At 51.0% G+C, this 110,654-nt stretch overlaps 4 protein-coding genes across 7 annotated transcripts in view; 2 read left to right on the top strand and 2 right to left on the bottom strand.

The window, feature by feature from the left end:
* Positions 1–1,082: 1,082 nt before the first annotated feature.
* On the bottom strand, positions 1,083–32,124 carry LOC116947547 (rho guanine nucleotide exchange factor 3-like). The gene is made up of 10 exons (XM_032963415.2): positions 30,917–32,124; positions 16,605–16,703; positions 15,955–16,122; positions 15,172–15,234; positions 14,586–14,682; positions 12,188–12,264; positions 11,586–11,849; positions 10,448–10,621; positions 7,926–8,121; positions 1,083–5,133 (listed from the first exon to the last, which is right to left on the bottom strand). The coding sequence occupies exons 1-10, from the start codon at positions 30,989–30,991 to the stop codon at positions 4,622–4,624; spliced, it is 1,725 nt and encodes a 574-aa protein (XP_032819306.2). The 5' UTR covers positions 30,992–32,124; the 3' UTR covers positions 1,083–4,621.
* A 4,862-nt stretch (positions 32,125–36,986) lies between these two features.
* On the bottom strand, positions 36,987–48,491 carry TIMMDC1 (translocase of inner mitochondrial membrane domain containing 1). The gene is made up of 9 exons (XM_032963416.2): positions 48,372–48,491; positions 46,145–46,224; positions 43,322–43,587; positions 42,177–42,336; positions 41,716–41,804; positions 40,854–40,921; positions 39,767–39,845; positions 38,245–38,355; positions 36,987–37,639 (listed from the first exon to the last, which is right to left on the bottom strand). Exons 3-9 carry the CDS (start codon positions 43,462–43,464, stop codon positions 37,435–37,437), a joined length of 855 nt encoding a protein of 284 aa, XP_032819307.2. The 5' UTR covers positions 43,465–43,587; positions 46,145–46,224; positions 48,372–48,491; the 3' UTR covers positions 36,987–37,434.
* Positions 48,492–49,992: 1,501 nt separating this feature from the next.
* On the top strand, positions 49,993–93,676 carry TAF3 (TATA-box binding protein associated factor 3). 4 transcript variants are annotated; one of them, XM_032963419.2, is made up of 10 exons: positions 49,993–50,266; positions 53,250–53,367; positions 57,748–58,008; positions 76,361–78,495; positions 78,812–78,891; positions 80,707–81,091; positions 83,236–83,336; positions 84,530–84,971; positions 86,883–86,992; positions 88,154–93,676. In XM_032963419.2, exons 1-10 carry the CDS (start codon positions 50,219–50,221, stop codon positions 88,311–88,313), a joined length of 3,840 nt encoding a protein of 1,279 aa, XP_032819310.2. In that variant the 5' UTR covers positions 49,993–50,218; the 3' UTR covers positions 88,314–93,676. The 4 variants fall into 4 exon arrangements, with proteins under 4 accessions (XP_032819310.2, XP_075926794.1, XP_032819311.2 ...); XM_076070679.1 differs by lacking the exons at positions 49,993–50,266; positions 53,250–53,367 and adding an exon at positions 55,132–55,788; XM_032963420.2 differs by lacking the exons at positions 49,993–50,266; positions 53,250–53,367 and adding an exon at positions 55,681–55,784.
* A 14,895-nt stretch (positions 93,677–108,571) lies between these two features.
* GATA3 (GATA binding protein 3) overlaps positions 108,572–110,654 on the top strand; it is a 19,996-nt gene continuing 17,913 nt past the window's right edge. The window contains exon 1 of the mRNA XM_032963422.2: positions 108,572–108,766. The gene's annotated coding sequence lies outside the window, so the exon portion shown is untranslated. The remainder of the gene's footprint in view (positions 108,767–110,654) is intronic.

A 110,654-nucleotide genomic window follows, 5' to 3' on the forward strand; every position in this document is an offset into this window, starting at 1 on the left:
CACCCGCCCACTCACTCACCCGCCCACTCACTCACCCACTCACTCGCCCACTTACTCACCCGCCCACTCACTCACCCGCCCACTCACTCACCCACTCACTCGCCCACCGAACATAGGCGGAGTCTAACTTCTATATTTGTAGGGCAGCAGGCGTTCGCTTTCCCCCCACATTAGGAATTGCGGGTGTATGCAATTTATTTATAATCTTAATTGTAATCTACTGAAAATACATGTATAAAGAAGTGCAGTTTGGGGAGGGGGGGGGGCAATGCCCCCCCCCCGCAGACTCCGCCCGTGCCGCCGACCCGCTCACTCGCTCGCTCACCAACTCACCCACCAACTCACCCACCAACTCACCCACCCACCACACAGAATGTCTCTGCTCCTTCACTCGCACTGTTCCACCCTGGAACTCCCTCCCATCATCACCGTTGTTTATTTTCTCCCAAGCCCTGATAATAAATAACTTTGCTCAATTAAAGAAACGTGTCACGCCCTTACAACTTTTAAGTGCGGTGGTTGCTGGCCGCTTGGCGTTGTCTCACCTCTGTTTGGGGATGGCGGGGGGGCTCACTGATTAAACAATTCAATTCCCAATCGTGCCACAAGGCGGCACTAGTGCCACAAAACAAAGATTTCCCGTGTAGCCTTATCAAACTATTAGGGCAAATGCTGTTTGCGAGCACCTATGAAAAATGGCACGGCATACGAGGCGGCGGGTGGCCAGCACCACGCCCGCCCGCATTTGTCTCCCCAGTGGCGATGCTTACCACATCGTGCCAGGTAAAATTATTTGAGGCTGAGTCGACCTCGGGTTGGCCCAGAACCGGTTCAGATAATCGTCACCGGTGTTGGCCATGATCGGGAATCGAACTCGGGTGGCCGAGTTCGTAGCGCAGTGTAGCGCAGTGTAGCGCTAACCGCTGCGCCACCGCTCCCTGTGAACACGAACTGTGAGTTCTGTGCGCCCAATCTGGCGTGAGGTTTAAGGCCCCCGGGTTCCACTCTCTATCCCTATTGCCACCTGGTTCAGCACAAACTCGAACCTACTAAAGTTTTTTTTTTTTAGACCTCAAAACCGCTTTATCTACACAAAACCTTTGGCTTTATTAGACAGCGCAAATTATTACACATTATGTACACGTGAGTCAATGCGAGAGATTTGTTTTTTTTTACATTAAATATCGAATATATAATCGTAAATCGACTAAAACGTTTTTGGGGGTCAATTTAAGGCCTCGGCAAAGTTGACTGCGACGCGTCCGTGGGGCACAGCCACCGAGCGAGATGGAGCCATGAAATTAAATTCTGCGGAGGCGCCGGGAAGATTTGTTGCGTCCCTGGATCGCGAGGGTTGTCGACAGCTCGGGGGGAAGGGAGGCCTTCGTCCAGCAGTGGAGCGATCACGGCAACGGCGTCACAGTGGCGAGATGTTAACTACCTCGCCAGGTATGCAGGAGGTTCGTGGGTTCAATCCCGACCCTGACGCATTTTCTCAAGGTTTCTCCGGGTTTTCCCTCCATATTTAGAAACATGAGTTTTGGAGCATTTGCCTGCTATACATTTCCACGCGATAAGCCACTTCGTGGGGCTGTCATTTGTGGCCAGGTCGCTTCTGATAAAGGGCTTTACCTGGTAAGATAAACATTGTTTTAGTTTAGTTTAACGGGTGAGGGTGAAGGCACGGGGCCCCGTTTCTCTTACCAGGTACCACAGGCTCGGCACGTCCCCAACCGGGCCTTTGAACCCTGCTGACCATGATGCATTCCCAGGCAAGAGATCCCGGCTAACGACTCTGCGAGCCTCACCCATTTGGGCCCCAATCAATCATCGTGACCGAAACGATAATCACGACGAATTATCATCAACAATGTTATCATTGTGCTTTTTTTGCCAGGCGACAATTTGTCTTTCACTAGCAAGTGCCGTTATCTGTCATGGTCCGGTTACCGAGACGGGCATCGGAGTGGTCTCCATGACTACGGAGACCAGGGGGAAGAGAAGACCGAAGAGCAGATGGTGGGAGAGCGTCAGGGAGGATCTAGGGGTCTCTATGTGAGCCTATTGGTCTCGGTGCGAGTCTATGGGTCTCTATGGACGTTTGTGTGTATGTCTCTGTGCGAGTCTTTGGGACACTTTGTGAGTCTATCACTGGGATGTTATGGGTGTCTGTGTGAGACAATGGGTGTCTGTATGAGTCTATTGGTCTCTGTGTGAATCTATGGGCCTCCGTGTGAATCTATGGGTCTCTGCCGTGAGTCTATGGGTCTCTGCCGTGAGTCTATGGGTCTCTGTATGAATATATAGGGTTTTGTGCGAGTCTGGATTTCTGTTTGAATATATTTACGGCTAGGTGATGGAAGGCTGTCAGTGCACATCTTTGAGGTCGTCTCTGTATCTTGTGTGTCAGCAGCTGAGGGAATCTGGTGGAGAGTCGAGAGTGCGTTGGCAGCAGGGAGGTGCCCTGCTTTGTGGCATCATCAGCTTGGGCCAAGATGACCTCTCAACCTTGGCTGGGTCTTAACACATTATTTTGTTGTATACACAACACATGTTAATTTTGTATCCACTGCTGGAATTAGATTCATATCCTACGTTATATGACCCTTGTGTGCATAGGCCTTGACCTTAAAGTAACAGTGTATCATTTACGTTGCAGATACGATTATTCTCAGCGCTTTAAGCTCAAGCGAGCGATGGGGTGGGAGCAAGGGTGGCCAGGAGATGACGGTGGAGTGACGGATTCTTGAATCCATCAGCGCGGAGCGTTCAGTGGAATCGCCTCTCGTGCAGGTGCCCAGTTTTTTTTCCGGAGTCTCCGTTTTCCGCACGCGAAGACATCAATTCTCGTTGCTCATGGAAATTGGCCAAAACCTTCCTGAAGAAGTCTCGAGACTCGGTGAAGGCTTCCCTTGATAACGAATGCGCACGCAGCATTATTGATGTTATTATAATCGTCATTACTTAGTCAGGCGGTGTAATCCAGCACTGTGGAGGCAGCGAGGGTTGATGGATCACACGAACGTTGCAAGACTCCCTTCCCCTGGGCGTCGATCGAGGTTTTCATGCCCTTGCTTTGTCAGAAAGCGGTACAGCGAAATGTGGACTCCACCTGTTCCATCTGATTGGGGTATAGTGTTTCCCCCTCGCACGTGCAGGTTTTCTCAGGGTGCCTCGGTTTCCACACATTTTTAAACACTCATATGTCGGCCGATAACACCTCGATATACAGAGGACCGGAGACCTTTGGCAATTGTTGATGGTGCCGGCTCCTCATTGCCTGGCTCCTACTGTCTTCCCGCTCGACCGTGGTTCCTCCTCGCATCTCCGAGTCGTTCTCTCTCTCTCTCCGAGAGCGAGTGAAGACCGCGGCGGCAGCACGTTACAAGTCGACATCATCATAACTCAAGATGTTCTTGCTGCGTGAACCGTAGGCCCATGCCAAATTGATAGCGCAACAAACAATATCCAGTGAAAACATTTAAAGTTGATTTTTTTTTCTTACCACTACACTGACCGACAACGCGCACTAAGGTATATTGCATGCATGTTGAACTTCTTTCGCACCATACATAGCCAACCGTGCTAATATTTTAAACCAGCATTCGGACTGATAATGTTTCTACGTTTTTGCAGAGCGAGCAATATTATCGTAAACACGGAACGAGTGCAGACATTGACGTTTAACAATCACTTCGAGCGAGCAGAATAGACCCATTCGTGGCAGCGATGAGTTTTCTAATAAAGCCGACCCTTACAACTCACGGGGTATGGGGGAGATCCGTATCCCTGTGTGCACCGCGTGGGGGTCTCGCGGTTTTCCCCGGCGACCGTGAGCACCGGACGCGGGATGCGGTAAAGCGCAGAGAGGCGGGCAAACGGACGAGAGGCTCACACAGCCAATCAGAGTCAAGCTCTGCCACGAACCCTAACCAAACAGCCACTCGAGCGAGAATTACCCCTAAGCAAACAGCCATTCAGCCGCCAGAGCTAGAATTACTCCTAACACTGCCAACTAGTGACTTGTTATGGAATTACTCCTAACCAAACATCCAACCAGCCACAAGTGCTAAAATTGTCGATAACCAAACAGCCAATCAGCCACGAGTGCTAGAATTACCCATAACCAAACAGCCAATCAGCCACTAGTGCTAGAATTACCCATAACCAAACAGCCAATCAGCCGTTAGTGCTAGAATTACTTATAACCAATCAGCTACGAGACCTAGAATTACCCATAACCGAACAGCCAATCAGCCACTAGAGCTACAATTACTCATAACCAAACAGCCAAGCAGCCACTAGTCCTAGAATTACCCATAACCAAACAGCCAATCAGGCACTAGACCTAGAATTACCCATAACAAAACAGCCAATCAGCCACTAGTGCTAGAATTAACCATAACCAAACAGCCAAGCAGCCACTAGTGAGAGTCCGAACTCCATTCTTAACCAACTTGACAACCGGCCACTGCTGACTCGAACCAACGAGCCATCCAACGGACGACGACGATGATGGCAACGACGAGAGTGATAACGCCGCGGCCTTGCGGAGTGACCTCGAGGCGGCCTCACGAGGTGGACTTCGTCGTCCGGCGAGGAGGGGGCAGCGGGCCACCCATCACATCCCCGCCGGTGTCACCTTCACCGTGATGCCGTGAGACGTCCTCCACTTCCCGTCCCCATCTCCTGCGGCGTCGACATCAACAACTCCGGGGTCCGCCCGTTCACCCCTCCCATCCCCGGATGCTCTGCCAATTCCACCGCCCTTCCCACCGCCGGTCCTCCCGGCTCCGACCTTCCCAGCTCCGGCACCGGGTTTCGCCGCGGGACAGACCTGGACGGAGGTCCTCGGGCACACAAGCATGGCTGACACGGGGCGCAGTCTGGAGATTACTTCTCCTCGTTTCCTCATCATCACTGGTGGCGCCTCGACCTTGAGTCCCTCCTGCTGCTGTTCCTGCTGCTGCTGCTGATGATATTGTTGATGTTGCTGAAGATCCTGTTGGTGCTCAGCGATGGACGCCCGAATGTGGCCAAGCCACTGCTGCTTGCTGAAGGAGTCGGAGGCCTGCAGGGTGTGGGACGGGCCGTGGGCCGGGTTCCGGAATCCCACCTTGAAGAAGTTCTTGGCTGTCACGTGAGGGGTGGTAGGAGTGGGGACAGGGAGAAAGTGGGAGAGGGTTGGGTGAGCGAGAGAAGGTTGGGTGAGGGTTGGGTGAGCGAGAGAAGGTTGGGTGAGGGTTGGGTGAGAGAGGGTTGGGTGGGGGTTGGGTGAGCGAGAGAAGGTTGGGTGAGGATTGGGTGAGCGAGAGAGGGTTGGGTGAGCGAGAGAAGGTTGGGTGAGGGTTGGGTGAGTGAGAGAGGGTTGGGTGAGGGTTGGGTGAGAGAGGGTTGGGTGAGGGTTGGGTGAGCGAGAGAAGGTTGGGTGAGGGTTGGGTGAGTGAGAGAGGGTTGGGTGAGGGTTGGGTGAGTGAGAGAGGGTTGGGTGAGGGTTGGGTGAAAGAGGGTTGAGTGAGGGTTGGGTGAGCGAGAGAGGGTTGGGTGAGGGTTGGGTGAGAGAGGGTTGGGTGAGGGTTGGGTGAGCGAGAGAGGGTTGGGTGTGGGTTGGGTGAGCGAGAGAGGGTTGGGTGAGGGTTGGGTGAGCGAGAGAGGGTTGGGTGAGGGTTGGGTGAGCGAGAGAAGGTTGGGTGAGGGTTGGGTGAAAGAGGGTTGAGTGAGGGTTGGGTGAGCGAGAGAGGGTTGGGTGAGGGTTGGGTGAGAGAGGGTTGGGTGAGGGTTGGGTGAGCGAGAGAAGGTTGGGTGAGGGTTGGGTGAGTGAGAGAGGGTTGGGTGAGGGTTGGGTGAGTGAGAGAGGGTTGGGTGAGGGTTGGGTGAAAGAGGGTTGAGTGAGGGTTGGGTGAGCGAGAGAGGGTTGGGTGAGAGAGGGTTGGGTGAGGGTTGGGTGAGCGAGAGAGGGTTGGGTGAGGGTTGGGTGAGCGAGAGAAGGTTGGGTGTGGGTTGGGTGAGCGAGAGAAGAGGTTAAGTGAGAGGATTCGACTAATGCGGCTTAGGTGAGAGAGAGAGGGGGGGGGGTGTTAGGAGCGGGTTACATTGAGTGGACTAAGTGCGGTTGTTCACACACAAAGTGCTGTTAGCGAGCACCTATGAAAGCTGGCACAGTGCACAAGTGGGTGATGTGGCCAGCTCAACACCCGTCCGCCTTTGTCTCCCCGGTGCTGATGTTTACACCACTCCGGGTAATAATGTGAGGCTGAGTCGACACGAAGCAAGGAGGCCCAGGACCGGGTCAACCACCCGTCACGATTATTATCACCATCACACTCTCACCATCACACTCTCACCATCACACCTACACTCTCACAATCACACTCTCACACCTACACTCTCACCATCACACTCTCACCATCACACTCTGACCATCACACTCTCACCATCACACTCTCACCATCACACTCACCACCACACTCTCACCATCACACTCTCACCATCACACTCTCACCATCACACCTACACTCTCACCATCACACTCTCACACCTACACTCTCACCATCACACTCTCACCACCACACTCTCACCACCACACTCTCACCATCACACTCTCACCATCACTCTCACCATCATACTCTCATCACCACACTCTCACCACCATCACACTCTCACCATCACCTTCACCATCACACTCTCACCACCACACTCTCACCACCACACTCTCACCACCACACTCTCACCACCACACTCTCACCATCACACTCTCACCATCAAACTCTCACCATCACACTCTCACCATCACACTCACCACCACACTCTCACCATCACACTCTCACCATCACACTCTCACCATCACACTCTCACCATCACACCTACACTCTCACCATCACACTCTCACACCTACACTCTCACCATCACACTCTCACCACCACACTCTCACCACCACACTCTCACCACCACACTCTCACCATCACACTCTCACCATCAAACTCTCACCATCACACTCTCACCATCACACTCACCACCACACTCTCACCATCACACTCTCACCACCACACTCTCACCATCACACTCTCACCATCACACTCTCACCATCACACCTACACTCTCACCATCACACTCTCACACCTACACTCTCACCATCACACTCTCACCACCACACTCTCACCACCACACTCTCACCATCACACTCTCACCATCATACTCTCATCACCACACTCTCACCACCATCACACTCTCACCATCACCCTCACCATCACACTCTCACCACCACACTCTCACCACCACACTTTCACCATCACACTCTCACCATCACACTCTCACCACCACACTCTCACCATCACACTCTCACCATCACACTCACCACCACACTCTCACCACCACACTCTCACCATCACACTCTCACCACCACACTCTCACCATCACACTCTCACACCTACACTCTCACCATCACACTCTCACCATCACACTCTCACCATCACACTCTCACCATCATACTCTCACCATCACACTCACCATCACACTCTCACCATCACACTCTCACCATCATACTCTCACCATCACACTCACCATCACACTCTCACCATCACACTCACCACCACACTCTCACCATCACACTCTCACCATCACACTCTCACCATCACACTCTCACCATCATACTCTCACCATCACACTCACCATCACACTCTCACCATCACACTCTCACCATCATACTCTCACCATCACACTCACCATCACACTCTCACCATCACACTCACCACCACACTCTCACCATCACACTCTCACACCTACACTCTCACCATCACACTCTCACCATCACACTCTCACCACCACACTCTCACCATCACACTCTCACCATCACACTCACCACCACACTCTCACCACCACACTCTCACCACCACACCCACAGCTCCCCCCCCCCCCTCGCCCCTCACCGGTCTCGCTGGCCCCGAAGGCCCCCCGGAATGAGCCCCCCGCCTTGACCTCGCCGTCGCGGAGGTCGTAGAGCTCGAGGTCGCACGCCGGGATGGGCCTGCCCGTGACGCGGTAGCGCGGGCCGCGGCCCCCCGCCGCGTGTGAGCCCGGGCGCGACACCACGAGCGCAGTGCCGAACACAAAGACGTGCACCTTCTGTGGGGGGCGGGGTGGCACGGAGGGGGGGGGGGGGTGAGCGGATAAGTCAGTGCCGGATTATCCTGGTAGCAGAAGTAGCTGCACGCGTAGTAGCTGCACGCATAGTACGTGTAGTAGCTACATGCGTAGTACGTGTAGTAGCTGCACGCGTAGTAGCTGCATGCGTATGTGTAGTAGCTACGTGTGTAGTAGCTGCGCGTGTAGTAGCTGCACGCGTAGTACGTGTGTAGTAGCTACATGTGTAGTAGCTACATGTGTAGTAGCTACATGTGTAGTAGCTACATGTGTAGTAGCTACATGTGTAGTAGCTACATGTGTAGTAGCTACATGTGTAGTAGCTACATGTGTAGTAGCTACATGTGTAGTAGCTACATGTGTAGTAGCTACATGTGTAGTAGCTACATGTGTAGTAGCTACATGTGTAGTAGCTACATGTGTAGTAGCTACTGCGGGTCCCGCACTGTCAAGGGCCCCGCGCTAAATGCTTTCAAGCTATCAATTCCGGTTCAGTGATTTTGCACTTGCTCTATTACTATAGTACTATACTGCCTTAGACTAGATTTGAAGCTTTCGTGACTGCAGGAATCCATACTCTTTGGTTCTTTCGGTAAAGTCACGTAGGTAGAAATAAAATAAAACAAATCACGACGTTTCGAACTTCCCACCTGATGAAGTTCGCTTGTGTTGCGATCGAAACGTCGTGATTTGTTAAATTTTATTTCTACCTACGTGACTTTACCGAAAGAACCAAAGAGTATGCCTTCAACTTTTATGAACGACTGGGTGTTTAAGGTTAGCGATTTGTTGTATTAATCTGGCTGTATAGCAAATGAAAAATTAAATTACTTTACTGTGCAAGTAAAAAAAATGCGTGTTTTAATATTTATGTCTTTTTTTTCATTTAGGGCCCCTTAATAACATCATGCTACAGGCCCGGCACTAGCTTAATCTGGCACTGGGATAAGTGTATGTATATTGACTTTCTTTCCACACCGTAAGCAGTTCTACAGAAATGAGTTTTCAATTGAGATCTAAAAGTGAATTAGTGTATGGGGGGAGGGGAGTGAGTGTATGGTGAGAGGGTGGTGAGTGTATGGGTGGGGTGGTAGTTTGAGTTGGTAAGTGAGTGGGTAAGTGAGTGAGTGGGTGAGTGAGTGGGTAAGTAAGTGAGTGGGTGAGTGGATAAGTGAGTGGGTAAGTGAGTGGATGAGTGAGTGAGTGATTAAGTAAGTGAGTGGGTGAGTGAGTGGGTAAGTAAGTGAGTGGGTGAGTGAGTGGATAAGTGAGTGGGTAAGTAAGTGAGTGGGTGTGTGAGTGGCTAAGGGAGTAAGTGAGTGGGTGAGTGAGTGGATGACTGGGTGGGTGTGTGAATGCATGGGTGAGTAAGTGGGCGAGTGAATAGTCAATACGATGATGACTCCAACAATGACGCTGCCGGCCACGACAGCAATAAATATGACATCCACGACGATTACGACAACGATGAATATCACTGGGTGATTATCAATTCATGGACAATGTTCATGATTTGTGCTGTGGACGACGACAATAATAAAGCCAACGACAGGACTACAACAGTGACGGCCGATCGACGACAAACCCTGCAAATGATGCTGCTGCTGATGATGCTGCTGATTATGATGACGATGCTGCTGATTATGATGACGATGCTGCTGCTGATGATGATGACGATGCTGCTGATGATGATGATGATGACGATGCTGATGATGATGACGATGCTGCTGCTGATGATGATGCTGCTGCTGATGATGACGATGCTGCTGTTGCTGATGACGATGATGATGCTGATGCTGATGACGACGATGCTGCTGCTGTTGCTGATAACGATGCTGATGACGATGCTGTTGCTGATGACGATGCTGATGACGATGCTGCTGCTGCTGATGATAATGATGACGACGATCCTGCTGTTGCTGATGACGATGCTGATGACGATGCTGCTGCTGATGATGATGACGATGCTGCTGTTGCTGATGACGATGCTGATGACGATGATGATGATGATGATGACGATGCTGCTGTTGCTGATGACGATGCTGATGACGATGCTGCTGCTGATGATGATGACGACGACGATGCTGCTGTTGCTGATGACGATGCTGATGACGATGCTGCTGCTGCTGATGATGATGATGACGACGATGCTGCTGCTGTTGCTGATGACGATGCTGCTGCTGCTGATGATGACGACGATGCTGCTGCTGTTACTGATGACGATGCTGATGACGATGCTGCTGCTGCTGATGATGATGATGACGACGACGACGACGATGCTGCTGCTGGCGAAGGGGCGAGTGCTCACGGTTCCGCGCAGGTTGCGTAGCTCGCCCTGACAGCGCAAGCTGCGGGTGGCGCCGAGCGCTCCCGGCTGCCGCTGCTCCCCCTCCCCGAGCTCCAGGCGCTCCAGGAAGAAGCGGCACTCGGCCTCGCCGGCCAGCGCGTCCATCTCCTCCAGCAGCGCCTGCGACTCCTCCAGCTGCGGACAGAGCGTGGCCGTCACCCGCCGGTGGCGATGACGATGTTGGTGGTGATGATTCCACATGGCCAAGATCGCGGTGATTCCTCTGCACTCTGGAGAGTGAGTGACAGGCCAGTGGTGATGATGGTGGTGGTGATGATGATGATGGTGTTGGTGGTGGTTATGATGATGATGGTGGTGGTGCTGATGATGATGATCATGGTGGAGGAGGTTGTGGTCGGGATAATAGAGATATGTCTGCTGCTGCAGCTCCACATGATGATACTTGTGGAGTGAATCACTTGGGAGACACCAGCCATCACAGGCACAGGGGGTAACTATATACTTGGTCAGGACAGCCGGCACACTGCCTGACCGACAACGCCGAGGAGGTGAAGACGAGGACGAAGACGTCGCACGACGGGTTCCATTCCAGACGACAGCCCCGACCCAGAGTCGGGGCCTCCCTTTTATCCCCCCCCCCCCAGCGTGGCCTGGTTCCGCCCTCGGCCACGCCCCCTTCTGGAACCTACCGGAAGGTTCTGGGATTCACCTCACGTGTCCCCTCCGTCACCTATGCCCTAGATCCCTTTCTCCGGCCCTGCTAGCAGACCGGGCTGCTGCACCCTCAGATCCCCCCTCTCTGCCAGCAACCAGCGCTACGCGCCCTAGTGACCCATGCCATATCACTACACACGTGTGTGTGTGTGTGAGTGGGTGAATTGTTGGGTGATGATTCTACACGATCGTACGCATGGTGAGGTCAGCTGGGATGATGATGATGATGAAGATGCCCATAGTGTTAGTGATGATGGTGGTGGTGCCGGTGGTGGCAAGAGTGATTTTGCTGCTGATGACGATGACGGTAAAGGTAACCCCCCCCCCCCCCTTGCTGTGGAGGAGTGATTATGGGTTGTTGTTGATGACGACGACGGCGGCGACGATGATGATGATGATGACGGCGACGATGCCGACCGCTCACCGCTCGCTGCAGGGGCGGCGTGTCGGGGTGCGCGGACCCCGTGTGGCGCAGGACCTCGCGCAGCAGCAGGGGGTACTTGACGAGGCGCGACCGCGGCTCGTCCAGGAAGCTGCTGAGGTCGAGGCGGCGCGAGAAGGGCGACTCGCGGCAGCGCTGCAGGAAGTCGCTCACCCTCTCCTCGTCGCGGCGCCGCCACTCGAGCAGAGCGCGCGCCTCCGCCTGGCTCGAGCAGTAGCCGCGGTACGCGGGGCGCAGCCGGGGAACCTAGCCCGGCACGACGACGGGCCACAGGCGAGCGGGAAGGCAGCGGCAGCCGCGCGATGAGTTGGCACCGACGATTGTCCCAAGCTCTGCGATCCCTTATATATGAAGGTGCTATCGGGCAATTAATGAGTGCTTATACGTGGGAGGAAACCGGAGCACCCGGAGAAGACGCACGCACGCGAGGGGGAAACACTCGATCCCATGCAGACGGAACGGGTGGAGTCCGCATTTTTGCGATGCCGCCTTAACGCGGGAAGAAAGTTTCACAACGTTCCCGTGATCCACCAACCCTCGGCTCGACAGTGCTGGGTTACAGGCGTGGGGGTGCTGATGCTCACCCAGTTGAGCAGGATCTGTCCCATTCGCTCCACGGATCCGTCGGGGCCCCTCGCCTCCTGCAGCCGCTCTACGAGCTCTGTGCTCGGCGATAAACACACAAAAGACAAAGATTCCCCCCGTATAGCCTCAACAGACTGTTGGGGCAAGTGGTGTTGGCGAGCACGCACGCGCACAACTAAGACAAAGACGCGCGCACACGTACACACTCACTCACACGCGCGCGCACACATCAGAGGTGACTCACAATGGCCCTCCTGCATAGTACAAAACGTTGCCTGTTGTTTCTGTTTCCGATGAAGGCCACGGTGTTATTGATAACTGTGTTGACTTTTTGTTGTTACAGTGAGGGAAAAAAGTATTTGATCCTCTGCTGATTTTGGACGTTTGCCCACTGACGAAGAAATGATCAGTCTATAATTTTAATGGTAGGTTTATTTGAACAGTGAAAGACAGAACAACAACAAAAAAATCCAGAAAAACGCATGTCAAAAATGTTATAAATTGATTTACATTTTAATGAGGGAAATAAGTATTTGACCCCCTCTCAATGAGAAAGATTTCTTTTTAGGAGCACACTCTTAAAGGGAGTGCTCCGAATCTCAGCTTGTTACCTGTATAAAAGACACCTGTCCACAGAAGCAATCAATCAATCAGATTCCAAACTCTCCACCATGGCCAAGACCAAAGAGCTCTCCAAGGATGTCAGGGACAAGATTGTAGACCTACACAAGGCTGGAATGGGCTACAAGACCATTGCCAAGCAGCTTGGTGAGAAGGTGGCAACAGTTGGTGCGATTATTTGCAAATGGAAGAAACACAAAAGAACTGTCAATCTCGCTCGGCCTGGGGCTCCATGCAAGATCTCACCTCGTGGAGTTGCAATGATCATGAGAACGGTGAGGAATCAGCCCAGAACTACACGGGAGGATCTTGTCAATGATCTCAAGGCAGCTGGGACCATAGTCACCAAGAAAACAATTGGTAACACACTACGCTGTGAAGGACTGAAATCCTGCAGCGCCCGCAAGGTCCCCCTGCTCAAGAAAGCACATATATATGCCCGTCTGAAGTTTGCCAATGAACATCTGAATGATTCAGAGGACAACTGGGTGAAAGTGTTGTGGTCAGATGAGACCAAAATGGAGCTCTTTGCATCAACTCAACTCGCCGTGTTTGGAGGAATGCTGCCTATGACCCCAAGAACACCATCCCCACCGTCAAACATGGAGGTGGAAACATTATGCTTTGGGGGTGTTTTTCTGCTAAGGGGACAGGACAACTTCACCGCATCAAAGGGACGATGGACGGGGCCATGGACTGTACCGTCAAATCTTGGGTGAGAACCTCCTTCCCTCAGCCAGGGCATTGAAAATGGGTCGTGGATGGGTATTCCAGCATGACAATGACCCAAAACACACGGCCAAGGCAACAAAAGAGTGGCTCAAGAAGAAGCACATTAAGGTCCTGGAGTGGCCTAGCCAGTCTCCAGACCTTAATCCCATAGAAAATATGTAGAGGGAGCTGAAGGTTCGAGTTGCCAAACGTCAAATTCGAAACCTTAATGACTTGGAGAAGATCTGCAAAGAGGAGTGGGACAAAATCCCTCCTGAGATGTGTGCAAACCTGGTGGCCAACTACAAGAAACGTCTGACCTCTGTGATTGCCAACAAGGGTTTTGCCACCAAGTACTAAGTCATTTTTTGCAGAGGGGTCAAATACTTATTTCCCTCATTAAAATGCAAATCATTTATAAAATTTGAACATGCGTTTTTTCTGGTTTTTGTTGTTGTTATTCTGTCTCTCATTGTTCAAATAAACTTACCATTAAAATCAGGGGCGGAGCCAGGGGGGGTGACAGGGGTGACATTCTGCGTATAAGTGTACGACACTCGGTCTGGCGGACTCCGTGCAACAGCATTGTCAGAGTGTGTCGCCAACCGATGGCGTCTAGTTCAACAGCCTGACTCTCTAATCATTCTTGAAATTAAAATTGATTGAATGTCACCCCGGCCTGAAATCCTGGCTCCGCCCCTGATTAAAATTATAGACTGATCATTTCTTTGTCAGTGGGCAAACGTACAAAATCAGCAGGGTATCAAATACTTTTTTCTCCTCACTGTATGTGTGCACCACTGCCACCGCAGGCAGCAGCAGCCTCGGCAGATTGTCGATCATTGACGTGATGCCACTTCCTGTTGGATTGCGGCAAAATGCGAAACAATTTTTGTCGTATTATCCCAATTTTTTTAAAATCTAAACCCAGATTTTGATCATTTATTTGTATTCACCTGAAAATCAGGAACGCATCCCCAGATGTAGATGATAAAGATCTGATGAGGATACTTCTGCTGCTGATGATGATGATGATGATTCCTGACAATGATGATGATCTCTCACCCTGATGGAGAGGCACCAGCGACTGCAGGCTGCCGAAAATCTTCTGTGACTCTTCCTCGCTCATGATGTTCAGCTTCCGCATGGGGTCCTGGTAAACCTGGGAGCGGGGGGGGGGGCAGGGGTCACAGGTGGAACAGGGGTCACAGGTGGAACAGGGGTCACCGGGGGCACGGCGAGTTAGCACGCGTACTGGCTAACGACGACAACAACAACTCGCATTTATCTTGCGCTCGTGATGTCATCGATGTCCTTGGGGACCCCCGTGATCCGTGGGTCAAACGAAATCGCTCGAGACGCCACCGGTGTATGGCAGCAAGAGCAATTTTATGCGAATGATTGTCGCAAGAGGTCACGCGTTTGGCGGAACGGTGCTTCGCTGGCTACGAGCGATGAATGAATGCACGACCCCCCCCAGTAGCAGCTCTCCCTGTGCGTCACAAGTTGAACGCAGCGTGCGTGTAAGTCCGCGTGGAGGGGGCAATGTTGTAATTGTTTTTGTTATTAAATACTGGGGTGAGAGTGTGGGGGTGGGGGCTGTGATGAGGGGACGGGTGACGTGCTCGTGCAGGACCATGGTGACTCGTACCATCTTGGTGAGCTTCAGGTCTTCGACGAGGTCCTGTTCCCCTTGGAACAACTCGAAGATCGCCTTGGGAGAGGGGGAGGAGGAGATGGGTCCAACATTAGATGATGATGATGATCATCATAGTGTTACTGCAGCAGCTGATGATGATCATCGCAATTTGTATGGCTGATGACGATATTAAACCTCATGATGTTGCTGCTGCTGCTGATGATCTTGTTACGTATGATACTGCCGATGCTGATGATGCAATTGCTGATGATTGAAGCATTGCTGCTGGCAATGCTCACCAACATTTGCTGCTGATGATATTAATAGATATTTATTGATGATGATGCTGTTGCTGCTGGTACGTTTGATGGTGATGTTGATTATTGTACAGACAGCAGATGTTTAAAAAAATATTCAAAACATTTCGGAAATGACACCACAAATGACACAATTGTACAGCAGCCTCGTCGTTTGGTGATACTGTCTGACATCGTGACGACCTCACGATGTCAGATGTAATAAAGCGCAGGACCCCCCAAAGCACAGGGCCCAGGGCCGTCACCCCCGAGCCCCGGACCCTAGGGACCACTCTGGCTACTGCTGATGACGCTGCTGCTGCTGCTGATGATCATAATGCTAATGATGCTGCTGCTGATGATGATGCTGTTGATGCTGCTGCTCATGATGATGATAATGCTGATGATGCTGATGATGACACTGATAATGATGATGCTGCTGATGATAATGCTGATGCTGCTGCTGCCTCTGCTGACGATGACGACGCTGGCGTCTCACCTCCTGCCTGCGGAGGTCCCGCGTGCTGAGCTCCCTCTTGGACTCCGAGGCGAACGTCTCGCTCCACAGGCGCGACGAGGCGCGGCACGGGCGGCGCGGGGGGGTGGGGGGCGAGGGGCGGAGAGTGGGGGGCGAGGGGCGCTGCAGCCCCCTAAAGCTGGCGGAGCGCTGCGGGCGGAGAGGGGGGAGGGGGCATAGCGGTAACATTTCGGGACACGTGTTTAATGACAGTGGAGTCAACCTGTGGTGCGAGTGGACGAGTAGCCACGCACGGGAGGTAATGACAGGGCAGTCAGCCTGCAGTGCGAATGGACTAGTGGCCACGGGAGGTAATGACAGGAGAGCCAGCCTGCAGTACGAATGGACTGGTGGCCACGGGAGGTGATGACAGGGGAGTCAGCCTGCAGTACGAGTGGACTGGTGGCCACGGGAATGATCGAGAATAGGGGCGTGGCCAGGTGACGTAAGAGAGGAGTGGAGTCAGCCGGTAGAACGGGTGGTCTAGGGCCATCAAGAAGGTTCGGAAATAGGGGCGTGACCACGGGGCAGGGGCGTGGCCACGCACGGTATATAAGGGGAATGTGTGGGAGACTCGGGGCTGTTGCAGTGGGGTCTCCGCCTCTCCTAGGTGCCCCCACCCCCCAGCTCACCTGTGCCGGGTTTCCGAGTCGCTTGGTTGGGGACTTGAACCCCGAGAAGGGGGAAGAGCTCCCACGAGATGGAGCTCGCCCCGAGCTGCACGACGGCTCCTGCAGAGACGGGGCCAGCCGTGAACAGTGAGGGGCAGTGAGGAGCAGCCAGGGGCAGCGAGGGGCAGCCGTGAACAGTGAGGGGCAGTTAGGGCCAGCCAGGGGCAGCGAGGGGCAGCCGGGGGCAGCGAGGGGCAGGTTAATGCTTCGCCAGAAACGCCTCCCAAATGGCAGCTCGTGACCTCAGGTACGTGATTTCCAATCGGACGCCCTACCCATGAACCATTATCCCCAACCCCTCACCCTAACTATAACCTTTACCCTTAACCATGACCAGGGATCGACAAACAAAATAAGAAGGGCATTTTTGTTAGAATTCTGTAAAATATATATATATTTCAAGAGCCGCAATGTAGTGTACATGACGTCACGAGGCAGTCCTAAAGAGCCTCGCGCAGCTCCGGAGCCGCGGGTGGCCGACCCCTGCCCATGCCCCCAACCCATGCCCCCAACCCATGCCCCATGCCCCCTACCCATGCCCCCTACCCATGCCCCCTGTGAATCGCGCCCACGAGACTCGCCAGGCGCCCCCCAGGCTACGCGCAGTTGAGCGCCCCCCCCTGCCCCCCCCCCCGATTAAGAGGGAGTGAGTGAGTGGGGCGGGGGGGGGGAGATTTCTCAATGTGGGGTGAATTGTTTCCTTGTGAAATGATTTGGGTTTTAGAGATGCGTTGTGCCGCACAGTGCCGCAGCCACCGCCACAGCGGTGGGGCGCCGGGATGCATTGATCCGTGGATTTAACAAATATTGCCGCAATGCAATGTGCCAGCAACACTTTTTAATTTAACTTATTATTAAAACAAATAAATTATTTATTGGTTTCGATGGGCACCTTCGATTTAGCACAGTTGGCTACGTACGGTGCAAAAGAGGTTCACCAAGCATACTTTAGTTCTCGTTCGTGATTATTGAAGGGTTGTTTCTGTTACTCCATGGCTACTAACACTGTGACTACTGCATTTGTATGACTTCCCATGCCACCACCACCATGACCACCATCGTCAGCATTACCACGTCCTTCGTTTAAAACAAAAACAAAAAATCAGATCCGGCCATGAAAATGCGTAGGTGACGCAGCATACACGGGGCGAGTTCTTATCACGGCCAGCACACTTGGTGAGCGAGCGGTCAGCCCGCGTGTGATTGGGCATCGTGAGCACCGTATGCGCGTGTGTACAGACGCGTGCACGGCAGGCAAGGCTGCGATGGCTGGGTAATATAGCCCGCATGCCCAGCCACCGTATGCCCACGCAGCTTATGTTTGATTGGATAGAGAGGGCTAAACGGGCACGGCACACGCTGGAGAAGAGATGGAGCCGATGCGGTCCAGGAGGATGGGGGAGCTGGGTGGACTTTCCGAAGACCGGCACCAGTGGTGTTAAGATCGGATCGGCCTCTATGGAGGAGGCTCGTGAAGAACGCGAGTGGGCAGGTGGAGGCAGTCGCCCTCCAACAACAACGGAGAGCAGAGGAGCGATGCTCGCAAAAACGAGCGAAGCGCCTGGCAGTTCAAATGGAGAGAGTTGGCACAGTAGGGGGGCACAACTGGTGCATCTGCCAGTCATCTCAGTCAACCCATGGCACCTGAATCTGTCCCGTGGACATGTCAGCGAGCCTTCCACACTTGCCGTGGCCTCAAAGTGCACCTGGCCTGACACAGGGGCCGTGGTGATGTCACCGCCACTTAGTGGCGAATAGCGGGCGTGATTGTTGTGTACGTGAAAGTCCGTGCATGTATGGGGTAAAGAAAAAGATCAACCATATAGACATTAACAGACTGTTGGGGCAAGTGCTGTTGGCAAGCACCTACGATTGCCTGCAACGGCACACGAATGGGTACGTGAATCTTATGGCGGGACCCATAAGCCTCGCATAAACATATTATATATATTATATAAAATGTAAACATTATATTATAATGTCAACAAAAACTTTGCTCTTTATCACCAATGGTTTTGAAGGATGGTGGCAAGTGTTGTCTTGTTAAACTATGCCTTTAAAACTGAAAACTACTTACCTGCAGTACCTCTATTTTAAAACACTATCGAAAAAATAATTGACACCCCTCTGTCAACCATCGTGTTTCTAAGTGTGGATTTGTGAACACACTTTGTAAACAGTACATACAATAGTGCGCGTTTTCAATGCGCTGTTTATATTGTAACAAGCGTTTATACCAATGTTACTCTACAGAGTAGTGGGTCGCCGCTCCTCTTATCTGCATTGCTACGAGCGGTATGTGTGGACGATGGCTTAACAAAAAAAAACACCTATCGGCACAGATGCATACGGACAAGAGAAGTATTATCAAACAGGAGGAATTAACGGTGCAACGCATCTCATCTGTTAAATATCTGCAGGGAATAGGATTGTCATCGATTGATCCTGGCTGCAGACATTGGTAGGTCACAAATAATAATGAAGATAAGAGAGCAGTGTCACTGTATCATGCAAACCGCTATGACAAATAAAGGACTTAAGTCGTGTAGGCAGTTTGAGCAGCTTTGGATAAGACTTGTTATGATCCTGCCCATACCCGAGCATGGAGCGCATTCGCTTGTTCAGCTCTTCTGCGCATTCGTCCTCGCTGCTGAGCTTGGACACGACAACAGAATGATCCGCGCCAGGTGGGTCGCGGCGTTCATGTGCGCGGTGGGACGGAGTCGCCCAAAACGAATTTATTGATTACGATTTTGATTTCCGTTTATTCGGGACCCCGGGGTTCATGTGGCCAGCACCACGCCCAGCAACCTTTGTCTGGGGAACAATTTCAGCGCACGGCCAACACCAGTAATTATTACTCTTTGGTTCTTTCGGTAAAGTCACGTAGGTATAAAATAAAATATATCACGACGTTTCGGGCGCGACATAAGCGTTCGTCATCAGGTGGGAAAGCATAATGACGGACGCTTCGTTCTTGCGCCCGATACGTCGTGATTTATTTCATTTTCTACCCACGTGACTTTACCGAAAGAACCAAAGAGCATGGATTCCTGCAGTCACGAAAGCTTCAAACCAGTAATTATTATTACGTGAACCGGTCCTGGGCATCCCCTAGGTCGACTCAACCTCAAATGAGTACCTGGTGTGGTGTTTAAACACATCGCGACTGGGGAGACAAAGGCGGCCGGACGTGGTGTTGACCACCCACCCCATTGTGTGCTGTGTCCTAACAGCCTGTTTAGGCGATACGGGTGATCTTTGCACTAAACATATCATAAAAATGTGTAACAATTAAAATAATTCAATACAGTTTAGCAATCTGATGAAAAAAAAACACTGCACATATATTTATGCTGCGTTGGCAGTGGTGCACACATTAAAAAAAAACCTCAACAAGTTACAATAACTGAATGCGTGGCCTTAAAGGAAAAGCATATAACATGTGACGTTCTGGGAAATTACCCTTCATCGTATCAAATAATTCAGAGAAGCCAGAGATATAGAGTGGATCATAAGACATCATCAGACCTCCTTTGCCAGTACCAAAATATAATAATAGGGTTTTTCCCCTTTTTTCTGGCAACAAAACTGAAACCTTTTTTACAAGGAATTCATGTCTGCATTAACCACAATACCTGCAGTGAAAATGCAAACAATTTTAACTGTCAAGGCTCTCTGTTCCTCCCACACAGCTTAAAAGACGCTGTCAAGCTTGACAGGATTCACTCAAGCGCTGTCTTCTGGACAGTCCTGTTTCTTCACCTGAGGACGGCTACTTGTGTTGTGGTCGAAATGTCGTGAGAATTTTATTGTTTTTTTATTCTCATTCTACGTGACTTTACCGAAAGAACCAAAGAAGAAGAAGAAGAGGTTTCAGTTTTGTTGCCAGAAAAAAGGGGAAAAACCCTATTCTTATATTTTGGTACTGGCAAAGGAGGTCTAATGATGTAGATGCTCACCCCGAGCCCTCATTATTTTGATAGTGCATTGTCTTTGAGCTGTACGCCTTTTGGCGTCATCTGGTCGAGCACCAATTGGGTCGAGGCTCAAAAGAAAGCCGTCCCTTGGTGTGGACCAATCAGTTTCAAGGACAATGCATATATTATCATAGTATTTTTTTGTTTGCATTTTAACTGCAGGTATTGTGGTTAATGCAGACATGAATCCTTGTAAATTGGTTTCAGTTTTGTTGCAAGAAAAAAAGGGGAAACCCCCTATTCTTATTTCTTGGATCATAAGAGTTGATGTAACACGACTTAATACAATCTATTAGTAAAATACAGGACCATTTCAATAAAAGGGCAATTACATTTTTTTTATTGAAATGGTGGTAATTGGGCCCAGGACCATAGTGCTGAGCGGATTGTTGCCTTGTAGCTCCCGTGGTAAACAACTTTTCCCACAATGCAATGTGCCAGCAACATTTTATATTTTTACATTTAATATAAATGAGTTTATTTAGTACAGTAGTTTTTTTTTATTTTGCAGAGGATTGTCTGTTACTCAATAACCACTACTAGCGTAACTTAATGTGCCATTTTGTTTTTAAACCTACTGGACGCCTGTGAAAAAGAGCTTTGTAGCTCATCGGATTCCTCCAGTCTAAATAAATATTCAGAAAACTGGTCATTGGGAATAAGAACATGTCCTGTAATTCTCATCATCTGGCCTCCGTGATGTAAACAAGCGGAGTTTCCAGTCCTTTCCATCCACTCTGTCTCTCTACTGGCCTCTGACCTATTATGAGAAAGGGACATTGCCTGTAAACGTCACCTTTTATATACTTCATTCTTTTGATGCCATGCATGGTGGTGTTATTGACGGATGTGTTGAATTTAGTTTTTGTTGGTCAAATATTCTTATAAAGTTGCGGGTAAAACTGAATACGCACTGCAGTGTCGGAAAAATTGAAATTTAATCTTGATTTGAAGCTTTCGTAACTGCAGGAATCCATACTCTTTGGTTCTTTCGGTAGTCACGTAGGTATAAAATAAAATAAATCACGACGTTTCGGGCGCAACACAAGCGTTCATCATCAGGTGGGAAAGCACTGTAGTATTAAACAAATATAAAAATGAGGCCTAAATATACAGAAACACCCAAAACACATACAACAAACTGCGACTATAATCATAATCCAAACTAAAACCTTCTGTTTCCGATCATTGGGCGAATGAACACCAGACAATTACAATGCAACACAATGCCGAACATACGGCCAAAACACACACAAAGCTAAGCAGGGGTTGAACCTGGGCTCGTGTGTGGATGCGTGATCACCCTTGCATGTGTGTATATATATACAAAATCCACCCACAAAGATAATCAGGTGTTGTGCCTAGTGTGTGGTGACCCCCTCCCTACATGCCTAGGCTGTCGCGGGGCTACGTGGTGGGCAGTAAAGGGCAGCGTCGCTGCCCCTCGATGCCCCTGCACAGAGCGATGTTTGGTTTTGGTCTCCCGCCGTACCACACATGTTGTGAAACTCACATCCCGTTGGGCTTTCGGAAGCCGAACCCTGGCTCACCAGAAACGTGTGGACTAATCTCCACCCGTTCCAACTGCCTTCCCCTTTGCACGTCGAGTAGGTAGCAGATCCCCCGGCTCTGGCAGGGGGAGTTGGTACAGCAAAGTGCGGACTAAATCTCCATCTTTTCCAACTCTCTTCCCGTGGCGAGGAGGAGCCATGTCCCCATGGCTCACCGTCAGAAGGTGGTAGAGCAAAGTGCGGACTAATATCCATCTGTTTCCTTCTATATAGTGGAGGGCCTGTTGCTCCTTCGCTGGCACACGTGGGGTTTCTCCGGGTCCTCCAGTTTCCTCCCGCATCTATTCACACTTATTAATTGGCCTCAAAACATCTCAATATATAGAGGACTGCAGAGCTTGGGCAATTGCTGGTAGCGCCAGTTCATTGCCGCCTGGCTGCTGCTTTTGCTGCTACATTACAGCTCGCCTGTGGTTCCCCTGCGATTGTGAAGGATTGGCATGAAGGACGCCACCGCGATTTACAAACCCAAACTTGACACGAAACATCTGCCAAACTAGACTGACCCTAGGAGTGCGCCGAAGCCTTGCCAAAATTGACTCCCACGAGCCACAAACGGCCCGATTGAGGCCGGCACCCGGCAGTGAATTGAGCATGGCCACACGTCTACCCAGAATACCGAGCAAGGTTCTCAGTCGAAGGGAAACTTCAATTCCTGGAAGCGTGCCTCCGTCCCTCTCCGTGGCTTGCCGCGTGAGTACCGTACAACATTTACACGTTTGTGTGACGGGCGACTTCCCCTTCCTCGTGTTCACCCCCTTCAGTAAGATACACATGATTATTATATATTCACCGTGCGTGTGTGTGTTTGTGCTTGTGGGGAGCGGTGGCGCAGTGGTTAGCGCATTGCGCTTTTACGAACCCGGTCACCCGACCTCGATTGCCTGCTCGCGAGCAATAACCGTGACAGCGAATATTTTTCAATCGGTCATAGGCCCTCCCCTAGGCAGTCTCAGCCTTAAATTAGTACCTGCTGCGGTGTGTATTGGGTGGGTTTAATTTCTCGCTCACGACGAAACATCGGTAACGATTATCTAAACCGGTTCTGGGCCTCGCATAGGTCGACTCAGCCTTAAATTAGTACCCGGGGCGGTGTGTAAACATCAGCACTGGGGAGACAAAGGCGGCCAGGCGTGGTGCTGGCCACCCACGACCTCGTGTGCCGTGCCGGCCTACACAGGTGCTCACTAACAGCACTTGCCCCAACTGCAGTTTAAAGGCTATGCGGGAGATGTTTATATGTATAGACGTGTGCGCGTGTATATACAGTGAGGAAAATAAGTATTTTATCCCCTGCTGATTTTGTACGTTTGCCCACTGACAAAGGAATGATCAGTCTATAATTTTAATGGTAGGTTTATTTGAACAGTGAGAGACAGAATAACAACAACAAAATCCAGAAAAACGCATGTCAAAAATGTTAATAATTGATTTGCATTTTAATGAGGGAAATACGTGTTTGACCCCTCTGCAAAACATGATTTAGTACTTGGTGGCAAAACCCTTGTTGGCAATCACAGAGGTCAGACGTTTCTTGTAGTTGGCCACCAGGTTTGCACACATCTCAGGAGGGATTTTGTCCCACTCCTCTTTGCAGATCTTCTCCAAGTCATTAAGGTTTCGAGGCTGACGTTTGGCAACTCGAACCTTCAGCTCCCTCCACAGATTTTCTATGGGATTGAGGTCTGGAGAATGGCTAGGTCACTCCAGGACCTTAATGTGCTTCTTCTTGAGCCACTCCTTTGTTGCCTTGGCCGTGTGTTTTGGGTCATTGTCATGCTGGAATACCCATCCACGACCCATTTTCAATGCCCTGGCTGAGGGAAGGAGGTTCTCACCCAAGATTTGACGGTACACATGACCCGTCCATCGGCCCTTTGATGTGGTGAAGTTGTCCTGTCCCCTTAGCAGAAAAACACCCCCAAAGCATAATGTTTCCACCTCCATGTTTGACGGTGGGGATGGTGTTCTTGGGGTCATAGGCAGCATTCCTCCTCCTCCAAACACGGCGAGTTGAGTTGATGCCAAAGAGCTCCATTTTGGTCTCATCTGACCACAACACTTTCACCCAGTTGTCCTCTGAATCATTCAGATGTTCATTGGCAAACTTCAGACGGGCATGTATATGTGCTTTCTTGAGCAGGAGGACCTTGCGGGCGCTGCAGGATTTCAGTCCTTCACGGCGTAGTGTGTTACCAATTGTTTTCTTGGTGACTATGGTCCCAGCTGCCTTGAGATCATTGACAAGACCCTCCCGTGTAGTTCTGGGCTGATTCCTCACTGTTCTCATGATCATTGCAACTCCACAAGGTGAGATCTTGCATGGAGCCCCAGGCCGAGGGAGATTGACAGTTCTTTTGTGTTTCTTCCATTTGCAAATAATCGCACCAACTGTTGCCACCTTCTCACCAAGCTGCTTGGCAATGGTCTTGTAGCCCATTCCAGCCTTGTGTAGGTCTACAATCTTGTCCCTGACATCCTTGGAGAGCTCGTTGGTCTTGGCCATGGTGGAGAGTTTGGAATCTGATTGATTGATTGCTTCTGTGGACAAGTGTCTTTTATACAGGTAACAAGCTGAGATTAGGAGCACTCCCTTTAAGAGTCTGCTCCTAATCTCAGCTCGTTACCTGTATAAAAGACACCTGGGAGCCAGAAATCTTTCTGATTGAGAGGGGGTCAAATACTTATTTCCCTCATTAAAATGCATATCAATTTATAACATTTTTTTCTGGATTTTGTTGTTGTTATTCTGTCTCTCACTGTTCAAATAAACCTATCATTAAAATTATATTCTGATCATTTCTTTGTCAGTGGGCAAACGTACAAAATCAGCAGGGGATCAAATACTGTTTTCCCTCACTGTATATGTGTGTGCCTGTGTGAGGGAGTGGTGGCGCAGTGGTTATCGCACTGTGCTACAAACCCGGTGGTCGAAGTTAAATTTCAGGCCACGGCCAACACAAGTGGCGAGTGATATCTTAACCCGATACCGGGTCTCCACGAGGTCACCTCGACTTTAAATCGCGTTCGTGATGGCCGTCACACTATCTCCTCGGGAATTGTCCTGATCTTCACAAGGTGCTGCCTAAGTGCACTTGCCCCAGCAGTCCATGCACAGGCTACCTGGGGCACCTTTGCATTTGTAAACAGTACGATTGTGCGTCTCCTCCCTGCTCTTCCTGTTCTGCTTTCTCGAAGTGAAATCATGAGCTGCTCTCGTTTCCTCTGCCCGACTCAGCGAAGTGATATCTCCACCTACACAGCCCCACAACCAACGTATCACCACACTCACCAACACAATTCCACAGCCAGCGTATCACCACACTCACCAACACAGCTCCACATCCAACGTATCACCACACTCACCTACACAACTCCACAACCAACGTATCGCCACACTCACCTCCACAGACCCACAGCCAACGTATCACCACACTCACCAACACAGACCCACAGCCAACGTATCACCACACTCACCAACACAGACCCACAGCCAACGTATCACCACACTCACCTCCACAGACCCACAGCCAACGTATCACCACACTCACCAACACAGCTCCACAACCAACGTATCACCACACTCACCAACACAGCTCCACAACCAACGTATCGCCACACTCACCAACACAGCTCCACAACCAACGTATCGCCACACTCACCTCCACAGACCCACAGCCAACGTATCGCCACACTCACCAACACAACTCCACAACCAACGTATCACCACACTCACCAACACAGCTCCACAACCAACGTATCGCCACACTCACCTCCACAGACCCACAGCCAACGTATCGCCACACTCACCAACACAGCTCCACAACCAACGTATCACCACACTCACCAACACAGCTCCACAACCAACGTATCGCCACACTCACCAACACAGCTCCACAACCAACGTATCGCCACACTCACCAACACAGCTCCACAACCAACGTATCACCACACTCACCAACACAGCTCCACAACCAACGTATCGCCACACTCACCAACACAGACCCACAACCAACGTATCACCACACTCACCAACACAGCTCCACAACCAACGTATCACCACACTCACCAACACAGCTCCACAACCAACGTATCGCCACACTCACCAACACAGCTCCACAACCAACGTATCGCCACACTCACCAACACAGCTCCACAACCAACGTATCACCACACTCACCTACACAACTCCACAACCAACGTATCACCACACTCACCAACACAGCTCCACAACCAACGTATCACCACACTCACCTACACAGCTCCACAACCAACGTATCGCCACACTCACCTACACAGCTCCACAACCAACGTATCGCCACACTCACCTACACAGCTCCACAACCAACGTATCACCACACTCACCTCCACAGACCCACAGCCAACGTATCACCACACTCACCAACACAGCTCCACAACCAACGTATCACCACACTCACCTCCACAGACCCACAGCCATTACATAACCACAATCACCAGCACAGCTAATCGCCAGCCCAACAACCACCCTGTTATTTCACCGTAATTGCCAATACAACGCCTCCTCCATTACTTAACTATAATAAACAACTCTCCTCCCATCAATTATTATTTTTTAACCATCATCACCATCTCGACTCCACCCCCCATTATTTAACCGTGGCATGATAAACTTCAGATTTATGGTCACTTGGACCGTGGCTCGCCCAAATCAAATATTTTGGTGGGGAGTGGGAGGGGAGACGGGGGGGGTGAGGGCCACTTTGTTTATGCACAGGGAACGCCACTGGATTGCTCACACATTCAGTCTTCGTGGTGTAACATGACCGTATTACCACCGCGCATATGACCGTGTTCTCCAGATTACAATACGCTCCTGATTATAAGGCGTAACCCCCAAGTCGCCGGGGTCGTTATGAAACAAATTTAAACGTAGAAGTTGGACCGTGGTATCCTGAACCGTCCATTGGGTACTCCCCACTGCACCAGCACGGACACTAGCAGCCAGAGTGGTGAAGTATGGTCAAACATCGAAGACTGGCATGGCTAGTGCCTCGAGAAAGACGTGAGCGGATAACACTCACAACCGCCACTTTTCAAATCAACATATGTACATTTTGAGAACTCGGTTTTATATTCCGTTCAGTTTCCGTATATTTTAATTTGACCTTTGAAACCGTCCAGTAAGCACATGCTTATCGTAAATAAATTAATCGGTGCTGCTTGCTGCTGCTGCGTTGGCAGCGGTGTGCACACAAGCACAATCAAACACGACAACAACTCTCAACACACTCGTCAACAAACACCGCGGGGCCATATACATAAATACATAAAATTGTTTACGTGTTATGAAGAAGGGTAATTTCCCGAAACGTTGCCTGTTATAGTATCTCTTTATATAGTATGATATAGTATATATTACTATATAAATAAGTATATTATAAATAGTAATTGTATCCGTCTATTGCCTCTCCAGAGCAAAATGATCAAGCAGCGCGTGTTGAAACAAGTCAACTCTGGACTGGTTTCCACCTTCCGGGTCTCATCAGCAGTCAGGCTGCTGGTGACTAGAATATTATTGTGTTATTTTACTTTATCTATTTATTTTATCAATTTATTATTTTATTATCATTCTAGGTGACTTTACCGAAAGAACCAAAGAAGATGAAATATACTCACGGACTATGTAAATGTTTTAAATATATATGCGGAGGACACATAACAGCGTGGTCTGTTCATATTTTGCTATCACCCATGATAATGTTACATTCTTATAATCATCACGCTCGTTTACCCAGGAACGCTTCACTGAGTCTCGTGAGTCTCTTGCAGGAGGGTCCTGCCAAGTTTTCGCAGTTAGGAGGGTGGAGGTGGGGGGGGCGATGTATCTGCCGCTGCGCGCGATCTCAATTTGAGTAATCTGCGAGTCATTTGTCAGCATTGGGATGTTTTGGCCAATGCCACTTAACACTGTTGTTCTAGCTCAGGGACGAGACGGGAATCACCGGGGGAAACCCGCACAGAACAGGGGAGAGAGCATACGAACACGACGTCCCGAGTTGGGGATCCCACATTTTAAGGGAAATGTTAACAATGACACCGGCACACAATGGCACACTCGTGCGAATGACGTCGCCGGATCTTTGACGTCCACTGTGAAGCAGACCGCACGTTGCAGCCTTTTCACGGCAAACACACCCGCAGGGTGTTAACCAGGGCGGCCGCTGGAATTTGAACCGTGATGTGAACCATCTGCAACACGTCGCTGTCTCTGCTCCACAGCAGCGCGTTACGAGTTTGAGTATTCAACTTAGTCAGCCGTCGTTATTTATTTATATATTACTAATATATAAATTAATATCGCTACCAGGAAACGATTGGTCAACCTTGCTGGGAATCGAACCTCAACGCTTGCTCGGCGGCTAACGACTCTGGCTCAATTTCCCGGAACAAAAACCCGGGTCTCCATCTCCCCTTCCTCCAACCCCCTCCACCCCCCTCCACCTCCACCCCCCCCTTCGAGAGCGAGAGAACGTTCTGTAATGGATAGGAAAGTTTCCAATTAGTGCGGTGTGACAACTTTCTGCGTGACGTGTGGTTTCAGAGACGCGGGCAATTCAGGGGAGACACAGCAAATAATGCAGAACAAAAAAAAACCCCGATGACTATGCCGATAAGACGCCTTGGGGAGTAACGCCGAGACGCAGAGCGAGAGGAGAGGAGCACGTGGGTGAGACATCGCACGGGTGTCGATGGCATCGCTCAAACTGTTTAGAAATCGAGTGGAGCCTTCAGGTCCCGCGGGCCCCTTTGGTGGCCTTTCGTGCGGCACCTGGCGTGCCCCCCCCCCCCCCGCCAATACACAAATGTAGAAACCCCCCTCCCCATCATCATCATCGTGCTTGCAAAGCTCAATGGTTTCAAATTTGTGTGGATGCTCCTCGCGCTCATGATGTCTTCTCGGCGAACGCGGCACCGCCTCTCAAAAATGTGCGAAGAGCCGCCGCTTGAGGTGGGCAGGGACACGCGTCTCGGCTGGAAGGGGGACGACGTTCGATGGTCGAGACAAATAACGGAGTGGCAGCCAAGGTGGGGCCCCACGGTGTATGGTGAAGCTGCTGCTGACGAGGATGACGTGAGCTCGTGTGTATAAAGTGCCTAGGTTGATTATTAGGGCGCAGGATCGCGAGATAATGAAAATAAAAAAGCAACGTGGCAACGTGTCCACCGGAGTGGAACGCGTTTCAGTTCGTGCAGTAGTGCGGGACCACTCTCTGTTACGTAAAACTCATGATTTGGCGCTACTGCTGCTGCTGCGTTGGCAGTGGTGCAAAAGCACAGTTAACAAATAACAGAAAAAAACACAATACCGCTGAACTCATTCGTCACTGCCTTAAAAGTAAGAAAGTATATACTAGGCGACGATTTGGGCAATGGGCCTTCTTCACGACACATAGAAAAGGCAGTGAGGTATCTCAACTCAACACAACTTCTCTAGGCCCTCTGTATGTCCTATGATGAAGGGCCATTGCCGTGAAACGTCACCTATCACATACCTTTTCTCATTTCAAGGCCATGCACACGGACACACACACACACGCAGCGTTATTATTGACGAATCCTTTCGCTGGTGAACGAGGCTCGAGAGGGAGAACGACGCAGGGAGGTCGTGGAGGGAGGAGGAGGCGTGCGTGGTGCGGAACGAGATGACAGCGAGGGGATTGAACGCGCGGGTTCGACTCTGGCTGGTGACACAGGATCGTATTCACAGCGGCACAAGAGGCAGACGTGAGTGGGCTCGCATCGCGGCCAAGAAGGCACGGTGGCCGATTGTACGTTGGACTTCTTTCGCACCGTACGTGGCCAACCGCGCTCATCGAAGGTGCGTCTCAGGTCTCGACGGAACGAGACGTGGGTGAGTGAGCTCAATATTAGATGTGTCTGTGTGTGTCTGTGTGTGTGAGCGGTGGCGCAGTGGTTAGCGCGCTACGAACACGTCCGCCCGGGTTCGATTCCCGCTCACGGACAGCACCAGGGACGATTATTTGAACCGGTTCTGGGCCTCCGCTAGGTCGACTCAGCCTCAAATGAGTTCCTACGGCCGTCGCGTGATGTTTGATAACCCAGCCCCGTCGCGTGCCGTGCCGCTCGCCAACAGCACTTGCCTCCAAAAGTTTGTTCAGGCTTTATATATATACACGGGGGGGGGGGGGGGTGGGGGGCACCTGTGTGTGCGCGCGAGGAGCGGTGGCGCAGTGGTTGGCGCTGCACTGCGCCACGAACCGGACAAGCCCGAGTGAAGATTCCCGCTCGCTGCCGCCGAACATCGCTGAACGAATATTTCGAAACCGGCCCTGAGCCGCCGCCACCTCCCTCGACTTGGTGACCGAGTTACGGAGAAGAAGTCAAAGACTGCCGGAGCGTGGTGTTGCCCACACCAGCCCGCCTGAATGTAGATGCTCGCTAACAGCACTTGTCCCAACAACAACAGTCTAAGGCTAAACAAGCGGATCTTAGTTTGTGTGTGCGTGTGTGTGTGCAGCATGTACATGTATCTGTGGACATCTTTTTTCGTGGTAGGTCACCGCACAGAGAACGTATCGCACGAGGTGGAAGCGATGGATTGTGGAATCGCAGGCACCGTGACGAGACAGTGGCAGCCCGGGGGGAGGGGAGAAGAGTACATCCAGCAGTGGATAGACCGCGGCTCGTGAATGACGATGAAGGGCAATGAGACACCCACCTGGTCATCCTCGATGACCTTGAGCGCGTCCATGTGCGCGTGCAAGGAGATGGAGCAGCGCTTCATCACGACCATCACTGGAGCTTCCCTCGCCCATCAACCATCTCCACCACCACGTCCACCAGCACCTTGCTCCTCCACCCAGTCCAGCGTCGTCTAAACCACCAGCATCGCGGGGCAGCAGCAGTCGAAGCAGCAGCAGGAGCAGCAGTAACGACGGAGCGGCAACAGTGGCTGTGTGGAGCGGAGAGGCGCAGGCCACCACCCCCACGCAATTTCTCCGCTCCGAATTAGACCGTGGATTTGTTTCCGCCTGTTGCTTCCTGCTTCCTACTGTTGCCAACTACTCCAAACTGTTGCCTGCTGCCCCGCACTGTCGCCAGCTACTCCCGACTGTTGCCTGCTGCTTCCTGCTATTGCCTGCTAATCACTGGAGCTGCTGCTGCCGCCGCTTTATAATGGTTTTCGTTGCTACCTTTAACCCAGCGGCCGCCCTGGTTAATACTGCGGGTGTAATAAATATCCGTACACAATTACTACCACGCAACGTCTGTTTCATTCCCAGTGGATGTGAAAAGAGTCGTAGGTCCATTGGGTGTGCCGGCGTTGGTGACCGCGCATTTGCCAAATTCGAAAACGACACCGCGAATTTGCTCCTAAACACCGTGGCGGAAATCACCGCACCCTACTGGCAGATCGATGTCCCAGGCCACGCTCACAACCGAGACCCGTCCCGCTGGTCTCTCTTGAGTTCTCACCCGGTCAAACTAAATCATCTTAGAAGTTTAACTTCTGATGCCCCTTGCATCAGACGGAGTCACCTCCTGCTTCTCACGCCCCCCCCCCTCACGCGCCGCCAACCACGTGGGGTTCAAGAAGGGGAGGGGGGTGAGGGGGAGGCGAGTGTCCGCACTCTGGAGTGTGTGCACCTCGCCTGGCACAAGCACCGTGGTGACGTCACTACCCTTTGGCGAGTGCGAAACATCGGTAACGATGATCTAAACCGGTTCTGGGCCTCGCCTAGGTCGACTCAGCCTTAAGTGAGCACCCGGTGCGGTGTGTAAACATCAGCACTGGGGAGACAAAGGCGGCCGGGCGTGGTGCTGGCCACCAATACCCCTCGTGTGCTCACGTGCCGGCCATCATCGGTGCTGCTCGCTTACGGCACTTGCCCCAAGAGTCACAATGAAGGCTATTCGGGGGATCTTTGTAATGTGTGTGTGTCGGAAGGGTGGGGGTGTGCCCAACTTCGCATCCGCATCACCTCCTCCCCCCCTATAACCCTCACCTCCACCCCTCACCCCAACACTGAACAACCCAACCCTAAAACAACACATACCCTTGCCGATGGCAGCACTCGCAACCTCCACCCTCCTCCACCCGTCACGTCGGAGACCCTCCGTCAGCGGTCATTTAGAACAATGGCCCCGGGGTCCCCACCGCCTGTCGCATCGTCGCGGGGCAATGCACGCACGCCCTGGAGCCCCGTTAGATCGCGGAGGCCAAGCAGGGCCACCCCACCCCCCAGCCCCACCGCGCCCGGCCTGATGCGTCGGCTTGGAATGGGTGACCGCCAGCACGGCACTTCATTTCTCACGGAATTATTTTGATGATTTTTTTTCCATTAGCTCAGGACAGCTCCGATCTAACTGCAGCCCTGGTGACCACAGTGCATATTTTAAATACAAAATAAGTAATATTAAAAAAAAACTTTTTTCAAAACACGCTTTAATGAAATTAATGTACCCTGCTAGTAATGGCAGAACTCCACGACTCTGGGAAGTGGCCCCGAAGCTTGCCATAACGTAAGGGACCATGGTGATTTACAGCCAACGTCAGTTGAGCGTGGACAATTAGAGCCAAGCCGAAACATAACATAAAAAAGAAAGTTTTTAAATATATGTTTTTTTAAAATCATAGATTATAGTATTGTCATCAGTATGACATAAGTATACCAAGTTTGCAGTCGATACCACATTGGGAAGGGCTCGGCCGTATGAACATTCGTTACACTGCGCACCCCGCATTTACTGCCCCGCCACTGACCGGCGTTAAGTGAAGTATGGCCAAGCAAGCATGCCACGAACTGCACAGGCGTAGGGTGACGAGGGGGATTGGGAGACTCTCGTCCAGCAGTGGATTGACATCGACATGACCCGACCTGATCCAGCGGAGCCTCACTCGAGTCTCAAGGCTCGTTTGCAGGAGGGTGCTGCGTTGGCACGTGTGCTCAATTCCCTTACGAGTACTCTAAATGTATATTTTTTGCCTTACAGCGCGGAATAAAACAAAATAAGATATAGCCTGACGTTTCAGACAAGGGCCCTTCTTCGGGGCATACAGAACGACCCGGGTTGTGGCTGGAGATTGCATTTGACACTGTGGGGGCGCCTGAGAAAACCGGGGAAGGAAAACATTTTACGAATCTTTGTTCAATACGGGCGTTGCGTCGTCACCAGATAAAGAATCCAGAAATGTCGCGGCCCTCTGACTACTGTGAGAGAAGAGCCCACGGAAGAGGATATCACAGAGCTACCTCTAAAATAGCCTTTTAAGTGACCTCTGTTCCGAAGATAACAAACGACAAACATTCGTCAGTAACACCACTGTGGCCTCTAAAAGAGAAAACATATATAGGTCGACGTTTCGGACAATGTCCCTTCTTCATTGCACAGAGAGGCCATTTGAGAGACAGTGAACGATGAGTTAAAAACTGCACTTGTTGTTTATACCATGGGGGGGGGCTTATTAAAAAAAATCCTGATGACCAGATTAAACTTGGCTTATGAAGTTGCACTCTTAGAAGCTGATGAGTAACAAACCCTTCAATTCCAATATGTTGCACAGGGGTCACTTGAACCTAGGTGAGGCCCAGGACCAATGCAACAAATTACGGCAACAAACGAGCCGATTAAATCGCTCCATTTGTTGTCATTCGGATTTTTTTTTTTAGACCATACTTCACCACACTGATCAGTGCGGGTACGTGACCGAATTGGCCCAGGGCCATATCGGATATCGGCACCAGCGTTCGCCATGGATGGGAAACTGAACTCTGGCGGGGGGGGGGGCCGTGTCCGTAGCGCGCTGACCACCGCGCCGCCACCCCTCGTACACGCGCGGTTGTGCCGCGCGCGCACGCGATGTGCGGTTTTTATTGCGATAGGAAACGGAGCGGTTTCGTGTCGACACAATCCTCCCGCTCGCCGCCACCCCCGCGCCGCCACCCCGCGCACAGGAAACCTGCGGTGGCGTGGGGCGGGGGGAGGGTTTAAAAGTCGCAGCCCAGAAATAGAGACGTCCGATTCTCGCAGCCCCCACCCCCCCCCCCTTTGCCAATCCACTGCTGGATGAAGGCCTCTCTCCCTACGTTGGGATACGACAATCTCGTCTATGCCGGTTGATTTTATCCATACTTCACCACGCTGGTCAGTGCCGGTTTGGTAAAGATAGGGGTCGGAGACGGGGAAGTTGAAGACCCACGACCGGTTCAGATATCCGGGGTGCACTGTTAAACTTCCACCGGTAAAATATGGGGGGGGGGGGGATAACATCAACAGGCTTTCACCAAATCACACGGACCAGCGTGGGGAAGTATGGTCAAACAACCCTCATGACCGATACTCTGTGGGAAGGCCTTCGACCAATGAAATTTACGAACAATTCAATCCGACAGGTGATGTTGCCTTCATGCGTCACACATGCTTGGAAATATTTAAAATGAATATAACCTTAATATGCTTCGCCGATATTCTCTGGGACGTTTACCCCGATTCCAATAACGCAAGTATGGCGTCAACGACAGAGATCCCGGAGAAAACCCACCGCGCGTAGGGACGGGGAGACACTTAATTGCCTCCGCTATTCAAGTATCCATCGCTCTACAGCACTCAATCGCCCCACTGTTAGCCGTGGTCAGGAATCGAACTCAGGTTTGTGGGTTAACAGTGTAGTTCAGAACAGTGGTCAGCAGCGCACTACACTGCACTACATTGCACTACACAGCACTGCACAGCACTACACTGCACTATACTGCGCCAGCGGAGGGCAGTGCGCTAAACGCAGTACCACCGCTCCCACTCATGATACCCTCATTACTGAACTTCTCAATCGATAGTCCCACTCATGATAACCTCATTACTGAACTTCTCAATCGATAGTCCCACTCATGATACCCTCATTACTGAATTTATTAATCGATAGCCCCACTCATGATAACCTCATTACTGAATTTCTCAATCGATAGTCCCACTCATGATAACCTCATTACTGAATTTCTCAATCGATAGTCCCACTCATGATACCCTCATTACTGAATTTCTCAATCGATAGTCCCACTCATGATAACCTCATTACTGAACTTCTCAATCGATAGTCCCACTCATTATAACCTCATTACTGAACTTCTCAATCGATAGTCCCACTCATGACACCCTCATTACTGAACTTCTCAATCAATAGTCCTACTCATGATAACCTCATTACTGAATTTCTCAATCGAGAGTCCCACTCATAACCTCATTACTGAACTTCTCAATCGATAGTCCCACTCATGATAACCTCATTACTGAACTTCTCAATCGATAGTCCCACTCATGATACCCTCATTACTGAATTTCTCAATCGATAGTCCCACTCATGATAACCTCATTACTGAATTTCTCAATCGATAGTCCCACTCATGATAACCTCATTACTGAACTTCTCAATCGATAGTCCCACTCATGATAACCTCATTACTGAACTTCTCAATCGATAGTCCCACTCATGATACCCTCATTACTGAACTTCTCAATCGATAGTCCCACTCATGATAACCTCATTACTGAATTTCTCAATCGAGAGTCCCACTCATAACCTCATTACTGAACTTCTCAATCGATAGTCCCACTCATGATAACCTCATTACTGAACTTCTCAATCGATAGTCCCACTCATGATACCCTCATTACTGAATTTCTCAATCGATAGTCCCACTCATGATAACCTCATTACTGAATTTCTCAATCGATAGTCCCACTCATGATAACCTCATTACTGAACTTCTCAATCGATAGTCCCACTCATGATAACCTCATTACTGAACTTCTCAATCGATAGTCCCACTCATGATACCCTCATTACTGAACTTCTCAATCGATAGTCCCACTCATGATAACCTCATTACTGAACTTCTCAATCGATAGTCCCACTCATGATAACCTCATTACTGAACTTCTCAATCGATAGTCCCACTCATGATAACCTCATTACTGAACTTCTCAATCGATAGTCCCACTCATGATAACCTCATTACTGAACTTCTCAATCGATAGTCCCACTCATGATAACCTCATTACTGAACTTCTCAATCGATAGTCCCACTCATGATACCCTCATTACTGAACTTCTCAATCGATAGTCCCACTCATGATACCCTCATTACTGAATTTCTTAAACGATAGTCCCACTCATGATACCCTCATTACTGAACTTCTCAATCGATAGTCCCACTCATGATACCCTCATTACTGAACTTCTCAATCGATAGTCCCACTCATGATACCCTCATTACTGAATTTCTCAATCGATAGTCCCACTCATGATAACCTCATTACTGAACTTCTCAATCGATAGTTTACGGAACGCTGCAAAACTGCCATTAAAATAGGGAGCATCAACATAAGAGACTACCACTAGAGTACACGATATGCATATCCATAATAATGCTATATTATTGTACCCTATACTTACACTAATTCTAGGAAACGATTCAGAGCAGAATATGGAACAATGAGGAAACAAACCAAGGCGAGAGATGATGTGGCGTGGAAAAATAATTCCCGGAATAGCTTTCCAGACTGTTCCGGCTCACACAAAACACCGATTACAATATAAACCTTTACGCAAGACACAGGCAGGCAGACAGACAGCACTTTCAGATGGTGGCTGCAAAGTTGAGTAAGCTTTATTCGCTTAGAAGGCATTCACATGAAATTAAACTCGTTTATATTTACTCAGCAGAGTAGGGTCAATACCCCCCACTCCACCCAGTCCCCCCCCACACCCCACCCCACACCCCACCCCACACCCCACCCCACACCCCCATGGGGATCAGCGTGCAATTCGCTACGAGCAAGTTCCCACGGAGGAGCGGCGGTTCATTGCCAGTGTCACTCAGCACCGCTTCCGCCAGCTTGCGGTGCCAGTGTCTACATCAAGGTCAAAGTTCGCTCCCGCCCACAGCGGTTTGGCCGCGCCGTGCGCGACGAAAGCGGCGATTCCCGAGTTCGATTTCCCGCTCGCAGGCACCGTCGGTGATGAATATCTGAACCGGTCCTGGGCCTACCCCTCTAACCCCCCTTCCCCCACTTGCTGCTGCGGTGTATAGAACACCCCAGCACTGGGAGAGGCGATGGTGGCCAGGCCTGTGTGGTTCTGGCCAGACCACCACCTTGTTCGCTGTGCCGGCCTTAATAAGTGCTCGTTAGCAGCACTTGCCACGACGGCCTGTGAAAGGCTATAGGTGGAATCTTTGTCTACGTGCTTGTGCACGAATGCATTTCTCCCTCCAGGGTTTCCCGTGCCCGTCCCTCCTCGTGCGCCGTCTCCGCTCGTACCACCAGCGCGCCGGGGTTTGGCGGGCGAGCGAGGATCTCGTTGATCTGGTGCAAGTCATCCTCGCCCGTGCCACTGCTCTCCATGTGGGTGAGCAGCTTCTCCGTCGCCCACTGTCGCTCATCCCTGCACGGCGACGGAAGAGACGAGAGAGATGAGAGAGAGAGGTAACGCTGGAGAATTGTTCGCGCTTCCATTGTATACTTTGCTTTTGAAACGGTGGTTGTTACCGGGTATGTAACGATTAACTCTACTCTGTCTGAGCGACTGAGCGCGTGAGTGTTGAGTCGGTGAGCGAGCGAGTGCACGATTGTGCAAGTGAGCGCTGAGTGCATGGGCAAGTGAGTGAGTAAGCAAGCATCAGTCGGGACTCGCACACACAAAAAATGACAAAGATCTCCCACATAGCCTATACAGACTGTTGCAGCAAGGGATGTCAGTGGACAACACATATGAAGGCCAAGACGTCACACGAGGTGGGCGGCCAGCATCATGATGAGCTGCGTTTGTCTTCCGAGCGTCGATGTTTACACACCGTACCAGGTACTAATTTGTGGCTGAGTTAACCTAGGGGAGGCCCAGGACCGGTTGAGATAATCACCGGTGTTGGCTGTGAACGGGAATCGAATTTGAGTCGCCGAGTTTGTAGCGCAGGGCGCTAACCGCTGCACTACCGCTCCCCAAACACACGCACGCCATCGCAAGCTGCTAGCGGGACGCGCGACCTTCACCTGTCACGCTCCACCCTCTCCCGCTTCTCTCTGCGCAGGCGGAGACGCTTCTCCAGCGGCGTCTCGTTGCTCAGCAACTGGGTCGCGCGCATCAGCACGCCGACTGGCAGCCTGAATTGGGGGGGGGAGGAGGGGAGGCCCATTCGTCATCACAGGCATGTGCAGCAAAACACCATGTACGGTTGGAGCCCTGGGTTCAAAACTGTTTCTATTCAAAACTATTTCTATTTTACCAGGTAAGGCCTACTGAGCTACATAGCTCTTTTTTTCAGAAGCGACCTGGCTATCACGAATGACAGTTCAACGTAGTGGCCTATCATGTGGAAATTTATCGCAGCAAAATACTCTAAACACATGTTGCTAAGCGTGGAAGGAAAAACCGGAGGACCCAGAGAAAAATCCACGCGACCACGGGGAGAGCACGCAAACTCCAAACATACAGGCGTCAGGGTCGGAATCGAACCTACAACCTCCTCTATACCAGGCGAGATAGTTAACATCTCGTTACCGTGGCGCTCATTCATTTCCCAACACGTATTGTCTGGGTTGCTAGGTGGCACGTGACTTAGTAGTAGCCGCGGTCATAGCGAGAGGTGTACCGTATGCGGTGTGCCTGGGTGGGGAAATATTTTACGGGTTGCCGAACCAGCTGAAATGAAGTCCTGGGTGGCGGGAACGACACCGCCGCCGCCAATCAGAATTGCTCTCGGGGCCCAATCAATCATCCCCCAACATCCCTCGTTGTCTGTCTGTCCAACCGAGTTGGCCATCGGGGTTGTTTGAGGTTGTTTGACCGTACTTCGCCACGCTGGTCAGAGCGGGTTGATCAAAAGGAGGGGTGGTGCAGTGAGGACCGGTTCGGGTTTCACTCGCCACTGACGTTAGCCATGGCCAGGAATCGAATTCGGGTCGCTGGGTTTCAAAGCGCCATACCAACCATTGTACCGCTTAAATTGAATGCTTTCCAAATAAGAATGACAGCGTTTATAATAATGCATTAATCCGTCTCCTTTGTCCGTCCGTTTGTGCCCGGGGGCCGGCACTATAACTCTCATAAAGAAGATCCAATTATGAACAAACTTTTGTTTGTATAAAGTTGTGTTGATATTCGTAACTTCCCCAATTATAAAACGGACGAATCGATGACAGCCTCGGCCCAACACTTAAAAGAGACACAAACCTGAGCAATATTCACACACGTTTTTCCCTGACAGCTACCCATCCATCCTTCCGTCGGCTTCCAAACTATTACACAGTCCATGCCGCACGCATGCGTTTGCCTCGATTGTACATTAAACGATGTAGGGGAAATCAACGGCGGCTATGTCATGCCCCGGTCATCATCGTCGTCATCATCATGCAGTACGCCCCCCCCAAGGACGGTGACCTCTCTCGCATCGCGGGTTAGTAATCCTTCGGCATGTTGTACCCAGTTGTTATGCTTGATTCCCGCGAGTTCCGCTCGTTACTCGAGCAAGACGGAGCGTTTGAACGACACAACTCCCTTGCACATAGATCGTACCCCAGCACGGATCCGATGAAGGCTCCTCCCACAAAGCCTCGGGGTCCGAGGGACAGCCGCATGATGCCTCCGGCGAGTGCTGCGGGCACACGAATATGCACGCATGCACGCTCTCTCTCTCTCTCGTCTCTCTTCTCTCGCGACCGTTAGTTGTGCACACTCAAACTCTGCAGCGAATCCGCAGCCGCGCTTGTGTGCGATGATCGGTTACATCACTGATGTTAGAACGAGATGTCGGCCATTTTAAAATTAACTTGTTGTATCCCTTCTAGATTTAAAGTTTCGTGACTGCTAGGATCCATACTCTTTGGTTCTATTGGGTAAAGTCACGTAGGTGAAAATAAAATAACAAAAAAAATCACGACGTTTCGGCCACAACACAAGCGGCCTTCATCAGGTGAAGGGACGAGCCTGTCTGGAGGACAGCGCTGGAGTGGAAGAAGCCACGCTTAGATCACGACCTTTAAGCTGTGTGAAAGGAATTAGCATATAATTTAGCATTGAAATGGCTCATTGAAATAGCTAAGTTAAAGTATACACATCCGCAGAGGTGCCCCTTGACAAAGGAATTAGCATCGAATTTAGCATTGAAATAGCTGAGTGATTAGCTAGTAACTGGTCACAGAAATAACTATGTTAAAGTTAGAGTATATACATTCACCGAGGCACCTAGTACTCATCAAACATTGTTGTATCCCGATTGCGCCAGCAGCGTCACGTGATGAGGTCTCCATTCGGATCTGTCAGTGCAACCCCTCGTGTTAGAAAGGGGCCCATGGGAAGCAGGTGTCACAGGGCTACCCCCGAGATGTGACCTGGTACACATAATAGGAGGGGGCAGCACTTTCTCCACCTGATACCTTGCCACAGCAAGGAACGTTCATAGCTCACTACACTTGAGAACCCCGGTTTAATTATGGCGACTGAAACCCAGATTCGAATCAAAGTTCTCAGCGCTGCTAACTCAGCGTTCTGACTTCTGTGCACCTGGGCGCCCCCTAATATTTATTTTAGAAGGAATATCGACCATTAGTGCCCCCTAATAAGCATCAGTCTCAACAGTAATTGCGGGGCGGGGGGGGCTCACCTCCGCCCGTGATGTAATTCCCCACGGTGCCTTTTCCTCGGTAAGCGCCGAGGCCGATTCCAATGCCACTGCAACAGACGGACGGACGGACGGACGGAGCGGGAGGTGAGCGATGATGGACGGTGTTGGCTATGCACGTGGCTGCTGTGATCCACCAACCCTGCTGCTGGCAAGGGTTGGTGGATCTCCGCACGAATGTTGTGAAACTTCCTTCCTGTGGACGTGGATAAGGTGCCATACCCTGGCTCGCCAGGAGAAGGCAGTACAGGAAAATGTGAAATCCACCTATTTTATGCTAAACTAAACTTTTTATTTTACCAGGTAAGGCTCACTAAGCTATACAGCTCTTTTTTTCAGAAGCGACCCGGCCACAAAAGGTAGCTCAACAAAGTGGCTTGTCATCTGGAGATTTGTACAAAGCCAAATACTCTAAACGCATGTTTTTAAATGTGGTGGGAAAAAACCGGAGGATCGGGAGAAAAATCCACACGACCAGGGGAAGAACACGCAAACTCCAGATATACAGCAGGCGTCAGAGTCGGGATGAAACCAACTACCTCCTGTGTTCCAGGCGAGGTATTTAACATCTCGCCACCGTGGCGCCCCCTGCTCCTTCTGTATTGATTGGAGGGTTTTCTCCTCGCAAGCGTGGGTTTTCTTCAGGTGCTCCGTTTTCCTCCCATATATAACACCTTAACATACAGAGGATCGCAGAGCTTGGGAAATTGTCGGCGCCGGCTCACCACGTGGGTACTGCCTTCTCGGCGTCAAACCATCGCAGTAATCCCGTAACGCAAGCTGTGTTTTTCTGCAACAGTTGATCGTAACTCGACTTCGCGACTACGCGACTCCGTGAACTCACTTGAAGATGGTCATGAAGAAGCCGACCCTCAGCGCCATGGGGACACCTGCACGGATGAACGCTTTGATCGCCACGTTGTGAATGGCGCGCTGGGGGAAGAGATGACACGGTGGGCGAGGCAGGCGGTGAGACAGGGGGCGAGGAAGAGTTCAAAAAAGGGTAAAATAAAAGAGGCGAAACAGGGATGACATGCGGTGAGTGTGGGAATGTGAGTGAGCGTGCCAGTGAGCATGCCAGTGGGGATTGTTTGAATGAGCGAGTGAGTGCGAGCGCATGATCGAATAAGCATGCCGACAGGGAGCGTGTGAGTGTGTGACAGTGCGAGTGAGCAGCTGAATGGGTTCGTGAGCGAGTTACCATGCCAGCGGGCAGTGCACGAGTGGCTGCGCGTGCCAGTGACTAGTAGGGAAAGTGCGAGCGTGGGAGCGAGTGTGAGCGTGCCAGCGAGGGAGTGAACGCACCACGGCCTCGATGCGGTGTGAGTAGACCTCGCCGTATCTGCGCTCCATGAAGCGCTCGCGCGCGAGTTGGGCCGCCGGGACTCCGCTCCCCAAAAAGCCGCCGAACAAGCCCACGGTGGTGCCCACTATCAGCAATCCCAGCTCCTCCGGGTACGGGTACCTGTGTCCCGCACGCGATCACCCACTTGGCTCACACGTTCACCCCATCGCTCACTCACTCACATGATCGCTGACTCGATCAACTTTCTCACTCGCTCCAAGAGATTTCTCACCTCCCCAGATTGCTCACTTGTGCTTGCTCATTCGATTGTTCACTCACTCATTAACTCACTCGTTCGCTCACTCAATCATCCACTTACTTGTTTATTCGATCGCTTACTCACTTACTCATCTGATTGCTCACTCATTTATTCACCTGATCGCCCACTCATTCGATCAGTCCCTCACACACTTTATTATTTCAGCTGGTGAGGGCCCGAGAGCTGAACAGCCCTTTTCCAAGGAGGACCATGACCCAATATTGCTGTGCTGCCATCTCCTGGCCAATTCGCGTCCCAATTCGCGTCCCTTTGACCGCTGGTGCGAGGAATCGAATCGGACCCACCCTGTCCAGGCTCCCCCAACTCTCCATGGCTCGGCGTTTGGGCCCGCCACTCTGGCCCATGGATCCTGGTGCAAGCTGCACGGCGTGCACACTCGATTAACTGCACCACTCCCTTGGAGTGGAAGTTGGCAGCCTTCACACGCCCCACGCTGCCAAGTGAGAAATCACGACTAATGCCACCGTCAATCCGGCGACCGAACGCCGATCAATGATCTCCCGGTGTCCAGAGAAGCAGCAGCAACTAGAGCCACCAAAACGGCCCTCCTCTCCAGGCAGGCCAGACAACCACGCTTTCAGACAAGGCGCTGCAACAGGGTTCCTCCAAACTCAACATTGAGGGGCCTTTTTCCCAGGCAAAGTACGAGTAACTCGGGAACATTTTGAAAGAAGCATAACATCGACGTTCTCACCCTCTGAGAAACCCAAGTACCCATTGGTCAACAGGCCCAGTCGCTACCACTACCTTTTACTCAACAGCGAGAGCCATCGCTAGGGAGTAGTGGTGGGGTAGGGGGGGGAAAGTGCAAACACCGGCACTCACTGCACATGGAAGACGTCTCGCACTCGGTCCCATCCCGTCTCCTCCTCCTCCGCCGGCCCCGTCTCGCCGGAGGCTCCGGTGGCACAGGGGGCGGTGCCAGGGCCCTCGGGCGATTGGGCGAACACGACGGCCGGCAGCGGCATCCGCAGGCTCTTCGCCAACCGCGTTACGGTGGCACAAGAGAGCAGCGCATGCCTCTCGTCCCCTCCTCTTCCTCCTCCTCCATCTCCTCGGTCTCCAGGCGCCGCCACCCCCGCTCTTGTCTGCTGAGATGCGGCGTCCATCGTGAGGAGCGGTGGTTACTGCATAGGTGGAGTGGTGGTCACTTCGTAGGTGAATATTTATACACATGTATTAAATTGTATATCACTTTTGACTGCCCACCCAATGCATGCACATTTTGGTGGAATAAGTGGACTCCACTCAGCTACGATCCTGGATGCCGTGGAATGGCTACAATATTAAACAGCTTTGGAGCCAGTTGGTTTTTACAAATGCCTTACAAAAGAATTTAATTGTATTTGTGAGAACAGACTGTTTACTATGTACGGCAAACGCAAAAATGAAGATGTGCACGCTTGGAATGACACTGAGAGACAGGAAGATGAACAGGTGGCTCGGAGAACAAATGTAGTTTTTTTTTTTTTTTACGAGGTGAGAACTCAAAAGACCAGAATGGTCTTATTTGCAATAGTGACCTGGGTCAGATTGGAGCCGACATATTGACAGTTGATAAAAATAACAAACAAAAACTCATCACGTTCATCATTACCTCCAAGTGTGGCTATTAAAAATAAATATATACAACAGGTAACGTTTCGGGCAATAGCCCTTTTTCATTGCATATATATGGAGAGGCCAGGGAGATAGAGTGAATAGGCGGCACACCAAAAATCTGAATTCCATCTGTCCCATCTGTATGGGATAGTGTTTCACCCCTCACACGTGTGGGTTTTCTCCAGGTACTTCCGTTTCCTTCAACATGTAAACACAAATTCAATGGGCTGAGAACACCTTCATATATACAGTGAGGGAAATAAGTATTTGATCCCCTGCTGATTTTGTACGTTTGCCCACTGACAAATAAATGATCAGTCTACAATTTTAATGGTAGGTTTATTTGAACAGTGAGAGACAGAATAACAACAACAAAATCCAGAAAAACGCATGTCAAAAATGTTATAAATTGATTTGCATTTTAATGAGGGAAATAAGTATTTGACCCTCTCTCAATCAGAAAGATTTCTGGCTCCCAGGTGTCTTTTATACAGGTAACGAGCTGGGATTAGGAGCACTCCCTTTAAGAGTGTGCTCCTAATCTCAGCTCGTTACCTGTATAAAAGACACCTGTCCACAGATGCAATCAATCAATCAGATTCCAAACTCTCCACCATGGCCAAGACCAAAGAGCTCTCCAAGGATGTCAGGGACAAGACTGTAGACCTACACAAGGCTGTAATGGGCTACAAGAGCATTGCCAAGCAGCTTGGTGAGAAGGTGACAACAGCTGGTGCGATTATTCGCAAATGGAAGAAACACAAAAGAACTGTCAATCTCCCTCGGCCTGGGGCTCCATGCAAGACCTCACCTCATGAAGTTGCAATGATCATGAGAATGGTGAGGAATCAGCCCAGAACTACACGGGAGGATCTTGTCAATGATCTCAAGGCAGCTGGGACCATAGTCACCAAGAAAACAATTGGAAACACACTACGCCGTGAAGGACTGAAATCCTGCAGCGTCCGCAAGTTCCCCTGCTCAAGAAAGCACATACATGCCCGTCTGAAGTTTGCCAATGAACATCTGAATGATTCAGAGAACAACTGGGTGAAAGTGTTGTGGTCAGATGGGACCAAAATGGAGCTCTTTGGCATCAACTCAACTCGCCGTGTTTGGAGGAGGAGGAATGCTGCCTATGACTCCAAGAACATCATCCCCACCGTCAAACATTGAGGTGGAAACATTATGCTTTGGGGGTGTTTTTCTGCTAAGGGGACAGGGCAACTTCACCGCATCAAAGGGACGATGGACGGGGCATGTGTACCGTCAAATCTGGGGTGAGAACCTCCTTCCCTCAGCCAGGGCATTGAAAATGGGTCTTGGATGGGTATTCCAGCATGACAATGACCCAAAACACACGGCCAAGGCAACAAAGGAGTGGCTCAAGAAGAAGCACATTAAGGTCCTGGAGTGGCCTAGCCAGTCTCCAGACCTTAATCCCATAGAAAATCTGTGGAGGGAGCTGAAGATTCGAGTTGCCAAACGTCAGCCTCGAAACCTTAATGACTTGGAGAAGATCTGCAAAGAGGAGTGGGACAAAATCCCTCCTAAGATGTGTGCAAACCTGGTTGCCAACTACAAGAAACGTATGACTCTGTGATTGCCAACAAGGGTTTTGCCACCAAGTACTAAGTCATGTTTTGCAGAGGAGTCAAATATTTATTTCCCTCATTAAAATGCAAATCAATTCATAATAATTTTGAGATGCGTTTTTCTGGATTTTGTTGTTGTTATTCTGTCTCTCACTGTTCAAATAAACCTACCATTAAAATTATAGACTGATCATTTATTTTGTCAGTGGGCAAACGTACAAAATCAGCAGGGGATCAAATACTTTTTTCCCTCACTGTAGAAGACTGCAGAGCTTGGGGAATTGTTGGTAGCGCCGGCTCACACCTTTCCCGCTCATCTGTGGCTCCTCTTTGAGCCTCTGAGTCATTCTCTCTCTCTTCGAGAGCGAACGAATACCGTGCAGCGGTGCCGTGTTACGAGTTGAAATTATTATCATGGTAGGGGAGGGGATGAAAGGTGGAGGATCATTACCTGCCTATAGGTCTGGCGGTGACATGGCCAGGCGAGTTGGTGGGTGAAGGTTGTCGCCCGAGTCGAGTTGACGTCCACCTCTTAACGCACACAGGTGGAACGGAGGGTCACACAATCCTGCATCATGACCAGAAGTTTCAGACACGCGTGTTAAATACTCAACAACACAACAACACAGAACAACAAATGAGCAGCTGTTACATGTGGGGTGTTTAACCATACTTCACCACGCGGGTCAGTGTGGGTTAAAAGTAGGTAGCATTGATGACAGAAGCACGGAAGTACAATACAATTGATTTTTGTCAATTGTTATATTTAATCTTGATTTGAAGCTTTATCTCGCCATATTTCAGCATTTTTTCTTGCTGTGGTTGTTCCACCTGATGAAGATTGCTTATGTTGCGATCGAAACGTCGTGACTTGTTTGATTTGATTTCTACCTACGTGACTTTACCGAAAGAACCAAAGAGTAAATTGTTATATTGTTAGTGAATAAATTCAGGTTGGTTGCACACAGAGGAAGCGAAGAGGTTTCCCAGATCCGGTTCAGATCTCACTGTCAGCCGTGGTGTGGAATCGAACTAAGGTTGTTGCTGGATTCACAGCGCGGTGAGCTCATCGCTACACCACCGCTCCACCCTCCCACCCCGTTCCCCACTTCATTTAATTTCCAGAGTCGGTCATTGTGTGCCAGATTCGAATATTACCTTCAAATTACTCAATTTTAACTCTACACAGCAATCATCGCCCCCCTACTGGCATACTAATGCCCCGGGTCACTCTTGCAAATGAGACTCATCCTATTCTCCTTGAGTTCTCTCCTGGCTAAACAAAATAAACTCTAAACTGGAGTACAGTACCATTTGTGGTAAGCCACCTCGTTTTGCAAAAAACACAAACGTGCCCTCTGCTGCAAGATACCAACATCTGCACTGCACCTGTGTAATATTTTTTTTAAAATTATTATTTCACTTGTTTACCCAGGAAAGCCTCACCGAGTCTCAGGACTCCAAGTTGTATTGCAGTTTGGGGGCCAATGTTGCTGTCATCCAAATTGAGTCAATTTGAAGGTAATATCTTCCACTTTCAGATGTTTTGGCCAATACTCGTTACAGTAGTATGTTACGTTTAAATAAAGCTATGGCAGGAAAACGGAGAATTCGGACGAAACCCATGCTGAACAGGGAAAGGAACATACAAATTCCGTGCACTCTGCTGAACAGGGGTGGGAAAAAACTGCTGAAAAAAAACAAGACTACATATTTTTTGTACCAGGTAAAGCCCACTTATAGTTCGTTTTCAGAATTGACCTGGTCACAAATGATAGCTCAACGAAGTGGCTTATCATGCCGAATACTCTAAACGCATATTTATAAATGTTGATATAAAAAACCGGAGGACCCGGAGAAAAATCCATGCGACCACGGGGAGAGAGACACGCAAACTCTAAATATACAGGTGCCAGGTTTGGGATCGAACCCACGACCTCCGGTATACCGAGTGAGGTAGTTAACATCTCAGGAATGGAACCCAGGTCTCTGGTTCGTCAGGGACGAGTGTTACCCAAGTTAAGTCCCTTGAAGCAACCGGTTGCATCAGCAGAGGGAGCCGTGCCCGATTGCATAAAACCTGGCCTTCAGCGGCTCTGGTGGAGCGGTGGCGCAGTGACTAGCACACTGCGCCATGAGCCCGGACCACCTGCGTTCGATTCCGAACCACGATTATTAACATTGTTGGCCAGTAACACCTGAACCGGTGCAGGGTCTTCCCCCACATCCACCTCACCCCCTAACTTATTTCACCAACCCACACTGACCAGCATGGTGAAGTATGGTCAACACAACCACCCCCCCCCCCCCCCCATGTGGATTGACAACGCCTGTCATAGTTGACTTGGTGCGGAGGATGTTTGCCGCAGTGGTGTGGAACGGGGTAGAACGCCGGCACTTTGCAAATCAGAGGGTCGCCGGTTCGATCTCTCGTCGCGGCAGCTGTTGCAATCGTGAGCACGTTCCTGAACCCCCTCCCCCCCCAACTCACCCACTCCACCACCCAGCGATACAATACGAATGGGGAAACACCGAATGTGTCGATCGGCAAAGGCGCGCGTGTTGTGGTAGAACGTGAGTAACTCCACACCAACGAGCAGGCCAAATGAACCTTGTGCCGACAGAGCTCCTTCCGACAGCACAGGCGCCAGTAAGAAATTTCACGGCTTCACCTTTACCCTGACGCTTGAGACCACAGCCGAGACACGTAGAGGACGAGGGGGTTGCCTCTGGTGGGTGGCTGGACGAGCCCGTCAGCTCGCTCGGCACACCGCCGAGGTCGATGACAGTCAAAAATGTTTAAATGCCACTTGAAGCGGAGTCGTGAGCGTGGGGGGGGAGCTGGCCGAGTGCAGAGGACACGGGACACGCGCGGCGGCTCCCACCACTACCTCCACCACCACGTGGGGGTGAGGCGACGCGGCCGCCACCTTACTAAGGGTGCCTGTGTGTATGTGTCTGTCTGTATGTGCGTGTGTCTCTGTGTGTGTGCGTGTGTGTCTCTGTGTGTGTCTGTGTGCGTTTAGCGCGCTGCGCTATGAACCCGGCGACCCGAGTTCGATTCCCGCTCACGGCCAACACCAGTGACGATTTTCTGAACCGGTCCTGGGCCTCCCCTAGGTCGACCCAGCCTCAAATGAGTAGCTGGTGCGCTGTGTAAACATCACCACTGGGGAGACAAAGGCGGCCGGGCGTGGTTGTTAGCCACCCTCTGGTGCCGTGCCGGCCTTCATAGGTCGCCAAGGGCACTTGCCCCAGCAGCCTGTGAAGGCTGTAACAGGGGATCGCTGTCCAGGGGAATTGAGTTTTCAGGTTGGCGTTCAGCCGTTTCAATACGGGCACATCTTTTTCTCTATTTGTTTGTGTTTCTCCCTTGTCGTGGGACTTTGTAGGATGAACGTTGCGATTTATAAGGGCACGGGGTGACCAATAAGGTCCGAATTGGTCCGTAAATAAGGGGTTGACACCTATGGTTTTATTTGGACGAACATTTTTTGGGGGATATTTATTTGACATTCCTTCAGTTACCCCAAGTCCACGCTGCTTGGCATCGCAAACAAAGGCTATTTAATATCCCCGACGGCGACTTTTGAGACACTACTGTGTTTGTGAGTTGCTTAAATGTTGCTGCTGCTGCTTGCAGATGTTAGGCTGTACTGCCACAGAAGCCCGTGGTGACCCCGGTAAGGTTGTGATGTTCAGGACTCTCGCTTATTTATCTATGTGAATGGGGTGTCACTTGTTAAATTGACCGCACCTACCGTCCAGGGTTGGTTGGTCCCATATTTCTTGTGTGCAGATTCATTTTATGTTTTAAATAAACTTTGTTAAATGGGGGTCACGTGCGTCTGTGTTATTTTTCTGCTCTACATTTACACATAAACCACATTGTTGACCCATTATTTCTGGCCAGGACGCTCCTGAAAAAGAAGCTCATAGCTCAGTGGGCTTTACCTGGTAAGATAAAATTATAGTTTCGTTTTATTTGCAAAATTATTTTTAAAAGTGATTTGTTTGCACTTTCCTATACTTTGCATTCCCATCGTTTTTTATTTATTGTAACGTTCTATGCCCCCCCCCCACCCTCTCTCCCTTTACTGGGCACCTGTGAAAAAAGAGCTTCATAGCTCATCGGATTCCTCGGGTGAGCAAATAAAAAAACAACCCTGGGTGCTGGTGCAGGGACGCGCGGGGCACCCCCACGCAACGTGGCCGCTGCTGGTGTCGCGCGTGCGTGCGCGCGCACATCCGGTCGCACGGCGATGACGTCAACGACACGGAGCCCGCCCCCCCGCTCGCCCCGCCCCCCGGCAGCGAGGCGAAGGCGACGGCAGCTCGCAGAGGCGGGCGGCGGTGGCGGCGGCGGCGGCGGCGCGGGAGAGTTCGCGTCTCTCTTCCCGTCTCTCGACCTCCCGCCCCCGGCTTCCCTCCACCGTGTGCCAACTCCCTATACTCGTCCGGGTTACCCGCCACCCGGCTTCCGTCCCCCCCCCACGCCCCAGGCGGTGAAGGTTTGGGCTGAGCCATGAGCGACAAGTACACGCGCGCCGTGCTTCGGGTAGTGGTGGCTCAGGTGAGAGGAGTTGGTGGTTGTTGAAGATGTTCACTCCGCTTGTGGTGGTGGTGATGATGGTGGTGTGGTTGTTGTTCCCCTCGCTGCCGTTGCTTGGTTTGGTGGAGATTGCGGCCGCAGGCTTTGTTGGAGAGAGGTGCTGGGTAGAGTTGGGGACAAGCGTCTGGTCGAGTTGCAGAGTTGTGGATGCGGTGAGCGCCGGGCGGCTAATGTTATGGTGGGGGAGACACAGTTTGTGTTTTTGCATTTGTCAGTTCAGTAAGTCAACCGATGGCACCTGGATCTGTCCCGTGAACTGCCTCGACGCTTCACGTGGCCTCAAAGTGCACCTAGCTTGGCACGTCACCCGCCGCTTAGTGGCGAACGCCGGTCGTTGCATGTGTACTGGTTATGGTGCTGTGTGTTGCCCTACAGTATGAGGGCAATTGGCATTCGGAGTGTGTGTGTGTGGATATTGTAGGTGTGTATAGTTGGGTACAAGTGGTACAGTGAGGGAAAACAAGTATTTGATCCCCTGCTGATTTTGAACGTTTACCCACTGACAAAGAAATGATCAGTCTATAATTTTAATGGTAGGTGTCTTTTATACAGGTAACGAGCTGAGATTAGGAGCACACTCTTAAAGGGAGTGCTCCTAATCTCAGCTTGTTACCTATATAAAAGACACCTGGGAGCCGGAAATCTTTCTGGTTGAGAGGGGGTCAAATATTTATTTCCCTCATTAAAATGCAAATCAATTTATAACATTTTTGACATGCGTTTTTCTGGATTTTGTTGTTATTCTGTCTCTCACTGTTAAAATAAACCTACCATTAAAATTATATTCTGATAATTTCTTTGTCAGTGGGCAAACGTACAAAATCAGCAGGGGATCAAATACTTTTTTCCCTCACTGTAGGTGTGTGTGTGCCTGCTGCAGAGTGAGTGAGTGTGCATGCATGTGTGCGGGTTAGGGCTGGTACATGCGTCTGCAAGGCACATTTGAGGACAAGTGGCAATACAATTTACCTTCATGTCGCGTGTAAATGCAACCGCATCTGCAAATGCTTAACAGGGAGGAAAATATAATACCGTATATGTATGCACATGAAAGCAAATGGGTATTGAGTTTGTTTTTCAAGAGGAAGGGAGTTCTAGACAACGGGAGCAGCCGCCGAGAAGGGGCGAAGATTGTGGGCTTTTTCAGACGGAGGCCTTCATTGCTGGGGCGTAGACAACTTGCCGAAGAGGTGAGTGAGATGAGCGAGAAGAGGTAGTAGAAGTCAAGATTGAAAAGTCCATAAAGACCTTTAAAGACAGCCACTTTAAATCTTTTAAGTGAATCCGAGACGTTGTACAGGAAGCCAGTGGAGGGATTGGTAATCGTGCTCGAGTGACGTGATCAGCCGTACGATGGATCGGCAGCCCCTTGCGGCGGCGATCGAGAAATGAGGGAATTTGTGAGACAGCGGAGGAGGGAGTTGCAGTAAAAGTCCAAGCGAGAGAGGTTATGGAGCCGTGGATTTGTGGCGGAGGGATGCAACGCCGCGTGCGTGCGGGCCATGTCGTGCGGGTGCAGGTTGGGAGAGAGGCCTCACAGACCCGGGAGAATGTGGTGGGTGAATGGGAGTTCAGGATCTCAAATAACCCCGAGGTTGAACACCGCCTTTTTTTTTGGTCCAACGTGAGATTAAGAGTCCAAGAGATGCACACTTGACTTGGAGACTTAATTTAGAACTGACTTTGTTTTGCCTTTTTGAATTAGCTTAGTTTTGGCAGTATTTAAATGAAGTAAGTTAGAGTCAGTCCAGTATGAAATTGCATCAAGGCAGGCTTCAAGATTGGACATTGCGGATTGTCTAGTTGAGGACAAGTGGCTTGCAGATGTGTGTGACAATACAGTGTGCGCATGTGTGCGGTTCAGGGATAGTGTGCGTTTGTGTATGTGTAACTAGTTGAGGACACGTGACTGGCAGATGTGCTGTGTGTGAAAAAATGCATTGTGTATGTGCATGTGTGCGGGTTAGGGATTAGTGTGTGGGTTTGTTGTATGTGTGTAGTTGGCACCTAGCCTGGCACGAACATTGGTGTTTGTGGGTTGATATTTGTGGGAGGTTTATACACGTGCACCATACACGCGTGTGTCTGCGTGTCCTTGCCACTGCTCGCGGTAGGGCTGTGTGAAAATGAGAGAGGGTGCATGTGAAAGTCTGTTCTATTGTTGCATATTGCAAGCCTATGTTCAGCAGCTAAATGCCAGGTCTTCTAGCCATGAGAGAGGGCTTCAGGAAATCGTTTGTGTCGTTTTACTATTCCTATATGCACCTTAGTTTGGATTGCATGGCCACAGTTATACTGTGGGTTGTCTTCAATTTTCTGTTTATGAAGGACACGTGCTCATTGGCCGATTGATTTTCTGATGCGGTTGATGGTTACACCCGTGTCTTTGAACAGTACTGTAATGTCAAAGCCAGGAGGTGTTCATTCTGGACGTCCACTTTGTTCTGCTGTGTTCGCCAGCATTCTTCCAGATCTAGGATCCCAGACTGGCTATTGATACTCGAGTGGGCGGCGAGGTATTGGTTAATGGATAGTTTGTTGTTGGGCAAGAAAACGTGTAAAATTCTCTTGCAGTTTGCATATTAATATTTGGTGCCAAAACATTTGCCAGACTAGGGAGCTCGGGGATTTGTGTCGATTTCAGTGTTCCAGTTATGATGCGCATAGCATTAATGAATTGTGCATCTAGTAGATTTGTGTACAAGCTCCTTGACTAAGCTGGGCCTGCAGTACCTCTGCCACTGAGTAGATCAGTGATAAGATGGCAGTTCGCAGCAGATTGGCTGATGCGCCGCAGGGTCTTGCAGTTTTCTTGTCGCAGGATGATTCTTGATTTCGTCTTTTCACTGCCCCATGACCTGAGTGATGTGATCGTGAGAGTGAGTGTGACGATGGTGACTGTGACGGACCCCGTGAAGAGTGAGCGCCCGTGGCTGTGGTGCAGGTTTGTCAGGGGCTGGGCTGGGACGCCGTTCAGGTCTGCGCTTCGGAGGTGCTCACCGACGTCCTGCAGCGTTACCTGGAGCAGCTGGCGCGATGCTGCCACCGCTACAGCGAGCTCTGTGAGGGCGCCGCACACTCAACGACAGCACGCACGCTCACCACTGCCACGTGCTCACCACTGCGCACATCACATTCACTCATCACACACTAGGGGAACTGCACAACAGGGATATCCTATAGCAGGTCACGCCGAGGGTCACTGGGCATACCAGGGGACACCACCCATCCGGAGCGCCACACACACGGACGGGGTATCGAATGAGAAGCGTACACCAGGGCATCGCACACATTGGAGACGCCACGCGCACGGGGGAACGTCACACACACCTGAGGCACCGCAGAGGCTGGCTGTGACGTTGCACTCCTGTAAGCCAGTACTGTGGAGGCAGCGAGGGTTGGTGGATCAGCGCACAAATGTTGTGAAACTCCCTTCTGAGGTGCCATACCCTGGCTCGCCAGGAGAAGGCAGTTCAGCAAAAATGTGGACTCCACTTGTTGTATGTACGTTGAACTTCTTTCACACTGTACGTCGCCAACCATGCTATTCGGAGGTTTTCTCCAGATGCTCCGATTCCCTCCCACATGTTAACACTCATGAATTGTCTGATAACACCTTAATATATCGAGGACCGCAGAGCTTCGGCAATTGTTGGTAGTGCCGGCTCATCACGTGGCTGGCTGCCTTTTTACCGCTCTTCTGTGGTTCCTCGTGCCTGTGAGTTGTGTTCTCCCTCTTCGACAGTGAGCGAATATTGTGCTGCGCATTAGAAGATAAGATTATTACGAGTGTCTTGGCACTCGGCGGTGTCAACTGAACCGCTCATCGCGCGCCCCCGTCTTGTACGTGATGTGCGGTCGTACCTTAAACACACTGGTGCCGCGTTCGCTCATTACACTCGCACTCCTGAGTCGGTTCGCTGGCACGGGTGAGTCACGACACTGGCGCTTATCAGACATCACAGTCGCACTAATCAGACAACACATATGCATACACGTAACATCCACGCGTCACATTTACACACTCACTTATGCGTTCACTCTTAATCGCATCCGCTCATCAAAATACAGAGATTCTCCTTTCCCCTCTCTTTAGCCTGAGACTCGTGAAGCAAGTGCTACTAGCGAGCACCTATTAAGTCTGGTCAGCACAATACCCTTATCTCACTGTTGTTGATGTTTTAGATAAATACCAGGTATTCATATAACGCAATTGTCACCATGGTGACTTGTCATGTAGGATGTTAATGATGACGTTAATGATGACGTTAATGATGTTTGTGTTGATTTCATTTATCGTGTAGATGATGACGTTGACGTCGTAGCACACACTCGCATTTACATACACTCACACTCATCATATTCACCTACCGCCCTCGTCCCATACACCTGCAATTGCATACACATCCCTTACTCACTTGCAGCCGCACTCATGTATGCCTTGTCTAACAACATTGCATCACTATTCATAACACTTTACTGCATAATCAGTCGAGAGCACATCAGAGACCCACAACACACACACACATATTCATGTACAGCCCTTTTTTTTAATCAAATCCACTGCTGGATGAGGACCTGCCCACAACACGTGAGTTGTGGGGCGTTAATTGCCCATACTTCACCACTCTGCAGTGCGGGTCGGTGAAGGCGATGAGCAAAGACGTTGGAGCACAGTGTGCAGTAACAACGATTAATTCTGCCCAATATGGATATACTCGCCCCCGGCCACAGGAATGTGGAATCGTATTCCCACCGGCCGGCCACAGGAACGTGGAATCGTAGTCTTCCACCACTGGCCGGCCACAGGAAATGTGGAATCGTAGTCTTCCACCACCGGCTCGGGGCTGTAAACCGGTGATGCCGTTCATTGCCCAAATCGTCGCCCACCCGTATGTTATTTTATTTTAAGGCCACGGCACTCTCGTTGACGAAATGTGTTGAGCGCGAGAAGAAATCGCGCTTGCACTTGTGGCTAAGTGTATCTGGGCAGATAGGGTTATTAGCCACCTACCCCGTTTGAGCATTAAATGCCTCGAACAATTTGTACAACGTTAGTACAAAAAAAAGTTAACAATTAAACACGTGTTGTGTGTGTTAGCGCTTGTCACCACAATGGGCCTGGCTATCGAGAGGGGCGGGGCCGTGTTGCCTGGGCGGGGGCATGGGAGGAGGGAGGGGGGGAACTCTGCGTCCCCGCCCCTCTGTTTACATTTCCCATCCCGCACGCGCGACTCGCTCCCTAACAAGCTTCGCCATTGGCTCGAGGCCGCCACGCCTCCCGTGCCGCGGCCAATGGGGAGGTTGGGCTCGCGCGGCGGCGCCTGTGCGCGCTGGGGAATGCAATGGCAGCGCGGCCGTGCCGAGATCGCATTGTCCTGTGCAGGGGAGACGAGGAGATGGCGACCGGGGCTCCTGGGTTCGAGTCCGGGAACCCTGGGGTCCCCGCACCCCCTCGCTGGGTGCTGAGGGGGTCCCTGTAGGTGAGGGGGGATGGGGTGGGGTTTGTGTGGGGGGTTTGGATTGGGGGGGAGGGGGGGGTGGTGGTTTTTGGTGGTGGGGGTGGGGGGGATTTTCAGACGTAAACAATATGTGCTGCGCGTGGAATATTGTTATTATTGACACTTCGTATCATAATTATTCACCTTCGATATGGTTATGAACATGAGCATGCGACGTAATGAGCGTCGTCATCATCCTCGTGATAAACATAAGCGACATCACCCTCTCCGCAATTACCAAAACCATTAACATAATCGGCTCCGTCGTGAACATTGTCGCCGTTTATGTCACTTAACGTAATCAACATTGTATTTGGAAAATCGTGACCAACCGCAGCGTTATAACATCTCAATTAACATCGTTGACATCACCCATCATCATGGTGTCATAATGCATAGCCTCATTAACATAATGAGCAACATCGTCATTAAGGTCAGTGTAATAAACAGCATCATTAACATTCTTTCAATGACGTCATTAACATCAGAACGATAGACAGAAGCTTTATGCATAACACTAATAATATTAACATTAATATCATGTATTATTACCATGCACATGATAAGCATCATCACCTGCGATCATCACCATTAACATGGTTATCACCTCCAACATCGTCGTCATAAACAGCAACAGCATCGTTATCACCATCAGCTGCACCATGATCATCAAGACACGTGTTGGCGTGCTAGCGGGTAACGTCACGAAGATTATTACCATCATTACATAATTAACATCATCATCGCAAACGTCTTCATTATCAACAGGATCATTATTGTATAAAATGTCAACATCGTTGGCATCATCTACAACATTGTTAATATGTTAAACATCGTGACCAACATCAACAAAACACGTGTGTGTCAGCACGTGGAATATCATTCATAACTTCATCATTACCATGTCATAATCTGTAAGACCAACCAAAGCCCCACATGCAGAAACATCATTACCATATGCTTTTTTTGTCATTGCATAAACAAGACACGCATGAGCGCGGAGGACGTTGCGTATGTCATTAATGTCATCGATCATATCAACCCGTGCATCAAAATAAAGGGACAGATCCGAGAGAACGTCTACTGCGGAGATGGAGCAATGAAATCATGCCTTGAGCAGGTGCTTCTCGGTGGATCACACCTCAGGGTCTTGAGAGGTGGCGCCTGCTTGGGGCGAGGCCTTCAGCAGTGGATTGACCGTGGCTAATGATGATACATCAACATCGGCGTCACCCTAACATCACAAATAATATCTTTAAATCCAAATTGTGCGATTGCATCATTGTCAGGTGATTGCAATGTGCGGGTTTGAGAGCAATTTGCTTGCGCAACTAGCTGCTCGGATGTGGGCAAAGCAGTTGCAGTTAATTCAAGTTGCGCGATTTCAAGAGCGATTTCAACTCTCAGGTGTGTGGGGACCTGGCTTTCCATGGCCAAGTGCCAAGTTTATTTTCTTTAACCAGATGAGAACTCAAGTGACCATGATAGAGGTTTCATTTGCAAAAGTGACCTGGGTGAACAAAATGGCAAAGGCAAAAACAAAGTTCAGTAATGAAGCAAATCGAAAGCAGGGTAAAAACAACTGTGTCACATGAGATATTGAAAATATTGCGCCAAACATAAATCATTGGGAAACAATCAATTTCACGTAGCCTGAGTCGGCTCAGACAGATATTTTTTTGACAAATAATACAATTACAAAGTTAAGTTACAGAAACATGTATATCGGGCGTCTATTGTACTAATATCTAAACACAAGGATAAACTGCAAAACATGCTTTCACTGCAAGGACTGTGTTGCAGTTGATACCTAAGCCTAGGACTAAATATCTCCTCGTTTTAGACAAGGACAAAACATGACAAACGCAAATACAATTGTCAAATACAGTTGCAGTGTATGAGGAACTTTGCCACGCTATGTGTGTGTGGTGCCGCAAACAGACGGGCGCACGGACCCAGACCTCGAGGACGTGGGGCAGGCGTTCGGCCTCATGGGCGTGAGCCTGCACGAGCTGGAGGACTTTGTGCACAACCTGGAGCCCGTGGCGTTCGCACATACGCTGCCTGCCTTCCCGGCCGTCAAGGCCAACACGCTCGGCTTTCCGACGGCGGCGGCAGTGGCGGCCGCAAGCGCCCGTGACGCCGCCTCGCGCCGCGACTACATCCCCGACCACCTGCCGCCGCTCGTGTCCGCGCAGGAAGGTGAGTTTGCTGCCACCCCCTGCCTAGGATTTCCCCCAGCTCGCTTTCGCCACTTATCCACTGGCACGGCTGAACCAATCCAGTGTGGGGCGCACTGACGGTATGCATTTTTTTTTTCAATTGGCTATTTTATGAGCCCAGTCAGAACCAAACTTTGATAATGTTGAGACATCTGAATCAGGCTGCGGGGCCAAGGATGGCCAGGGCCCGGGCTAACGGTGTATGCAACTGATGTCATTATAGCTAAAAAAATTATAAAACAAGATCACCTAAACAGGTGTGTGACAGTGAGCGAGTGTGCATAGCTGTCTGTGTGTGTACCATCGCGGCATCTGTGTGTTCCTGAGGTCACACATTGCGCGTGACATCAGCTGGATGGCTCGGCTTCTGCATTGGAAATCCAACCTGGTCCGTGCCAGGGTGGCTCAGCACAGCCCCGACATGGTCCAGATGTGCCGGTGGAAAAGTACTATTTGAGTAGTCGCCGCCATTTCAATCAGTCACAGCGGAGCCACTGTATACTCATGGTGATTAATCCCAAACCATAAACTTCTTCTGCTATAGCTCCCGGGCTTGTGTACAGGTCCTACCGCTTATTGGTGAGCATGATGTTGGTGGTTTCGCTCCACGTGCTAGAAGCGTTTTCGGACAGGGTGCCAAACCACCTGCGGTACAACCTGATAACTACATCAGAGACCTATATGGCACAACCATGGCAACCTAATTCGTTTTCTTCTTCTTCCTAGCACTTCCTCTACTCAGGTGGGTTCTGCCTTTGTGATCATTTTTCTCCACTTACTCCGGTACTGGGCCATCCCCTCGCCCACCCCAAAGTCATTTGTATCCGCTCCCCACTTGGAACCACTTCTCTGTAGGCCTGCCTCTCAGCCTCTGCCCTGGTGCTTCTACCTTCATCACTTTCCTTCTGATGCCATTCTCCAACGGCACGTCCCATAATTCTGAGTCGACTTTCAACTGCCTGGGGCTGGGCTAATAGATTGAATATTCATCTTCTAGTTTGAAAACTAATTTCTTTAGAACCCCTTTTTGTGTTCAGTTTGTTGTCGTTCCCCCGCACCTCCGATTAGCACGGTTGGCTATGTACGGTGCATAGGAAGTTCAACATACAGTTTAGGGATGGTGAAAGGTTATTTAGCAACGTGGCAAATGGTTAATACTAAGTACTGCCAGCAGAGGGCGGTTTAGCCCTGTGTCGTCTAAATGCTCACTTCATCTCAATAAGCTGGGCAGAAACAGTTGGGCATGTTTATTTTATATAGAGAGAGGAGAGGCAGTTGGGCATAAGCAGAGGAGAAGAGGAAGGTCTTAAGCTTGGACAGGGAGTCGACGGTGCGGATGGCTGGGGGGTGGGTTGGGATGGCAGTTCCAATAATCTCACTTTAGAGGTGACATTTTTTTCACTTTGGCTGTATGTGCGCTGCACACACAAAAAAAATTACGGGACAAGGCTGACTATTTCACTTTATCTCGCTCAATTAATAAACAGAATATACATCAACATGTATGTGGTTGAGATCAGTTCGTCAACCTAAAGTGCACACACGTACTTGGACTTTATATCACCAGGTCAGAGTTCAGTGAGACAAAATGTCAAGAGGGAGAACTGGGGTCTTCTTCCATATGGCGTTTGGAAAAAGCAGCTGGTTACAAATTGTTTAATGTTGGAAGCCATTCCACAGCATCTGGGGCGGTAAGAGTGGAGTCTGCTTGTTCCACCAGAATGCAGCGTTTTGTATTGGGTCATTAATGATGCATTCACAGTTTGCTAAAGTCCTGGATCTTAAATTTATGGAGACCTATGGGTAATAAACGAAGACTTCACGGTGTCTGTCATATTTCCACTGTAGCAAAATCACAGCTATGGTGAGACCAAAACAAAATGTGTCTTAATACATGTTGGGCAATTATTTTTTTCATTTACTTTTGGCTGTATATGTCACAGATATAATTTACAAACATGCGGTGTTACGATAAATCAACAGACCCCCCCCCCACCCGTCAAGCCACTCGGACACACCTATAACGTATTAGTATTACAAGGTCAATGAATGTGTGGGTGTCATCACAGTTGTTGCCACCGTACCACACCTCCCCATTGTTCGGCCCCCTCCTGCTAGATCCCATAGTTGTAGCAAAGTTGATACAACCGCTAAGGTCTGTTCTTACAGTATTACACTCTCTGACTTTGATCATCAATATCGTTATAATTTATTTGGAAATGGGCTTCATACATCCCACATGTCTCAGTGCGTTTGGTCTTTTGGTTGCCGTAGTGGCCTGCATTATGAAGTGCAAAGTATTTGTATTCAAGAAACCTTTTCAACCTGTGATAATTATTATTCTAGTAGCAGTAACCCTTGCACTGGGGCAGAGCAATGGTGCAGTGGTCTGCGCGCTGCGCTACACAGCAACGCCGTTAATCCATGAGGATAGCCTCACTTAGTCTTGAGACCGTTTTTTCAGGAAGGTCCTGCATTGCAATGTATGGTCGATTCCATTAATCAGTAGTACTGATTCCATTAACCAGTAGTTTTGCATCATTTGGCTTTGCTGTACTGCGAACAATAAGACCACCACCCACATTTAAGCCTTGCGGTTGCCCCCTCTGGCTACGCAGGACAACCACAGTTGGCGACACCACCGCAGGGCCTGGTATGCACACGGGATTCTGCGGGAGATTTGTTTTTGATTGCAGACAAGATTTCATCGCCGTTGCATCGACGCTGTTTACAGCATGCGCCATAGACCGATATGTAGTGTTGTAGAGGGTTTGTGATATGGGGTCCGGCAGGGGTTGCAGGGGGAGCTTTGTGATTCGTGAACTCAAGTCACAGAGAGCCTACTGTGTATGACTCTCTGATATGTATTTGGGCTGTACCTGGCGTTGTTAGGCATAACGTCGTTTTTTCTCCAAGCCGAATTACGTAAATGAAATATTGACTTGTGAAAAGCTTAGATAGAATACGTCGCTAGAAGGGTTGATGGCCAGTGGTCGAGACTTCTGATAGGAGTGGCAGCCAAGGGAGGGAACGCGTGACTGAGGACGTCCACCGCAGGAAAGCGGCAAAGAAATCGACTCGTGTGCACATGCAGCACGGATCGTTTCCATCGTGGGATTGTGATATATGGCGGTGGATTGGGGGAAGCCCTTCATCCACCAGTGGATTAATCAGGGCTGAATGGGAATCACACACCACACACGTCACGTGCTTATTTTTCAACCTTGCGCCCACTCACCCGCCCCCTCGTTAAGTTAACGTTGTGGCTCCGCATCCACGCCGTAATTTCATTAGCGCGTAGTTTCTCGCAGAGCCGGTGATCGAACGCTCGCCCGTGGGAACCCGCTCGGACCCACGCCGTTCTCCGCGCAACATTTACTGCCGCGGCCTAATTGAAAACATACCTGTGTGTGCCTAACGTGCCCACTCCAGCTCCTGCGTTGCCCATTTGCGCAGCCCGTAGCTCGTTCACGGGCCGCTGCCCAGCGTCAACCTGCCCCGTCACATCCGAGCTTAATGAAAAAAATAAAAACCCCATAAGTGTTATTAAGGGGAGCCGACTAACATTTGACCCTCGCTTGTAAGTGCGCTTGTAAACTGGCCGTAATAACGTGGCACAAAGCAGCGGGGGGGGGGGGGGGGGGGGGTGCCCCGGGGGCCTGAATGCTAATGAGCGGGAGGCCCTGGGGCATGTCGGACATGTCCAGTGAGCCGTGCGGTGGCTCGTTGGCTCACTCAGTCACTCACCTGCTCGCTCGCTCAACTCACTTGTTTGCGCACTTATTCTCTCACTTTGTTTACGCGCTCACTGTTTTTACGCGCTCACGTTGTCTCGCTCACATATTTACTCACGCGTTGGATGAGTTTGCTTGCTCAGTCATGTGCTTGCGTGTTCACTCGCTCACTCTTCTCCTAACTCTTATGTTGACTCGCTTACTCCTATGAGTTACTCACTCGCTTACACACTTGCGTGCTCACTCAGTCACTCGCCTTTTCGCTCGTTCAGTCACATGGCTCATATATTCAACCCACGCGCTTATTAAGTGACTGTCTTAATGGCTCACTGACTCTCTCGATCGTTTTCTAACTTCTTCATTCACTCGCTCAATCATTCAATCAGTTTTCTCACTCATACTCGCCCAAACACACTCCATTGATTGCTCGCTTTCCCACTTGCTCATTAACTTTCTTACTCACTGACCCACTCACCCCCATAAATTAATTAACTTCCTCGGTCAGTCGCTCATCCACCCTCTCACTCGCTTATTCACTCACCCATCCTGTCACTCGCTGACTTATTTACTCACCCACCCACTTTGCTCACTCGCTTCCCCCCTAACCCTCATTCTAGCCTCACCCCGCCGTGTCCTCTCTGCCCTCAGGGTGGCATGACCGCCAGCCTACCACTACCTGTGCCAAGGAAATAGTTTTGCCATTTGTTTTTTTTGCATGCAGAAGAGATTGCCGCTGCCGCCGCCACTACCACCACCGCACCACGCCGGCAATGGTTGGGTGCGCGACTTGAAAGGACCGCTACATGCACGCACGCACTCACGCCGTGCTAGAACGGGAATGCAATGTGCAGTATTCGTTTGAAGGTTTAGATTTAACTGTAGCTATTTCATGGGTGGGTATCAAATAGGTATTTTGATAGGTAGGTGAAAGGTATTTTAGTCATTTGAGAATCTAGGCAGGTGGTCCTGCGGCAGGTCTCCTGTCTCGCATTTGCAAAGTCGTGTGTTCAAATTGCAGACGGAGGTCGAATCGGCCCGTCGTCGTCATCATCATCATCAAAGTGTGAAATTTATTTTGATTGACCAGGTTAGAATTAATCTGAAAGAGTGATCTGGGTCGCCCTGAATGCAAAAGCAAATTGAATCATGTAAAGTATGGCATTGAAGGAAATAGAAATTGGAGCAAAAAACTACTTTTTCAAATCATCGCTTGAGCATCTAAAAAGTACTAGTTTTTCACAAGTCAACCATTGTTACCCCCTGTGGAAATACTTTACCCCATCTTAGGAATGTGGACATTACACAACTGGCTCAGGGCCTACCAAAGGAGTATGAGCTCCACCCCAACGTTTGAGTGTGTGAAATACGCATGTGCACAGCTTGGGAGAATTAAATAATGTTTGTATAATTAGTCTTGTTAAATAGTGCTCTTTGTGCTGGCCTGCCGCTTGAATTACTTTGCCAAATGGGTTAGGGTTCATCTGCCACCCAAATTGAACCTCACCTCCCCAGTAATTTGCTTCGGGACCATTATCAAATTAACACACAGTGCCGTGATTAGACAGATTAAGAGATCCCATGGCTCATGTTGCAAGGAAAATATGACCCAGGATCCATGAATATATATATTTCAGTTTCTTTATTTTGGTATAGCCCTGTGAGCCATTCGGCTCTTGAATCGGGTGCAACCACAACAAACAAAAAAACACGAACAAGAAAAACATCTTACAGTGACTATGTGACTGTGCAAACAGAAAATCCATGAAAAAAACAGCAAAATATTCCTGAAAAAGCACCGTACACCAACGCTGTGTGCAAAAAATCCCAGTGGGATGCAAGTCAAACAACAACAACCACAAGAAAACTTAGATTAAGGCCATCAGTCTAACTCCATACTACAACAAAAACAAACCTGCCCAAACCAAAAAACGTTTTCGAAATCACCAAAAAATTAAGCCATAATTGCAACGTAACAGTGATCATAGGGACTATGACCGGATTTTTACAATAAACTACATATATAACATGTAACACCAAATCCTAGAGCCATAGCTGGCTGCATGAGTTACTCCACAACAACAGAAGCATCAGTCGGAGTATCAAATTTTTCAATGCACCTTTAAGATCAGCACGCTAAATCAAAATACAGATAATACTTTGCTGCGTCATCCGGAGCGAAAACATTTTATTTTATGCCAATGAATAGCAGTGGCAGCTAGGGGTGTACAACTCCTATAGAGCAGTTTTGAGAGAAGATCTCATTGGTAGCGATTCAAGTTGCAGTTTATTGGCAATAGCATTCCAGACCCTGGGGGCATCAATAGCAAAGGCCCTTCCTCCAGTTTCTGTACGGCAATAGGGAATGTGAAGCTGGTAAATGAGCGAAGACCTGAGGTCAAATTTGTTCTTTGAAACAGAGAGGAGATCCAGCAGATAGTCTGCGGATTTCTTTTAAGTACATAGTGAATAAATAAGATCTGGTGCACAAGCCGTCGAACATTAAGAGATGTTAAGTTTGACCCAATGTAGAGATCACAGTGGTGAGTCCTATATGGGCAGTTCAATGTAAATCTTAAGGCCGAGTGATAGATGGAATCAAGCTTCTTCAGTACAGTACTTGGGGCTTATTTATACACGATGTCACAGTAGTCAAGTAGAGGCAATATGGTAGCTTTTATCAATTCCAAACGGAACATTGGTGGGGAAGCAGTGCTTGTGTCGATACAGAAAACCAATTTTTATTTTTGTCTTTTTACCAATATAATCAATGTGATCTTCAAAATTCAGTTTTGAATCCAGGATGACCCCAAGATACTTATAGATCTTGACTTCCTCTATTTGATAATTATTTAAGGAATGTAATTGGGGAAAATAACTTTCTGCTTTAGTCCTGGTGAGAAGCATAGCACCTTGGTTTTGGAGGTATTCAGGACTAGTTTAAGAGCAACTAGCTGATGTTGTAGTTTGTTGAAATCACCCTGTAGCTTAGCAATCACGTCATCTGGAGAGCGGCCAGCAGTAATCAGTATCGTGTCATCTGCAAAAAGATTTACCCTGGAATGATCCAGGTCAGTGCCCAAGTCATTGATATAAAGAGAGAACAAAAGGGGGCCGAGGATGGAACCCTGTGGAACCCCTTTTGTTATCTTAACACTGTTTGACCTCCAAACATCTGTGAATACAGTTTAGGTGCGAGAAAAGAGGTAATTTTGTAACCATTTTACTGCGTTTTCTGAAAAACCGAGGCAACTTAGTTTACTAAGCAGGGTGTTGTGGTCTACTGTATCAAAAGCTTTGGACAGGTCTAGAAAAAGACAGGCACAGTACTGCTTATCAAGGCTACTGTAAATGTGATTCAGAGAGTCTAATGCAGCAGATGTGGTGCTGTATTTTTTTCAGAACCCAGATTGTTTTAGATGTAGTAGATTGTTGGTGGAAAGGAAACTGCTAATTTGGTAGGTCAATAATTTTTCTAAAATTTTCATCAACGGGGACAAAATTGAGATAGGTCGGTAGCTATTTGGATCATCTTTAGGGCCCCCTTTGTGAAGTGGATGGACATAGGAATGTTTCCATTCTAGAGGAACTGATGCTTCTTTTATGGACAGGTTGAAAATATGGGCTATAGGTTTGTATATTAGGTGACCAACTGTTTGTAGAGCAAAGACGGGAATACTATTTGCTCCGGTAGAGGAGGACCCTTTGAGGAAGGACAGTTGTTTCAGAACATTACTTTCGTGGATTGGCTTGAAACTAGATTAGTTTAATGTTTGGACAGGGGTGTAGGAATTTGCATGAGCAAGGGTGACTCCCCAATACATTATCAAAAAGATTACCAGCTTTAGAAAAATGAAGGTTAAAATTTTCAACTCTTTTTTGGGATCTGAAAAATATTCCCCATTTCGGTTAAGCTCAACGGGCAGATTGTCTGTTTTGGATGCCTTTTCGATACATTTGATTGTTTTCCAGAAAATCCTGGCATTTCCATGTGATTCCAGGAGAGTGGAGGAAAAGTAGGCATTTTTTGCATTTTGTATTTTTTTGACGCATCTATTCCAAATTACTTTTCTGAGCACATGCCCAAGCCTTGTCCCTAGTTTTCATGAGCTTTGTAATCAAATGATCAAACCATGGTGGGCGGTTGCCTTTAGTTTTAAATCTAACCAACGGAGCATGTTTGTTAAGAATTTGGAGAAACGTGTACCTGAAGGTCTCCCAAGCCGTAGTCAGGTTGGGGATATCACAGACCTTGTCAGTATCCGAGTGAAGAACATCATTAGTAAATGCCTGAGTGCTGAAGTGTCTCATAGAGTGCTTCTCAACCAATTTAGGGGGGGCTTTGGGTCTGGCTGATGATCTCACCCCAAAAATGAAGGAGTGATCACTAAGGTTATTACCCAGAACACCAGTCAGTGTGAAATTGTGAGGGGCATTTGTCAATAGGACGTCAAGCAGAGATGACTGTCCCGGATTTTTTAGGTTGGGTCTTGTGGGGACATTTATTAATTGAAACAGATTAAATTCATCTGCAAAATTTGTGGCCACGGCCGGTGGGTTTAGCCAATTCCAATTTAGATCACCCACTAAAACTATTTCACCTTTAGGGAGGCCCCCAAAAAGCTCTCTCAGTGCAGATGTAGCTTCAACATCCTTCCCACTTGGCGGTCGATAGCAGCACACTACCAATATCTGTTGATTATTTGGGAGAGTTATTCTGAGAGCCAGACCTTCAAAGCAAGATTTTTTAAACAAGGAGTGAGCTAGTGAACATGCAATAGTATTACGAACATAGATAGCAATTCCACCTCCTTTAGATCCTCGGTCAAGCCGAAAAAGGTTGTTGTCAATCGCAATCTGCATGTCATTGACGGCAGGAGTGAGAAATATGAGGCAGTTCGAAACAAACAGCAGTTACCTTGTGGATTCTCACCTCGGCTTTGTCTCAGGCCTTCTGGCGCAAGTTAGAAGCTTCATTAATGAGACAAGAAGGCTTTAAACTTATGGGGAGGTGTGCTGTCAAATTGCTGCATTGGCTGGCAAAATCGGTAAAAATTGCAGACTGCAACTTCTAGGCTGTCCGTTTGCGAAATTATCAAAGCGTTAATTAACCATGGCCGATGGTGATAATGTTCAAATTTAATTGAATCACCCGTGTGAGAATAAAATGTTTTTTTTCGATCCGTGGAATACGTATGTGATGCGATCACAGAATTCCTGCAGCCACTTAAGGCATAGCATTCACCGCAATAGCAAAGCAATGGATTAATGAAATGATTCACTACCCAGGATTGTGACATTTCATCCAATCACTGTTCGGGGGGATGTTGGGCGGTTATAGGGGGTGAGTTGTCACTTTCCAACAAAGTGAGCGATGCCGTGGGAGGTAGCTCCTTCTTTGCTGTTGTTCCCATTGTCCAGAATTCTCTCCTTCCAGACATCTGTGCTACCAACTTGCCGCCCCCTATTGCAGTCTCGGCTCAAGATCTTTCTCTCCCCCTCCACTTGTGACTAAACCGTCTGCCATCTCTAACATGATTCCAATCTAACCTTCAAAAATATAAACACTTCCCTTTCATCTCTGCGATGCGCATCATCTTCCACTGTTGTATACGGCATCCGTAGATGCAGTTGGTATGTACATGCTATACACATTAAAAGTGAAAAGCTTGATGAAGGAAGTTCTGGGAGAAGAGATGTTTGAGAATAGGCCAAGAGACAGAATTAAGACAGATCGTGCTTGACACCTTCAAGGAAGTAATGGAGGGGTGGGGTGCATACAGTGAAATTAAGAAGAAAGCTCAAGATCGGACAGAGATGGAGGGATTTTTAGCCAGGGACCTGCATTGGTTAGAAGACTGAAGACAATTAAATACAATTGCATTTCTGTATGTGCCCCACTGACAGTCTGTTGAAACCGTCCCCAGGCCAAACTGCCCAATGGCAACGCCGGGCGGGTGCACGCTAGTACGCCGGTGCCGTCGCGGTATGCGCCCCGGCGGTCACTGGCGACGCAGCCCGAGTGGGTGCGCGTGGGAAGCGTGCGATGACATCTCTTGGGGCGGTGTGGGTCAGGATCGTTTGGTTTGTGTTTTCGTCGCACACAGACCATTCCTTCCGCTGCTCCCTCTCTCCTTCCACCTCCCCCTCTGCCTCCCCCAAGCCTCCCCACCCGCACCGGGTGCATGCGGGTTGTACGCTTGTGTCGCAGGCGCCAGCATAGTGGACGAGTCGACGGCGGTTCGCTCGCCGGTGCTGTAATGTTACCGCTGGCCGGTCGCGTCCCATCAGAGCGGTTTTCTTGTGAGCCCGTCGCTGTGTGTGGGACCCAGCGACGTCGGGCGATTTTATCAGAAATTGGTGCCATTTTACTGCTTTCCTATTTGTATTTTTTCCCAAGTTGTTCATCACGATTGTCCTGCCGGTGTCAGGTCGCCTTGAGACAACAAATACATTCACTTCTCTCGTAGAGCACCCACTGTGTTCGAGAACGGATGGCCCACGGAAGTGAATATCACAGAGCTCCCGCTGAGATTCATCCAGGTGACCTCCGGTCCACAAAGTAGAGGGCTGCACCGAGAGTAATTTCATCACGTGACAAACATATATTTGGATTCCTGCAGTCACGAATGCTTCAAATCAAAGCATATATTTATTATCAGAGGTGAAAATGTGGCAAATTAAGAGCACAATTGAATTAAATGTGATGGGGTTTTTTTTGTTGTGTGTAGTCCATTGCTCTACAGCACTTGAGAATCTGGTTTCTCAACATGCAGCTGTCTGGGTTCTAACCCAGGTCTCAGCGATATTGGCTCACTGCTCTGAACCAGTACCTGATTCACCAAACCCACTATTCCTGCTTAGTTACAATACTACTTATTTCAGTTTTATACGGCATCATTCACGCACGTTGCATCCCACAATCGTTTCACAATTTGTAATGAGCGGAGGTGCGAGGAGGAACCACAGACCAGTGGTAAGGCATCAACCAAGGAGTGCTGAGCCTCCGCAAAGCAACAATTTCCAGTTCCGCACTCCTTTGTACATTAACATTTTTCCCACCAGTTCATGTGTACACGTAGTTAAAGGAAAATGCCATTAAAAAACAAACAGCTGCTCTTATTCTGTTGGATAAATTATTTATGATGCTGCTGTTGCATTGGAAGTGGTGCGCAACCACGGTTAACAAAACCAACACTGGCCTTAAAAATAACATAATCGACCAAGTTTTTCGGGCAAAGGTCCTTCTTCACTTGATCCTTTTAGATACACACCTGGGGCTCCGTCCCCATGACTGAGTGACACGGGCCTGAAGTTTCGTTAATGAGAGAAAAGACTTCACAGTAAAGGTCACGCTCTCCGTAAAATCACTATAATAACATATTGTATTAGCGCGTTGAGACGTCTTGGGATCTTTACCATCCACCGTGATTTAGACAGCGTGTATATCTATTCGGTTGATAAGCCCGCCATTGTTAACCAGGGTGGCCGCTGGACTCCAAACGTGAACCTCTGCAATAAGCGGCAAAAGGAAGCCGTTTGCGGAATAAGGCTTGAGGATTTGTTGTTATTTTTTCTCCTCTTTACGGGTCTCAGAAGAGCTTTCTCTTTGTCATCAGTCTTAATTTTGCTTTATTGGTGCTTCCCACGGCTCCTTCCTACCACAACTTCCTATGACAAACAGAGGCAGAGGAGCCTTTCAACTGTGACAACCCCTTCCCCCCCTCCCGGGACCAGAATGGACTGGCCCTTTGACCAGCTGGGTGCTGCCCTTGTCGGAATAGTCAAAGTGTTTCTTTGTTGGAAGGGAGGGTGGTGTGGTGTCATTGAGGGCCCTCGTGGGATCCCGCCCACTGTGTTTGTGTGCAATTAATATCGCCCGACCGGTGGGAGATGACATCACTTAAGAATTTTCATTGCACATGTGGAAATACGAAACGGAATAACGTTACAGTGACGGTAATACTAACGACTCCTGTGACCCACTCTGCTCCACCGTGGTGCATCTGATGGCCAGACTAACCGCATTTTTTAAAAAGCGGCACACGCAGGTATGGGTTGGTGCGCGTAGTGGTGGTGTGATGGAGGGAGGGAGGAGGGTGGGAGCTGCGTGTGTTTGTTTTGAGTTCCTCGCTGTTTTGTTTTGCGTAGTTGCGTGCTCGCAGTTTGCCAAGCGATGCATCGCACCGTGGCGCGTCGCTCCCCCGTGCCCCCCTTGCTTTCCTCCTCCTCATCATCCGTTAACCCCTTCTTGTGCCAGTTCATCTCATCTCATGGTGGTGGTGGCAATGATTATGATAATGGTGACAATTATAATGATGGTGGTGATCGTGGTGCTAATTGTGGTGATGGTGGTGATCGTGGTGATGGCCCTGATCATAACACTGATCGTGGTGATGGGTAGTGATGATGGTGAACGCGATGCCGATTTGTGGTGATGATGATCATGATGATAGTCACGGTGACGTTGACAGGCAGGCTCGTGGTGGTGGTGGTGGTAGTGATGGTCCTCTTTGCGGTGATGCCGATGATCTGGCATTATAGCTGTAGCAATGCTATCCCACCGCTACCCTCGTCTCTTTTTTGGCCCGCACCACCCAAGGGTCACGGCGGCCCCTGAGCGCCGGTCTCGGCATGCACCCAAGGCGGTGCCACCCTGTCTGGCTGCCCCCATCGACCCCCGGGTGCCCCTCTCCTCCTTCGCCATAGGCGGGGGACGCTTCCTGCTGAATCTTTGCCTTTTACTGCTCTCATCCCTCCCCTTCGCCTCTTGGCCATCATCTCACTCCGACCCTCCAGCCGCCGCCCTCCCTCCTCCGCCTCCCCCTCGCTGCTTTGAATTTTCAAGATGGATGCGATAGGGCTCCATGTCGCTGGTGCGACGCCGCCACCGTGACCTTACGGGATCGGCAGCGCGATTTCCATCACCGCCTCGTCCGATTATTAGTTTCAGTTCCCTGGTAATTGTTTAATAAAAGACCATTCGCGTTAACATTTAACAGCGCTCGCATTGAAAAGGACACGTGCCCTGTGCGGCGGGGGGTATTTTAACGCATGTTATGATGGCGGTGTGTTTGCGCGTGTGTCTCTATCTCTTGTGTGCGTGTGTAGCTTCATATTTTTTGTATGAGCACGATTTACAGCTCGACAGATTATGCATCTTGGCACGCCCCACCATCACTCCCTCCCTCCCTTTCTCTCTCTCTCCACCCCCCCCACCTCTCCCTCCCCCTCGCACGCCCGCCTGCCTGCCCGCCTGCCTGCCCACCCTTGTGATTAATGAAGGGAAAGGGATGAAAAGGATTGCAAGGCATGCTGGGATCGCTCTGGGGCCAGTGCGAGATGATCGCAGATAGCAGAGGGAAAATGTTTTTCCCCCCACCAAAAATAAAACGAAAAATTTCACTCCCTTATTCCTATTTTTTTCCCTCCCAAAGGGGGGATGATTTCCCAGCTGATGGGAGCTCCTGCCGATCCCCTTGCTTTGCGGGGCCCCTTGGTGCAGGGCCCCTCCGTTTCCCCATCCTTGTGTGCGTGCCCCTTCTCGTCAGCAATGCCATACAGTAGGTGTTAATGTCGTCGACATATTACGCTTATTAGTCGAGTAAACGGCAGCCCGTGTAACGTTGGTGCGGTGTTGTTTGATTATTCTCGTGATGACATTCAATTTTGAGAATTGTTAGGCAAGCCCTTTGCCTGTGGATTCTTAATCTAGTCATTCAATGCTGACTAAATTAACATTGGTTAATGTGTTCCACTTCGCAATTTTTGTATTTTAATGACTAAAACGATATACGCTTTACTAAAATTCCGCATATTTGTCGGGAACTCATCTGAGACCCATAATACTACGCTCTGACTTAAAATTGCCAGAGCCGCCGTTACAAAGCCAAGACACGAATCGCACTGGTGAGGCTCGTTTTTGTGCCGTGCTCGCACGCAACACCCCGGCCTTCAACCCGACCGTCTCCGGACGTGCGAGTCGGTGGCCTCGCCTGCTACTTGGGCTCGCGCCCGCAGGGAACAGGGCTCAACGCTTGGCCAGAATTATTAACGAGGGCAGCCGCTAGTCACAGGCTGTTCTGGCCTGCGCCGTTGCGACGACAACTGCCGCTCTGGAATGAGTGGCGCTGTCTTAAAACCAACGGAGCGGTGGGTTTTTTCCAGACAAGTTGGCTAAGTGGGGATGGAGGGGGAGCGTGCTATTGCTCACCAATGAGATTGCCCCCCTCCACCTCGTCATCCCTTAAACAGCCCCCCCCCCCCCACCAATTTGAACACTCCTGAGGGGGCACGATTTCCCAGGCGAGTGTGTGTTATACGCGCCCTTTGGACAAAGGGAGATGGAGTCTTCGGCCCGACTACAGCTCGCACTGCAACCCCGTGGAGCTGCATTAAACCTTTTACTGTTCTTAAGGCTGCTGCTGCGTAGGCTTTCGCTGTCGTGCTCTACGGCTCTGCGATGTGTTTGAGGGTTGTACCGCATGTTGTTCGGCGTAGTGTCCCACGTTTCGGATATCCCATCACGTGCAACGAAACGTCGTACGTCGTGCCGACCAACACACATTGTAGAACCCGAAAACCCGTCTATCATTCCGTTTATTATCTAAAACAATTTGGGAATAATCTTGCCCATGCGTGGATTGCGCAATGCTGTCCAACATGCATTTGTCCACGGAAGGATTTAATTAGCAGTGTAAAGGAAGAGGATATCATCACAAAGCTATTTTTTAGATACCTTCCAGTCACCTCTCTTCTTCCACAGATTACAAAAAACTTGACACATTTGTCAATAACACTGTGCGTGTGGGTCTGTGTGACCTTAATATATGATAATAGTAATAATAATGTGGGTGTGTTTCGGGCAATCACCTTTCTTAGCACAAACACAATTATCAGTATGGAAGCCGATCGGGAGTTGTCAGGGCAAAATAATTTGCACATTCGCAAAGAGTAATTTTAGCGTCGGTTTGTGCCTACAGATTTTTGGCAACCCTTATTTGGGGGTCCCGATAATAGGAAGAATGAAAAGTCGCTTTGCAGTTGAAAGGCATATCGCTGTTTTTTTTTTAAATCTGTCCATCCCCAGCGCTGCGTAGGTGTAGGGTTCCTCGTGCCATCGCGTCCGCGCCAGCGTCTCGGTGAAAAATTACCGAGCGGCTCTTCCGTATACACGTCCGCGCACATCATCGGCCGGCGACGCCGACCCCTCCCTGTCTCCCGCCCACCTCACAGCCACCATTTAAAACATTCTTTGAAAAAACACACAAAGTCCCCTCTCTCTCCTCGCCTCTCTCTCTTTCATGGGACCGCTTTTCGTTCCGCCCAGCTGCCTTCTCGTTTTCAGTTATTTTCCCTCCGTGCGGATTTGTGAGGTGGAAAAAACGAAGAGGTGGGGGGGGGGGGCAATGTGGAACATAACCTCCCTCCTCACCGCAACGCCCCTCTTTTCCCCATTTCAAGAAAGCGCAGCTCGCGATTTGCCGCTCACCCTTATCTCGCGTAATTAATCGGGCCGCGTGCGGCAGTGGCGGTGGCGGCAGGGGCTTCTGGAATGGGCGAGCGCCATAATTGGAGCTCCCCCAAGGTCGTCGAGAGTTTAAACGGCGAAGCTCGCCGCTCGCCCCACCTCGACCGGTCCTCGACCGGTCGAGGTGATCGGCCCGTCGTGATGATGTCCACCAGCCGCCTCAGCCTGTCAAGCCCATAGGCTCCTTCACGTGTCTGTAAAACGATTTCGGTTGCTGTTTCCACCAGCTGTTCAGCTTGTATTCACCGAAGACTGCTTGTGTCCCAACGTCTCCCCCCACCTTTTATGAAGTCCACCTCTCTTCATGCGTATAAGTTGTGTGGGAGTTCTGGCGGGTGGAGGCTATGTCCACCCCCTCGCCTTGCCCCCACCTGCCCCCCCGCCCCCCCTGGTTTTGTAACTGTGGAGTTGGGAAAGAACGTATTCTTTTTCATCGTTTCATTGCAGTTGCGATTTCGAAGTCGTGCCGTGACATGAACAGTTTGTTGGGAAATCGTGCAGAGCAGAGTGTGGCAGATTAATAGAGATTTTATCGCAGACACTGCTTCTAAGATCCCTTAAAGTGACCAATGTATCCACACAACATTTTGTCAACAATTTCACGGAGAAATGTTCGTCGCATGGCATTCAAGCCGATACTTTTTTACACGTCTTTTTAAAAGCTGGAATTCAGCCAAATTAATTGAAAAGGCTAATTCAATGCGATGGCTTTTCTGTGCCGTCACTCTTGACCGGGCTGAGACCATCAACCGGGCTACGCCTGAAAATCCAGTTTACTCAAGGCAGCGGCTAAAACCCGTGATTAGAACCCAGGGTGTCTCAGGAACAGTGCCCCTGCTCGGCATCTCTGACCCCACTGATCTGCCACCCTGTTACATCTTCCAACGGTTGGTCTTTAATTGTGCATGTGTCCCCTTGTTGCTCAAGTTCTGTAATGTTTCCTCCGCACGCCACTTACGATTGTTTCACGTGAATTAATGATGGGACCCCAGTCAGCGCAGGCAAGCGAATGCTAATCAAACCATGCAAAGCTTTCACGGCCGTTAAAGGACCAATGAACGGCCGTACGCACTTCTTGGAAACAGTATATCATCTTTATTGCTGTGGTCATGCGAGCTGTGTCTCTCTTTAAGTTGCCGATACATAATTAATGCACGGTTATTAAACCGTTGTGCTCGTTTCATATGGCCGTTTCACCGCCAACTTTTTTGTTTTAGTTCTCCAACGTTTGTGTTCTGACAATTTTATCCCGATTGCGTTATCGGCGTGAAGTCGTAAAGACGGAAGGATCCATTGGCAGCTCGCGCAGAGCGGCGCCAGCCCCCTCGCCGTGTTGGAGAAAGGAAGGAGTTATCACAGAACTACTTGTGAAATAGCTCCTGGGTGAACTCTTATCCACAGTAGTGGATAGCACTTTCTCTCCCGCCCGGCTAGAATTTAGCCAAATTAGTTACAAAACCAAATTCTGTCTAGGCTGAGACCATCAACTTACTACGCTTGTTTAATCATTAGAATTCAGTTCAGTTCATTTGTTTGGTATAGCCCTGTGAGCCATGCGGCTCTTGAATCGGGTGCAACCGCAACAAACAAAAACATGAACAAGAAACATCTTAAAGTGACTACGCGCAACAGAAAAATCCAGGAAAAAACCAGCAAAGTCTTCCAGAAAAAGCACCGTATATCAACGCTGTGTGCAAAAATCCCAGTGGGGTGCAAGTCAAACAATAACAACCATAAGACAATTTTGATTAAAGTTATCAGTCTAACTCTGTACTACAATAAACAAACATGGCTAAACTAAAACTTTTCGAAATCACCTAAATAAAGCAATAAAAACAATGTAACAGTGATCATAGGAACCGTGATTCAAATTTAACAATAAACGATATATACATAACATGTACGACCAAACTTTGCAGCCATAGCTGGCAGCAACTCGTAACGTGCGAGAAAGTGTCCGCTTGCTCCCAAAGATAGACAATTACTCGGATGCTTGAAGAATCGCAGACAAGCGGGGGAAAGGCAGTAGCCAGGCAGTGAGCCGGCACCAAATTTCGCCCCACCCCTCCCTGAAGCTCTGCGGTCCCCCCATATATGTTATTGGCCATTGAGTATTTACATATGGGAGGACACTGGAGCACCCAGAGAAAACCCCACACGTGTGAGGGGGCAACGCTCTTATCTCACACAGATGGAACGGGTGGATTCCATATTTTCTGACACGCCTACTCTTGGCAAGCCGGGTTACGGGGCTCTTCGACGCCCCCACGGGAAGGGGAGTTTCGCAACATTTGCGTGGCGGTCTAGCACAACCCTCGCGACCCTGATTCAAACCCCAGGATCACAGCGGTGCCAGCTCGGCGCTCTCATCTCTTGAGCCACCCGACCACCTCCTTTTCACCATTTCACGATCACCTCAATAGCAGACGACACAAACCGTTCCCCACCCCCCCCAAACCTACAAAACAGCTACCTAGTAGGTAGATCGTCACCTAACGTTGGATGTCCTGGGCTGGCCAACCCCAGGTGGAAAACTTTTTAACGGGGGAACAAAAAATATGTAAAGTGTCTGTTTTACACTTGCCAGTCAAGTCTTCTCACTGCACTGATTTTAAAATAAAGCAGTCATATCCCAGTGAGTGCAGTCCTCTAGACCTTGACTTTAAGAGTATTTTTGGTTTTTATTATCAAAGCTTCACAATTTTAAAAGCTCACCTCGACTGCCTAGCTCGGTCACGATTCAATTGGAAGAATCGGTTTTATTTATCTTGTTTGTCTCTCTTGCACTGCTCTTAATATTTTCGTCTAATTTTTACAGGAACATTAGCTCATCCTTCAAGCATGATGCGTGTAAATTATAAACAATTGATTCTCCCACGCATGGTTAAATGTACGTATCAAGAGCATAAGAATGTATTTTTATCGTACGAATTATTGATTCGTCATTATGTTTCTAGTAGCTACTAGAAACGAGCCATTAATTGCATCGTATTCTTCCTTTAAATATCACCTTTGCATCATCGGTAAATGTTTTTGTCCGTCACGAACGATCATCCATTCCCCTTCTGCAGAGGAGGAGGAAGCGGTCCAGTGCGAGGGCGGCACGTCGGCCGAAGCCATGCAGGTCTCCCTGGACGAGGAGGACGAGGAGGAGGATGAGGAGGAGGACGAGGAGGTGGAGGAGGGCGAGATCCGGGATGGACTGGAGCCTGGCGAAATCGTGTCGGACGACGGCAAGCGTCAGTTCATCCTGGACGCCGACAGCAGCGGACCCGACTCTCCCGTGTCGTCCCGCCACTCGAGCCACCCCAGCAAGCGGGCCCGACTCTCGGAGCCAGCCCCGGCCTTCCTGCATGGCAGCGGCGGTGGCGGAACACCTCGTCGGCCACTGGGCCCGCTCAGTGCCCAGCAGCTGCAGCAGCACCAGCAGCAGCACCAGCAGCTGCGGGCGCCGCCCGTGCTGTCACCGGTGCCCGTGTCAGACCCCTCCGAGTCCCCGCCCCTCTCTCCGGAACCGCCGGAGCTAGCGCCGGTGGCCCGGTCAGCGCCCACACAGGAGCGCAAGCAGCAGCAGCAGCAGCAGGCGGCGGCCGTTGCAGCGGCGGCGGCGCCGTCTCATGGCAAGCACAAAGCGCCGCACAAGGCCGCGAAGGCGGCGGCAAAGGCCGCCCCTGCGGCGGCGGCGGCACCGGTGACCACGCCGTCCTCTCGGCCCACACGCTCGCACAGCCAGAGGTCGCCGGCACGAGACAAAAAGTCTCCCGCTCGCACCAAGAGCCCCAAGTCTCAGGGCAAGAGCAAGGCTGCCTCCAATGCTGCCGCCGCCGCTCCTTTGCCAGCCGCCGCAAGCGGCAAACCGGAAAGCCCGGCACGGGCCCCGCTGGCGCTGTACAACGCGGCCGTAGAGCGGACCTTGCGCGAGACGCCACCTAAGGCGTCCGCTGCTGCCACTTCCACACCGGGCGCCGGCGACAAGAAGGGCGGACATGAGGGCAGGAAGCAGCAGCAGCAGCAACACCAGCAGCAGGACGATAAGGCCATCACGGACTCGATCGACGCCGTCATCGCGCAGGTCTGCGCCAAGCGCGAGTCGGACCCCTTTGCCTTCTCGTCTGACTCGGAGGGCGAGGTGTTCACGAGCCCCAAGCACCACTCGGCATCCGAGTCAAGCACCATCAAGTCCCCAACTCTGGGCAACGGTAGCGGCAGCAGTGGGGCGAGCGCCGGCCAGGCCACCGGTCCGACCGCGGGCCCGGCCAAGGCCACGGACTCGGCGGCGGCGACGAACTCTGGCGGTGAGCGCGAACGGGCGGCGAGTACCAACGCCGCGTCGTGGACGCTGGATGACTCGATCAATGAGGTGGTGAGGAGGGCGGGGCTGGACGTGGCGGCGGCCTCCCCCGCCGCCACGTCGACGGCGCCAAAGTCGGGCCAGCCGGCGACGGCCCCGGCGCGGGTGCTGTCGGCGGTGTCTCCTGCGCGATCGTCGTCATCCGACGGTACCTCCCCGTGCTCCCCACGCACGGATGCCCCCTGCTTTCCGACGGCGCCACCGCCGGCAGCGCCCGAACCCAGGCCGAGCGCGGCGGCGGCGAAATCGGCGGCGCCGCCACCGCCCACACTTCCGCCGGCGCCGCCGCCGCAGGCCCAGCCGTCGACGGTGGACGTGAAGAAGCGTCTGAAGAAGGAGCTGCGCCTGAAGCAGAAGAAGAAGGAGAAGGAGCGCGCGAAGGAGCGGCTCAAGGAGCAGCGCGAGAAGGAGCGCGAGCGCCAGCGCGAGAAGGACAAGCGGCGCGATGGCTCTAAAGACCGCCGCGGCCGCAGGGACTCGGACAGGGCGGCCAACAAGGCCAAGGAGCGCGACCGCTCCGAGTCGAAGGACAAGGGCAAGGACCCGTCTCTCAAGAAGGACAAGGACAAGCACCGGGACAAGAAGAAGGACCACGAGAAGACGAGGGGTGACAAGCACGGCAGGGACAAGGGCGCCGGCAAGTCGGCGGCGCTGGCGAGCGGCGGCGCTTCGACGGCGTTCTCCGGCGGCCTCGCGTTCGCGCAGTTGGGGCGGGCCCCGCCGGGCCGGCACGGCGACAGCGGCGGCCCCAACCGTGACAAAGATCGTCACCGTGACAAGGACAAGAAGAAAGACAAGAAGAAGAAAAAGCGGGAGAAGGATCGGGAGAAGGAAGAGAAGCACAAGATGGACAAGGTGCGGCGGCGCGTTCACTGGTTCTCTCTCGCGTGCACCGTCTCTGTATACCCGTGCGTGCGCGTGTGTTTGGCCACGAAAGTGCGAGTTTTCTGTACGTGTATGTGTGTATGCATGTGTCTGTGTGTGCGCACATTTGCATGCGTGTATCTGTGTGTACAGTTTACATTCCAATCTTAATCGTGTGCATACGAGTACCTGCCTGTGTATTCCACATGGTGCGTTCATGTGTCTGTGTGTCGTAAACCAAATCCTATTCAAACACTTGCGTACGTGCCTGCTCGTGCGTGTGTGCGTCCGCATGTGTGTGCGACAGCTAAAGCAGGATCAGCCCAGCGGAGCTTCCTCCCCTGCTATCCCCAAGCTCACGCTGCGCATGGGTGGACAGATGCCGCTGTAAGTAGCTGATTCACCCCATGGATGGACTGATCTGTCATGTGAATGTGGAATGTTATCCACACCAACTGAAATGGGTGCCGGCCCACACTCATTTGCGGTTTATCAGGCATGTGGCATGCACCCGTTTCAGAACTTTGGAGGTGCAACGGTGAGTGGATCACAAGAAATCCGTGTGATTCACCAACCCCTGTTTTGTAATCGCTAAACCCAGACATGGCTAGGAGACGCCATTACAGCCAACTTGAGTTCTTGAAACTTTTTGGTTGTTCTCCAGTTTCCTCCGAAGCCAAACATCCCGATGCCAGGACCCTTCTGAAAAAGGTGCCTTGAAACTCGGCAAGGTTTCCCCCGGGCTTAAGTACACAGCCGAATGTTTACAGCTGAGACTGTAGCTCATTGTTAGGGTCACGTCCCCGGCTGGGCTAATTTCTGACGCGGTTAGAACATTTCCACTTCTTAAGCATTGTGCTGAGCGACTCAAGGTCCTACGCTCCCATCCTGAGTGATCCTCGCTTCTAGCCGGCCACCCTCACATCTTTCTCCTCTCTCTCCACTCCCGCATTCGTTTCGTAAACTCCGCCGTGGCCTCATTGTCTTTGTCGGCGCCGCAGCTGCCCCTGTGATCGCCACCGCCGCCCTCGCAGCGTTGTTATCACTTAACCAAATCTTGCACAATGACCGCCGCCGCCACTAGCACGGTTAATGGGAGGACGGTTAATGCGACGGTTCCGTTTATTTGTTGATTTTCTTTCCCCCCGCCCCTCCCCACCACGTGAAGAAGAAAGACCCTTTTTAAGCGGTGACGAGGCGTTTCCGAATGTTTTAGTTTTGCCATGTCGCGCGGCTAAAGCGGGAGACGCAGACGGTGTTTACGGATTGCCACCGCCGCCACCGCGTCCCTTTTGCTTAGGGCAGCGATTTTTAGCTCTCGCTTTTAATGTCTACAATGATGATGATGGTGATAATAATTATAATGACATTTACTTGTGTGCAAGAAAGCCTCACGGAGTCTCTATAGACTTTTTTTTCAGAAGGGATCCTGAATAGTTCAGCAAATTAACATTTTTAAGGAGCAGTTTTGTTGTGTGGGAGGAAACCGGCAAAACCCCCCCAAAAAAACTCCCCGCCAACCCACCCATACAAGGCACGAATGCTCAAAGGTCCGTACAGATAGATTGCTGTGCTGCTATGTTTTGGCCACCTAGCAGTCCATCAGCTTTGGGGGTTGCATACATCTATGTGTGATCCACCAACCCTTGCTATGGTAGTGTTGTATCACGAACGTGGGCCACCACCATGCCCGGCAACCAGTCGCCAGCGGTTACGTGACCACGTGCCGACTGACGCCGTCGAACAAATCAGACCACTTGATGTAAACCATGTAATTAACCCGGTGGGAGTCTGTGGGGAGTACACACTCAATGGCTCACCTTCTAAACTACTCACTCACTAATTTATTCACACACTCGCCCACTTACCCAATAACTTACCTACAAACCCACCTTACCCACTCACCTATTGATCCACTCACTCGCCTCACTACTGACCACCTCACCCACGGGTTGACTCACTCATATCCATCCATATATGGACCCAATCACTCACTCGCTGACCCACACACCCACGTATCCACCTTTTTGCTACCTCACTCACTCACCCACTCACTCACCCAACCGCCTACTGACCTGCCGATTTACTGACCCACTCACTCGCCCACCCACTCATCTACTCACGCACTACTCGACCCACTGGTCCAATCACCGCCCTCCCCCCCCCCCCGAACACCATCTCGCCCAACGTGTGACCGAGCAGGGTGATCCACCAGACAAGCGTCGACAAGAAGCCGTCCCCTCCAGTCCCACGCCCCAAGTCACCCCCCCTGCTGGGCGGCGGCGGAGGCGGTGGCGGCGCAGCCTCCTCGCCGTCTCTCTCCCCGCCCGACTCGCCGCTCCCCCCGCAGCCGCTGCCCGAGGCCCACTTGCACCACCAGCACCGACCGGGGCCCGCGGCCTCCCTGTTGGCGGCAGGCCCCGGCCGTCCCGATGGACCGCTAGCGGCGCTCGAAATGACCGCGGGGAAGGCCGGGAGCGGCCCCGGAGCAGGGGGAGGATTGACGGCGGCTGCGGCGGCTGCGGCGGCTGCAGCGGCGGCGGCGCTACAGCGCACCGTCACCACAGAAACCATCAGCACGTTTTTGGTTCGTTGTGCAGCAGACACCTCATCAACATCGTCATCATGGTTGTGCTGTTGAAATCGCACGCGTAAATGTCACCGGGTCTCAACGAGGCAGTCTTAGGCCCCTGCGTGAGTCCATGCATCCCTGTGCGAGTCTGTGGTCTAAGTCTGTGTTTGTCTATGGATCTCTGAGTGAATCTGCTGAGAGAGGCAGGCAGTCAGTCATACACAGGCAGAGAGAAGAGGAATCTCTTGAGCCTGGACCTGAATACAGAGGCAGGGAGTCGGCAGCATGGATAGCTGTGGACTTCAACGTTATCTTGGTTTTGGCGATGTTGACCTCAATTCTCCAAGACAACAGTGCGAGGTGATTAGGGAAATTCCATGCGCAAGTGGGGGTGGAGCCGTGGCTCAGTGGTGAATCGCACTGCACTACATAACCCCGGCAAACTTACACTTGATTGCCAGCATCCACGGCTGACGCCAGTGGCGAGTGATATATGAACTGTTCCTGACCCCCCCCCACCCAAACCACCCTTCTTTACCAACCTGCACAGACCAGCATAGTGAAGTACGGTCACAGCAACCTCGATGGCCGACACGGCTGTTTGTTTGTTTTTTGAGTTGCATCCTTCGCAAAGTTTATTTGAGTTCGTCCACGCGGTTACGGTGTTTATTTGACGATCGTGCGGTTTATTTATGTTATTATTTTATTAATTTAGTCGTATTATCATTATTACTGGGCACAGAGTCATGCTCCCGTCACGGAGCAGAGTTCCAGTCCCGTCCACCATCCCGGTCGGTGGAGCCAAGGAAAGCGAGGCGGGAGAGGGAAGGGAGCCAGGGAAGGAGGGAGGAGGAGGGCATTGTGTTTGTTTAGCGCTGCTGCTGATGATGAGTGAGTGCTGGCCACAGCCGTCACTGGAAAAGCACCACGTGTAGGGCAACTTGTGGGGCTTTTAAAAGCACCGCAAAGTAGGGAGGGATGTTGATTTGAGACCTATTAGCTCTTAACGGTCTTGGGAAGTTGTCCCGTTTTTTTCTGTATACCCACTTTCCCCTCCCCCCCCACCAGTGGACTCCAGCTCGCGCCCTCTCCCTCGCGCGCTCTCTTGCTCCGTGTAAATTCTCGTCTTTGTCAATTTTTCAGGCGGAAGGAAAATAACAATTACCGATTAGAAGTTTGTTTATCCTCGCGCCCGCTCGTTTCACCGGGGAGTAGCAAACATCCGCGGCACGGGGTTTTTAATCTGCGGTTTCTCCACTGCCTTGACCTTGGCTCGAACCCAGAAGGGAGGGTGGGGGGGCTGGATAGGCTGCAGCGAGGCATCTGGTGTACAGGCAGATAGATAGATAGGCCAACAGACATGCATCGGGAAAATATGTAGATGAATAACTTAGCCGGCAGGTAGAGACATTTGGCAAATATGCAGATGCATAGTCAAAGCAGACAGGCATCTGGCAAACGTGCAGGTGGATAGGGTATTTAAACACGCATACAGACTTTCAAGTAGGAAGGCATCTGGGATACGGACCGATGGATGAGTAAGCTGGCATCTGATACACACTCAGACAGGTTAGCAGACTGACATCTGGTAAGCGTACAGGCAGATAGGGAAAGTAAGCTGACATCTGGGAAACATGCAGCCACATAAGGAAATTGGAAGGCATCTGGTAAACATACGGAGGGGATAGGCCAGCCAGTAGGCAGATAACCGGTTAAACAGTCAGACAAGCAGGCAGGCATCTGATAGACAAGCTGGCTGGCATCTGGTGAACTTGGAATCTGATTGGCAAAGCTTTGCTGGACAACATCTGGAATGCATGCAGACAGATAGGCAAGTATAAAGGCATTTGGTAAACATGAAGGTGACACCACAGGAAACAAGCAGACAGACAAACATGCAGCGGACCAGCGGACACACACCGGGACCAGTGGCGTAGTCATCGAGTGTGCAGGCAGTGCCACTGCACCAGGGCCCGCTAGTGGTCACAAGCCTAGGCGCCGGCCTGCAAAGAAGCGGTGAGTTTGAACAGCGTGCCTCATTGAATGACTCGCGATGGGGATGCTTGCCACCCCGTGCTACCACGCCACTGAGGCCGGGTGACCGAGCGACTCCCCCCCCCCCCCCCCCCCCCCCCCCCCCCGTGTCTGCGTATACGCAGGATGCCCAAGGCAACAAGGTGTGGATCTGCCCCGGCTGCAATAAGATGGACGACGGAAGCCCCATGATCGGCTGCGACATGTGCGACGACTGGTTCCACTGGTGAGGGCGAGCGCGGGCGACCGTTGGGGGGCGACTTCACGCACCAGCCGCGGTGCTGTTAGCGCTCTCCCATCCTCCACAGCCCCCCACCCCTCCCCCCCCACCATAATCCACGACTCTTCACCCCACCCCCCACCCCAAGCCTTAATTGTTCCCATGCAGAGACCGAAGCCCTGAGTGATGCGACGGTAGATTAAAGCGGAGAAACTCGCAAATAAGTCAATTAATATGTGCCGTCGCCGACTCAAAGCGGCGCTGAAATAATATTTACACAGCTGCTGAGTGGCCGCTCGGTAAACTTCTGAAACCTTTTTACGGAAGAAAAAAAAGGGGTACAAAACATTTTTTGAACGTTCTCGCCGTCCTCCCCGGACTCTTAAAACAGACTATTCTGTACCGTAAATTGGGACGATGAGACACGAGCGGTTTGGCGAATTTATTGCCACGTCTGTTCCTGTTGCAGTCGCCCTCCTCCTCCTCCTCCTCGGCCTTTTCTAGTGTCTGCCAGGCAAGCGGCGGCGTGCGTGTTGTCTTGAACTCGGCGCGACCCGATTTTCGGCGTACGAGCTGTCAGCTCTCCCCACAAACGGCCCACGCGTCGGAGTGCGTGCATCACCCCACGCGTACAGACACAATGCGCCCGGGGCGGTGGGGGGGGGGTGGCGGACAGAGACGGTCGTGGACCAGTGGTCGAGAGTGAGCAGTGCAGTGTATTTCGTGGGACGAGCAACGTTATCAAGGAGACGTCGCAATTGAGCGGTTAACTATTCGTCGGTCCAAGCGTGGATTTCCAGGTTCGTGTTCGTGGCGGATAATTTCTCTCAAGCTTTCGCCACGCACCACTGCGGCCATCTTCAGTAGTGCGTGGCAAAAGCTCGAGAGAGAGAGAGGAAATGCTCGACATGCGACACTTGGGTTAAAAAGCGGCTGCGAAAACGTACGTACGTGTGAGACTCGTCGATCAAAAAAACATTTCTCTCACACGAGATTAAGTGCGTGCTGCAATCGGGGCGTGGGAAACAATAACGGGATGCCAAAGAACAGAGAAAGATGGCTTGTTGCGGACACATGTTGCGAAGCTCCAGTTGCACTGGGCATCGTGGTGGTGCACTGTTCACTGCGAGTCACTTTTGAATGGCCATCCCACGCGCTGTCCTGCGCTTGTGCCCTCCGCCCCCCTTCCTCTCTCGCAGGCCATGTGTGGGCATCTCCAAAGCCCCCCCGGACGCCGTCAAATGGTTCTGCCCGCGCTGCCGCCTCGCCAACAGCGCCGCACCCATCGCCGGCAAGCGCCGGGACAAGAAGGGGGCGGCAGCGGCGGCGGCGGTGGTGGCGGCGGCGGCAGCGGCGGCGGCGGCAGTGGTGGTGCCTCCGCCCCCCGTAGTGCTTCCGCCTCCGCCGCCTCCTCCTCCTCCTCCCCCTCCGCCGCCAGTCGTCGCCACCCCTCCCACCGGCGCAGGCGGCAAGCGCAAGGGCAAGATGGGGCGAGGAGGAGGCCCGCCGCCTAAGAAGGGCTCGGGGAAGCTGGTGTCGGAGGCCCTGCCGGTGCCCGCCGCCGCCCTTGCACCTCTGCCGCCACCTCCCCCGCCGCCCGTCCCGGCGCCGCCGCCGCCGCCGGTCGTTCCCATGGAAGACGTGAGTGGTCCAGATTTCATATTATGGCATCCCGGTGATTTGGCACGATGCCATCCTGGTGACGTCACCCGACGTGTTTAATTAAATTCAAAAATTAAAATCTGTAAATGACGAAGAAACAAATTGCAAGGGAAACACTCATACAGCAACCAGAAAAATAAATAGATTCCACAGCACATGCACAAGGTGTGCAGCATTGTATGTACAAAAACTCTTCGCCTATCCAGACCAGCAGCTCAAAAAAGAAGTGGTCTTTCTCAACTCTTTGAGCTGTGGTGGTCTAAATGACAAAATGGCCACGCAACATTCAGCTCTCTTTTGGACTGGTGGTCTGGTGAAGGCTGAGAGCTTGTGTACATGCAACACACGGTTGTGTGCGTGTCTATAAATTGAGCGGACAGTGATGCCTCTAGAGCGATACGAAAGAGCTCATGACTGCTTCATGGTCAACTAGTGATTCAGTGCTTTTCTCCTTGCGCTTTGAACCCAGTGACCTGAGTTCAGTTCCCAGCCCCACAGTTATCAGTGGAAAATGACTCGCAACCCCCCCCCCCCCCCCACTTCGCCGACCTACACTGAACCAGCATGGTTAAGTATGGCCAAACAACCCCAAGAGACCCGCAAGTCATCATGGGGGAGGGCTTCATCCAATCCAGCAGTGTTATCGTTATTGTACCGACGCATCGTAATTATGTCGGATGTCTCCGTATCCCACCAAAGGAGAGCTGTTGTTTTGGTTGCGTTTTCCGTTATAACACCGACGTGCCAACACAAGCGTCTCCGAATGGCACGGCCCGCAAGGCACCGTACACGTAGCCTAAGCGAGTGCGCCGTTTTTATCGGCTCTGTGCAGCGTGGGCAGAAGTGAACGGCGCGTTCGTTCGTTCATTGGGTACGGAACAGCTCTTCGCAGGGTGCACGTTGTCCGTCTCTCCCCCGCTGGGGCTCACGCGCTGAGCTACGGCAAACAGACGCCGCTCCTAACTAACTCCCTCCCTCCACGTTTGAAATACGTCTTGCCGCAGCCGCTGCTCCAATCTCCCGTCTCGCGGCGCTATCAGATGGAAGCGCGAGTCTCCCGCTCGCATCACAATATGATTAATCGCTGCAGCGTTCGCAAGAGTTAACCTATCGTTGGACGAACGGACGAACCAACGGACGTGCGTACGCACACACGCACCCGTACAGACGGACTCTGCCTCCAACTCCCGACCGTGTCATCATCACCACACCACCCCCCCCCCACCAATTCCCGCTTCTTGATGCCGATGCCGCCGTCGTCGTTGTTTTTGCTGCGTCTGTGCCGGAGACGCCGGGATGTGCACATGTGAGAGAGAGCGCTGCGAGCAAGACGCGCGGATTTTGTGCACGCATGCGAGGGAGGGCTCTTTCCTGCCCGGCAGGGAGGGAGGGGGGAGGGACAGGGATGCGGCGGACGTTTTTGCCTCCCCTTGACGGTTTTACGGCAGCAGCGGCGCTGCGCTGCCTTCAAACTCCCCGTGCGTGCGTACACTCTGCGTGTACGTTCAAACTGTGCGTGCGCTCCGAGCGTGTGTAGAGGGTTCGTTTAATTTTTGTGCCGTTTTATCTGAGGGTGCGATCAGAAATATTCTAATGCCGCCGCCACTGCCGCCTTTTATCCCCTCTTTCTTTTTGGCCGACGTGCGATTGAAATCTGCACACACGCATACGCACACGTGAACGCACATGCGTGAACGCACATGCGTGAACACACATGCGCGCGCGCACACACGTGCATGCACACATAAACGGGCACGCGCTGATAAACATATGTACATACATGCATTCATTGACACGCATGCGTACGCAATAATGCACACACGCGCACACTCATTCACATACACGTGCGCGCACACGCATGCACACACGCACGAATGTGCACGCACGCAGGACTACGAGGAGGGCAAGATCTGGATCTGCCCGAGCTGCAAGGGCGTGATCAAGCAGACGTCGGAGGCGCCCACCATTGGCTGCGAGACGTGCGACGAGTGGTACCACTGGTGCGTCCCCACCAGCGGCAGCGCAAATGATCACGGTCGTCAACGCGATGACGACGACGGAAGATGACAGCGTTGATGACGACGAGGCATATGTCATTGTTACGGATGATTTTTTTACGGCAAGGGCCCAATCTCGCAAGCTAAGCAGGGTTGAGCTTGGATAGTGCTTGGATGGGCGCCCGCCGCGCACAAACCGGTTGTCGCGGGGCTGCCTGGTGGCCAGCAGGGGGTGCTGCACAATTCATTGTTGTACTGTAATTGTGCGCCCCCCGCGTCTTAGTGCTCAGTGGCATCGCCAACCCGCACTGACCAGCGTGGTGAAGTATGGTTCAGTAACCCCCGGGACCCGCACGGCGTGGGGAGCCCCTCATCCTGCATTCGATTGGCAGAGGATCTGTTCATGCACAGGAGGAGTTTGTTTCCATTCACAAAAGCTTGAACAGTTTCAGATCCGTCAGCTAGTAGGCCTCTGGGACTAGCGCAGCCCTGAAGTGTTGAGGCTGAACAAGGCAAAACATGGGCCCGTTTAGACATTGTAACTTGCTGTAGGGCTTACTTTGTCTTTTCCCATTTCATAATGATTATTATTTAGCTTGGCGGCGGTGGTGGCTATGCTGCACTTGGCTGTTGTGTACAGCACTGTGGAGTCAGCGGATCAGACAAATGTTGTGAAAGTCGCTTCGCGTGGGTGGCGATGAGTTGCCGTGTTCTGGCTCGCCAGGGGAATGTGGTGCAGCAAGGTGTCTGTGTGGGATAGTTGCACCCCCTAGTACTGTGGGTTTTCTCTGGGTGCACTGGTTTCCTCCCAAACATATAAACACTCATTAATTGGCCGATAACATCTTAATATATAGAGGACCGCAGAGCTTGGGGGGGGGGGCGGGGGGGTGGGAATTTGGCGCCGGTTCACCGCGTGGCTGCTGCCTTCCCCCGCTCGTCTGTGGCTCCTCCTCACGCCTCCGAGTCGTTCACTTCGAGAGCGAGCAAACACTGTGTGGCGACGCATTACAAGTTGAAGTTCTAAATTATTATTAATGAGACGGTTAAATAGAAGGCGCTGATTTAATGTACAGCATCCCATGTAATTGTAATGCTTGAGCATTGCCGAACGTGGTATGTTGCTGCCGGCTGATTGACTTGATGGTATGACCGTGCGTCCAGGACCTGCGTGGGCATCATCACCCCCCCGCCGGAGGAGGAGCCATGGTACTGCCCGGTCTGCACCACCTCCAGCACCTCCACCAGCGGCGGCGGCGGCGGTGGCGGCAGCAAGGGCAGGGACAAGCGGCAAAAGGGGCGGAAGGGCAAGGGTGGACATTAGCGCTTGGGTGCTGGGCTTGCGGCCTCCCACGCACATCTCCAATGGCGTGGGGCACCGCTTGCCCGTGGAGCCAGCGCCGCTCCCACCCATGCGGCCAACCAATGATGCGCCACCGTAAACAACAACAACAACAAAACTGCGGACGTTGTCCACCGAGCAACGGCGCCGTACACCCGTGTGGCCAAACGCTTGGGCGGTTGGGCAGCTGACTCCCCCACTGCCCCATCCCCTCCGGCCACTGTAGGTCTCGATGCAGGACTGCGGGTGGACGCTGTGACGCGGCGGAGGGCGAACGCAACGTTGCGGCCGACGCAATCTCTGGCTTTCACGCCCGTCCGTCCGCCCGCCCACCCTCCCCAGCACGACGCCACGAACTTTTGAGTCGGCCGTTTTTACCAAACGTCGAGATGATATCGTCGCGAACTTTTAAGCACCGCGTCAGCAGATCTAAAAGTCGGTCTCCGCTTAAACGAACATGCGTCGCTAGTTTCACATTGGCAGCCTTACGAAGCCAGTGGGGGAAAGTCCACATTCTTATGGTGGGAGCCAGTCAGTCATACTCGATAGGACAACCACTGTTGACTTCCGGCAAAGTGGTTTCTTAATTTTATTAACCCCCCCCCCCCCCCACCATGTGCCGCAAACCTTAAATATGAGTGGAGTCAATCCTCAACCAGGATCGAAACTCTTTTAAAGGTCGTGGGCGCAAACGCTTGAACCCATCGCGGCACCACCCGCGAGGCCATGTATATATGTAAAATACGTGTGTGTGTGTGCACGCACACGTGCGTGCGTGTGTGAGAGTATTTTTTAACTAAACGTATCCGTGTTTGGTCGTGCACGTACAGTGACGCGTCGGCGAGCGCCTGATGATTAATAAAAACGTAGACAAAGTTAGATTTTCTTTTCCCCCCCCACTCTATTAAAAAACGCGTCGTAGTCGTTGGCCAAGCCAGTGTGGAGTCCACCGGCTGTCCGCCCGGTGGCCGTGTCTCGTGTGTACGTCCATGTCCAGGGGGGAAACGAAGCCTCCGCAACACGCGCTCGCGTTTTCATCGCCGTATCTTTGTCGTGATATATTTTTTTACTTTTGAAAAGGGCCTGGCTGTCGAGTTTTATTTCTTCTTTTTTTTTATTTGTGTATTTCTACATCGTAAACTTACATGAGTTTGGAACAGGTCCTGAAGTTTTGCCGAAACCGCACGGTCCGTTGTGTAAGGTAGTGGGTACACAGCAAACGGGTTGTGGTGAGGTGAACCCACCCGTATGGATCTCTTCCTAGTGTTATCCCCCTTCCTTATGCCCTGGTGGGTTTTCTCTGGGCGTTCAGGCGTCCTCACCCGTACGAAATCAAATTTATATTTGAGAGGACAATTGGTCCAAACATCCCAACGTAGCAGGGGGGGGGGGCCCTCTTGAAAGAGCAGTGGGACTCGGTGAGGCTTTGCTGGAAGGCAATTTCTGTTGAGTTTATTTTTTCTCTCCCACTCACTAGGGACGGGCGGCTCTCTTGAGCTTGCCTTGAGTTTGAAGCTCTCCCACTAGCAGTGGTGTGAGCCAGCAATTGCAGGGCTACACCTCTTCCTTTCGCCGCAGATTACTTCTCAGTATTTGGTAAACCCACCGCCATGTTCCGCCAGCATTTTAACCCCCGAATCAAGGCAACAATATTTCCAAAAGACTGGTTTCGTTTGAAATTGTCGTACCTTCTTGAATGCACTGCCTCTTGGAACTGCGAGAATATATATTTCAACAAGTTGATATGTAGATGTTTTTATTTTTTAATATTCTATTTGCGTGTCGTTATGTACCACCACTGCCTCCCCCCCCTCCCCCACCACCAAATGATTGCAATAGTTCCGCTTGGGCGCTATGCCCCATTTAGAAACGAAAACAAAAGTATTAGAAACTGTTGTGGCTTCTTGGTGCTGTACTCGACGACAGAGCGGGAGGTGTGGAGATAAATTAGCTGCCGAGGACATCACGGAGAGTAGGTTGTAGGTAAGAGGCCTACGTGGGGTACAAGCACTTTGTGCCCTGGGGCTCTCCACGCGTGGTGGATCAATTTATCTGCTGGCACCACCAGCAGCAGCAGCAGGGACCTCCAGAGGAGGGTGCCAGTCTGCACCCTAACCTGGTCAAGGCTGATGAGGCCACTTTTGTCAGCACCGGGATAACCAAAGGCCTCTGACCCCACCCAACTCGTTATGAGCTGTGCAATTGAGTCACCATGGACAAACGTCACTGATGAACGTGGCCTCAAAGTTCAGGAGTGGATGAATTCGGTAAAAGGACTTGACAACATCGCCCCCCCCCCCCCCAACTACTGGCGGGCTATACCCCCTCAGTGACACATCGCACCGTCGTCACGGCCTCGTGCTATTAAGACTGGCGCGAAGAGCAAATGTGATATGCTGTTTTCATTACGAGTGTTCTATTCGCAGTGACGTCTGGAGTAGCACACCGCGAATGTCGGCTTGTTTGATGCAAACGACAAATGATTGTTGCTGGAATTGTCACAGGCCCATAACGCGTCATCCTATAAATATATAGTATATATAGCCAGCTGCCGCTCCCAAAACCAAAAATAAAACGCCACGAGGAATCGAGTCGGAAGCATTGCTCGGCGAATGGGATCCTTTCGTGTGGAAGATTATTTGGTGATCCTGTCTCTGCTGCGTTGGCTGTGGTGCACAAATAACAACTCAACGCGCTGATGAAACCCACTGCCTTACGAAAGGAATTGTATATTAGGTGAGTTTTGGGCAATGGTCCTTCTCTCAAGCACTTGAAGACTTGTGCCACGAAGAAAGGGCAATTGCCCCAAACGTTGCCTAATATATATTTTCCTTCCGTGTGGAGGGGGTGATTGGCAAGGGTAGTTCTACGTCGATGTCGGGGTTGGTGGTGGGCCAGTTTAGGGCTAACGGGAGCGATGTTGCAAATGTCGCCAGCAAATTGATCGGGCATCTTTGCGCGATGCATGTCCCGTGGTTTTGGCTGCTGTAGCCACAGTTGCAATGTGGGAGGAGGGGGGGGGGGATGGGGTTCGATTCGTAGGATCTTGACCATGTCTTCATCGATTCGGTTTCTCGCACATTCGGGAGGTTGGACTGTGTTTGGGTTGGTTCTGGTACGATTCCTAACCCTCGACCATAGGCCCAGTGTTTCCCACTCTGCGGGTGAATAAGGTAACTTGGCCATAATCCAAAGCTTGGTTCCATCAGGGAAGCGAAGCGTTCAAGGTCCTGACTTATTCCTGTGGCCAAATAGGTTGTGAACGATGCGATTAATTTGCGCGTTTAAAAATGTGTGTTTGCACGACTCGCTTACATTGGCCACGCGAAGAAGTCTGCGGCTGATATAATGTTGCCGCTTACTGGCCTCTTCTTGGCTGTATCTTGCCCAGGGCCCACGGGCTGCCACCTCGTGAGTCAACGGATATGTCTGCTCGCTGTCTGTCGGTGGTGGCTGCTCGTCGAAAATACGCTGCCAAGGCTGCCTAAGATTGTCCAGTCTCTGGCGGCACGTGCGGGTGAATTGATTGGAATGCTCAAGTGAAATACGATGTTGGTGATGATGATGATGCCAGTGCTGGGCTCCCACCGGAATCAGATCTCACGGGAATGTGTGTGGGCTTCTTGGTTGCCCTTGCAGAAGGTGCTTTTGTCTTCATGGGCTCTCATCATCACGATCTACCCACTGCTTTATGAATCCCTGCCGGTCGTCTTCTCTCCCAGTCTCGCAATGCCGCAATCCATCTGGCTCCTGGCGAGGCTGGGCTGCAGTGGTTATCACAACGCGCTAAAAATCCAGAGAGCTGGGTTTGATTCCCAGCCACGGTTCGCGTTGAGTGGTGAGCAACTTCTGAACTTGTCCTGGGGCCTTCCCCTAAGTAGACTCAGCCGACCTACCGTTGTTCGCCGTGCCGGCCTTAATGGGTGCTCGCTAACAGCACTTTGCCTCGGCAGTTTAGGCTCTACGGGGATCTTCTGTATGTGTCAATGTAGTATGTGGTGTAAATGTGTGTGTACGGTATGTGTATGCATATGCCCGTCTGTTGGAGCAAATCGCTGTTGGTGAAGCCACTGCTAATCGCATTCCAGTTTCTCAATGAATTCACCTGCAACGTGGTGGTGTTGGTGGTGGTGGCGGCGGCACCTGAGACTAGAAAACCCGGGATGTGACTCGCAGCCTGCGAGCCGCCGCTGCTTTCACACTTTTAACGTCGAAGATTTGTTGCCTGGGCTGTGTTCGGTTACCAATACAACCCCAAAGCGCAAACGGGGTGCGTCTTGTAACTTGCATCACGCGGCTACTTGTCCCGACTGTCTGACATAAGTTTGTAATTCTCGATTGATCGTGAGCGCCGTGTTGACTTGAAGGTCGCTCCTAAATCGTTATCATGAAGTCTCTCATTTGATTACTGTTGTGCCGGACAGCTCGAGACAGCACTCCCTTGTGGCAGCGACAGGGTTTAAGAGCTGAAAGATGCATTAACTTGGGCCTAACCTCTCCTGATTGGCCAGAGTGGTGTGGGGGGGGTATACATTGAGGTTGGCGACATAGGAAGCGGTTGCGTAAGAAATTGAGGCTGGCGAAACGGGAACGCTTCAGACGGCAAGGTCCTTCAGGACCCCAGTTGGATTCTGAGATGTTGGCTATGGCTTTCTGTCGCTTTCTGAGGTTTCGAGAGGTATATCTCCCGTGGCGCTCGTGGCTTGGAACCAACCGCATTCAACAAAAGATAACATCGGCCTGGTGTTTCGGGGATGTGTCGTTCAAGATTTCGAAGGCATGTGGCAGCGATGGAAGTTGGCATTCGGGCCGGGGCTCCCCCCCCCACACACCTCGTCGCACAGTGAACTCGCTCTTGAAATTCTCCCCGCAGCTGCTTCGTCCACACCCGAGCGAGTCGTCGCGACGCAGTGAAATCAAACGGCGTTATGATTCGCCCATTGTAACGACAGTTGCTCAAACGTGTGCCCCAGGTGATGAATGGAATGGTCTTGTGCAACGAAGTTACCCCGAGCAGATGGGCCGCCGTTTGTTAAGTGGAGTCTGGCCTCGACTGCGAACAGCAACCGCGTGCAGAGATGGCCCGCGCACAAGCGATTCGGTGCGCGCGCGATCAAGTTGCACGCGAACGGGTCGCAGAGAATGGTGCACGCACACGCACCCACCCACAAGCGATGCGATCGCGTCGCAGCTGATTGCTCAAGCCGTGGATTATTATGATGATGTCACCCTCCACCCTCCCCTCGTTTCGTCTCCCCCGCACGCGGGCATGCGACTCGTGAACGTGTATTTTATTGTGAGATAATAACAGAATAAGAAGACAAAAAAATAAATACTAAATGCTACGACTCGTGCTGCCATCTGTACGTTGCGACCTTGCGGTTGGTTATTTCTCTTTTTATTTCTCTCTGGGTTCGTCTTCCGTTTCTCACGGATGTTGTGATGGTTAACACAACCGGACCTGCAATGCAGAGGTCGCTGGTTCGATTCCTCTCCTGCCTCAATAAATGGAAACTGTTCATCACAGTTAAGTCTTATCCGCAGGTCGTGTGTGGTGGCGGGGGGGGGGGGGGGGGGCAACCCCCACACCCTATTTTAAAAGGTCTGGCCAGAATGGAAGAGTAGGCCAAAATTCCTTCTACGGAGGGAGGCCCTTTCCTTCAGCAGTGGCGTGAGCCAGCAGTTGCAGGGCTGCGACTTTACCTCCACGGATGTCCGGCTAATGTTGGACCGAGCTGGTAATGAGATTTCCTGTGACATCATTGTGCGTGTCTCTGTATTTACGTGACAAAGACAAACACAAAGGTCACCGGTATAGCCGCAGACCGTGGCGGGGAGAAGTGCTGTTAGTGGGCACCTGTGAAGAAGGCCGGCAGGAGGGCGCACAAGAGTGTGGCTCGAACCACGCCCCGCCGGATTGCCCCTCCTCATCGTTGATGTTTACCTATGTCAAGGCCGAGTCGACCTAGGAGAGTGCCAGTACATGATCAAATAGAAATCGGCTGTGATGTCCGGCTTATTAATTTACTCAATTGGGAGTTTACAAACACCGCAACAATCGTCGCCCCAACTGGCAGACTGACGCCGCGGGTCACTGTTGCAAATGAAGAGTTCTCACCACCTGGTTAAATAACATTGAATCTTGACATTTGGGGAACTCGAGTGCCAGCCTAAATCGTAGTGCAATGCGCGAACCTTTGCACTACCGATCCTCGCACACGCAGTCTATAACACACACGCAGTCTATAGCACACACACACAGTCTATAACACACACACACGCAGTCTATAACACACACACAGTCTATAGCACACGCACGCAGTCTATAACACACACGCAGTCTATAACACAGTCTATAACACACACAGTCTATAGCACACACACAGTCTATAACACACGCAGTCTATAACACACACAGTCTCTAGCACACACACACAGTCTATAACACACACGCAGTCTATAACACACAGTCTATAACACACACAGTCTATAGCACACACACAGTCTATAACACACACACGCAGTTTATAGCACACACACACGCAGTCTATAACACACACAGTCTATAACACACACACGCAGTCTATAGCACACACGCAGTCTATAACACACAGTCTATAGCACACACAGTCGATAGCACACACACACACGCAGTCTATAACACAGTCTATAGCACACACACAGTCTATAACACACACACGCAGTCTATAGCACACACACAGTCTATAGCACACACACGCAGTCTATAGCACACACACACGTGTCTACCGGCATTGTACGGCGTACAGCTGTACACGTGTGTACACGCACTGTCACGTGTGCAGTGCCATAGGTACTTGTTGTGTACATGGTCTACACACACTAAGATCCCCCACGTCGCCTTTAATAGACTGTTGGGGGCAAATGCTGTTGTTAACGTGCACCGAGAAAAGCCGGGAACGGCACAAGAGGCAGTGGGTGGCCAGCACCACTCCCGGCCGCCTTTATCTCCCCAGTGTTGATGCACCAGGTACTCATTGTAAGGCTGAGTCGACCTAGGGGAGGCCCAGGACCGGCTCGTACACTCGCCACTTGTTACTGGTCGCGAGCGTGCAATCCAACTCGGGTCACCCAAGTCTACAACAACAACTACCGCCATTCGCCACTTTGTGTGCACGTTGAGGCCACGTGAAGTGTCCAACGCCCGCTGGCAGGAGGTCACGGGACAGACCCAGGTGCCATGGGTCGACTGACTTGAGACGACTGACCGATGCACCACCTGTGCCCCCCTACTGTGCCAACTTGCTGCGTTTTATCCACCCTCGTTGTTGTGAGCGTCGCTCCTCTGCCCTCCCCTGTTGCTGGAGGGCGACTGCCTCCAAACTGCCCAGCAGCAGCAGCAGCGTCCTTCACGAGCCTCCTCCAAAGAGAGGCCGATCTTGACACCGCTGGTACCGGTCTTCGGAAGTCTATAGCGCACACACACACACATACACGAGCGTGTGTGTGTATACCAGTGTTGTGGGTCATACACCTGTATGCACGCGTGTGTGTGTGTGTGTACACGAACGGACACGTGTCGAGCACACGGGGATAGCGCGTGAACGCCGAGTCGCGGGCTGCGTTTCCACGGACGCGAGACGTGAATAATTTCGGGGCCCCTCTGAGGCGGTCCCTGGAGCCGTTATCTGTAATTAACATCACGCTTCCAGAGAGAATCACGCAGGACACCCTGTGCGCGTGCGTTGTGTCTGTGTGTGTGCGTGTCACTCGTGGGACGCGGTAGTGTAGCGGTTAGCGCGCTGCGCTACGAACCCAGAGACCCGCTCACGGCCAACGCCGGTGACGATTCTCTGAAAGTCTGATAAGGCTATACGGAATTCTTTGTCTTCGATTTTTTTTAAATAACTCTGAACACAAAGCGTCTTCTATAAAGTCGCCTGTTCTATATTCGAACACGGAGCCTTAAATACAGATACACTATTTATACTGTATATAAAACACATGGTATTAACTACAGGTACCTCTTCTATATATGAACACGTAGCTTTAAATAGTTACCTGTTCAATATATGAACACATGGCTTTAAATAGTTACCTGTTCAATATATGAACACATGGCTTTAAATAGTTACCTGTTCAATATATGAACACATGGCTTTAAATAGTTACCTGTTCTATATATGAACACATGGCTTTAAATAGTTACCTGTTCAATATATGAACACATGGCTTTAAATAGTTACCTGTTCTATATATGAACACATGGCTTTAAATAGTTACCTGTTCAATATATGAACACATGGCTTTAAATAGTTACCTGTTCAATATATGAACACATGGCTTTAAATAGTTACCTGTTCAATATATGAACACATGGCTTTAAATAGTTACCTGTTCTATATATGAACACATGGCTTTAAATAGTTACCTGTTCAATATATGAACACATGGCTTTAAATAGTTACCTGTTATATATATGAACACATGGCTTTAAATAGTTACCTGTTCAATATATGAACACATGGCTTTAAATAGTTACCTGTTCAATATATGAACACATGGCTTTAAATAGTTACCTGTTCTATATATGAACACATGGCTTTAAATAGTTACCTGTTCTATATATGAACGCATGGCTTTAAATAGTTACCTGTTCTATATATGAACACATGGCTTTAAATAGTTACCTGTTCTATATATGAACACATGGCTTTAAATAGTTACCTGTTCTATATATGATCACATGGCTTTAAATAGGTACCTGTTCTATATATGATCACATGGCTTTAAATAGTTACCTGTTCTATATATGAACACATGGCTTAGATCGAAATGACGTTGGCGATTCTGCTGCTACTGCTGCGGTGCTGGCAGGGATGCACAATCAGCAACGGCACCTCGACTCGTTCCGTGTCGGCGACACTGCGGGTCTTGGAAGAAAACACGTATACTGTGGACTAGGCGACGTTCCGGGCAATGTCCCTTCTTTACACCAACGACCTCGTCTGGTCTCTCTGTGCGTTCTGTCGAGGGTCATTGCCCGAAACGTCGCCTATTATATAGCTATGTTTTTTTTCTTTCAAGGCCGCAGTGTGGTTGACGAATGCGTTGAGAGGTGGGTACTGATAAACTCGGCACTGTATGCGACTAAGATAAATATCTCCCATGTAGCCTTTAAGAGGCCGATGAGGCAAGTGCTGTTAACGATTTTTTTTATTTTGAATATCGGCTGCGGTGGCCACGAACCCGGCAACCCGGCAACCCGGGTTCGATTCCCGCTCACGACTACCAAATTGGGGACGAATATTCTGAACCGGTCCTGGAACTCCCCTAGGTCGACTCAGCCTCTAAATTAGTACCCGGTGCGAAGTGTAAACATCGCCTCTGGGGAGACAAAGGCGGCCGGCGGTGGTTGCTGGCCACCCACCCCATCCTTCACAGGTCCTCGCGAACAGCACTTGCCCCAGCAGTCCGTCAAGGCTACACGGGGGATGTTTGTCTTTGTGTGTTGAGAGTTGACGGCTGCCCGTGATGTTGACCTCACTCCGTTACTCTCATTAGGATGCGGGGGGGCACTCCTCCCTCCTCCCCTCCCCACACGTCCCACACCCCCTCCCCTCGTTATCTGCGGCGCAGAGATAAGACCGCTGCTTTCAAGGCAATTTACACAGCCCCGCCCCTCCCCTCCTCCGCCCACCCCCCCCTCGTCCCAGTGTGTCTGTGTGTTCGTCTGTTCGCCAGTGTCTCAGTGTACGCGCGCGCGCACGCGCGTGTGTGTGCGTGTCCATCTCCGTGCATTCATAGCTGATGGTGTGTTCACTCGTCTCTGTGTGGCTGTGTGTTCATCGCGGGATGGGGAAGCAGTGGCGTAGCGGTTAGCGCGCTCACGGTACCAACACCGGTGATAGCGATTATCTGAACCGGTCCTGGGCCTCCCCTAGGTCGACTCAGCCTCAAATGAGTACCTGATGCGAAGTGTAAACATCGCCACTGGGGAGACAAAGGCGGCCGGGCGTGGTGCTGGCCACCCACCCCCTCGTGTGCCGGCCTTAATAGGCGCTCGATAACAGCACTTGTCCCAACGGTATGTTAAGGCTACACGGGGAATCTTTGTCTTTGTTCATTGCGGGGAGCGGTGGCACAGTGGTTAGCGCGCACTGCGCTACGAACCCCGACGACGCGAATCCAATTACCGCTGACAACCAATAACAGTGGAGAATATTTGAGCCTGTACTGGGCTTCTCCTAGGTCGACTCAACCTTAAATAAGTACCTGGTGCGGTGTATAAACATCAGCACTGGGGAGACAAAGATGGTCGGGCGTGGTGTTGACCATCTTCCACCTCGTGCGTCGAGCAGGCCTTCATAGATGCTCGCTAACAGCACTTGCCCCAACAGTCTAAGGCTACACGGGGGATCTTTGTCTCTTGTATATATGTGTGTGTTCGATCCGTATGTATGTGTGTCTGTATGTTCACGTGTGTCTATATGTTCATCCGTCTGTGCGTCCGTGTGTTGCGTGTCCGTGCGCTCATCATTGGGTTGATCTGTGTTGAGTGTGTTCACGTGTGTGTGTTCATCTCTCCGCATCATCGTCGTCATTCTGCGCGTGTCCGCGCGCGTTTGTTCACCATTGGTGGGGAGCGGTGGCGCAGTGGTTAGCGCACCGCGTATACGAACCCGGCCAATCGCATCTCCGACCTGCGGACGTCCTAGCTCCTCCACGTGCTCCTCCCACCGTCTCGTCTTTCCATGCAACTCCGAGCAGGAATATCTCCTTGCCGTTATCACAGTCGCGTAACGAGCGTGGGGGCAGGCGGTGCCTTGCCCCCCCTCCCTTCTCATACGCCTCCTTGGTGGCAAAATCTACGAGTTGGGGGCTCCTTTGACAACCACCAAGAGATTTGTTTTCAACAACAACAGTGTGAAAAACTGAACACTTATGTAACGATGTTATTCGGCAAGGCGAGCCGCGATATCCTGTAGAGCCTCGAGGTGCGACCCGCGCGAGACAAATCAAATATTGAGGCCCCCGCCTGACCGATTGCCGCACTCCGTGAGCTGATAATGTGGTCACTACCCCACTGCGTTATCGTCATCATCATCATCATCATGCTTTATCCGCCGCTCTAGCCTGCCGCGCGTGCTCAGCAGTGTAATTCCAAAGCGAGCGCCTCTCTCCCCCCCCCCCACGCTTCCACCGTGAATCCTTCACCTTCCGTTGCGTCTTCAAAGAGCTCCGTGCATTGCCGGCTTGCAGCCGAGCGGCTCTCGTCGCAGTGATCGTCCCATGTCCGTGCAGCATTTCAGGGGGGGTCCCAAGACCGTGGGCCCCCGCCGGTGAAGACCCAGAAGGTGGAACCCGGTCCAGAGTGCGCTTGCTTTAAAAAAATAAAACATTTGCTGCTCCATCTAGATTGGTGTGGAAAGTCGATAGGCCCATTGACGCAAGCATTGTGTTTGTGTATTTATTGTGTGGTGATTGAACGGGCTTCGGCTGGTATTAGATTTTACCCACGATGCTCCGCGGCAACATCACAACGATCATTTGGGAACGCGATGGTTAACGTCTTAACTCCTGCTCATCATCTTCTTTTTCCCTCCTCTTCAACAACATCATCATCACAATGTCGGCTCGTAACGCGCCGCCGCCGCGCGATATTCGCTTGTCGCTCTGGTAGAGCGGTGTAAGTATGCCACCCGTACGTTGAACTTCTTTCGCACCGTACGTGGCCATCCGTGCTCATCGCGGTTCTAAAAGTGCGGTCCCCAGCACCACCGGATGAGTGGTCCACGAAGGTCCTCCAGTTGGTCCGCGGAGGTCCTCTACGTGGTCCGTGAAGGTCCTCCACGTGGTCCGTGAAGGTCCTCCACGTGGCCCGCGATGGTTCTCCACGTGGCCCGCGATGGTTCTCCACGTGGTCCGCGATGGTTCTCCACGTGGCCCGCGATGGTTCTCCACGTGGTCCGTGAAGGTCCTCCACGTGGTCCACGGGGCTGCGACGCAGACGCAGCTTGATCCGGAAATAATGGCAGCGTTTCTACCTTTTGTTTAGGACACTCGTTCACATTTTACGTTAGGTGAACTAGCCTGATGAAAATAAACCCGAAAACTTAGGATCCAAATGCCCCCCCCCAAAAAAATATATATTGCACTCCGTTTAAAATTGTTCAATTATGTTCCGGTAATATGAATCACTTAGAACAAGTGGTGTGTAGAGAGAGAAGTGAATGCCTCTTGTCACCAGGGGGGCGGGGGGGGGGTGCTGGGTGTTCCGCGGAAATGTTTACATCGGCTGAGTGGTCCGCGGGTCAAAGAAGGTTGAGAAACTGCCGTAGAGAGAGAGGGGACGACTCAGACGTCGAGAGAGAGGAAGACTCTGAGAGAGAGAGGACGACTTGGAGAGAGAGAGGACGACTCGGAGAGAGAGGACGACTCAGAGGCGCCAGGAAAAGAGAATCACAGACGAGGAGCAGCGGCAAGGCAGCAGGAGCAGCAGGCACGCGTCGAGGCTCCGGCGCTACCAACAATTGCCCAAGCTCTGCGTTCCTCTCTGGAATTTGAAGGCGTTTACACGTGTGGGAGGTAACCGGTGCACCCGGAGAAACCCCGCGCGTGACGAGGGGGCAACATTCACAACAGATGGAGTCCACGTTCTTGCTGCACGGTATTCTCCTGGCGAGCCAGGGGTAGGTGGTGAGATGTTAACTACCTCGCCTGGTATGCAGGAGGTCGTGGGTTCGATCCCGACCCTGACGCCTGCTGCTGTGTATTTGGAGTTTGCGGCGTCTCTCTCCCCGTGGTAGCGTGGATCTTTCTCCGGGTCATCCAGTTTTTCCCTCCACATTTAGAAATATACATTTAGAGTGTTTGGCTGCTATAGATTTCAACATGATAAGCCACTTCGTTGAGCTATCGTTTGTGAAAAAGAGCTATATAGCTCAGTGGGCCTTACCTGATTATTTATTTTAATGTTTTAGTTATAAGAATAGGTTTTACCCTTTCTGGCAATAAAACAGTTGTGTTAAGATGTTAAACACCAAATGAAAAACTTTTGCTAGGAATCGTGTCTGCATTAACCACACATACTTGTGGTGAACATGCAAACGAAAAAAACATGCTCTGATAGTCTATGATAATGCATTGTCTTTGAAACTGATTGGTCCACACCAGAGACAGATTTCTTTTGGACCTCGTCTCAAACGGTGTTAGACCAGAGGACGCCAAAAGGCGAACTGCACAAAGACAATGCCTCTGTCAGGACATTGAGTTTGAGTAGAGTATGACACCTCCTCAACGCTCACCCACGGGAAGAAAGCATCGCAACATCTCTGCGGTGATCCACCAACCCTCGCTGATGCCTCCAACAGCGCTGGGTCACAGGGCGGCCTCGTGCAGCAGTGGAGAAACCAAAACAACGAAACCCCGTGTAGCCTTAAACTGTGGGGGCAGGTGCTGTTAGCGAGCAGCACGTTGAAGGCCGGAACGGACCACGAGGGGGTGGATGGCCAGCACCACGCCCGACCGCCTTTGTCTCCCCAGTGGCGATATTAACACTGCCCCAGGTAACTCCTTTGAGGCTGAGTCGACCTAGGGGAGAAGCAGGACCCAGTTCAGATAATCGTCACTGGTGTTGGTGGAGGTGAGTGGAGCAGGAATCGAACTCGGGTCGCCGGGTTCGTAGCGCAGCGCGCTGACCGCTGCACCACCGCTGCCCACTCACTCACGGACAGACGACACAGACAGACGACGCACGGACAGACGACACACGGACAGACGACACACGGACAGACGACACAGACAGACGACACACGGACAGACGACACACGGACAGACGACAGAGACAGACGACACAGACAGACGACACACGGACAGACGACACACGGACAGACGACACACAGACAGACGACACAGACAGACGACACACGGACAGACGACACAGACAGACGACACACAGACCGACGACACAGACAGACGACACACAGACAGACGACACACAGACGACACACAGACAGACGACACACAGACAGACGACACACAGACAGACGACACACAGACGACACACAGACTACACACAGACAGACGACACACAGACAGACGACACACAGACGACACACAGACAGACGACACACAGACAGACGACACACAGACAGACAACACACAGACAGACGACACACGGACAGACGACACAGACAGACGACACAGACAGACGACACACAGACAGACGACACACAGACAGACGACACAGACAGACGACACACAGACAAACGACACACGGACAGACGACACACAGACAGACGACACAGACAGACGACACACGGACAGACGACACACGGACAGACGCACGTGACGCGTGACCCACACACGCGCGCGCCTTGCACGCGGAGCGACTGGCATCGCAGATGGAGGAGAGAGGCGGAGATAAGGCTAAGGATAATTACTTGTGACACCAAGTGCCCCCCCCCCCACCCCCCCGGATCCGATTCTCGATAACGATCGGTTGTGTGGCGTGGGCAGAGTAACGACGACGACGATGATGATGACGACGATGATGATGATGGCGCTGCTGGTGGTGGTGGAGATTCCGGACTGTGGCGGTGGCTACGCCGTGAGGAGCGGTGGCGCAGCGGTTAGCGCGCAGCGCCACGAACCCGGCGACCCGAGTTTCGATTCTCGCGCACGGCCGACACCGGTGACGATTATCTGGACCGGTCGTGGACCTCCCCTAGGTCGATTCAGCCTTAAATGAGTTACCTGGTGCGGTGTGTAGTAAACATTGCCACTTAGGAGACAAAGGCGGTCGGGCGTGGTGCTGGCCACCCAGCCTCTCGTGTACCGTTCCGGCCTTCACAGGTGCTACTCGCTAACAGCACTTGCCCCTACAGTCTGTTCAGGCTATACGGGGATCTTTATCTTCTTATTTGCGTGAGTGAGTAGGGAGCGGTCGTGTCGCGCTGTGTTACGATCCCGGCGACCCGAGTTTCGATTGCCGCTGATGGCCAACACCAGTGGAGATTGTCTGTACTGAGTCCTGGGCCTCCCCTAGGTCGACTCAGCCTCAAATGAGTTACCTGGTGCGGTGTGTTAACATCGCCACTGGGGAGACAAAGTCGGCCGGCCTTCGTAGCTGCTACTCGCTACTCACAGCACTTGCCCCAACAGTCTGTTAAGGCTACACGGGGGATCTTTGTCTTTGCGAACGAGTCCTGACTGACTTCAGTAATCCAGTTTCATTCGGTTCGTGAATTCGTGCCTTCCATTAAAAAAAGTGTTCAGTGCAATCGTTCGACCCTTGCCATACTACTCTATCTTGCCTCTCTGTTGTTATGTGCTGTGAAGAAGAAGAAGGTCCGTTCCCCGAAACGTCGCCAATGACATGTAATTTTTATTAATTTTAAGGCCACACTATTATTTACGAATGTCGCTGTGCTATTATCTGTGCCTGGGCACCACTGCCAACGCAGCACCACCACCAAAATGTTTTCTATTTTTAACATCATCAGCCATTGATGATGCTAATGCTGCAATGTAATTGAGTGGAGTTGCTTATGAGTGTGGATTGTAATATGAACTATTTTCATCTGTTCAAATAAAGGCTTCGCGTATCTTATCTCGATAATCGTTATCATTGGTATCACTGTACTGCGTTACAGCTTGCAAGTGTTGTAATTGTCAATCGCTGTGCCATTATTATCGGCGCGCACCTCATTAAATAAGGCTGCAATTTTATTTGGTATTGTAAAGCGTCACTTATCATCGCCAGCATCATCGTATCGGCAGCAGCAGCGTCATCATCAGCGTTATCATCTGCATCATCACATCAGCAGCATCTGCAGCGTTATCATCAGCATCATCATCAGGAGCAACGTCATAATCATCATCATAATCAGCATCATCGACATCAGCATCATGATCAGGAGCAACATCATAAGCAGCATCAGCAGCATCATCACATCAGCATCATCATCAGCAGGAGCATCATCGACATCAGCATCATGGGAGCAACATCATAAGCAGCATCAACAGCATCATCACATCAGCATCATCATCAGCAGGAGCATCATCACATCAGCATCATTATCAGGAGCAACATCATAAGCAGCATCAGCAGCATCATCATATCATCATCAGCAGCAGGAGCATCATCGACATCAGCATTATGATCAGCATCAGCAGCAGCGCTGCCGCCTGGTAGGGTTCCGCGTTCGCGTCTTGCTGATGCGCTCCACCCGTGGCTGCGTAACCGCCGCGCGTTGATTCGGCGCCGCGATGTCCGACGTTTCGCTCCCACGTGCTGGAAGCGTCTTCTTCGGAAAGCTGCGGTTTTTTTCTTTTTCAGGAAGCTCCCCAAACGTGGAACGAAACGTCGGACTGTAATAATAATAATGATCTAAAAATAATGACTGTAATATGTTCACAGTAATACTAACAACCCCACTGATGAAATTATGATTTAAAGCTTTCGTGACTGCAGGGATTCATATTATTGGTTCTTTCGGTAAAGTCACGTAGAAGGGAACAATACAATATTTTTATTAATAAAATATTTGTATTATTTTATTGTTTCCCTTCTATGTGACTTTACCGAACCAAGAATATGAACCCTACTGATGGTTATTCGGGTTTGGTTGAAGGATGTTCACTGTTTAAATGCCACGGCATCCCATCAGCGCATGATGATTATAATAATACAATGCATGAATAATGCTGATGATTCTAATAATTCAACACATTAATGATGATGCTGATGATTAATAATGACGATGATTACAATAATAATATAATACATGAATAGTGCTGATGTATGTGTTGAACTTATTTCGCATCGTACGTAGCCAACCGTGCTAACCGGAGGTGCGGGGGAAGGACAACAAACTAAATACACAAAGCAGTTCGAAAGAGATGAGCTTGTTAATCGAGATGATTTAAAAGTGCATAGCTCCAGTGGCTTCCTAATATCGGAAGGAAGAGAGCGTTCCAGACGGCCGCAGAAACACACCTGAAAGCGCGCGATGCAGTGACCGTCTGATTAATAATAACGATAATGATCACGAAAATAATAATACAACACATGAATGATGCCGATGATTAATAATGAGGATCATGATTGCAATAATACAATACATGAATAATCCTGATTATTACAATAATACAATAATGAATACTATTTGATTATTTTATTTTATACCTACGTGACTTTACCGAAAGAACCAAACAGTATTCCTGCAGTCACGAAAGCTTCAAATCAAGATTACATGAATAATGTTGATGATTACATTAATCACATCAACACATGCATAATGATGATTACTAATGACGATGATTTAAATAATAATTGCACGTGAATAATGCTGATCATTGATGATTATGATGGGTACAAGAATTGTACAACACGTTAATAATTCTGATGTTTATTAATAACGGCGATGATGTGCTACTCCGATGTGTTTTTGAGTTGTACATCGGCATTATTCGGCACGATGTCTGACGTTTCGGCGCTGAGTGTTATGTGTGTTTAAGAAAGCAATTGAGGCCTCGTCGACCATCTCTTGTTTACAGCCCTGCAGAGACAGCGGTGGAAATTCCACATTTATATGGCGGGGGGGGGGGGGGGGAGCGACTATTTTCCGGACGACAGCCGCTGTTGACTACACCACAGAATTTGTACCTATTTTATCGACCACGGAGGGAGAGATGATGGTCCGGGTCAACTCCATAACCAGGATGTGAACTCGCAACCTTCCGATTGTGAGCGGCTCGGCTCTGCCAATGAGCCACCTGGCCGGTTTGTGTCCGTGTGTACCCACGTGTGTCTGTGTGTACTCACGCGTGTGTCTGTGTGTACTCACGTGTGTCTGTGTGTACTCACGTGTGTGTGTCTGTGTGTACTCACGCGTGTGTGTCTGTGTGTACCCACGTGTGTCTGTGTGTACCCACGTGTGTCTGTGTGTACTCACGTGCGTGTGTCTGTGTGTAATCACGTGCGTGTGTCTGTGTGTACTCACGTGCGTGTGTCTGTGTGTACTCACGTGCGTGTGTCTGTGTGTACCCACGTGTGTCTGTGTGTACTCACGTGCGTGTGTCTGTGTGTACTCACGTGCGTGTGTCTGTGTGTACTCACGTGCGTGTGTCTGTGTATACTCACGTGCGTGTGTCTGTGTGTACTCACGTGCGTGTGTCTGTGTGTACTCACGTGCGTGTGTCTGTGTGTACTCACGTGCGTGTGTCTGTGTGTACTCACGTGCGTGTGTCTGTCTGTACTCACGCGCGTGTGTCTGTGTGTACCCACGTGTGTCTGTGTGTACTCACGTGCGTGTGTCTGTGTGTACTCACGTGCGTGTGTCTGTGTGTACCCACGTGTGTTTGTGTGTACTCACGTGCGTGTGTCTGTGTGTACTCACGTGTGTCTGTGTGTACTCACGCGTGTGTGTCTGTGTGTACTCACGTGCGTGTGTCTGTGTGTACTCACGTGCGTGTGTCTGTGTGTACTCACGCGTGTGTGTCTGTGTGTACTCACGCGCGTGTGTCTGTGTGTACTCACGCGCGTGTGTCTGTGTGTACCCACGTGTGTCTGTGTGTACTCACGCGTGTGTCTGTGTGTACTCACGTGTGTGTGTCTGTGTGTACTCACGTGCGTGTGTCTGTGTGTACTCACGTGCGTGTGTCTGTGTGTACTCACGTGCGTGTGTCTGTGTGTACTCACGTGCGTGTGTCTGTCTGTACTCACGCGCGTGTGTCTGTGTGTACCCACGTGTGTCTGTGTGTACTCACGTGCGTGTGTCTGTGTGTACTCACGTGCGTGTGTCTGTGTGTACCCACGTGTGTTTGTGTGTACTCACGTGCGTGTGTCTGTGTGTACTCACGTGTGTCTGTGTGTACTCACGCGTGTGTGTCTGTGTGTACTCACGTGCGTGTGTCTGTGTGTACTCACGTGCGTGTGTCTGTGTGTACTCACGCGTGTGTGTTTGTGTGTACTCACGCGCGTGTGTCTGTGTGTACTCACGCGCGTGTGTCTGTGTGTACCCACGTGTGTCTGTGTGTACTCACGCGTGTGTTTGTGTGTACTCACGCGTGTGTCTGTGTGTACTCACGTGTGTGTGTCTGTGTGTACTCAGTGCGTGTGTCTGTGTGTACTCACGTGCGTGTGTCTGTGTGTACTCACGTGCGTGTGTCTGTGTGTACTCACGTGCGTGTGTCTGTCTGTACTCACGCGCGTGTGTCTGTGTGTACCCACGTGTGTCTGTGTGTACTCACGTGCGTGTGTCTGTGTGTACTCACGTGCGTGTGTCTGTGTGTACCCACGTGTGTTTGTGTGTACTCACGTGCGTGTGTCTGTGTGTACTCACGTGTGTCTGTGTGTACTCACGCGTGTGTGTCTGTGTGTACTCACGTGCGTGTGTCTGTGTGTACTCACGTGCGTGTGTCTGTGTGTACTCACGCGTGTGTGTCTGTGTGTACTCACGCGCGTGTGTCTGTGTGTACTCACGCGCGTGTGTCTGTGTGTACCCACGTGTGTCTGTGTGTACTCACGTGTGTCTGTGTGTACTCACGTGTGTGTGTCTGTGTGTACTCACGTGTGTGTGTCTGTGTGTACTCACGTGCGTGTGTCTGTGTGTTCTCACGTGCGTGTGTCTGTGTGTACCCACGCGTGTGTCTGTGTGTACTCACGCGCGTGTGTCTGCGTGTACTCACGTGCGCGTGTGTCTGCGTGTACTCACGTGCGCGTGTGTCTGCGTGTACTCACGTGCGCGTATGTCTGCGTGTACTCACACGCGTGTGTCTGTGTGTACTCACGTGTGTGTGTCTGTGTGTACTCACGTGCGCGTGTGTCTGCGTGTACTCACGTGTGTCTGTGTGTACTCACGCGCGTGTGTCTGTGTGTACTCACGCGCGTGTGTCTGCGTGTACTCACGCGCGTGTGTCTGCGTGCTCACGCACGTGTGTCTGTGTATATGAGAGGAGCGGTGGCGTTGTGGTTAGCGCGCTGCGCTACGAACCCGCCGACTCGATTCCCGTTCATGACCAATAACATCGGTGGCGATTATTTGAATCGTTCCTGCTGCCTATCATGGGTTTATCTCAGCCTCGAATGCGTAAACATCGCCACTTGGGAGACAAAGGTGGCCGGGCGTGGTTCTGGCCACCCACACCCCCTCGTGTGCCGCTCATAGGTGCCACTCGCTAACGGCACTTGCCCCAGTAGCCTGTGCAAGGCTATACGGGGGATGTTTGTCTTTGCGTGTGTGTCCGTGTGTGGAGCTGGGAGGAGTCACCGGTGAGTGGTGGTAGTGGTGGCCGTGGTGGTGGCTAGGAGGGGCATAGGGAGTGGCGAGAGGAGGAGAGCGAGCGAGAGAGTCAGAGAGAGAGCGAGAGACGAGGAGACGGAGCGAGAGTCTGGAGTCGATCCGCGGGGATCTCGGTTCCCAGGATCCCGAGGCCAGGGTACCTAACAGGTGAGTCTCTGCTCAGCTTCTGTGTAATTCACAACAATCATAACACCATCATCACCATCATCACCATCATCCGCACCAACGCTTTGCACGTAGGGTGCGAAAGATGTTCAACATATATCTACACATCACCGTCACGACCACGATTGCCAACCACTGTCATTTTCGTCGTCATCATAGCCATCAATATTTGATTGAATTTAACTGAAATTTAACTAAAACCTCTTTTTTCTCAAAAAAATTCACGCGTTAGTCTCGATCGTCATGTTCCGGGACACGGAGAGACAGAGATTGACTCCGACACAGAGAGACGCCGAAATATACAAAGGGGGACACGGAGAGACACGGAGGGATGGGAAGACAACGAGGACACACACAGAGACACAGGGCGGGACAAAGAGACAGAGAGAGAGACAGAATACAGACCCTGTAAGACTGAGAGAGACGTGGGCTTCATGAGATCGGATACCAATGACAGTTCAACATTCATATACAATACCACATACCCTTAGAAATAAAAACGTAATTATTGTTAATAACATCAACAGCTGTTTGTCGATCCACTGCTGGATGGACACACCCCCCCCCTCCCCCCGCCCTCACGGCGTGTCGATCACGGCTGTTGTTTGACCATACTTCACCGCGCCGGTCACTGCGCGGTTCGGGCGAAGCCGACGAAGTGGACGATGAAACGCCGTCGGCGCCGCTTCGCAGGCGTCACTCGCCGCCCTCCGGTGTCCACACTTTGGGGCCATCCGTTGAGACGGTGCGCGACAAATCTGTCAAGTCTTGAGCCCTCGCCGCCTCGCTGTACGGACGCGGACTTTTAACCCCCCCCCCCCCCCCCCCGAAGCCTATAGAACGGCCGATATTTAATCCACACGGGAACGATCAAGGATGAATAATATTGACGTGTTTAAGCAAACTGATAGTCCACCGCCGGACTATCTAACTCATTTGAAGGCCAATGTAGACAAATTATTATCGAGGCTTCACTCCCCCCCCCCCGTTTTCTATGTGTACATTGTCAGTAGACCCCCCACGCAATGCGTAACGTGCTAAATGGATGGCCCCTTAAGCGGTGGGCCGAGAATTCCACCTCTTGGCGGCCCCGGGGTTCAACGGGGGCAGCGCTGCCCTGCCGAGGCGCGCGTGTCGTGCTGGCGGCCCGCTATCGCGGTCCCCGAACCCCACTTAGGTCGACTCAGCATCAAATGAGTACGATAATTGTACTATCTCCCGGGGGGGGGGGGCGTGTAAGCGAGCGTCGGCGCTGGGGGAGACAAAGGCGGCCTGAGTGTGAGGGTATCCGGACCTCACCGCTGCCATTCTGGTGCGCCGTGCGGAGATTGACGGCACTTGCCCCAACAGTCTACGCAGGCTATATGGGGCGTCTGTGTATATTGATGTGTGTGTGTTTGTGTATAAATATCTCATTCTGTCATCAGGTACGGTATAGCTTCATGGGGTAGAGCGGTGGCGCAGTGGTTAGCAGCACCGCGCTACGAACCCGGCCACCTGAGCTCGATTACCGGTCACGGCGAGTGAAATCTGAACCGGTCCTGGGGTCTCCATCCTTTTACCAACCCGCATTGACCAGCGTGGTGAAGTATGGTCAAAATAACCGATACGGCGTGGGGGGAGGCCTTTTTCAGCAGTGGATTGACAAAGGGCTGTTCATTACATCGTCGTGTAATGTCGATGTTTTATGTGACTGTCTATATATGTGTAATTATGTTGAACTTCTTTCGCACCGTACGTAGTCAACCGTGCTGATCGTCGGTGCGGCGGAACGACAACAAACGAAACACAAAAAGCAGTTCAAATTTTTTTTATTTTAAATCAAGATTATTATTTTAAAGTGCATAGCTCCAGCGACGTTCTAACATCG

Source organism: Petromyzon marinus, chromosome 30, assembly GCF_048934315.1.
Source record: "Petromyzon marinus isolate PM22_M1 ecotype Great Lakes invasive population chromosome 30, UKy_Petmar_22M1.pri1.0, whole genome shotgun sequence".
Classification (NCBI taxonomy): Eukaryota; Metazoa; Chordata; class Hyperoartia; order Petromyzontiformes; family Petromyzontidae; genus Petromyzon; species Petromyzon marinus.

Bases quoted from the DNA above. Each gene is read 5' to 3' on its own strand.
- LOC116947547 (XM_032963415.2), bottom strand. From the start codon at position 30,991: ATGGTCGTGATGAAGCGCTGCTCCATCTCCTTGCACGCGCACATGGAC. The intron at 15,235-15,954 runs GTGAGACGCCAG...CCCTCTCCCAAG, and splicing joins GGGACCTCCGCAGGCAGGAG to GCGATCTTCGAGTTGTTCCA. The intron at 11,850-12,187 runs GTGAGCATCAGC...GTGCCGGGCTAG, and splicing joins GACAGATCCTGCTCAACTGG to GTTCCCCGGCTGCGCCCCGC.
- TIMMDC1 (XM_032963416.2), bottom strand. From the start codon at position 43,464: ATGCCGCTGCCGGCCGTCGTGTTCGCCCAATCGCCCGAGGGCCCTGGC. The intron at 40,922-41,715 runs GTGAGTTCACGG...CGTCTGTTGCAG, and splicing joins TTCTTCATGACCATCTTCAA to TGGCATTGGAATCGGCCTCG. The intron at 38,356-39,766 runs GTACGATCTATG...CCCCCAATTCAG, and splicing joins TTCATCGGATCCGTGCTGGG to GCTGCCAGTCGGCGTGCTGA.
- TAF3 (XM_076070679.1), top strand. From the start codon at position 55,470: ATGGGAGGAGGGAGGGGGGGAACTCTGCGTCCCCGCCCCTCTGTTTAC. The intron at 55,789-57,747 runs GTGAGGGGGGAT...TGCCGCAAACAG, and splicing joins TGCTGAGGGGGTCCCTGTAG to ACGGGCGCACGGACCCAGAC. The intron at 86,993-88,153 runs GTGCGTCCCCAC...CCGTGCGTCCAG, and splicing joins TGCGACGAGTGGTACCACTG to GACCTGCGTGGGCATCATCA.